The 144179-nt window shown below is 43.1% G+C and overlaps 2 protein-coding genes across 35 annotated transcripts; one reads left to right on the plus strand and one right to left on the minus strand.

Moving 5' to 3' along the window:
- The first annotated feature begins 43458 nt into the window (after positions 1 to 43458).
- On the plus strand, positions 43459 to 58329 carry LOC308120445 (alpha-internexin-like). Its single transcript, XM_080481057.1, has 5 exons — positions 43459 to 43773; positions 50642 to 50872; positions 50951 to 51478; positions 54657 to 54781; positions 56643 to 58329. Exons 1-5 carry the CDS (start codon positions 43474 to 43476, stop codon positions 56830 to 56832), a joined length of 1374 nt encoding a protein of 457 aa, XP_080337183.1. The 5' UTR covers positions 43459 to 43473; the 3' UTR covers positions 56833 to 58329.
- Positions 58330 to 65100: 6771 nt separating this feature from the next.
- Positions 65101 to 110436, minus strand: pcgf6 (polycomb group ring finger 6). Of its 34 annotated transcripts, none has more exons than XR_013936039.1 (12): positions 110189 to 110433; positions 90069 to 90168; positions 89237 to 89333; positions 89079 to 89134; positions 88945 to 89004; positions 88746 to 88839; positions 75271 to 75298; positions 75043 to 75141; positions 73061 to 73147; positions 71360 to 71486; positions 71168 to 71230; positions 69128 to 70853 (listed from the first exon to the last, which is right to left on the minus strand). XR_013936039.1 is itself a non-coding variant. In XM_080481703.1 (11 exons), the coding sequence occupies exons 1-10, from the start codon at positions 110252 to 110254 to the stop codon at positions 70785 to 70787; spliced, it is 756 nt and encodes a 251-aa protein (XP_080337829.1). In that variant the 5' UTR covers positions 110255 to 110433; the 3' UTR covers positions 66434 to 66937; positions 70758 to 70784. The 34 variants fall into 34 exon arrangements, 20 of the variants coding, with proteins under 20 accessions (XP_080337834.1, XP_080337845.1, XP_080337836.1 ...); XR_013936040.1 differs by having other exon boundaries at positions 71168 to 71260; XR_013936041.1 differs by lacking the exon at positions 71168 to 71230 and having other exon boundaries at positions 69128 to 69593; positions 70758 to 70853; positions 71360 to 71427; positions 88746 to 88866.
- Positions 110437 to 144179: the final 33743 nt, after the last annotated feature.

The raw sequence follows: 144179 nt of genomic DNA on the forward strand, positions 1-144179 counted from the left end.
ACAGCCCCCGACATATATATATATATATATATATGTCTATATGTATATTGCCTCAGGATGGTAAAGAGAGCAAAAGAACAGAAGAAACACCAACACAAGCCCGCTGGACGAGCAGGACCCAGTTTGGACTACATCATCTGTTTTCCTCTATTTTTCCTGTTTTTGGGGGATTCTGGAGACCAGAGCCATCGTCTCCTCTCCAAAATCACCCTCTCAGCTGTCCACTCCTGCAGCTGAAGCCAGGCCTCTGAATTCAGGATGCTGAATTCAGACCCGGTAACAACCAGTTACCAAAGCCTCCCAGAACCAACAGAACCACGGAGGGTGAGAGCTTTGTCTGGGCAGAGAATAGTTAGAATGATCTTCTGTTGAAAATGCAATGTGTTTCAATGTGCCGCTCAGAAGGCCGCAGCATCTCATATGTTTGTGTATGCGCGTTCACGCGCACCAACCAAGTCCAGGACTCTGGTTTTCCACCTCAGAACCAGAGGTCCAAGTGAGCTCCAGGCCCACTGGGAGCTCTGTGTGGAGGAACCAGGGTTCAGAACCGAGCCTCGCAGAATTCTCTGTCTTTCTCTTGTCTTCATCCTACCTCATTCTCCCCCTTCCTCCACTAACCTGGATCTCCTCGCAGCCATGATCAAGATAAGCTCATACACACTACTGCATGTAGCACCAAGGTGTTACCTGCTGCAAGGGCAGATCTGCCTTGATCACAAGAGTTCTAACTGCAGGTCTCGACCTCCACTTAGAACTCCGGTGCTCAGAACCGGGCCAATGGAACCGCCCGTTCGTTACGCCCTCGGTAGACTACCTCGCTCCAAGACCGTCCTCGCGCATGCGCGCTCGACGGACGTCTTGTTTATCTGGCCGCTAAGCAACCCGCCGCGTCCCCAGAAAGAGTGAGTCAAACGCCTCTAGTGGTCACGTGGGTCATCGCAATCCCTCTCACACTCACCACTCCAGACCCCCCCCCCCCCCCCCCACACACACACACACACACACTCTCTTTGTACATAGTGTTTGCTGTTTAATAGATTAGATCTCCGTGTTAGATGTCATTTGCTATTTGAATGTGTTGATTTATGAGATGATTTCAGAATTATTTATGAATTAATAAATTTTTATTAATAAATGCCTGTTAGCTGAATTGAACGCTTCTTGGTGATTATTGGGTATTTATTGTTGACAATTCACTGGTTTGTAACAGTCTGTGCTCGGATCTCACACCTTCCAATTTATTTAAGATTGTTATATTTTATCAGAAATATTAACTAACTTAAATAAACTTTTTACAAACGTGACAAATATTTTGGTATTAGCTATTTCCAGTTTATCTGGTGGTGCCCTGATTTATTATTAATACATAAATAACAAATTTATGCAAATTAATAATTTTTGTATTAATAAATGATTTTTGATAATTTACTCTTCTTTTTTTTTAAGTAATTATCCAATTACTTTAGGAGTTGTTAATGAGTAAATGACCGTTTACTTCCATTAATAATTTAAATTTTTCATAAATTACTTCCAGTGATTTATTACTTTTAGTAATCTATTACTTACAGTAATTATATGCTAATAACCAACCATAAATCCCAACATATATATATATATATATATATATATTAGTACAGACCAAAAGTTTGGACACACCTTCTCATTCAAAGAGTTTTCTTTATTTTCATGACTATGAAAATTGTAGATTCACACTGAAGGCATCAAAACTATGAACTAACACATGTGGAATTATATACTTAACAAAAAAGTGTGAACCAACTGAAAACACGCCTTATATTCTAGGTTCTTCAAAGTAGCCACCTTTTGCTTTGATTGCTGCTTCGCACACTCTTGGCATTCTCTTGATGAGCTTCAAGAGGTAGTCACCTGAAATGGTCTTCCAACAGTCTTGAAGGAGTTCCCAGAGATGCTTAGCACTTGTTGGCCCTTTTGCCTTCACTCTGCGGTCCAGCTCACCCCAAACCATCTTGATTGGGTTCAGGTCGGGTGACTGTGGAGGCCAGGTCATCTGGCGCAGCACCCCGTCACACTCCTTCTTGGTCAAATAGCCCTTACACAGCCTGGAGGTGTGTTTGGGGTCATTGTCCTGTTGAAAAATAAATTATGGTCCAACTAAACACAAACCGGATGGAATAGCATGCCGCTGCAAGATGCTGTGGTAGCCATGCTGGTTCAGTATGCCTTCAATTTTGAATAAATCCCCAACAGTGTCACCAGCAAAGCACCCCCACACCATCACACCTCCTCCTCCATGCTTCATGGTGGGAACCAGGCATGTAGAGTCCATCCGTTCACCTTTTCTGCGTCGCACAAAGACACGGTGGTTGGAACCAAAGATCTCAAATTTGGACTCATCAGACCAAAGTACAGATTTCCACCGGTCTAATGTCCATTCCTTGTGTTCTTTAGCCCAAACAAGTCTCTTCTGCTTGTTGCCTGTCCTTAGCAGTGGTTTCCTAGCAGCTATTCTAGCATGAAGGCCTGATTCACACAGTCTCCTCTTAACAGTTGTTCTAGAGATGTGTCTGCTGCTAGAACTCTGTGTGGCATTGACCTGGTCTTTAATCTGAGCTGCTGTTAACCTGCGATTTCTGAGGCTGGTGACTCGGATGAACTTATCCTCCGCAGCAAAGGTGACTCTTGGTCTTCCTTTCCTGGGGCGGTCCTCATGTGAGCCAGTTTCTTTGTAGCGCTTGATGGTTTTTGCGACTGCACTTGGGGACACTTTCAAAGTTTTCCCAATTTTTCGGACTGACTGACCTTCATTTCTTAAAGTAATGATGGCCACTCGTTTTTCTTTACTTAGCTGCTTTTTTCTTGCCATAATACCAATTCTAACAGTCTATTCAGTAGGACTATCAGCTGTGTGTCCACCTGACTTCTGCACAACACAACTGATGGTCCCAACCCCATTTATAAGGCAAGAAATCCCACTTAATAAACCTGACAGGGCACACCTGTGAAGTGAAAACCCTTTCAGGTGACTACCTCTTGAAGCTCATCAAGAGAATGCAGAGTGTGTCCATAGCAGTAATCAGAGCAAAAGGTGGCTACTTTGAAGAACCTAGAATATAAGGCATGTTTTCAGTTGTTTTACACTTTTTTGTTAAGTTCCACATGTATTAATTCATAGTTTTGATGCCTTCAGTGTGAATCTACAATGTCAATAGTCATGAAAATAAAGAAAACTCTTTGAATGAGAAGGTGTGTCCAAACTTTTGGTCTGTACTATATATATGACTCCACACACCCCAGTTATTCTACCAACAGCTACTGAACAATTCACACACTCCAGATCGCTCAGCATTAAGAGAAATTCCATGAAGTTGATCAGAGAGGAGGAATGCTGCAGGGAGCGAATCCTGTCACGCTGTATAACGCATTACCACACGCCACAACTAATGCATACGCTCAGCTGAAAACATCACAAATCCAGGTGATTCTTGATATGCTTGGACGATTTATTGGCAACCATAAAGATGTTCCAGGAATATCTGGAATGTCACGCCCATTTAAGAACTATCTTCAGAAGCATTACATCACATAAAGAATGTCCGGAATGTGGCAGGAATGATGGCGAAATGATATCCGTAGCTCATCGTGCTGATGTGTAAACGCACCTTAAAGCAAGTTTCGCTGTCTGATAATACTGCGACGAGAAGAGTGGAAGTTTTAGCGGAGGAGTGTTCTTCACCTCTGATCACTCACTTAAAGAGAGAAGAATCCAGAAACAGACTTTCTGATGCAACATCTTGTCCTCAGGATTGAGACTACAGGATTCATCAGAAGGATTTCCTCATCCTCACCCTGTCACTTTTCTCACTGATTGGTGAGTGAATTCATTAATTTTTGTTTAACTGGTGTATCATAACAAAAATTACAACAATAGAACTAATAACTTCATTTAGTTTTTATATTTCAAATGCAACAGACCACAATTAAAAACAATAAATGGATGAAATGAGAGAACAGAAACAAATGCAGCACTGAAACAACAATTAGAGTATTTAAAAAGTAATAAACTATAACTACAAATCTATCCCTGTATTTCTCTCTGTCTGCTCTCTCTCTCTCTCTCTCTCTCTCTCTCTCTCTCTGTGTTCTTGTAAATAATTAGATAGTTGATTTTGCACTTACTTTTTTTCTTTACCCGTGCTTTTTTATATGACTCTCAACACAAGGTTTGAAAATCTCAGGCTTCAATTATTACTACAATCACCTTGACTATGACCACTCATAATAATAATGATAATAACAACAATAATAATATTAATGGTCACATCAGCTAAAACATCTGCAATTAAAACCACTTTTGCTGACATAGTGCAAAAAACCTGGCCCTTGGTTTGGCATGATGGTCATATTTTGGCCCTCGAGGGAAACTACTTGAGCTTTAGACACTCGGAGGCTCAGTTTGATACAGACGCACGATTTTGCTCCATCTGGACTCAATGATGAATGTCGCTTGAAATCGCAGGAACAAAAAAAAATTACAGCAATGTCCTCTCTCATCAAAAAGGTCATGTTTTATGGAATTTCCCCCACATGTATTACATCGTCTTGTTTGGCAGGTTCTTGTCGCGCTTCTAATCTGCTCACTTTGTCGATCAGAGTCACGATTTAGCCACAGTCTATCACGTATTCTATCACAACGTTTTTTTTGAGGAGACCTTTTGGTTTTCCCATGTATTTGAATAAGAGGGAGGCCACGGGATTCGGCGTTTAGAGCTTTGACAGCTAATGAAAATGAAACCGCTCGATGAGTCAACAAGTTGAACTGAATTTTGGAGCAGGAGAGTCTCATCTGTTCTTTAATAGTGTTTTGAAGCCAATACGATATTCGCTATCAAAGGAGATAGTGTTTGCAAATTTTATTTTAAAAGGCAAATTGCGGACTTCCTGTTGGATTTAGGTCTGGGGTATCAGCACGTGATTTTAATGTCTTGATGACATGAACAATTGACTTTTGGTTTGATCTCTCTATGACATTCCTACGAGCCGTGGTGGCCATTTCAGTGTTTCTCGATGGCCGTTTTAGTGTTTGTAGGTGGCGCTAGAGAGTACATTCTGGCACTCTGGGGGTTAATTTTTACATTTTCTTATATTTTTTGCGAGTCTTCATGAGCGTGCCAAATTTGGTGAGCATTTGAGCATGTTTAAGGGGTCAAATTTATTCACATTCAGAGGTAATAGCGTTTGCTTGATTGCCTTTTTTGGGTGAAAATCTTACTTTAAAATGTAAATTGCAGACTTACTGTTGAATTTAGGCCAGGGGCATCAGCACAGGATTTTTAGGTCTTGGTGAGACGAATAATTGAGTTTTGATCATGTTTAGTGGGTCAAATATGGGATCAATGAGGCGTTAGGAGTGGAAGAAAAAATAATTAAAGCTGCAAGCAGCGTTGGTCGGGACCTCGCCTCCTGGCCCGTCTGGGTCGGCCCAATCACGGCCTCTGGCCCCTTTAAATGTTATGTACTTGAAAATCACACAGGTCTCCCTGACCTGGAATCTGGGCTTATCTCACATGCTTACCTGCTAAGCTAACTAACCTAGCATTAGCATTAAAAAGCATGCAATAGAATAGAATAGAATAAAATAAAATAAAATAGAGTTTTATTTATATAGCACCTTTCCCAGACATGAGTCACAAGGTGCTTAACAGCTCTAAAAAAATAAAAAATAAAATAATAAAAAATTTAAATAAAATAAAACAGAGATAAGATCATTAAAAGTGTAGAAGCAAGAAAAAAGAAAAACATACATAGTTATACAGGAAAGTCCAATTGAGAAGCTACAAGTCAAAGGCCTGCCTGACTAAAAATGTCTTTAACTGCTTCATAAAAACGCCACAGGAGTCAACACATCTCAGCTGAAGTGGAAGAGCATTCCAGAGCATTGGTGCAAGAGCTTCAAATGCACAATCACCACAGGTTTTGAGCTTGGTGTGTGGCACCGTAAGCAGCATTTGTTGGCCAGACCTAAGCGCTCTATTTGGGGCATATGGGCGAAGGAGGTTGGAAATATAAAACGGTGTTTGGCCATTTAATGCTTTAAAAGTTTGCACTAGTATTTTAAAATGAACACGGAACATGATCGGGAGCCAGTGAAGGGAGGAGAGGACAGGGGCAATGTGGGCTCTCTGGGTTGTTCCTCTTAAAAGACGAGCAGCTGAATTTTGGACGGTTTGAAGGCGGTTTAAAGATGACTGATTTAAACAGGTAAAAAGGGCTTTATAGTAGTCTAAACGAGAAGAGATGAAAGCATGTAAAATCATCTCCAGCTCCACCTTGGACACCATTCCTTTAAGTTTGGCTATGTTACGCAGGTGGAAAAAGCAGGAAGGTGTCAATAGGCTGACATGTCTAGTGACAGAGACTGGTCAAAAGACACACCCAGGTTACGGAGGCAGGGTTTGGTATAATTATTTAACGGTCCAATGTGCTGCCTAATGGGTGGTATATTTTTGAGGGGCAAGTATAAGAGCCTCTGTTTTGCTAGCATTTAGCTGAAGGTAATTGTCAGTCGTCCAAATTCTAATGGCCTGCAAACAGTCATTTAAAATGGAAAGCTTATTGATCTCTTTGGGATTTAAAGAATACTATAACTGAAATACCAGTACGGTGCATTTCCATCATCTGCTGCCATGAAAACGTCATTGGTGACTTTAGTCAGAGCAGATTCTGTGGAGTGAAGTTTACGGAAGCCAGATTGTAACGTGTCAAACATACCATGTGTCTCAAGTGCAGATGTAAGCTGCGTGGCTACAACCTTTTCCAGTATTTTTGAGACAAAGGGCAGTTTGAGAAAGGGCAGAAATAGGCCTATAGTTCATATGAAGGGTGGGGCCCAGATTGGGTTTTTTCAGCAGAGGCTGGATTATAGCTTCTTAAAAAGTGTAGGGACAGAGCCGGTTTATAGGGAGAGATTTATTAGATCAACAATTGTGGGACCAATTGATTTAAAAACATTCAAAAACAAAGATGGAGGGAGAAAATCAAGGGGCCATACGAAGGCTTAATTTTGGTCATCAGGCCTGTAACTTCCTCCAAGGAGACAGGAGAAAAAGCTTAAAATTGAGATGTTGGGAGAACCTGCAGAAAGCTGGTGAGATGACTGGGGGATCTTGGCTCTGATTTCGCTGACTTTATTGACAAAATAGTTTAAGAAATGATTGAACTCAGTATGAGAGGAAATGGGCACTTGTGGAGTGGTAGGAGAGACTATCACATTTATGGTGTTTAAGAGAACTTTTGAATTCCTTTTGTTCACAGAAATTAGGCTGCCGAAATACGCTGTTCTTGCAACTCTCATCATTTCATTGAGTTCCAGTAATAATTCCTTAAGATGCAGCCGGTGAACCTGCAGTTCAGTGGATTTCCATAAACGCTCTGTCCTCCTACACTGACGCTTGAGACAGCAAATTGTCTCCCTAAATCAAGGTGAGGATTTTACTGAGGAATGTTTTTTAGGTTTGAGGGGAGCAACCATGTCTAGGACAGAGGAGCACTTGCTGTGAAAAAATCCCACCAGGGTTTTGCACATCATCACAATCTGACAGGCCATGTTCATCAAATAAAGCAGTAAATGTTTCAGCCGTGTGTTCATTTATGATGCGCCTAGATTGAGACAGAGTTACGTGGTTGCATATCCAGAATGCAGGAAATTCCAAAAAGGACACATTTATGATCAGTGACCAGTAAATCCTCAAGGCCAATGTTTTAATGTTTTCCATAGTTAGGCCATGAGTAAAAACCAAGTCCAAAGTACGTCCAGCTTTGTGTGTGGGTCCAGAAACATGTTGCCTAAAGTTAAAAGACTCAGTGATATCCAGAAAGGCAGCAGAAACCTTAGAGGTAATATCATCAATGTGAAAATTAAAAACCCCAATAATTAAAACGTTTTCAAACATTATAAGTGAAGATAAGAACTCAGTAAAATCAGTCAGGGAAGGGCCAGGAGGTTGGTAGATTAAACTACAGTAAAAAGGGTTAACAATGCCCTGGCTAGCTCAGTTGCTCTAGCATGAGACTCACAATATCAAGGTAGTGGGTTCATGTCCCACAGGAAGGTTCTTAATCGGTGCAATGTGATCTGGGTGACAGTGCTCAGACTGCCACCCCCGTGACCCAGAAACGGATAAGCGGGAGTGGATAAATGGATGGATGGATGGAAAAAGGGTTAACACAGCCAACTTTTGTTACTGTGAGTTCAAAGGAGGGAAATGTCTGTGCTGACCGACTGGCAGTCAAAATGTCTTTTAAAAATCACAGCAAGACCTCCACCTTGCCTCGGTGTGCTGATGTAACTGCAGTCTGACGGGCACAGTTCATTTAAAGCAGTATATTCAGAAGATCTCTGCCAAGTTTCAGTGAGGGATGAGAAGTCCAAATTTTCCCTCAGGAACAGGTCCTGAAGAAGAAAAGTTTTCTTGGTAATGGAGCGTGCATTGAGCAGAGTCATTTCTACAGAACGGTCAGTAGGGGTTGCAGCAGCAGAATCCAGTGGCAGTGTGCGCAGGTGACAGGCATTCGGTCTCTGGCGACTGCTGTGTAGTGACAGTATGATTGATAATCACAGGGATGTAGTAATGTGTAGGGCCAGTCTGCCCTCCACAATGAGGAAGGCTTGAGGGTGGGAAAGTGTCATGGGGTGTGGCAGGAGTGGCAGAGGGGGGGTTTGGAGAGGGAGAGTAGCCATGTAGCGTCATGGTTGTGATCCATACCGGACTGCATATTGAATATTGGAGGAAAGCTTTTCACCACCAAGCAAATTTGGGTGAATTCCATCATTCCTGAAGAGTGAGGATCGATCCCAAAACAGATTAAAGTTCTCAATAAAAACCATGTTCAAAGCTCGACATGCGGACTGTAGCCAGGTGTGCAGGTAGAGGACACGACTAAAACGGTCTGAACCACCGCCGATCCAGGTAATCGGACCAGAGACAAAAATTGATTTTCCACACTCTCTCAGGACATTGAAAAGGAGATTAAAATGACTTTTAGGGCACTCAGATTCACGAGGAGAAGTGTTGTTAACTTCAACATGGACCACAATTCTCTTAATGGAAGCTGGCAGAGTGGGCAGGAGGATGAGGAATTTATCCAGGATGATGGGGACTGTCGCATCAGTGAAGCAGTGTGTAATTGCATTTAAGAAACACACATTGCTGATTATGGAATCTCTATGTATTGGGGGGGAGAGTGCGGGGGTGATGGAGGTTGAGGACCATCAGGGCTGTCTGTCTCCCACTGAACCGAGGATGGCGGCTCACGCTGGAGAGTCTGCACAGGTTTGCAGGGAGGTGGAGTCTCAGCCTGAGGACGAGAGCCTGACCGCCGCATGACAGTCTCCTGCAGCAACCTGCGACGGCTGTTACCGGAAGAAGATCGGTGATATTCCTGACCAGTGTGGACCACAGGTGGAGCAGAGTCAGCCGAGATGAGAAGAGCCTCAGCCGGAGCCACGGCCATCCTCTCAGCAGAGAACCTTGAGGTCCTTTCACAGCCAGTCTGAGTGGAGGGGGCGTGTCACCGAGATTGGGCCTGCTCTAGGTCCGAAGCCCCAGGCCGTGGGGTAAACAGCGCACATCCATGCCGCGATGAGGGGACCCATTATCGGGAGTTGAGACCACCGGCAGCCCAGGCGAGCCAGACGCAAATGAAGGAGCACAGCCATCGATCTTCGGAGATGATGGAGAGGAGGGATGCCAACTGAGTGGAGGGAAATCCAGATCGCCCAAGATAGCTAACTTGTTTGACAGCTAGAGAGCTTTTGGCGAAAGAGGAGAACAGGCGCATCTCCCAGCCTTTTTACCTTTTTACTCGGATGGTGGGGTGAGTGAAGCCATGACTGTGTTAAAAAAGTTTTTACTTAAAATCCAGACCTCCGATTGTTAAAAACTTGATAGTTTTGAGAAATGTGTGTTTAAAAGATCCAGTAGCCCAGGGTATTCTTTTAAACTGGTTAAGAAACAAACAAACTTTGTGACGAACCTCCAACAGAGACTCACAACATAGACGCTGGTGCATGCCGTCTCCTGCTCCTGCTCCTGCTCCTCCACCTCCTCCTCCTGCCCCCTCCTTCTCCCCTCCTGCTCTAACCTTTAAATTTACACTTCAAAGTTTTTCTTTGTTGGGTCCTGTTGTACTCTATCATTGTAAGAGCGCTTTGAGATGTTTGTTGATGTGATTTAGCGCTTTACAAATAAAATTGAATTGAATTGAATTGGTCACAGTGTATGCAATAAAATCTTTACAAAATTAAACAGTTACTGAAAATGAAGTCAAATTTAATGAAACAAAATACAATGAAATGTCAAAAAAAAAGTTGTATAAATCCTTTAAAACCTTGCTTGGTGTAACCAGATTGGGGCCTCTTGCGGTCGGTTTTGGCCTTACGTTCTCTGCTGTTATGTGAAAGTGAAACTTAAGTACACAGGAAGTCAAACTCGTCATCCACCCTGTGCGGGATCGTTAGATTACGCTATGCGCATGGAAGTGAACCCAGAGTGTAGTACAGGGGCAATCATGTATCACCCGCAGCCTGAATACTCTAATAAGCGGGTCCAGCCCAACTATTTTGGCCATTTTAGTGTGGAAAACCACATCAACGAGCATAATGTGACAGGCGTTTGTGTGTGTGTGTGTGTGTGTGTGTGTGTGTGTGTGTGTGTGTGTGTGTGTGTGTGTGTGTGTGTGTGTGTGTGTGTGTGTGTGTGTGTGTGTGTGTGTGTGTGTGTGTGTGTGTGTGTGTGTGTGTGTGTGTGTTTTCTCATTCCTTTCGTCTCAGCAGGCAGCCTCCATTAGCTATGAGAGTCAGACAGATCCCAGCCGATGCGGACCTCTCGAAAAAATTATTGTTAATCGAGAGCCATTTTAAATAAAGATAAATGTAGCCGCTCATTTAAAGCACAAGACCTGTGGCTACGTATTGGAGTAGTTTTATCAACATTTGAGCATGTTTAGTAGGTGAAATCTGTGCTCAAAGCCGCGTGGAGGAGACGGCTGCATCCGACGTTCGGAACCTTGATGGCTAATTAAAAAAACAAAACGCTGGACTCGTCAAAAAGTTGAACAGGATTATCATTTCATAGTATTTTGAAGGCAATACAATATTCGCCCTCAGAGGACATGGTGTTTAAACTGCGGCGAGGAGGCGGGATTCAGTGTTCGGGACTTTGATGTCTAACAAAAACAAAATTGCTCGACGATTGAAAATGATATTTGGGATTATTGAGGAGAGCCTCCTCTGTCATTTAATAGGTTTTTGAAGTCGCTAGATATTCGCGCTCAGAGTAGCTAGCGTTTGCAAATCTTATCTTGAAAGGCAAATTGCGGACTTCCCGGATTTACACAACCGTTCAAAGGTTTGGGGTCACTTAGAAATGTCCTTATTTTTTAAAAGAAAATCACAGTTTTTTCAATAAAGATAACTTTAAACTAATCAGAAATACACTCTATACAGTGTTAATGTAGTAAATGACTATTCTAGCTGCAAATGTCTGGTTTTTGTTTCAATATCTACATTGTTGTATAGAAGCCCATTTCCAGCAACTATCCCTCCAGTGTTCTAATGGTCCAATGTGTTTGTTCATTGCGTCAGAAGGCTAATGGATGATTAGAAAACCCCTGTGCAATCATGTTAGCACAGCTGAAAACAGTTTAGCTGGTTAGAGAAGCTATGAAACTGACCTTTGAGCAGGTTGAGTATCTGGAGCATCACATTTGTGGGTCGATTCAACGCTTAAAATGGCCAGAAAAAGAGAACTTTCATGTGACAGTTGTCACTCGACAGTCTATTCTTGTTCTTAGAAATGAAGGCTATTCCATGCGAGAAATTGCCAAGAAACTGAAGATTTCCTGCAACGGTGTGTACTACTCCCTTCAGAGAACAGCACAAACACTCTAACCAGAGTAGAAAGTGGGAGGCCCCGCTTATAGACGCCTCACAGGTCCTCAACTGGCAGTTTCATTAAATAGTACCTGCAAAACGCCAGTGTCAACATCTACAGTGAAGAGGTGACTTCGGGATGCTGGCCTTCTGGGCAGAGTGGCAAAGAAAAAGCCATATCTGAAACTGGCCAATAAAAGAAAAAGATTAATATGGGCAAAAGAACACAGACACTGGACAGAGGAAGATTGGAAAAAAGTGTTATGGACGGACGAATGGAAGTTTGAGGTGTTTGGATCACACAGAAGAACATTTATGAGACGCAGAACAACTGAAAAGATGCTGGAAGAGTGCCTGACGCCGTCTGTCAAGCCAGATGGGGGTAACGTGATGGTCTGAGGTTGCTTTGGCGCTGGTAAGGTGGGAGATTTGTTCAGGGTAAAAGGGATTTTGAATAAGGAAGGCTATCACTCCATTTTCACTCCATGCCATACCCTGTGGACAGCCATTGATTGGAGCCAATTTCATCCTCCAACAGGACAATGACCCAAAGCACACCTCCAGATGGTGAAGAAGTATTTAGAGAAGAAGCAGGCAGCTGGTATTCTATCTGTAATGGAGTGGCAAGCGCAGTCACCAGATCTAAATCCCATTGAGTTGTTGTGGGACCAGCTTGATCGTATAGTACGCAAGAAGTGCCCTTCCAGCCAATCCAACTTGTGGGAGGAGCTTCTAGAAGTGTGGGGTGAAATTTCAACAGATTACCTCAACAAATTAACAGCTAGAATGCCAAAGGTCTGCAATGTTGTAATTGCTGCAAATGGAGAATTCTTTGACGAGGGCAAAGTTTGAAGGAAAAACGTATTATTTCAAATAAATATCATTATTTCTAACCTTGTCAATGTCTTGACTATATTTTCTATTCATTTTACAACTCATGTGGTAAATAAACCTTTCATGTCACTTTTCATGGAAAACACAAAACTGTCTGGGTGACACCAAACTTTTGAACGGTAGAGTAGGTCAGGGGTCCCAGCATGTGATTTGTAGGGCTCGATGAGACGAACAATTGAGTTTTGGTTTGATCTCGCTACGACATTCCTACAGGCCGTGGTCGCTGTTTAAGTGTTTTTGGTGGCCGTTGTAGTGTTTTTAGGTGGCGCTAGAGAGCATATTTTGGCACTCTGGGGGTTAAGTTTTTCATTTTCTTATAATGTTATCCAGTGTTAATGAGCGTGCTAAATTTGGTGAGTCTTTGAGCATGTTTAGGGGGTCAAATGTATTCTCCTTCAGAGGTTGAGGGCCTTTTTTGGGTGACAATCGTACTTTGAAAGGCAAACTGCGGACTTCCTGTGAGATTTAGGTCTAGGGTACCGGCGCGTGATTTCTAGGTCTCGATGAGACGAACAACTGACTTTTTGTTTGATCTCTCTTTGTTTGACATTCCTACGGGCCATGGTAGCCGTTTTGGTTCTTCTCGGTGGCGCTAGAGAGACATTTTAGCACTCTGGGGGTTATTTTTTACATGTCCTTCATTATATCGCCAGTCTGTATGAGCGTGCGAAATTTCGTGAGTTTTTGAGCAAGTTTACTGCAAAACAAAATAATAATAATAATAATAATGAAGGATGAGATTACAGCAACCCCAGTTGGATGTTAAATGGAAGAAATGGACTACATACAGAAATGGGAGCAGCAACATTATGAACTGAGAAGAGACATGATGAAAAGGACACTTGTGACCACGTGTGATTCAAAATTATTTTCCCCTATTTATAATTTTGTATTTGTCCTGTTCATGTTTTCTATTTGTTTCTTTAAAAACTTTATAAGAAGAAGAAGGCCCCACCGGCTTCCGGTAAGATGGCGATGCAGCCAGACACATAAGAAAGAGCTCTCCAAGCCAGTTAACTAAACTCAAGGTAGGATCGCTATATCTAAAAATTATGACTTTATGCCGTTGACACGAAAGGTGGCAGACACAGGGGGGTTTTCCACCGGAAAGAACCAGGTACTAGTTCGGAGCCAGGGCCAGACTTAGCACCAGTTCTTTGTCTTTCACAGGCTAACCATCGCTTCCATGTACGCCTTAAGCATACAGGGCACGACAGTGATGATGGCTCGCCCTTCCCCTCTGAGGAGCCCAAAGGATTGAAGGCAGCCAACTCGATAGGCTGGTTTACATGGTGAGGGGATTACCGCTTGGGCAGAAATGCAGGATTTGGCCTAAGACATGCCTGGCTCACTGACAGCGCATGCAGCTCTCCCACACGTTTTGCCACAGCAAGAAGGAAGGCTGTCTTGAGAGACACCCATTTTAAATCAGTGTGTCCAAGCGGCTCAAAGGGCGGCTGGGACAGCGACTGAAGGACAGCCTGCAAGTTCCATGATGGCAGCTCCTGGACCCGGCGCGGTCTGAGCCTCTGAGTCCCCTTCAGGAACTGCTTGACCAGATAATGTGATCCCAATGACTGGCCATCCACATTGGTATGACTGGCCGAGACAGCAGCCATATACACTCTGAGGGTGGAAGTAGTCCTGTTTCTGTCAAAGATAGACTGCAGGACACCACTGAACATGTCTCTGGCACCTCATTGCGAGAGTTACACCACTCCACAAATAGCTTCCATCTGTTAGCGTAGAGCAACCTGGTGGACGGTGCTCGGCAGTTTAAAATTGTGTGGGCAACTGCCCTATTACAGGACAAAAAAGTGGGTCCTCAACTGTAGGGGCCACAAGAACAGCTTCAGGCGACCCGGACTCTGGTGCCATATGCGTCCATTGACTTGAGACAGGAAGTCTTTCCTCTCTGGAAGACGCCAACGTTTTTCCCTGCAGGAGTTTGATCAACAGCGGGAACCGTGGTCTTCCTGGCCAGCATGGGGCAACCAGAAGCAGGCGGTGACCACCCTGCTGGGCCCTGTGATGTGTTGCTGGTATGAGGGGGAGTAGAGGGAAAGCATAAAGTAGGCCGTCCGGTCATGTATGTGCCAGGGCATCCTACCCGAGGGGGCTGGTCTCTTCCCTCAGAGAGAACCAGAGAGGACAGTGGGTCGTTGCCTCTGAGGCAAAGAGGTCCACTGCTGCTCGGCCAAACGTGGCCCATATCATGTCACTACCTCTGGATGAAGTCTCCACTCCCCGGTTGGAGGTTTCTGACGAGAGAGGAGATCCGCGGCAGTGTTCCCGGGACTAGGAACATACATTGCCGGATGCTCAGGAAATTGGGGTAAGCTATCATGAGGAGCTGGTGTGCCACCCGCAGACATGCCAGAGATCTGGTGCCGCCCTGTTGGTTGATGTGGTACACGGCTGAGTTATTGTCCGGGACTGGGCAGACACCCTGACCACCTTGTGCCGGTGAGTGCTGGAGTCCAATTGCAGGCTGTTCACCCAAACCTGCAAGGTAAGAAGCCCGAGTGGTACAGCCATGTGGATGCCGAGGCCAGCATCCCCATGAGTCCCAGGATCAGGCCATACTGCATGAGGCTGCCGCGCTGGAAACGCCGTAGAAGGCCCAAGATGGTGGAGACCCGCTCTGGAGAGAGGGAAGCTCGCATTAATGAGGAATCCAGCACCAGACCTAAATACCTCGCAACCTGGCTGGGTACAAGGTTGCTCTTGGCATAATTCACATTGAGGCCCAGATTGCCCACGTGCCTGAGGAGAGCCGCAGTGTCCCTCAACGCCTGCTCCCGTGTTGGGGAAATGACAAGCCAATCGTCCAGATAGGGGTACTCCCCTACCCGTTACGATGCTGGCCTGTAACGGTGACAGAGCAGCTGCCACACACCGGGTAAATATACGTGGGGTCAGGGAGAGCCCAAAAGGCAGAAACCTGAACTGTTAACCCTTGTCCATGAACATAAAATGAAGGAACTGTCTGTGACGAGGGGCAATGGGAACGTGAAAGTATGCGTCTTTCAGATCCACTGTCACCAACCAGTCTCCTGCTGAGACAGTTTGAAGAACGTCTGCCACACGCAGCATATGGAAGGGGAACCTTAAGAAACCGGTTCAGCCCCCTTAGATCCAGGACTGGGCGAAATCCGCCCTCTTTCTTGGGCACCAGAAAGTAAGTGGAGTAAAACCCGCTGAGGTAAGCCTCCGGTTTTACCCGCTCGATGCCACCCTTTCTGAGAAGGGTGGCCTCGGTGGATTTCACGGGATCTCTGACCACAGTGCGTTTGATCCCGCTGAAGGAAGGGGGCCGGCGTCACAACTGTATCGTGTAACCCTTGGATAACGTGGACACCACCCAAGGGTCTGTGGTCTGCTCTTCCCAGCTGGGGAGTTTGTCCTGGGAAAAGCGTCCGACGACCGGCCCCTGAGGTTCAGGTTCCGCCCCCCTTGCCTCTTGGGGCCCTGGGGGTGCGGTGACTTGGTCCAGCACCCCTATGCCCCTGGGCATATGGACGCGCTGCTGCACAGTGTTGCCGAATACCCGGCACCGTGACCTGCGGGCCCCTGGACTGCCCGGATGGGCGAGCGAACAGCCGTGGGTGACCTGCCCCCGCTGCTGCCAATTGTCCCTGCCTAGGAGGGGCAGTGGGTGCCTGGCGCAGACTGGCAAACTGCTGCCTTGCTTGGCCAACCTGCAGACTACGCTCCAAGGCTGTGCGGCATGACTCGGATAGAGGGGACTGTGCCAGCCAGACCTGGCGAAGTGTTAACGTTATCGTTGACATCAGCCTGCCCAACTCCCTGGTCATAAATCCGAATGTCTGCAGTGATGCATCACTGAGGGACTGGGCCGAAGGCTCCGCCTTGGAGTCCTGCAAAGTATGTGACAGAGCCAGCACCAGGTGTGACAGCGAATTACCCAGACCTCCCATACGGGCAGCAATGTTATAAATGCGGGTCAACAAATCGTCTGTCAATCTGCACTAAGGCCGGGGGTTCATCTGGTCTCACGGCCTCATCCGACGAAACTATCAGTGCTGCAGGATAGTCGCTACAGGCTCAACTGGAGCTGTTCCAACCCATAGCTGCCAGCATCGTGCATGGCTACCAGAGCTCTGCCATCGCTTGTGTGATGGGAGAGAACCCTGGAGTCCAGCCAGCATCTGCGGAGCTCTGAAATGTAGGGGTCAGAGGGAGGCACCACAAAGGTCGGGGGAGTGGGGGTCTGCCTCTGTAAGGGCATGAGAAGCCTGTGAGGCAACCTCATCCTGCCCATCCCTGCCAGTATCACCAAACAGGGTAAAGGATGCTGCCGTGGACAGCGCATCCTCTTTCTGGAAGTGGGATGGCCCCGAGACGGGGTTAATCACGAAGTCTGGCGCCATGGGTTCTGTGTGCAGGCCAAGCAAGATGGCCTTAATCTGCGCAAACTCGGTGGTGAGAGAATCCACCTTGTTAGCCAGAGCGTCGACCTTCCTCGCCTTCCGCGGAGGCGCGCCTGACATCGTGGCGGTGTGCTTAGGACCGCCAGCAGCTCGACCTGAAGATGGCCTGTCTATCGTGCAACCTGGAGAGTCGCAGAGCATAAGGCATAAAACTGCAGTTCATGCACGGATTATCGGAAGCCCCCTCTTTTAGGTGGTCAATGCCAAGACAAGCAGGACACCGATCATGACCATCATCTGCCTGAAGGGGGGCCATGCAGGAGACACACATATGGCAGTCCATCCCAATTATTAGTCGTAATAATATTAACAACTATTAATATGATTACTAATAGATATATCAGTAATTATTAACTTAATTATATTAATAAGTAGTTATATTAATAACTATTATTAATTTATTCGCTGACAAGGAGGTGTGAGCGAGAAACTGCACACGCTGTCCCTTTAAATTAATTTTTTTTTTTTTACTTCAGTGGCTTCGATGTAGAAGCTCGACTCAGGCCAGCAAGCACACCAGCCAAGAGTAATCACTATATGCCCAGTGACTCTCACTGGAGCAACCCCCGACAGAACCACAGCGCACACACTGCTGTTTAGCGAAGGAGAGAGCGAGAGAGCCCAGCACTGCAAAGAATGCAGCCATTCTCTCGCTATTTCTTTTTTCTTTTTTCTTAAAGCTGCAGCCGCTCAGCATACAGGCTGCGCAAACCCACCGGTCGCTGGAAGCGGCAGCGTGCCGGCTGACGCGTCGGACACACACACACACCAGCGAATCCACCAGTCAGGTAACCACTCAGCAACACAGCAGAGTTAACCTTAGCTGTTTAATACACAGAGGAGAGACAGCGGCGTAGCCGCGTAGCTACGGGGGCTAAGTTAGCACACAATCACAAGGCAATCCCACCGATGATAATACGTGCACAGTACTCACCACTGGTAAACTGGTTACCGTAGTCAAGTGGCGCTCTCACCTGCCGCGGACTGTGGTATCCCAGCCACACTTGAAAAAGGGAAAACAGCGAGTCGCAGCTCCTAGCGGACGAGAATACTTGCGGCGCCAACCTTAAGGTTACGAAGCTACGAGCGACAAGCTGTGGATAGCAAACACCGACCTGCTATCATAACCGCAATCATGAGAAGATAGAAAGGAACAGATCACCTGATGACGCCGATAGATATAGACTCTCCGGGTCATCCAGGGGTCACCGGTGACTTTGTTGATATAATTTACTAGACCTGCGCATGCGCGAGATGGAACATCCAGTGCTTAAAGCACCGCGTCTGGATGGATGAAATAGAACAAAATTGGTAGCCTGAAAGAACTGGAGAGGAAACATCAGGCTACAAACAACCCACAATTGTTAGTGGACATAACAAATACACGAAAACAAGTAAATTGACTACTACTGGAAGAGATAGAATAGAAAAATCTTTTTTTTAAAACAAAAATACTATGAAATAGGACCAAGGGCAACAAAATGCAGAGCAAGGTGAATACGAAAACAGCAAACTGAACAAACAATATTTAAGATAAAGGACCCACAAACAAAAGAGATTCTACACAAACCAGAGGAAATAAAAAAAAATATTATAAAGCTCTATATACCCAACCCACACTAGATAATGAAGAAGAAACAAAAGCTCTCCTAAAAGAGTTAGACTTACCTTGAATTGGTACCTCTCCTCCAATCCTCATTTAATTGGACACTGAAAAATAATAAAATGCCTCCATCATGAGCAGAGGCCATTATATCAGTCATGATGGGGGGACACTTGTGACCACATGTGATTTGAAAATTATAATTTTGTATTTGTCTTGTTCCTGTTTTCTTTTTTAAAAAATTATAAAAGGGAAGAAGAAGAAGAAGAAGAAGAAGAAGAAGAAGAAGAAGAAGAAGAAGAAGAAGAAGAAGAAGAAGAAGAAGAAGAAGAAGAAGAAGAAGAAGAAGAAGAAGAAGAAGAAGAAGAAGAAGAAGAAGAAGAAGAAGAAGAAGAAGAAGAAGAAGAAGAAGAAGAAGAAGAAGAAGAAGAAGAAGAAGAAGAAGAAGAAGAAGAAGAAGAAGAAGAAGAAGAAGAAGAAGAAGAAGAAGAAGAAGAAGAAGAAGAAGAAGAAGAAGAAGAAGAAGAAGAAGAAGAAGAAGAAGAAGAAGAAGAAGAAGAAGAAGAAGAAGAAGAAGAAGAAGAAGAAGAAGAAGAAGAAGAAGAAGAAGAAGAAGAAGAAGAAGAAGAAGAAGAAGAAGAAGAAGAAGGCGGCGGCGGCGGCGGCCTTTTGGTGGATTTTAGGACAACTGGTACACAGACAACTGGTCAACAAAACTGCAACCCCAGACAACTCATCCGCGGACATCAGACTATGAGGACAAATTGTCCAAGGATGAGATTTCAGAATGTATTTTGAGAAAATAAATCCTGGACAATGTACTTTAGCATATTATTTCTAATTGATATTTTATGTATTTTTCATATATCTAGTATATGTCCATATATATTCAATAGAGTATAAATGGGTTTGTTTCTGACAAAAAATGGTCTTCTTTGTGCCTGTGACGCCCCCCGCCACCCAAAGCTTCGGCACTGCCATGTGCTACGCATGCACGTTCCAGCTTGCTAGGGACTGTATCAGTCATATTTTAATCATGTTTAGCTTATAACGTTGCTACTGGATGAGCCCCGCAGCTTAACATGTCGGAAGGTGCACTTACGTGATACACCTGAACGCATCACTCAAAGCTGCCAGCTACGAAGCGGTGTTTTAACCTTTCAACTGCACAGCCTATTTGTTTTCAGAAATACATTTCTGACTGTATTTCTGACCATATCTGAGCCGGTGCACGCTGCGCCCCTGTTGATTTTGCGCTCTCGGCAGCTGCCCACTTCACCCATCGCAAAATCAGCCAGTGCTTATGTTTTTGTGTCAAATATACTTAATAATCCTTCACAATGTGTCACATTTACTTTGAAATCCAATCCTTCAAATCAATAACGCTGAAAAAAATAGTAGTGGATGAGTTGTCTGGAATCCTGTGGACGAGTTGTCCGTTCACTCTTTCAGTGTTAGTCCGTAATAACAAACATTACAAATACAATAGGGTCCTTGCCTTTCATGGTCGGTCCCTAATAATCATAATCATCCTCATCCTCATTATATAAAATAAATTTCAATTGTAACATATTTAACTGATTCCTGTCACACTCTGAACCTGCTAATTCTCCATCATAGTCCAATCTTTGAATCCAAACCTATCTACCTATCTATTTATCTATCTAGCTATCTATCCTCTCTCTTTCTGAGTGCAGCTTCATCTATTATTAATTCTCCTTTTTTTGGCTCCTGCTAAGAGGCCTGCTTTGCAAGTGCTGCTTTTCTGATACCCGATCCCTCTCAATGTGTGTGTGTGTGTGTGTGTGTGTGTGTGTGTGTGTGTGTGTGTGTGTGTGTGTGTGTGTGTGTGTGTGTGTGTGTGTGTGTGTGTGTGTGTGTGTGTGTGTGTGTGCGTGTGTGCGTGTGTGCGTGTGTGTGTGTGCGTGTGTGCGTGTGACGAACCTCCGACAGAGACTCACAACATAGTGCATGCCATCTCCTGCTCCTGCTCCTGCTCCCCCTGCTCCTGCTCCTCCTTCTCCTCCTCCTCCTCCTCCTCTTGCTCTGTTCTCCTCCTCCTCCTCCCCGTGCTCCTCCCCCTTCTTCTCCTCCTCCTCCTTCTCCCCCTCCTGCTCTGTCCCGCCCCCTGGCCCGTCGGGGTCAGCCCAATAACAGCCTCTGGCTCCTTCAAATGTTATCTACCTAAAAATAGAATTAAGGACATAATTTCTACATGTTCTTAATTCTATTGTCAGTCTTGATGAGCGTGCCAAAGTTGGTGAGTTTTTGAGCATGTTTAGAGGGTCAAATTTGGCCTTAAAAGCCCCAGGCTGCAAAAAAACAATGAGAAACACTATAGGAACAATCGGTGAAAAAATATTGTTATAATAACCTTTAAATTTACACTTCAAAGTTTTTCTTTGTTGTGGTCACAGTGTATGCAATACAATTTTTACAAAATTAAAGTAGTTGAAGTCAAATTTAGTGAAACAAAATACAATGAAATGTCAAAGAAAAAGTTGTCTAAATCCTTTAAAACCTTGCTTGGTGTAACCAGATTGGAGCCTCTTGCGGTCGGTTTTGGCCTTATGTTCTCTGCTGTTATGTGAAAGTGAAACTTAAGTACACGTGAAGTCAAACTCGTCATCCACCCTGTGCGATTGGCTCCGACCCTCAGCAGGGATTTTCGGGATCGTTAGATTACATTACGTTATGCACATGGAAGTGAACCCAGAGTGTAGTACAGGGGCAATCATGTATCGCCCGCGGCCTGAATATTCTAATAAGCGGGTCCAGCCCAACTATTTTGGCCGTTTTAGTGAGGAAAACCACATCTAAGTTCCGCACATCACGCCCGTCACGGTGGATGCACCAATAATTAAACAGCCTTAATGAGCATAATGTGACAGGTGTGTGTGTGTGTGTGTGTGTGTGTGTGTGTGTGTGTGTGTGTGTGTGTGTGTGTGTGTGTGTGTGTGTGTGTGTGTGTGTGTGTGTGTGTGTGTGTGTGTGTGTGTGTGTGTGTGTGTGTCGCTTTCTTAGCATCAGTGTCAATGGGCATCCCACACCAATCACTGACTAAGGATTTAAGAAGAAATGAGAGGCTACAACATGTACATCTCGTTCTCAATACATTGTTTATTGTGCAAGTCATATGACAGCAACATCTTTGCCTTCATTGTGGACAAAGGAAATAACTGCAAGTATCACAATACAGTCACTGTGATCAGCTCCTTTTAGCTTTCCACATAAAAGGTGGAATACATGACTCATTTTCGTACTCTGATTAAAGGAAAACAGGGGCATTAGTTGTCTGGAGAAGCGCTAACAACAGAGTGCTTCACCACGCAGCCGTCGTCCAGTGAAACCTGCATAAAGGTTCTTGATGCGTTACCATCAACAGCCGTTCAAGTGGCAAATATCTGTGTTTACCCTAAATCAGACTGAAAATAATTCATTTAGAAAGCTGATTTGTTGGCAAGGCAACAGATTTCCCAGAGAGTCCATACCTCTATAGCAGAGGTTGAAGAGCGACAGGTTAGCATGCACATCATAATCACAATGTAGAAATTATTGGAACGCAGAAAATTGAGATGAACTACAATCCCCATGAGACTGCAATTCAAACCAGAAGCCTCCTAATTTGTTGAGTCCACTTTGCAGATGTTTTTTTTACGTTCCTCGTGAAAATGTCACGTTTAGAAACTTGTGCTTCCTCTATGACACGAGCATGTCTCGTACTGCATATCGTTAATCGACTGATCGCTGTGGCGGGAGAACATGATGGCAAATCAAGACACACATATCTGTGAGTCACCAAAGTTTGTGCCAAAGAAATGAAGTGGAGTTATCAGTGCTGCCCGAAATAGCAATTTGCAAGACTATAGCAACACAGAGGTTTGTACTACAGTTACAATAACGTGTTGTCCACCGGCACCTTAGCGGACACCTTTGTCTCTGGGGCTGACAGAGATAGACACCAATATTTCACTGATGGGAGCCTCAGAGAGAGTCCAGTATGACATTCAACAAATGACAGTGTGAAGCCCACAACATTGCAGTGACACAAGTGCCTCCGCCTGCAGTCTGACTGACCGGCACACTGCACACACCCTACACATTTAAAGGGATCATTGTGAACTACACACACACGCTCCTCAACTAGCTTAATTCTGCACAGCCTCTGCACACAGATGACTCTGCTTTCTGTACGAGCGGGTCAGAATCACTGCCTGCTCTCGTTTGAGCGAACATGGTGGAGTGGAGTAACGCCAGTCTTACTGAGGGATTATGTGGTGATGCTATCATCACAACCACTCTCCCACTGTCTATTTATAGTTCACAGAGCTCTCCCTACTCTCCCTCCCCTCTCTGTCAGATTATCCACACTGCATGCTAAATGCATTAAAAGGAGAACGAACCAGCAGTTTGTGGTTTTGGACACTGAACGAAATACAACACCTGGACCCCGTCCGACAGAAGAGTTTGCAAACGTCACACATTCCAAGGACAAGAATTGATGTTAAGGACATTTAGGTCAGGACACCTAATTTTCTCCAGGACATTGCCATCATCTGATTTGTTCTCTGCATCCTCAACTAACCATGTAACCTCCCAAATCTCTGATTGAGGCAGCACACTCTCTTAAGGCTGTTTTATGCTTGACGCACGAGAGTGGCGTGAGGAACTTAGGCCTGTCACGATAACAAATTTTGCTGGATGATAAATCGTCCCAGAAATTATTGCGATAAACAATAACAATTCCGTTTTGATATAATTTTTCCACTAATATATTAAAAATGGTATAATAATGCAAGTATACCCTTTTAAAGACAGATAAACTTTTATTTCTTAAGAATATTTAAAATTGGAATTGTATTATGAAAAAAGATATTGTAAATATCCAAAATAAATAATCAAAACAACCTCTCTCTCTCCCCTCATGTCTCCCTCTACTCCTCATGGGGCTCTCATGCTGCACTCAGGTGTGCCAGGTGCCCCGCCTCCCCACACAAGAGTGATTGACAGGCAGTGATGGGAAAGTTCAGTTTCTACATGAACTAGTTCAAAGTTCAGTTCACAAATTTTAATATGAACTAGTTCAGTTCATAGTTCTAAATTCATAGTTCCAAAAATGAACAAGTTCATAATTCTTTTTTTTTCAAAATATTGCTGCGAGCATTGGAGTTACGTGATGCACCTGAACGCATCACCCACTATCAGCAGCATGAAGCTTGTTAACCCTTAAAAAGCCGAGTCGTCCGACAGGGTTCAGAAGCATGTAAAAAAAAAAAAGTAGCGGTTTGTCTTCCAAAACGTACAGTAACCATATGAAGATGAAGTATTAATGGTGGAGACAGAGTCTGAGGTAGTGCTGCTGTCTTCTATTTGTTTTTGTCGTGATGCTTCGCATGTTGATGACGTTTGCGGCGGTGCGACTTTGGTGGTTGCTGTTGCCAGATTGGCTGTTTTCCCCCTACATGTTAAGGTCCGTTTGCAGTGTGCCTTACCCAGGTTTTCCACTGGAAGGCTCAGAAATCTGGCAACTCTCTAAAACGACATTAAACTGTGCGAGCGCCGTTCACTAACACCAGAATGAGCACCGCTCACAGTGACGTCTTTGGTAAATGAAAAATGATCGAGCCTGGCAAACTTATCAAGGTCATTTTTAATTATCGTGCAATTAATTGATTTATAGATTATCGCGACAGGTCGAGCGGAACTGAGACGTGCGGAATCAGCATGCGAGAACGTGTGTGCCATTTATACTACACACGGCTCCCTCTCCCAAACTGCAGGGGGCAGTGTATCGTAAACACACTTCCACCACAGTATTAAATTAGAGCAGAAGACGTAGACTTATTCTCTTCAACACCAACAGGTGATCCTGCAAGTGGAGAGTAGACAGGAGCAACTATTGTTTCAAATTGAATTTTCCCTTTTTTGAAGACTGACACTGAAGCAAATTGGCCTCTGTGAGTCAAATCTTGTGTTTTTAGTGTGGATGTGCAGCTTTATGGTTTTTGTGTCTTCAGGCCTCCTCCTCTTCAGCGTCTCATCTCCGTCCATGTGGTCAGAAAAATTTGGAGGCACGCAGCGCAGTGACGTCTATGGGGGCTTTTCCACCGGAAAGAACCAGGTGCTAGTTCAGAGCCAGGGCCAGCCTCAGCACTAGTTCTTTGTCTTTCCACTGCCAAAGCCCCGGCCTATCATGGGCTAAACTGCTGCTACGCTGGCCCCACTTCGTTGCTGGGCTAGAGAGGAGCCAGACTGGGGCCCGACGCGTCATCAGCTGGGGGCGGAGTTATCGCTGGAGTTATCACTACCTTCAAGGTGGAAGCGAGGTTGTACCGGCTTTCTGAAAACTACAGCGAACACGGAGCCCCAGTGTGGTTATAGAGAAAAAAATAAAAAATAACGCGAGGGAACGATATAATAAGTCGCTTCCTGAAGTTAATAATACGAGAGAACGGGATTATTTAATCTGCGTTCACGGAGCCGCGGCTCTCGAGAGACTGGCTCATCCAGGTACGGTGAAATCAGTGACGTATCACGTTTTGGAGTGATGCAATGACGTGGCTCCGACTTGGCTCCGTTAACGGTGGTGCTCATTTAAGAACTGGCCCTGGCATTGGCCCCGAACTAGAACCTGGTTCTTTTTGGTGGAAAAGCCCTATGTGTGAACAGGGCCTCACGGAGGGGCGTGGCAGCTGAAATTACGTAATTCAGCCCCACGGAGCCGTGCAAAGCTCACAGACACATCAAGCATAAAACAGCCTTTAGGGGAGGGTTCCCTGCATCTGGAAAGTCCAGGGTCTTGAAGGCATCACACCAGAGTGCAGACGGCAAATGCAGGACTGCTGCTGGAGGCGCCTGCCAGACAGGGCATGGTGTCAGAGCTTTGAACAAGGAAATCACACCCTAATCTGGATCAGATGCAAAATTGCTCTGCATTCTCCCTCTGGTGCTTTCTGGACTGGGGCGCGGCTCTGATAGGGCTCCAAGTGGGAGCCACATCATTGTGTCATTCCAAAACGTGATACGTCACTGATTTCACCAATTTAGCGCTGACAGTGCTCGTAGAAGAACCAGGAGACGGACTGTAACATCGGTTTAGTCCAGGTCGCTGCATCTAGTTTGGCCTGAACCTCTGTTGCAGACCAAAGAGCCAGAAAACATTGAGTCTCCTCGTATCTCTTTTGTTGTTTTTTGACGTCCGTCTTGCTTTAGTCCGGAGCCCCGGAGTGGCCAGAGAGGGAAAAAATAAAATAACGTGTGTATGACTTTGGGGGATATTTTTCAACATTTGGGCATTACACTGTGAATTTCTGCTCCTTTCACTTTATTTCTGGGTGTGTCTGAATCAAATGCTTCAACATGGAGGAATGGAGGTGTAGAATGATAGAACGCAGCTCTATAGCCTTTTCCAATGGCAACCTACGTAAACACACTAATTAAAGTTCTCTTTTACATGAAGCGCCATTAAAAGGCTCATTTTATGCCTATAAATCATTTACAGTAGTATGTAGTTTGTTTTTTAGTTGCTGATGAACCAAAAGTATTGCTTCATTATAAGCCGCCCACTGCATGGTGGAGCGGCTGCATTGTCTCAGCCTGCGGTCATAACGCGAAACAAGACATGGACGTGAAGTTAGTTACAATGATGTCACCATGAAAAGCCTGAAAAAAACAACCATGGAAAACTGCTTCTAAATAATATCTGATGCAGCTGACTGACAGCGGAACAGCATGGCAATACTCTCAAGAGCCGTGGCTCCACGATTGAGGATTTAATTATCTCATTCCCTCGTATTATTAACTTGAGGGAATGACTTATTGTATCGTTCCCACGCGTTATTTAAAAATTTTTCGGGCTCCGAACTAGCACCTGATTCTTTCCAGTGGAAAAGCCCCCTGAGGAGGCTCGTTGGGGCTATCCCGGGTCTGGGGAGCTGCCGGGCGCCAGGGTGGCGGTGTCCAGGCCCGATGGCATCAGGCCCGATGGCATCAGGCCCTGGAATGTCGCTACTGGCCTCCCCACAACAATTCCAACCACACCCAGTAGACAAACAACACACACACACACACGCACACACACACACACACACACACACACACACACACACACACACACACACACACACACACACACACACACACACACACACACACACACACACACACACACACACACACACACACACACACACACACTCCTCATCAATGAGACGTGCTGCTGATGTTGCCTGTTTTCTGCCTTCATTCGTTCAACTATCAAAATCATGCACTTCCTTTGTTGTTGCTTCCTTGTTAATTTATGTACCTGCTTGAAAATCATGTTACTATCTCGATAGAGCTGCTCAGGCTGGCTTAATCTCACAACAGTTGGAAATTGTTTGGATCAATGCAATAACTGTAAATAGTATATGTAGCTCGGGCTGCAACAACAAATCGATATAATCGATAGAATTCGGTTATTAAAAGTGTTGGCAACAAATTTCATTATCAATTCCCTGTGTCCTGCGATTTATGCGCCACTCACCATGTTGCGGAGCCGTTTACTTCACCTTCAGAGCTTTATCAATGCTGGCTGACTGAAATAAAGTTTAAATAAAGAACCTCATCCTGCAGAGCAAATTGAACGGACGGAGGCGGTACATAGGCCTGTCACGATAACAAATTTTGCTGGATGATAAATTGTCCCAGAAATTATTGCGATAAACAATAATATTGCCGTTTGATACCATTTTGCCACTAATATAATATTAATGGTTTAATAATGCAAGTACACCCTTTTAAAGATAAACTTTCAAAACAACTAAAAACAATAAATAAAATGGACTGTCAGTCTCTGTTAACAAAAAATGCACTTGAATGAAAACCACACACAACTGAAACAATAAATAAAGTATAAAGTCTCCGTAAACAAAATTGCACTTCAATATATTTTAAACATTAAGATATTAAACAGTCAAAACTTCAAATCCAATTAGGACTTTTGTAAACAAAAAGTGCACTTGAATAAAAACCACACACAACCAAAACTAATTTATAAAACAGACCCTGTTTCTGATAAGAAATTTACATTTCCATTATTTATCATTATTAATTTGATTATTTGTATGTTATTTTATATATGCTAGGGCATATATACAAACTAAAATACTACAGTCTCAATCAGATTCTGATTATATAGAAATACAAACATGCTCATGAAAGTAGACATTTCAGGACGCTATAAAATAAAAATAACAACTCTTAATATTTTGTTAAATGAAACTATCAATGATGAATTAAACACAAACTAATCACCAGTATTAGGCTGTGTTGGGGAAGATTAGCCTCACTTGTGCCTTCCTCAGGTCTCTCCTCTTAATCCAGCTCAGGTTGAATGTGTTGACCAAACTTTTACAGAGTCCTATGGCACTCGTTGTCCGATCTTTGTTGCTGTCCAGACCATGGGACACAGCAAGATGGAGGTTCTGGCCAAAGCAATTGAGCCATGGCCAGCCAAGATTCCTTACTGCAGCAACAATGTTAGCACCATTGTCTGTAGTGATGCAGACTAGTTTGTGCTCATCCAGTCCCCAGTCTGCTAAAGCAGACTTCAAGTTTTCTCCAAGGGTGTCAGCAGTATGGTTATCTGATCTCTAAACACTTGGAGTGCGGGGTCCAGTCAGAAGTTATGTAGTGTATGGTCAAGCTCATATAGGGGGTCATGTTTGAGCTTGACCACATGTCCATAGTGGCGAACTACACCGTCTGTGAGTGCACACCTTTTGGCACTCTCACGTGTATATTTTGTTTGTTTCTTAAACACCCCAACCCCAGCCTCAGCCTCTTTGGTAGCTGTTTTTTTTTCCCAGCTGGGAAAACTGCAACGGGTGGCTGTGTTTCAGGTGAAGGTGCAAGTTTGTCGTGTTGCACAAACTGTTTTGAAGCAAATTCGACATACCGGCTCATTAATGTTCTATATTTCATATTTTTTCATTTGGCTTAAATCCAAAGTGTTCCCACACGTCCGCTGTTGCTTTCGGCTAAGAAACCAATTCCATCGTTGTTTATTCCTTCTTCTTCTTCTATTATTTATTCCTCCAAATCTCTCCCTTGACTTCTCATGGGGCTCTCATGCTGCACTCGAGGTGCGCCGGGTGCCCCGCCCCCGCCTCCCGACCCAAGAGTGACTGACAAGAGGGTTCACGCCTCATTACGCCAAGGAACTGAGAGGAGTCAGTCGAGACGGATGGAGCAAAGTTAACTCATTATCCAGTGTCTTTGGTAAAAGAAAAATTATTGAGCCTGGCAAACTTATCAAGCTCATTTTTAATTATTGTGCAATAAATTGATTTATTGATCATCACGACAGGCCTAGCGCTACAGTAGAACCTGTGAGAAGCGGACCTACAAAGAGCGACACGCTGTACTGGATATGTCACTGTGCACGGACACATATTTAACTGTTAACACAGCTTAATGAGCGACAACCTGCCGAACGCGGACAATGGACAGGTTTTCCTGGAAAACTTCAAGCTGAGCGACACGGAAACGGCCAGAATACTTGGGCAGAACCCAATTATTGGAATATTCAGACGTTGTGGTGTCAGGAGATTATCATTGCCGCTTCCCCGCAGCACAGCGCTGCAGTGAAGCTCCTCTCCGTTAGTTTGACCTTCCCTTAAAGGAGACATATCATGCTTTTAAATCCTTCCTTTTTACATATAAATCATACAGTTGTGGTCTATACAACGCGAAACTGCAATGCTTGGGTCTGAATTCCTCATTATTATAGCTCCACAGGCCCCTTTTCTACCCCTTTTCTGATGCGCTTCTGAGAGCAACTCGTTTTGGGGCGGTCTCTTCAAATGCAAATGAGACACTTCATACCCCTCCTCCTCTCCAGGTTGCAGAGGTGACACTCGGTTCAACGTCACCCTGTTCGGCCATCTTTGTAGTTTGATAGAACAGATACAATTATCTAGCGGCGCAGAAACTTTATATTCACACATTATTTACAAAATGTCAACAACGGAAGATTTGTCCATCCAGCCATACATGTTGGAGCCAGAGTCGGACCCGGCGGAGCGAGATGAAAATGACGATGATGCACCTACAGAACAACGTCTTCATATGGATGTAACGCAATGGTGTGTTACTATATTTACACTAACTTCTCCATCCATGCCCACTACTACAATACTGCCTGTATTACAACGACTATTTAACACAGAAGTTACATTATAATCTAAAACGAGCACACAGCGCTAACATATGAAGACGGTGCAACTGCTAATGCTAACAAAACAATGACAGGGACGTCTTATCATCACACTTTTTAGCGTTATATACAGCTTACCGAAGTGCTCTGTTCGTCGTCTCCATAGATAGAAGGAACTGACCGCTCAATCAGACCAAGTCTTTCGGCAAATCCTTCTTTATACTGGCGGAGGTTGTTGAAGCAGTCATCCTTAAAGTGATTCGCGCACACAAAAATGACCTTACCCACAGATGTGGGTACATTTCTGTGAAAAATAAAACTCAACCAGGCACTTCGAAAAGGTTCTGATGCTGGGAGACGGTGTAACGAAGCTTGTGGGTTACTACATCCAACAACCGAACATTTCGACTTATCCTCTCGTAACTTCGGTTGGACTACAAAATCGCAGCGAGAAACAGAAATGGCGGATTGCTCGAAATGTCGATGTCCTAATTTGGCAGTTCCGCTGAGAATACTGTGACGTCATTGTTCAAAAAACGTAATAGAGAATAGAAAAATCGAAACCGATCGCAAAATATGACCAAAACAGAATATAAAGATATCAACGGAGCACCTGAAGAGACTACTTTGAACTTTTCTGTACTTCTAAACACTCTAAATATACAACAAAATGCATTTAAGGGCTAAAAAAGTGGATTTAGCATGATATGTCCCCTTTAACTGCAGAGAAAATAAGGCCCGTGGGCCAAAACCGACCAAGAAACTACAATCTGGTCAATCAAGCAAGGAGGTTATATATGATTTATACAAGTTTTTCTTTTGACATTTCACTGTATTTTGAATACACTGAATGTTTCATTACAATTTACTTTATGTTGAGATTGTAGTCATTTTCAGTACTAACTGTTTGATCGTACAAAAATATAGATGATTTCATCAAGTGCTCTGTGACCACAACAAAGAGAAACTTTGAAGTGTAAATTCAAAGGTTATTATAGCAATATTATATCAGTCTGGTCCACTCAAGATGAAACTGGACTGTATGGGGTCCCTGAGGTCAATTAAATCTTAATTACATCTTATATACGTGTGCCCCCCCTCTATCTGTCCTCAATCTCCTCTCTGTCTTTGAGTGTCACCCCCCCCACCCCCCCCCCCCCCCTGTTCTGTTCACCCAAGCTGCTGCTGAACAGAACAAGGGGAAAAGAAAAAAGAAAAAATATCGACTCGAGTTCTTAAATTAATAGTAACTATGGCACAGGCTGAAACAAGTGTATATCACAGCTGCCCCATTATAGCCACCTACATCATGGACACTCTAGCACTGAGCACACCGTTAGAAAAAGCAAGTATTTGGAGAATAAAGTTAATATATTGCGCACACACTTGGACACTAACATCAGGCTCAGGTGCTGGATGCTCTACTGCTGCAGCACTCTGTTTCTTAGAGAGAGAGAGAGAGAGAGCTAAGACAGCTGGTTATATAATTCAATCAGCAACAGCACATCATGCTGACATGAAAATGCAAGGTCAAAATCAAGAATAATTTAGCAGCTCTGATCTAAATACTGATGTAGACAAATACAGAATTTTAAGTTTTGACGAGACTGACTTGTGTTCTTTCTTACAGTTTATTCAGCAGAGAGGACTGGACAAAAAGCACAATAAACCACGTATACCTGTCTATTCTATCATTAACTTAACCAACAACATGTAAGGTTTAGAGAAAGGAGTTTTTGCGGCTCAGGTTGGTCCCGTCGCAGCGCCACCGCCATGCAACCCTGCGTAATGGGACATCCGCGCTGTGCTCACAGCTGATGACCGAACTCTCTCTCTGTCTCTCTCTCTCTCTCTCACACACACACACACACACACACACACACACACACACACACACACACACACACACACACACACACACACACACACACACACACACACACACACACACACACACACACACACACACACACACACACACACCTTTCGTTTAAAACACACTTTGTGGACGTGTGCAGGCTTTTTAAAACGAGATAGACGCACGACATGAGGACAAAAGCACGGAAGTGTAACTTCAGAAGCATGCTCATCCTCCTCATCCTCCTCCATCACGAGAGTTTCGGACGCAGGTGGAGACACTCACCCTTTATGGCAGGTCCGTCCAGCACGGTGCTGATCTGGAAAGCTACAGATGTGAAAGAATTGTCTCTGACCGGGACGTCTGATGACTGTTATCTGAAGAAAACCCAGTGATGGAGGCACACGGCCTCACTCAGACGTCTGCGGTGTCACAGATCATCACAATGCGAAGTCACGTGAAAAATCGACCAGGCTGCTGCTGCATTCACGTGTCGTGGGACAAATGGGTCTCCAGACGCAGCACCCCAGCACCACACCTCCTTCTAGCGTCAGTTTAACAGTTTTTACACTTTATATGGTACGATTGAAATGTCTGAAGATGTCTGAAGTGATGAGACAAACAGAACGACAACACAAAGAGAAGATGCAGGCCAACAGGGAAGAACAAATGCATTTTAAAAGGTGAACTACAATTGATTACTCCAATAAAAATTAATATGTGGATTCACATATATTTTAGAGGACATCTAAAGAAGACAAAGTATTAAGATAACAAAAAAGCCTTATGTTGAATCAAGGTACAACACAAGTTCACAAGACATAATATTAATAGGATGATGGAAAGGTAAAACTGCTGATAAAAACAGGTAAAAGATTATTTAGTAAAAGACATTCAATTCTCGTAAAATATCAGGATAATATGTTGATATCACAAAAGAAAAATAGAAAGGATGATAAATACGACGTTGCATACAATAAGTCATTCCCTAAAGTTAATAATACTCAGCCGGGTCTGTATCTGGGATTTGTTATGGGTACAACTACTGTGTAGTATCGGATTGGATACTGGTATTGGTATCATACAATTATGATACACAACAGGAAAGGTAAAACTGATTTTCAAATCCAGGTAAGACCACAATTCAAACAAAAATATTTAAAGATATTCAAATAAATTGCTAAATGTGACAAAGAAAAGGTAAACATGTTAGATTCACACTTACTTCATATGTATATGTTCAGGGGCCATAAACATCAGCTATTTAGCAGTGAAATTACATCATATTGTGATGAGTTTATTTGAGCGTAAATATATTTTAAAAAGATTTATATTTTCCCGTGAGCTCTCCACCCGCAGGAAGGTTCTTAATCCGTGCAATGGGATCTGGGTGACAGTGCTCAGACTGCCACCCCTGCGACCCGGAAACGGATAAGCGGGAGAAAATGGATGGATGGATGGAAGATTTATATTCAGTCCAAAGACATGCAATCTTTCCAACGCCTTCATCCTCTCCAACACACTGAATTCCCCACAATCCATTAATATACGAGCAGTGTTGGGAAAGTTACGTTTCTACATGAACTCGTTCAAAGTTCAGTTCACAAATTTTAAAATGAACGAGTTCAGTTCATAGTTCACAATTCAAAATTTTGAACTAAATTCACAGTTCCAAAAATGAACGAGCTCATAGGTTTTTTTTTCCAATATGTTTCTGCAAGCTATTACCCTCAGAATACTGGCATTTCCCCATTGTTGCCAACCATTCAGTCCACACGAGTAGCCAGCTGCAATTTGGAGCCCCTACACTTTAAGTACCTGATTTTCGGACTATTTAACATAAGCTGCACCCACCAAATTTAAAAAGGAAAAACGAAAAGAAATGTTGGACTTAGGTGATGCACATGAACGCATCACCCACGTGTTAGCGGCATGAAGCTTGTTAACCCTTTAAAGACCGAGTCGTCGCAGCAGGGTTCAAAGCATGTAAAAAAATAAGAAAATAAAAGAGTGTAAAGTAGGGTAACCATACGAAGATGAAGTATTAATTGTGGAGGCAGAGTCTGAGGTAGTGCTGCTGTCTACCATTGCCACGATGCTTCGCATTTTGATGACATGCGTTGGTGCGACTCTGTGGTGGCTGCTGTGGCCAGATTGGGTTTTTCCCCCCTCCATGTTAAGGCCCATTTACGGTGTGCTTTAGCCGGGTTTTGGACTGGAAGCCTCTATGGAAATTTGTCCCTCTCTTAAACAACGTTGAACTGAGAGCGCCGTTCACAAATGCCAGAATGAGCACGCTCACAGTAACGTTCATCAGGCAGAAATACAACATGTTCAGTTCACGTTCGCCCAAAATATGAACGAGTTCATGAACGAGCGTTCACCGAACTCGTTTAGGCACAACACTGTAGACGAGTGTGTAAGGGCAGAGGATGAACCCTTGAAATCCTCAGTTTGAATTTGAATCTGGACGGCCTTTGTGGAGTCTGCATGTTCTCCTCCAACAGTCCAAAAGCAGTTGAAGTTAATGTCAGTGAGGTGTGAACTCTGCCTTCTGTCATGAGACGGAACTGAGGCTCAAGTGCAGACAGCAAAACAGGAGACACAGGATTTGATTTACGGATTTATTTAAAACTAAGGGAAGAGCGGAACCAAGAAAAACCTACTAAGGCAAAAACTAATACTAAGACGAAAACAGAAAACGATCGGGAAACTCCTGACGGAAAAGTTACTAGAAAACAAAGTACAAACGAACGCAGCCAAAGAGGACGGGCGGAGGAGTCTGGCACAGGAGTGGGGAGACTCAGCTGCAGAGTGGGAAGGTTAGAGGGGATCGTAGTTCCAGGCAGCAGGCAGACAGGAATCCAGTTACGCATAGGACCAGGCTGAAGTATTTTACGGTTTGGCGGCGGTTTGTGGTCATGCCGTGTTTATATAGGAGGTGCAGGTGGTGAGGCCACTCCCCGCTGGAAGCAGTTGAGTTTATTGGAAGTGCGAGGTCATGCCCATTAGACAGGAGGCCACCAGATGGTGCCAACGGACCAAATTTGGGTTGAGAAGTGGAGGGCATGACACCTTCATCACCCTGTAGCCTTCCGATAAGTGAAGTGTAGAGGGACAAAGGATCTTTACTGCTTTAACTTTATAGCTGATTTCACAGAAACCTTTGTAACATTTCAGGTTGAGCTAATAGAGAATGTGACCATATAGGGTTAGGGTTAGTTTACGTTTTCAGTTTATGATGGTAAAGAGTCTGGCTCTGAAGAGACCAGGTATATTTCTAAAACGCTGTGGTTTGATGAGTGCACTTGTTTTAAACAGTCCCGATCTTGTTGAAAGAATCTATTTTCACTTTTTTTTTTTGAAAATCCAGAGTATAAATGTCCAGCTGTAGCTTTAAGTCTGACTTAGAAAGCTCAGGTCTGTTTGAAACGGTTCAGTTCTGGTTCATATATTTTATTACTGAGAACTCAATGGCTTTGGTCTGTCAACATACTCCTTCTTATTCAGGTTTAAACCTGTATTACCACATTTTAAAAAAAACAAACATAAAAAATCTCAACTCATTCTATTAACAACGAGAATGTCTCCAACGCCACCATTTGTCATCATGGAAACCAATGGATTACAAGGTTATTTGATCCACCACACCACCCCTTCCATCATTTGTCATGGTCATTTGAAAGACTTCACTACTTGTTTTTCAAAAAAAAAAATTTTTTGAAGGGCTTCACGATTTGATGTACACACATTTTGTAGACAGACACATTTTCTGTGAAGTGTCCCTGAGTACTGTGAAAGGCGCTGCCAAATTAAATGTATTATTATATTGTTACTGTCCAATGCTTAACTTAAGTTCTTTCGCCGTTTGCTGTTTAGGCAGGAGGAGGCGGGAGCAGCAACACCACCACCTGACAGAGCTCCTGAGGGAGATGCAGGCCTCAGATGAGCGGGAGGCACACCTCAATAGGGAGTTTCAGCGCCAGCAAATGGAGCAGCAGGAGCGTACACGTCTGGATGAGGTCCGGGCCCGCCAGGAGGAGAGGCAGGAGGAACGGCGCCAGGGGGTGGCTTTGCTTGCCCAGGCCCTGAGAGCCCAGCGTGGCACAGGGCCAAATGAATAGCCGGTTCAAATATGTAAATAATATGTTCAAATATGTAAATAATATGTTCCAATAAATAGTTTTTTCACACCCCAATATGCGCATCTACTTTTTGGTCAACACTTGTGATGTGCTGGAGGTCTCCACTCTGACTGTGGTGTGAACTGAGCCGTATTTTGTGAGGAAAAAGTTTGGAATGAAAACTTGTTACAATTCAGATTATTTTTTCTGTCAGATGCTTTCAGAAAAACTTGTATGGGGTTGTTAGCAGTGAGCTTTCTGATTTGTTTGGCTTGTAGATGGACAACAAGGGCGCAAAGATCAGTGTTGCAGATTTAATGCAGCCTGAAACAAGTAGAGCAAGAAAAACAAAACTAACTCAGGTAACAGTAACAGGTTTTTGAAATAACACAACACCAAACAGTTTCTTCAAATATATACAGCTCTATTTACAAATACTTCATGCATTTAGGACATCACCGGACACACTCTCCCACACAGGTAGCGAAAGGTCTCTTCAGACATCCGGAAGTTCTGCAGCCACTGTGTGCTTGTGAAGCAAGGCACTATCCTCTCCCACCAGTCGTTGCTTCGAGTGACAGCCCAACTTGTAGGCCTGTGGCGGTGTTGTTGCAGCGCTGCCAGGATGACCTGGGAGACATAACAGCACATTTATACACATTTAAACATCAATCTATTTCTATTTTATTATATTGTATTTTTTACTTTTTCTAGTTTCTGCTGTGTGTGCTTCTTTCTTTTTTACTATCCTGTTGTACCACTGCAAATTTCTCCACATGTGAGATAAATAAAGGATATCTTATCTAATCTTAATTAAAAGCCAGTGATATAAGACAATTGGAAACACTTTTAAATTAATAAAAAAGCCCAGTATGAGGCTTCCCGTTTTCGGTAACACATAATCAAAAAAGGGGAAAAGGACATAATCATAATTACAGGTGAAATTTATCTCTTCCCAATAACTACAATAAACTAAAGTAAGTACAAATGGCTTCTGCAGCGGTAAAACAACTACTAGTAGTAACTATTGAAAAAACAACATTTTTTATGAAGGTGACATTTTAATGGCTGATTAATCATGAGGTGCATTTTAGACATGTAATGGAGTAAAAACTACAGATAATCGGGGCCAAACGTCATGGGGTGAAAGTAAAAGTATGCTCTATATTTTCACTGAAGTAAAGTACAGTTACCCGGTTGCGTCGCCTCTTTCTTCTCTCCCGCAGTCGTCTCTCCCCTTCCCATCTCTCCTCCTCCTCCCGCCTCTCCTCCTCACAGCTCTCCTCCTCACGGCTCTCCTGCTCACGGCTCTCCGGTTTTGCAAGGGAGCAAAAATCCAGAAGAAAACACACGACGATCTCATAGTCCTCCATGTTTGTTCCTCGAGTTCTCCCGCGTTGACCGCTGCGTAATGGCGTCACATCCTGTGTGATTACGCTGCCGTTCATAACCCCGCCTACATTTCAAACCGTTACCCGTGTAATGGAAACGCGGCACTGATACGGGTCTGGTTACGGATAGTAACCGGTACCTGACCGGTACCGGTACCAAGGGGCACTGTGGAAACGGGGCTTTTGTGTCCTCGGTCGCTCAAGAGTTGGAAGCGGTGGGTGACAAGGGAATTGTCTGTCTCCAGCTCCAGAGCGTCCAGAGCGACTGGCGGTGCCAGTGCATCCACAGTGCAGCTTTACGCACAACTGTCACCATTTATGCTTACTCCTAAATTAGACTGATTGTTACACACCTTGTCACAAATGATAATCAATCGGTGTTATCCACCGCTCTGTATCATTTGATGATAAAACTATGACATATGAACATGGTGCAACTAATTCAGTAGTAATGTCTCACTAAAGAAACACATCTACACTATACCACTGCAGCTTGGCTGCTTGTGATTACGTGGATCTATAAGTCTGATATTTGAAGACATTAAATGTATGAGATGAATCTGGCTTCAATTCTCCACCTCACCATCTGTGCCGCCGGTTTCCCTGTCTCCAAAATGTACATGTGCAAGGTTCAAAGTTGGCGTACTGGTATGTTCATTCTCCCGCAAAGTTTATTTTTTTAGATCACAAACTTTGCGTGGGAAGTGGCGTACGCATCTTTCAGGACTCATTTTTTGCGTAAGCTGGCTTTATAAATGAGACCCCTGGTACCTACACTGGCACGTACTGCGCGATGAGAGACGCTATTAAACATGGATGGATCTCACGCAAGCAGCAGATGCTGAGAGAAGAATATTTATTTCTGTCAGGATAAAAGCAGCTGCAGATAGGGAGAAATGGAGTTAAAACAAACCAAATAACAAATAACAACTGCAAAGAATAAATGAATAAAACATGATACCGGAAGAAACTCTGGAAAAAGTTTAAAGAGTGAGGTGAAAGCATATGATTACAAAGACTAACTGAAAGAATATAAAAATATGTAAAATATTTAGAATGAAAATAAACCAACTAAAAAATCCTGAATGAGGAAATGCAACAAAATGAGAGGTGAAAAAACTAGAGAAATTGACAGAAGAGCAACAAAATAAGCAACATAAATTAACCATTTTGAGACATTCAACACAAAATAACACAAGTGAAATAAATCACTAAAATATTACAACATGACATAAGCAAAAATAAATATAATCTACAAAGAAACATAAATTAAACTGAAACGGCCAAAATATTTGGGCTGGACCCGATTATTTGAATATTCAGACATTGTGGCGGTGTCAGGAGATCAGTTTTGAGATCTGAATGATCACTGCTTCCCCGCAGCATGATGTTGCGCTGTAAAACTCTTCTCCGTCAGCCCCTCCATGCTCTCCTCGTTGCGTGTCCGCAGACTGTGCGCAAGTCGCAGATGCGCACATGATTGTATCCATACTACACTCTGGGTTTACTTCCGTGCACGTTCAATAACGTAACGGAACAATCCTGAAAATATCTCCACTTCTCCTGCCTGGCGTTCTCCACCTTTCTTAAAGTAGTTTATGTTTCACTTCAGGAGTTCTGAGCTGTTTGGATCTTTATTTGCTTTTAAATTGTGATTATTCAGACGGGGTCCTGTAGGCTCGTGCGCACAGGTCACGCGGTCACACTGAGCGGTCTGGTCGACCGCAGAGGGTCGGAGCGGAGCCTTGCGCATAGGGTGGATAACGATTTTGACGTCACGCGTAGTCTGCACACACCAAAGTTTCACTTTCCCATTACAGCAGAGAAAATAAGGCCCGTGGGCCAAAACCGACCAAGAGGCTCCAATCTGGTCCCACCAAGCAAGGAGGTTGTAATGGATTTATAGAAGTTTTATTTTTTACATTTCGTTGTATTTTGCACCAGAATGTTTCATTAAAATTGACTTTATGTTGAGATTGTAATCATTTTAAGTTGTAACTGTTTGATCTTGCAAAAATATAGAGAATTTCATCACATACACTATGTGTGAGGTTATTATAGCAATATATCACCAGTCTGAACCACTCAAGATGAAACTGGACTGTATGTGGTCCCTGAAGTAAATTAAATCTTATTAAATAATTATTTTGTGTACATCTTATATATACATGTATATATTCAGTTATGTACTTTTAAATGACCATAACATATTTGGTGTTTGGTTTGTTCAATATCAACTGGTCCTACAATTTGTCCTCGTGAACTGTCCATCCAAAGAGAGGACATCTGTATTCAGGAGAATACTGGCCCTTGGATTTAGGGCATCCCTACATCAGAAATTCACAAGAACTATTTCATGACCTTTTATGAAGTCAGTATAGTATTGTCCTCATTGAAGAATAACACCTCACAAACTCAAGTGAATATCATCTGTGCAGCGATGAAACACCAACAGGAATGAACAGAACCAACAGCAGAAACCTCTGCAAGGCTGCCCTCTGGTGTACTCCCCTCGAATAAAAAAAAGAAGCAAATATATAACCAAAAAAAACAACATAAAAATATAATGAATGAATTAGAAAAAGCATAACCCTGAATAATACAAAGAAATCACCCCAAAAAATTATGAAATTAAAGGTAAAAGGGATTAGATATTTAAAAACAAACAAACAAACTTACTGGTCATTATTTACGCTTCATTTAATGTAAGTGGCTTGTCCTGTCCTGCTGCGCCCTCTGGTGGTTGTTGACCACAATAACATCTGGAACGAAACCTGGATTAATGCTTCTGAAGATCAATATCACTGAAATATGACTTAAAAGTTAGAGAGGTCTGCTTCCATCAGAAAGACAAAGGATTCATCAGGTACATTTTTTGAAATTTTGACCCATTTCAAAGCAGGGACTTGTGGTCGGGGGATTTTGTTGCATTTTATTGTCCAACCATTTCTTATAGCTCTTTGCCCACATATATGTGGGACTAAAATGTGTTCAGAGTCAAATTATTTTATGACGCCTTTGGTGTAGGATTTCCAAAGCGTGACTGTTTTATTTTACAACTTAAATCTGAAATTTGAAGTCGAAATTGTTTTATAAGGACTTTGAAGAATTTAATGTTGTTTTTTTTATTGCTTGTTATCGTTTCAAAGGTGATTGTTCATTTTACAACCTAAATCTGATCTTTGAAGTCAAAGGGGCTTTTCTTATTGTTCCATGTGGGGTTTTCAAAAGTAATTGGTTATAGTATTTGGTTATTTTACAACTTAAATCTTATCTTTGAAGTCGAATGTTTTTTTTTTTTTTATTGTTTGATGCAGTTTGATGCAGTTATTGTCTGAGGCACTTTGGGTGGAGCGGTTCACGAATCTTTACTAAAGAAAACTTAAACATTCTTATCCTATCAAGACAGCTATATTCTGCATAAGCCTGCCAGGATACAATTTGCCAGGAATAGCGTTTTTGTGACCGGACCTCTCAGACAATTTCAGGCAGATCTTTGTGATAGTCGGGGACTGACCGAACATAATAACTGTCTGCTAACTGTTACTTTATCTCTTTACCTATCCTAAATGTATTAATACTGGATTATTACTACTATTTTCATTATTGTTATTATCTTACAAGACTTGGTGAAAAGCTACAACCATTGTTATCACAGTAGTATAAAAATGAATCCCGCGGATGTGACTTCTATAAATACCTACCAAGTGTGTTTTACAACTTCCCAAATTAATTTGGGGGAGGAGGGCAGAAGATCTAAGGAATATTTAAAGAGGTTCTTCAAAAATAATTTTTTTTTAGCGTAGCATCCACGTCGAGACAAATATCGGATGACTCGCCCCGACTCAGAAAACAGAACCTGCAACTTCTGTGCCGCAGGTTATAAAAACACCTGAATAAAAACACCAGAAGTCAAAAGTTAATGTAAAAAACAAAGTGCACCTCAGCCGCAATGGCTTTAACAACACCACTGCTAAGCTGCCAACATTCAAGTGACTGGATTTGATGCGTTCAGTTTTTCAACAAGAGCGTCTCCTCTATGCAAGGCCTTCAATGTATAAATGGATTTGTTTACAAGTTGGACATTTTAAGCCTGAACAGTTTGTAAGAACGTGATTAATCAGAAACCTCTGTGAAGGCAGATTAGTTTGGGTGTTATTTCTTTCCAACCCAGACTTGATCGAGTAAATCTAGATTACTTGGAAGCAAAAATAAACAACATACAAAGATGGCTTCTCTTATAAAAACACAGCCACAACAAGCTTAAAAAACATCAAATACAAACAGCTGGAATAAAATATGAAGGAAATAAATGTAATAAGTACGACTGGCTGCAATATATAGGAATGGGGTGGTGGCAAGTTTTTTGCTGGCTTGAAAAAGAAAGTTTATTTGCATCCGAAGGATTAAACAAAACAATAAATAATCATCTTTTATCATGGAAACGCACACGCCAAGCGACTGACCTTGTGTCAAAAAAAGAAAAAACCTTAAGGACTGCATAACATCAGGTGAACATCTTAAATGTTACAACAAATACAAGCAGTGAAGTAGATGAAGTTAATTTCTCATGATTTGAGATTTGTTCTTTCAGATTACAATGCTCTTTCTGTTGCCTCTTATTCCTAGCTCTGACTGGCACACGGAGGTCTGAAGGTCCACCAGCAGCATTTCAGACGTGGAGCACTTTGTTCACTTTTCTGTTATTCTGTGCGTTTTGACTTCTGCACTTTGGCCACCGATGATGAAATGGTTCAAAGCTAGTGACTGCAACACTTGTTGATAGGTGCTACACTGTAAATGCTAACATACAAATTAATGAAAAAAGATTCTTTCAGACATGCACAGATCTACTTTTATCCCACAGCATGTCTACAGTCACCTGGAGCTCCCAACAATTATAGTCGGAGTTGTGGGATAACTTCCATTCAGCACACTGATTTGGTAAGTAAATATTGTACTCCATTGTAAACCATTACATTGTCTGATTGAGACAGGGCTCTTAACTTTAGTCATATTCAGAATGTGACAGTGCATAATTTAAAAGCAGTATTTATTAATGTGTGTTTTTTGATACTTGGAAAAATAATTTATATTTGGTAGGTGCAGCCCTAATTATGTACAATACCTCACAACAACCTGGTGTGCTGGTGGTTGGTTCCATACGTGTCTGTATTTTGAACCTGTTGCTTTAACTTTATTTTCTGTTTCACTGTACCCATTTCAGGCTAAAGCAGACAGTCAGTTGTCCACACACACCCTCGTCACAGCAATTAAAATTAAACATTGTTCAGTTTATGAGGCATTAGGTGAATACACCTAATGCCTCATAAACTGAACAATGTATTATGTGTATTTATTTAATAGGATGGGTTAACAGACAGTGTTACTATATCACATTCTGAATATGACTAAAGTTAAGAGCCCTGTCTCAATCAGACAACGTAATGGTTTACAATAGAGTACAATATTTACTTACCAAATCAGTGTGCTGAATGTAAGTTATCCCACAACTCCGACTATAATTGTTGGGAGCTCCAGGTGACTGTAGACATGTGCGGACAAGCTGTGAGATAAAAGTAGATGTCTGAAAGAATGCGCGAAGGACACTGGGAAAATAAAGAATTTTTCAAGCGTTAATGTAACTGGGATACATCAAGTTTAGCATGTTTTACAACCCCAAATTTCTTCTTAATTATTTAAAAGTAGTCTTCTCAACACATACACACACACCCACACGCACACACACCCCCACCCCGCTACGGCACAGATGTTCTTCTTACGCCCCCAAAGATTCACTGACCTGGATCAAATCTCCACAAAGAATAAAACGGAATAGAAAATAGAATGAAATTATTGGGCGTTTGATTTGTTTTTGTTTTTGTTTTTTTAATCAAAATTGTGAATCTCGAAATAACTGCGACGCGTAAAAGTAATGGAGTACCTCGGTGCGTAAAGCTGCAGGCTCCGCCCGCCGGGCCGCCGCTGCTACTGGTCTTTAAGCTCCATCAAAGCTCTTTAAGTCCTGCACTTCTGCAAAGATGAGCTACGCGGAGCGCTACACCTCTTCCTCCTACCGGAAGATTTTTGGAGATTCTCCCCGGTTCCCTGTCTCCTCCTCCCGTATGAGCAGCGCATCTCTCGGGGGTGCCCCGGTGCTCCGCTCCACGGCGGTGGCAGCGTCCCGCAGCAGCGCCTTCTCCGTCAGCTTGTACAGACGGACCGGGCGCTCATCCTCCTCCTTCGCTCCGGTACCAGCGGGCTCCCTCGACCTGACACAGACCTCCGTGGTCAGCAATGAACTGAAAGAAATCCGGACCAACGAGAAGGAGCAGCTGCAGGTGAGCTACCAACAAAACGACATGATGAAACGTTATGTCATCTAGATTATTCAAAGTTACAGTAGCCTGAAATCTCAAGCCTAATTTCATGTTACTTCAAAAGATGAACGACTTTGTTCCTTTATGGCAGGGGTGTCATACATAAGGCTCGTTGGCCAAAACCAACCCACAAGAAGTTTTACCACTTGCTTCGTGATTTGAAGCAAATGGTAAAAACTTCACCGAAAACATTGATTCTTAAACTAAGGGTAGCGGACACAACACAACACTGAGACCCGAGCATGAACACTAGCTTCCTTGTTGCTGGCTTGCAACAGTTTTTTGGGGGACATTTAACTGTATTTTGCACCAGAAAGTGTCATTAAAATTTGCTTTATGTTGAGATTGTAGTCATTTCCTGTAGTAATTGGTTAGTTTTGGGGCACTGGTTGCACTGGGTTAGAGAAGTAGGGATACCAATGTAATTCACGGATCGGAAATTTCCGATCCAACCTGTGGAGGTTTCTGATCCGTGAAGCCTCTTCTGTGCTTTACTGTCTGCTCAAATAACTCCACAAGTGTTTCCCTGCCAGCTGCTCTGCTCGCTGGCTGCAAAATGTGGAATGGATTTCCTGAATGGAGGCGGGTCTCAATGTGACGCGAAGCAATGAGTCAGGAAATCCATTCCACAGTTTGCAGCCAGTGAGCAGGCGAGCAAAGCAGCACCATGGCTATCCAACCTTTCATGACATGTCCGCTGTTTGGATGTATTTTATGCTCAAAACACCGCAAAGCAGCACAGCAACTTGCAATGTTTGCAAAGCCGTTGTACAGCGAGGCGGTCACTCTGCAGCCAGATGTAATTGTTTTAAAACGCCAGCTCCCCGAGGAGAACAGTGCTGACAGCAGCATCAAAACAATGAAAAGCAGCCTCTCTAGGCTGTAGCAGGCGAGCCAGACCTCGGTGAAGCTGCGTCTTATTCCACGCAAAACTGTGAAAATAGTCAAGACTAAGACAAAGACTTTAAGGTGCCTAGACAAGTCAAGACCATTGTCTTAAAATTGTGGCTTCCGGACCAAGAACACTCTCAAGTACAACGACACTTTGACTGCTTGATTGATTGAAATGTTTATTTCAAATAAGGTACGAAAACAAATAAGGAAAAAAAAGAAAATTAACAACAAAGTTTTCCTCTCAAATAAATTTATAAATGAATAACAGTAATAATAATATAAAATAAATCAAGAAAAACATCGTCAGATGAGTATTCGAAAAGGAGTGAGAAGAAGTAAAACTTATTTACTCTCACCCCTTGTCCCAAAGTAAATAACATAATTAACTTCCTTCCATCTCTTACATACATACATAAACACACACACAAACACACACACACACACACGTCCCGTGCAGCACATAAAATATATATACATACACGTCCATTCATACATACCTACAGACAGACATAAACACCCACACACAAGCCCACAGTGCAAGGAAAGAAACGTACAATAGAAATAACCAAAATAAATGACTAGACATTTTCCCCTAAAATAGCCTTGTGATTGGCCACACCTTCTTCTTCCTCGTACCTCTTGAAAATCATATTTTTATACAGCATTTTAAACTGTCTCATATTTGGACATTGCTTCAGTTCCACACTAAATCCGTTCAGCAGTCTCACCCTGCATACTGATAGACAAAACCGTTTTCTGGTTGTACGAAATCTTGGTTCTTTAAAGTTACATTTCCTCCTTAGATTGTAAGACTGCTCATAGTTTTTGAACAATTGTTGAATATTCCCTGGTAATAGATTATTTTTTGCTTTGAACATTGTTTGTGCTGTTTGAACAATGTCAGTCAGCTTGAGTAATTGTGACTTCAGAAATAATTTGTTTGTGTGTTCCTGATAACCGGCTTTGTGAATGATCCCTATTGCTCTTTTCTGAAGGATATTTATTGAAGATAATGTGGTTTTGTAGTTGTTGCCCCAAACGTCAGCACAGTACTGCAAATGAGGAATACTGTGCACTGTTCATACTGTTCAATACTGTTCACTCTATACTAGTGAACAGTATAGAGCAGGGGTCAGCAACCTTTAACACCGAAAGAGCCATTTGATCTGGTTTCCACGGAAAAGAAAACACTGGGAGCCGCAAATACTTTTTGACATCTAAAATGAATTTATTTATGAACGCATTTATTAAATAGAAAGAAAAAATATTTAAAAAAACAACAACAACAACTTCCCTTTCATGCTCCGGGGTTCACCCCAGCTGTACACCTATTAGTGCTTTGACTACCCTTTTGAAGATGGGCTATCATCTTATCTAAAATGAAGATAACAATGTATATATTTCTTTTTCTTACCTTTACACTTTGTATAAACAACTAAAGTGTGTTGCTTATGAAATCCACGAAGTGCTACAGAGAAAATTCAATTTTATCTATGTAATGAACACATTTTGAACATTTTGAATTCTTGAAAAAATAATACAATGTCTGAATGTCTCTTTCAAATAAATTAAAAAGCTGAACTTAAATTATCCATGTAGCAAACAAAAGCAAAAAAATGCCGTGAGCCGTCGTCCTTATTTCGCCTTTGGGCTTTCAGAGCAAGTAGCGGCCTGACCTGAATTTAAAAAGTAAATTGGGGAAAAAGCACTGTGTCACTAAACAATGAAAAATAAATATTTGCAAAATATTTGCATAAATATTTATTTTACCTGGTTAATGGGACTTCTGCTCCTGAACCTCTGCGCACAGGGTCTGCAAATCGGGGCTGTACGAAGTCACTCTCATCTTTACGCAGGACTGTAAGCTGTCATCTGTGAGGCGTGAGCGGTGTTTGTTTTTAATGTAGTTCATGGTGGAGAATAGCTGCTCACATACATATGTGGATCCGAAGATCGACAGGACTCCAAAGGCATATGTCTTCATGTTCATGTAGGTGTCGGGGATGGCATTCCATGTTTCAAACACGAGTTTGTCCGGTCTTGGAAGGTTCTCAATATCACTCCATTTGTGATTCTGAGCAAGAGTGGCCTTCTGACGGGCAACATCTTCAAGGTCCTCTGTCAAGCGTTTGAATTTGGACACCCACATGTCTTTGTCAGCTATGTCAGCCAGCTCCAGCTCCAGATCAGGTTGACTTACACCTGCAAATGCAGTCACATTTAGCAGAGATGGATCGATGTTCAGGGGAGTGACGGGGAAGGACAATGTGGTTTTTTCCTCTCTGAACTCACGGAATCGTTTTCCCAAACGGGAACCGGCTTTCGCGAGTATGACGTTTATTTTGAGCGACTAAAAACAATAAAATATATTTATTCTAATATGTCAAGATCACAATAATCTTCCAATTTAGAACTAAAATATTAAAGAACTAACACAAATAAAATACACTTCAATTAAATACTTAGTTTTATTTTTAGTAATTTATTTTCCCAAGCCACTCAGAGCCGCAGTATAAGGATGAAAGAGCCGCGGGTTGCCGACCCCTGGTATAGAGTATGGAGCGATCTTCCATCCAAGACCTTCTTTGCTTTATTCATTACTGCGATGTTTCTTGAGACTTTACTCTGTATATGTTTGAAATGTGGTTTCCAGCTCATTTTGTCGTCTATAATTACCCCCAGAAATTTAATTGCATACAACTCTCTCAATTTCTACCCCCTCCACTTTTAGTTTTACCTGTGCATTCATTTTATAATTGCCAAATAGCATTATTTTTGTCTTTTCTAAATTTAATGATAATTTGTTGCTGTCAAACCATTTTTTTAATTTGTTCATTCCTGTAGTTATTTCCTCCTGCAATTGTACTATATTGTCCCCTGAGTGAAAAATATTAGTGTCATCAACAAACAGTACAAAATGCAGTAGCTTAGAAACCTTATACATATCATTGATATATAAAATAAAAAGTTTGGGACCTAATACTGACCCCACAAACAATCTCCAGACATGATGAGGAATAGTCGCCCACCTTTACAAACTGCTGTCTCCCACTTAAATAAATTTTGACCCAATCAAGCACTATTCCCCTGACACCATTTCTTTCCAGCTTATTGATTAATATGTCGGGGTTGATTGTGTCAAATGCTTTCTTCAGGTCTATGAACACCCCTGCAGCATATTTCTTGTGGTCTATAGCATTGGTGATTAGTTCTATTGCTTCAGTTATTGCCAGTGTTGTTTATCTGTTTGGTCTAAATCCATACGGATTCTCTGCAAGTATGTTGTGTTTTTCTAAGAATGAGTCCAATCTGTTGTTAAATAGTTTTTCCAGTATTTTTGAGAATTGTGGTAATAATGAGACCGGTCTATAGTTAGTGAAATGATGCTTGTTCCCAGTTTTATATAGAGGTATGACCTTGGCTATTTTCATTGTATTTGGAAATGAACCAGTTTAAAATGAAACATTGCATATGTATGTTAATAGTTTGGAGATGCCTTCTATTACCCTTTTCACTAGTGACATATCAATATCATTACAATCTGTAGATTTTTTAATCTTGCTTTTAGTGACAATATTCAATATTTCCTGCTCTGTCACAGCTTTAAGAAACAAAGAACAAGGATTTCTTTCTGGTATATGCTCTCCATAACTCCCAGTATCAGGGATCTGTTCTGCTAGTTCAGGTCCAACGTTTACAAAGAATTCATTAAATCTGTTAAGTACTTCATTCATGTTATAATTTTCCACATTCTTATCAATAAAATACTTAGGTAGACTATTGTGTGTATTGATGTTTCTTATAATATTATTTAGTATCTTCCATGTTCCTTTAATGTTGTTTTTATTATCTAATATTCTTTTATAATAATCTTTCTTACTCACTCTTATAATATTAGTTAACTTATTTTTATATTTTTCATATTTTGGTTCTGCCTCTATAGTTCTCTGTCTAATGAAATCTCTGTAAAGTGTATTCTTCGTTTTACATGCATTTTGTAATCCTGTTGTTATCCACGGATTACTATTAGATGCTAGTTTTTTCTTGTATTTCTTAACTGGACAGTGTTTATTAAATATTAAAATATTTACCTTATTATAATAAGGTAAATATTTTTAAGAATTCATTATATATATGATCAACATTGTTATCATTATATATTGCATCCCAACTCGGTTCCAACAGTCCATTTCTTAGTGTCTTTATGGATTCCTCTGTCTTTACTCGTCTGCATTCTGTTTTTTAAATTTTTTTCCAAGGTTTGTATATACTGGGAGATGGTCACTAATGTCATTAATCAGTAATCCACAAATTGCCTTATTATCAATGTCATTTTTGAATATGTTATCAATGAGAGTAGCAGAACTAGATGTAATCCTACTGGGTCTGGTGATTCTAGGAAAAAAGCTCATACTGTACATTGTATTGATAAACTCATTTGTAGGTTTATGGTTGTTGACATTTAAAAGGTCAATGTTCCAATCTGCACATATAAAAACTGTTTTGCTATCGATATTTGAAAACATACTTTCCATCCATTCACTAAAAGCTCCAATGCTAGAATCTGGTGTTCTATATATACAGCTCACAATAATATTTTTCATATTTTTCTTGCAAATTTCAATTGACAAGCATTCCAGAACATTATCCACCACAGTTGTCATTCCCTCTAGAACCTTGAAATCTAATGTTTTATCTATATATAAAGCCACTCCTCCACCACCTTTGTTTTCTCTGTTTTTATATACGAATTCATAACCCTCCATTTCAAAGTTTATTCCTCTTTCAATATTCATCCATGTTTCTGGTATTGCAATGATATTGAAAGGTTGTGAAAAAGAATTCAGATTATCAGTATTAATTCTTTTAAAATTTGCATATAAGCTTCTACTGTTAAAATGAATAATTAATCATTTAGCCATAGATTTGACATCCTGGTTGTATTGATCTTCTGTATAGTAGCAGCAATTATTGTTAATGGTGGAGAAAATATTATTGTCCGCGTCTACATCCTGTTCCACGTCCAGAATGTTGTAATCGGTGTACTGAAAAGTTTTCAGTTCCAGTTCTTGGTAGTCACGTATCATCTGTGCGATGTGGTTCATGTCCCCAGGTGTACAGTGAGTTCTGTCAGTGCGTGAAGCCATGTTTGAGTTTTGTATGTTACCTCCATGTCCAATCCAGTCCTAATCCAGTCCATGCCATGATGATGCAGTATAATCCAGTGACATTCATTGGTATTTGTCTAGTTCAGTGACACTGCGTATGCAGATCACTCTGGCTTCCTCGGGGGTCCCGTTCAGTTTTATGAATATTTTGCCATTTGAAGTCCATGTGTTTTGTATTTTTCTCTGTTTTTTGAGTTGTCGTACTTTCCAGACTATATCAGAATTGTGTTTGGAGAGGTGCTTATTCATGAAACCATTCGTTCCCTTCAGCTTCCTTCCTTGTTTCAGCAGGGCGATTTTGTATTTTCTGTTTGTGAACCAGAGTATTACCGCTGGTTTCTCACTGGCGTTTCTCCTGGTCAGAGGGTGGCAGGCCTCGATGTTATTACAGTCCAACTCGATCGACACTAAATAGCAACGGATCAGGCACAAGTGGATGATGTGTATGGTGCTAAAGCTAACAAATATTCAGACAGCAGTTCTGTAAACGTTTTCCATTTGCAACAAAAAGTAGCAAGTAAAAGACCCACTGAAGCTCAAGTAATTGGTACTGTCTTTCAGGATTCATGACACTAATCATTGATTTATAATAGTGATACAGTCATGTATTATTTTCTAATATATTATTCTCCACACTATACATACAACTATGTCAGAAATAATTCCGGTATTAATCGAAATGTCAACTGAAAATGGGGGTGTGGGTGATTCATTAAAACTTTTTCAGGTATTGCAATGTTAAAAACTGTTTTTGTGTCTCTGTGCAGGGTCTGAATGACCGATTTGCCATGTTCATCGATAAAGTCAGACACCTGGAGCAGCAGAACAAAGTGCTGGAGATGGAGCTGGTGGGTCTAAGGCAGAAGCAGAGCGAGCCGTCCCGCGTTGCCCGCCTGTACCAGCAGGAGATGAGAGACCTTCGCTCACAGCTGGAGGACCTGATCCAGGACAAGAACCACATCCTCATTGAGAGGAACAACATGGAGGACGAGCTGGAGGTAAGACCAGCAGGAAGGACAAACGAGATTTGAGGTTTTAATTGTTGTAGTTTCTCATAAACTCACGATTCATTTCAGAAACTCAGTGCGAAATATGAGGAGGAGGTGAGGGCGCGAGAGGAGGCCGAGCAGAACTTGAGGTCTTACAGGAAGGATGTGGATGATGCTACGGCCGTCCGTCTGGATTTGGAGCGCCGGGTAGAATCTCTGATGGATGAAATCTCCTTCCTTAAGAAGGTGCACGAAGAGGAAATCCAGGAGATGAGCAGCCTGCTGGAAGCGCAGCAGGTCTCGGTGGAGCTGGAGCTCGCCAAGCCTGACCTGACCTCTGCCCTGAAGGAGATCCGCAACCAGTACGAGTCCATCGCCTCCAAGAACCTGCAGTCAGCCGAGGAATGGTACAAGGGCAGGTTCGCTAGCCTAACGGAGCAGGCCACCAGGAGTAGCGAGGCTGTGAGGGCCAGCAGGGAGGAGATGAGCGAGTTCAGGAGGCAGCTGCAGTCCAAGACCATCGAGATCGAGACCCTGAGGGGCGCCAACGAGTCTTTGGAGAGGCAGATCACAGAGATGGAGGACACACACAACTCTGAGATCACAGCCATGCAGGCAAGTGAGCGTAGGGTTATTGAAAGCTTTCGTCCGTGTTCAAGTGCTACAATAGTCACCCAGAAAAGTCTATTGATTCAATCAGAAACAACGTTATAATCACCTAGAAACTTGAGATGTGATTCCTTGAATCATTAAGTTCAACAGAAGCAGAATTTGACCCTTGTTGATAGATTTTCCTTTACACCTTGGCATTGTGTGGGCTCAAGGCCCTTTGGCTCTCCTTTACTAGCTCACGGGGGCACTGGCTTGCTTCCCGCCCAGGGCGAACACCCGCACCTCTGGCATGATGCACCCGCCAACAAGACAACAGTCTTCCGTGCGTACAAGACCATATCTGAAGCGGTGTAATTCTGTTTTCCTCTCGTGCATGGTGTGCCCCTGTACAGATTGCATCCTGGGCGGCTGCCCACTTCGTCTAGAGCAAAATCCGCCTTTGCCCTGTGGAGTCAGTAAGAAATCAGGAATCAAATGGCAGTTTAAATAATATAACGCATGAAATACCTTTACCTTCTATTCTCTAACTGGCACCTTGTTTTTAGATGCACGCTTCTGGATTGTTGCGTAGCCTTCAATGTGTCAAAGATTAAAACTTCAATAGTGAAAAGGTGCAAATAAATACAAGAACTTTGCTGAAACAGAGTTACATTTGTTTTACTTGTAGCTCCGCCCTGCATAGATAGCACATCCCACAAGGGCTCCATCAAAGTGAGAATTGGGGAATTCGAGGGTCAACATAGACATCCTGAGATATTCTGAGATAATAATAATAACTCTTGTTAGAGCGCACCTTGGCAGGTTGACTTCTCTCTATACGTGCATCAGTGAGTTTTGGCTTAGTTTGGCTTAGCCAATTTCTTGCCCTTGGGTGAATTTTGAAAGATACCAACCACTGTAGACCAGGAATATTCTGCAAAAGTTGGAGTTTTGGAGATGCTTTCGTAGTCACTCACATTCTTATCTTCTTGTTTCTCTTTTCAACACATCAGCTTGAAGGAAATATGGCAACTTTCTGCCTTTTATTGATGGATGCGCTTGTAATATTATTTACCTCCTTTGTGACATGTCTCATTAGTACATAGGGTTGTTCGGTATACCGGTCCTGTATTGGTATCGCGGTACTGACACCTTTAAAACAATACTATACTGGGCCCGGTATCTGTCTTTTTTTCTTTTTTTTTACGTTGCCGCGTAGCGTCACTGTGTTGTAATTTGCACCGAGGAGAGTCGTCAGTCTCTCTGTGGGGGAAGCGTCTGCCAGCTGCTCTGCTTTCTGACTTTCATTCACTTTTCATTCACAATGACCGGGGATCCCTAGTTGAGCCATCGTTGACAGAGGGTGCGCGCGAGATATTGACAGCTCTGGGGGCAATCCAAAGTGTGGAAAGTGCGGAAAACAGCGCTCCAGTTTCTTTTATTTATCTATTTATTTATTTTTTGCACTCCGCTTTTTCCGAGAAGTGTGAAAAAATCACCCGAAACCCGCAACTGAATAAGCGCTTCATACTCAACCTTATTTACCAACAATTTTCCTGAACACAACTTCAAAATAAAAGTCAAAACAACATATTTTCAAGACAATGTTCTCCCAACCGAGCTTGTACTTGAAAAGAATACCGGATGTGCATGTGTAAATGACATGGCGTTTGCGTCCATGTGAGAGTGCGCATGCATAACTGACTCAAATCTCTGTAAAATCTGAATCTCTGTAAAAAGAAATCGAGTGCATCACTAACAGAGCAGCAAAGAGCAAGAGTCTGGCGAAAGAGAGAGAGAGAGTGCGAGAGAGAGAGAGACAGAAGGGAAACAATGGCTGCTGCTACATCCACAATTGTGTTCTCTTTTTATTTGGAAAAGTATCGAAAGTATCAAAATACATGGTGGCATCGGTATCGATACCAAAATGTTGGTATCGTGACAAGACTACTAGTACAGCTTGAGACTCTATACGCTCTCATTACTTCAGAAAGGAGCTGGGTTAAAAGCTCAAAACACTCATGCAAACATATAATTTCTAAAACTGAGTTTGGAATAGCTGACTCATCCTTGAAAACTACTGTGTAATGTGAAATATTTTTTGGTGGTCACTTCTAGGATGCCTTTCTTGCATTCAGTGCATTCATTAGCATGTCTCAAAGAGGTTTTCTTTATTACCTGGCCACAGAATGTTTAAAACTGTGATTCATGTTTATGGTGAAGTCAACACATCACCTTTGTTCTAACAAGACTCTAAAGGCCTCTTCATACTCCATAAGAACAAGACGAAAGTTCGGCAGTGCAGGGTCCTGCCGAACAAAATGACGTAATTTTCTTCGGCCAGCTCCCTCTGGCCGAAGAAATTTGTTTCGGCTGTGCCAACCGCCCTGGCCGAACTATGCGGGTGCCGCACTGCCGAAACTTCTGCACTGCCGTGTGCTGCGAATGTGTGTTCCATGACTATGACTATCAGTCATATTTTAATCATATTTAGCTCATAACATCGCTACTGTACGAGCGCCGCAGCTCGTTAAAATGTCGGAGTGCAGGCTTTTACATGACGCACCTGAATGCATCACGAACAGCTGTCAGCTCCTGCAGTTAATACCGGACCAACAACTCTCTCTTTTATTGCTGAAAAGGTTCAGAGAAATGTATTTCTGAAAGCACTGGAGGCGAGAAATAAACTGTGCAGTTGAAAAGTTTAAATGCCGCATCACAGATGTGTGGCTGCTGCGAGGGGGCGTGGTCTGCGAGTTCGGCAGGTTCTTATTGGAGTATGAACAGTCCTGCCGAAAAAGCTTTTTTTTCGTCACTGCCAAATTTTCTTCTTCTTCTTATTGGTTCAAAAAGGGAGTATGCAGGGGCCTTAAGACTGACCATAACAGTTGTTAGTGACTTGACCTCATGTGTCTGTAGATTAACTTCTGACCTGTTAAATCGGAAGCAGGAAGGACACCAGATTTTCATTGGCTTTTTACAGACGGTAAAGCTAAGCTCATTAACTCCACAAGGATACTTTACAAGCATCTCTAGAAGATAGCACACAGTCTACCGCTGCACGGGGTGGGGGGGTTGGAGGTTGGGAGTGGGGGGTGGGGGGTGGGGGGTGGGTGTGGTCAGCAGCTTTAAATCTGTTTGTCTTTGGGTGTTAATCAATTGCTAACAAACTACAACTCCTGTCTCATTCTATTTGCAACAGGACACAATTGGCCACCTGGACACAGAGCTGAGGAACCTGAAGGGTGAGATGGCCCAGCACCTGAGAGAGTACCAGGACCTGCTCAATGTCAAGATGGCCTTGGACATAGAGATAGCTGCTTACAGGTGCAGGCTCAGTACCAGAACATGCAGCCTCAAGTAATAATGACAGAAATAATGCTACCTATAATGCATATAAACACCTCATCCCATCCTGTTCTAAGACTGCTCTTATAAATGGAGACATCGTCAGCATATTTTAGTGTTGTGGAATAGAATCAACTATGAACCTCTCAAAGAAGATGGACCTGAATTCACATCAGTTCACCTGGTGCTGTTTCCGAAGCAATCAGTAAGTCAGGATATGGTTCTCCAACATCTGTCAAGTAGCGTTCAACCCACCACCATGTGAATGGAAACTCAACTATCTTCGGAGACTCATTCCTCCAGTCATGACCCAATGCTCATGACCATAAGTGAGGGATAGGTATGCAGACAGAGAGCTTCGCCTTACAGCTGACACAGTTCGGAATAGTCACGGCATTATGGCTGTAACTTGCCCCCTCCAGTGATTGATCTCATGCGACCCACCTCCCAACGCTCGTCACTATGACCCTGAGATACTTCTCCCGAGGTAGATGCCTCGCCACCTGAAGAGGGCAAGCTGTCTGAAAGAGATGTGGACTCAGACTTTAAACCTCTTCTACAAACTGTAGCACAGAGCCCAATAGAACATGTCAGTGTGCCAGTAGGACCACATCGAAGCCACTGGCATGTCACGTCCTCATTGGTGGAGATATAGAACAGAACAAAATCAATACCATCAAGTTGATATAAAGACAAAGCAGCTCATTGAAAAGGCCCTCTGGTTGACATTAATCACTTCATCCGGAAGACATGAAAGCAATCTCGAGCATGTAACGATCTGTGTACAGCAGGATGTGAATAAAGCCACCAACAAACCTCTGACTACTCTGAAGGAGTTTCAAATTTCAGGATGGAAAGGACTGTTACCTGGTTTCTTCCCCCAGTCAGTTTTAAGAAAATAGGTGAAGAGGAAATGACAATGTCAAAGTTTGTATTGAAACTTGGCTCATTCGTGACAATGGTAGACAGCAAGAGCTGCATCAACACAATCACGGCATCCTCATGTTGAAGCATGGTGGTGGCAGCCTCATGCTGAATGGACACTACTTGACAGGAAGCGCTAAAAAGGAGAGAACACTCTCAGGTTAAACTGAATGTAAGAGAAAAATGGAAAGCTCCCGGAGCCCTGTGCATGAGGATTGAAAAATAACACAAAACAAAAACAATCAGTTCAAAAATGCCAGGCTGATTGTTTTGTCAAGCCAGATTTAAAGTCCATAACACAAATAAAATAAAGATGTTGCATGTGGATTAAAAAATGCATGCTCACCACTGATTTCTGTGGAACTTCTAGAAAGGTAAAATTGTTCCTTAAGATGAAAATGGGACAGTGAGGGACTGGCAATATGTCAAGAATGCACTCTGCCTTTGCCCGCAGATAGTTAGGATCGATTCCAGCCCTTCGATCCACAACTGGATAAAGCGGTATCAAAGATGAATGGCTGTACCCAGTGAAATTACCAAAATATGTTAAAGAAAGAGAAAACATACAAGACGGTGACTATTTTGTTGATTGACAGTTGCGAATATATATTTGTGGTAGATCAAAATTAATATTTAAGGTAGACAGTTTTTAACTTAAACATGTCAAACTGCAATAAGCAAGGATATTGTATGCATAGGAGGCAGGTGGTCTAATATTTGGATGTTTAGTTAGTAGAGCTCACTTTGTAAAGATGGATTCTCCATCTCCCCCTGTCCATGTTTCGAATAGTGTTTGAGCAAGAAACTGAATGTAGGATTGTACTTTTCAATCCTGGAAGCAGATAGGAATATCCTATGTTATTGATCAGTGACCGTATGTGTGACTTGACGTGTATGTTTCCTTTGATCCTTTAAGGAAACTGCTGGAAGGTGAGGAGACCCACTTTAACTCTGGGATGTCATTTGGCGCTGCTAGTTACAGCTACCAGCCCCGAGCGTCGGCTGGCTTGTCCAGGACCAGCCAGAGGGAGAAAGACGGAGCCCGGAAGGAAAGCTTTAAAGAGGTTGGTGAGGATAAAGACGAGGCCGATATCAATTCCAACTGAAGATGGATGTAAAGGAAGAGGCGAAGAATGTAAGACGTGGTCGTGTGTAAGACGTTCACAGTTCCTGAAAAGTGTAACTGTCAGGCCCCATGTACTGTATATAACAACGCTGTCAAGTGAAAACAGTTGTAGTAAATAGTTCTTCTGCACATGCTCAGTCGATTGACAGTAAGAACAATGTTTGCATCCAGAGTGTCATGACTGTCATATCCTGGGACTTGGTAGTTTTATAGTTGACAGGCACCATAATAACAATTCAACTTGGGCGTCTGTCAACTAGAATGTCCGTGTACTCCCATTGTTAAAGGGGTCATAATATCCAGCTTTTCAACACTTGGTTGAACATGGGTCTTTTTTGTCTAAAAACATTGTATTCAAAGTTTATTACCCCAAATCCAGCTTTTCCTTGATTTGCATCCATTTGAATATTTGATCATAGGAGCTGCATTCAGAATCTGCTGTGTCTGTGTGAGCTGGACTGGCTCCACCCACACATGCCCATCTTGGGAAGAGGGGGAAGTACTTGCTCTTGTGGTGCCATGTGCCAGAGCAGAGCTGCCTAATTGTGGGATAGTCAAGGGGTGGGCCCACCTTGATTGGGATTGGCAAAACCCCTGATGACACTGTATAGGGTTTGATTTCTGATTTGCTCGTGAGAGCAACACACTTTTTAGAAATTGAAACACGCCATGGCGAGAGATGACAGACTTTCTTCACTTCTGGGGCGTCATTCCAGTTATGGGGATGATTATTACTGTTGGAAAACCATTAGAAAGTGGATTCTGCATAATATAACCCCTTTAATGTTTAATTTGTATTGTTCACACGTTTCCGGTTTCATTACAAAAACAACCAACAGCCCCCATGAGTGGCCCAACATTAAAACTACATGGCTTACAGCGTATCTGCTGTTTCCGTCTAATCGGATATCCTTTTCAAAATTTTGCTGTGTGAAGGTGAAACTTTTCTGAAACAAAAATGCAAAAACAATGTTTTCACTTGAAACTTCATTGTGTAAATGGGGCCTAAACGTAGTTATGTTGCATTGTTGGTGTGTAGCACAATAGTCAGTCACTGCTGTGTTTGTCATTTTATTTCCATTAAAAATGGTTTACCACTCTGTCAGAAGCAACGAAGATGAGACCCTTTCCACCATCAGGCCCTGTTAGACAAAAAATGGATGGATGAAGTTGTATCTTAATGATATTTCTGAATCATTATTGAGTCTTGAAACCATTGAGGAGCTTGACTCCCTGTTGGACACTATAATGAATATTTGCTTAACAAGAGGAAAAGCAAAGGTTTATTTGTGATCATGTAGGTGGAGAAGTGGCTCATTATCAACCGCACTCAGTGTGGAATCACGATGGTGAGACACAGGTTAACAACTACAAATGTTAAGCAACTTGGAAAGTTTGACTGTTGAGTTAATCTTGGTGTAAACCAATCCCACTGTTGTTTGAAATGGCATCATGCATCAAATAAAATTGACTTAACAAATATGTTCTGTGCTTTTTCACAAACACTTTGGAGAGTGTGTACTCCTGCCTCCACAGGGGCATTATTGATTCTAGATTTATTTTCTTTCTTCTGATTTATATTTTGTGGTTGTGCTCAGAGGTTTTAGACTTTTCTTAAACTTTATCTTCAACCAATTTGACCTCACTCTTTGATGCTCCAAGAATTCAAACGACTTCGGCTAATTGAATTATGAGGACACGATTATTTAAATTAGAGGCCTGAAATCTGCAATGAATCAAAAGGTCATTCATGAATATTTCATATTTCCATACTGTGAACTAATTCATCGTCCACATCGAGAAGGTCAGAGCTTCTTTTCAAAGAAAAAAAAAGAGAGAAGGTCAGACCTGGGCATATCAAGGCCTGGGTTTGGTTATTATAGTAATTATTGGATTTATTGGATCTAAAATGGCTTCTACCACCTGCAGGAAGGTTCTTAATTGGTGCAATGTGATCTGGGTGACAGTGCTCAGACTGCCACCCCCGCAACCCGGAAAAAGTGGGAGAAAAGGGATGGATGGATGGATCGATCTAAAATGGTTAAAATATTCACATTATTGGCCATTAATACATCATTGGTTGTCCAGCAACTCGACTAGCAGAGCTAGCAATTGTTAGCTTCCAAAAAAGTGTTTTTCAGTGGAAAAAATGTTAATTTAAAATATAGTTTTCATTTACTTATTTGCTGAACTCAAAAATTCATTCATGATTTCCTGGGAAAAACCACGCAGAGCAATAGTAGCTCATAAAAATTGTTTAAAGAACAAAAAACTAAACAAAACTACTTATCATCAAGTGATAATTCTTTTTGAGCAAAACTCAAGTCAACTTATGTCTCGGCTCTCAATGGTAGTGGTAATTTGTCATGTGGCCCTTTGGGAAAATTAATTGCTCACCCCTGGTTTACGCTTATCTGCAGAGGGTTTTGTTTTTATCAGACAGGCTTTCCATCCGCATGAGTTTCCAGAGATATGAATCTGAAAACACAACAAAACAATGGATGTTTACAAGAGTTGTGTTTGTGCAACAGAAGCTTTTTCTTTCTCCTTTAATTTGTTTGATTTTTAATCTAGCATTACACAAATCAGAAGTTCTTCATCTGTTCTTCTGCATTGAAGCTTCTCTGTTGTTCTGTGGCTACGTTACAGCTGCGGGATCAGTATAGATACTACTGCTTTTAATATTTTGATAAATTTGTGTAGAGCCAACATATTTAAAGTTTGTGACGAAAATGTCGATCTCGCAAAACCTCTCAAGATTAAACGTGATTCCAGATGTCAACAAACATGGCGGATGAAGAGAATGCATTGCCGATCGTTTGACATGTGTTTTTATCCAAAAAAATCACGTTTTAAAAAGAAGAGGCTTTGGTCAAAGGAGTGGAGACAACGGGAGCATGGTTGTCGGTCCGGTCCGGCGTTTCCTCGCCACTACGTCACCTCGCTTTCTGATTGGCTAAATGTCACAGTCAACAGGCTCGTGCTCGTTTTCCCCTCGGGGGACACCACACACGGTGAGAACTCGGGCCAAAACAATTGAACATGTTGAATATCCCCGATTTGAGATTGGAGCGGTCCTGACATCCTTCCGAGCAGACGAGAGGATTCTTAACACACCACACACGGCAGGAATATCTGATAAGATTATCTTATGATGATCTGAGCGTCCTTAAGATTGTCGGAAGGGGAGAATCGGGGCCAAAATAGGCCTAATTATCCTGAAGTGTGAACCGGGCATAACTTGCGCCGCCGTCACATTATTATGACGTCACTAAGTGAAAGTGTGGTCCAACTGCTACACCACCTTAATCGCCTTTCACTAACTCCTTTAGGAACACCTTTCCTTAACCCCGTGACGTCATCCATGGGGTTAAGGTAAAGTCGATAGATAAAGAGATAGGAGGGACAATTCGGACGTACCCACAGTCTAATGTTTCAGCCAGAATGGAGCATGTATGCCTCACTTCCTGTTTCCAGCAGGTGGTGGTATGCCCAATGTTTGTGTCTCAACAGTGATCAGATGTGGACTCTTGTGCTGCGCGTATGCTAGTTGGCATGCATGCTAATTTGTACATATGCTAACTAGCCCAGATGCTAATGTCAGATCATATGCTAATAAGTGCAGATGCTAACATTAGCCTGTACGCTAATTAGCACAGATGCTAATGTTAGTCCATTTGCTATTTAGCACGGATGCTAACGTTAGGTCATTTGATAATTTGCATATGGGCATTACGACTGAGAGTACAATGTGTCATGTTTGAGGTCAGTCTGACCATGTTAAGGCTACTGACATCACACTTCCTGTTTCATGGCGAGCTTGACCCCTTGATCCACAAAAAGGAGCGATGAGAGGCTGTTCTCACGCAGTCTATTGCGGGTCTTGTTGTCTGTGACGGTTATTGACGGCAGAAAACCCCTGCTCACACTCTGGGGAGATATGTTCTGCTGGCTGTACAGCTTTTCCAATGTTTTGACTGGTGTTTTATCTTGTAATTTCCATTTGCTTTCCAATTCCTCCACTGCCTCTCCAGCTGACTCGCCCAGTTGTTTTGTGAGTGCCCGTACTTCATTTTCCCCATACAGGATCAATGCGTTGCGGTCCTGTGGCCAGAAGTGTTTATCCAGGGGTTTTAACATCTTGACAAGAGCTGATTCCGGCATTCGCTTTTTCAGGTTGTCAACCACTGACATAAAACTGACAGCGGTTGATTTTTCCCCTTGCCCTCAACAAGTGCAACATCTTTACACTGGCCCAGGGATGTGCGCTGTCCAGCCTTCAGTGTGGATTTACCACCACTCTTTTTCATAGCTGGCAGTACATCTGCAGTCTGCTGAATCTGGTGACTGGCATCCATTCGTGACATGTCTCTCCGCTGAAGTTTCAATGAGAGGCCTTGCAGCTCACGGAGTATGTCTTTCATGCAAGCCAGATCCATCAAAAATCTGGCGTTTGTGAGATGTTTGTGTTGCCCCAGAAATTTTTTCCTCTCTCTGTATTGTTGCGAGATGGATCCTTGTCTTGAAGTGGTGCGCTAATACAGGCTAATTATTCCATACACCTTTTATTGTATTAAAACTAATTGCCACCCATCTGATGGTGAATATCTGCCCAATTTTCTAAATTTGCATATTGAGATCTGCAGCCGCTTCCTCAAGCAGTCTTCTTTGCGGACTGGTGATACAGTGTGTAAAGCTTGGAAGTGAAAAACTCAGTGGCTACATCCAGAAACCTCTTTGAGAGAGTAATGGACAGCCAATTCAAGACGGTGGGCCAGGCAATGTATAGACAGAATTTTTGGGAAGTCACGTTTAAGCTTTGCAATCAAGCCACTGGGTTTGCCGGTGAGAACTGCAGCTCCATCTGTGGCACTGCTGATGAGGTTGTTCTTCAGAAACTCATCATCTAATCCCGCTTGGCACTAATGTGGCAGTAGGGTATAGGAACTAACAATATATCCTTATAATGAGGAGACTTATTTATTTTACAGCGCCAGCTGGAAATCCAGCATCCCCAAAATGATCCCACCTTAAAAGGCTGCACAGGTTCGTTAGATGGACTGAGGGACGGGAGACAGTATTATAAGAACAGACTTTTCACTTTATTTTGCAATGTGTGTTACAGTCAGTTATTTTGGTTAAACATGTATCTACTTTCACACACTCTCATTTAAAATGAAAATACACATTAAAACAGAACTTCCAATGCTGAGAAAGAAGTGGACTACAGGAGAGGAGGGAGGAGGACGGAAAGGAGACCCAGAAAGGGAGGCCCGCACTCTGTGACCCCAGAAATACCAGGGCATTCCACACAAGACCCACAAAGGGAAGAGGAAATCCTCCCACTCCACACAAGGACCGAGAAGGCACTCAAGCTCCGGTGAGACGGGGGCGTGGCCCAACGCTGACGCGACAGGTCAAACCTATGGTCCCAATCAGCAACCAAACACCAGAAAAAGCGGTCCGCCAGCCGACTACTGACAGCCTACAACGCACATGAACAGTGTTCAAGCCACCGAGCGTAAAGCCATGGAAAAGGCTGTGAGAGTAGGCTGTAAAGATTGTTATTCCACGGCTGTGGCCATGCCCTGCTGCTACCGATGCCAGACATCAGAGGAGAAGGACACAAGGGTGGAACAAGTTTGTAATCAAGGCTCCGGTCTAACGCGAGTGTATCACTACACTAACTCTGTCTCAAACTGTTGTAAATGGACTCCGCCTCTTTGCCTTGTGTCAATTCTGTAATGTCATCATGAATCATGATGTTTGTAGATTTTGTTACGCAACCTTTTCTGTGTCTGGCTGCTGATGTCTCCATTAATCCACTCTTCAGTTAAGTGCGTGCCCATTACCTTCTCAGAGAGCAGAAGAGTTTTTGTCTCTCTGCAAATTGGGCATCCCAAGTTTCCATCTCTTCCATTCTCTCCACTGCTGGCTGGTCCAGGTAGTCTGGCCCTGGATAGAGAGACAGGTGGAGTCGCTCTCATAAGCGACCTCTGAGCTGCCACCAACCGAGTCTGTATCCTTGGTAGGCCCGTCCTGTACGGCCACCGCGGCCCCGGCTGTTGGCGGCCGTTCACTGGCAGCGTTCCCAACAGGTGCAGCGGTGGTCTTCAAGCTAGCGTCTGCCGAAGAGCCAGCTTGTTGCTGCTCCTAAGAGTCATTTGTCTTTTTTAATTTGCGAAACCGAAATTGGAAAGTAGGTTTCCTTGTTGCCTGTTCGACATAATGACTGGCTGCCAAATATTGCTATAAACACAAATCAGGATTTGAACATAAGCACAAGTCTGATTCAAGGGACGTTTTCAGACAGCGCCGCCACGCTTCAATGATTGTGAGGACAGGAACTGCATGCAGGCCGGCTCTTTATTCAAGTGAAATTGTGTAGCTGTGGAGTGAGGGGGGTCGGCGCAAAGGATCATGGAAAGTGCTCCGCTAACTTTATGTGTTGTCTTGGTTACCTGTTATAGTTCCATGTCTGAGTTGTTCTGTTATTGTCCAGTGATCCGTTGTGCTTTCTTGTTGTCTTGTCTATAAACAATTCATGTGCATTAATTGGTGCAACCTCACCCATGGTGAGGTTGCGGCTGAGCGCACCCCTCTCAGCAGCGCATGTATGTGCGATTCAAATAAAGACACTCCTGAGCATTCCAGAGTCTCCTCGTCCTTGTATGCGCACTGCCAGGCTACAATATAATGAGTCACCCTCATGCAAAAATCACACATTAAAAATAACTTAATTTTAAACATGATCATGACAATCCATTTTTTTTTTTTTTTAAATAACAGGACAAGCATGGTAAAAAACTGTGCAACATAGAAAAAATTGTAAAAAAATAATTACATTGACTAGGACTCAGTGGGTAGCCCTGGTGCCCAAAGAGGCACTTTTATTCCCCCTTTTCTTTCCCTTCCTTTTAATTTTCGATGTCCGGGTCTTTTTTCAGGCTCTGAGCCACCGTCAGACCCAATTAGGAGACGGCCAACCCAGAGCTGCTAGAATCCCACATGGAGGGCAGCTTCCAGAACCAATTGGGAGCGAACCTACCCTCCAGCTTTATGGTTGACCCAGACAGTGAAGGTCCATAACTACTACACGACCACATCACCACCATCCTGAAATCCCTTCACTGGCTCCCTGTCCAACTCAGAATTGAGTACAAGGTCTCCCACCTCACCCACCAATGCATCTACAGCCCCCTTTTTTTTTTTGTTTTATGTGTCCCTTTTAAACTTTAAACGACTTTTCTCGCCCTGACCTACCTTTTCTTTTAACAATTTTAATTTTAAATTTTTCTGTAGCGCTTTGAGATTGTTTAAATGTAAAGTGCATTACAAATACAATGTATTATTATTATTACTATTATAACTACATTTCAATGTTTTGACTATTAGAGGGCCCAAAAGAAAAGGACACCCCGAGCTCCCCGCCCCCAGGCCGAGTCCCCCACATCTCCAAGCACAAAGGTGTGGCTGCAAAATGTATAGATTTAAGAACGGAAAGAAAATGCTAAGAAAGAAAAAAAAACTGGAATGAAAAAAAACATATGAATAGATAAATAGAAAATTACCATAATAGTATTATTAATAATAATAACCATACAAATACTAAAGCTTGGATATAGCTAAGGTGGTGCATTTAAGAACTGGCAATAGCACTGACCCTGAACTAGCACCTGGTTAGTTTTGGTGGAAAAGCCCTAACAAAAACCTATGTATGCTAAGTCCCTGGAAAATTCAATTTATATTGACAAAGTATCTTCATGAATAATCTGAGGAAATCCAAAAGGGTCATGCACTTTCGGTGTTCAGAACCTAATGAAAACTTCTGGAGCAAAATGGAGAATGCCTTTAGCTCTGTGTTATTTAGCCATTTATTTTGTGACAATAATTTCAGGGAATCAGCGTAGCTTCCACAGGTTTATGTTATTGGACATCTTGAGTGCCTTTGCCAGAAGACCGAGACCAAACGGAGTGCCCCCTTGTGGTGAAAAGAAGAACGTCGGGCCAAGAATCATAGACTGATTGGACCAGTAAACAAAGACCGGGATTGGCCATGAAGACGCAGGACGTGATGACATACAGTGCGTGACGCGCTTAGTCTGTGCAGAGGGAGACGCCCCTCCAGGTACAGTATATCTGTTTTTGAACAAAGAAGCGCGCTCTCTTTCAAACTCCATAAGGTTTGGTTGAGCCCGTACGGTCCTTGTTCAGGTGAATACAACTTTTGTTAATAAATGCTTGTGTAAACATTTCCAGACCAGTTTTATTAGTTCGCCGCAGATTGGAACATGCAATGAGGTGAATCTCTCACAGGGTTGTATTAAGAAATGTATTTATTTTTCTTACATCAGAAATTTTTACTATTTGTGAGATGGTTTGGCCGGATTGGAGCCCATTTTGTCACCACAGGTCTTGTGTTTGATACCCCCGGTGAAGAAAATTCTTCAAGCGGTTTCACGTGGATGGAAAATTTAATGGAAAAATTTTACATCTGTGTGGACAGGATCTGGTGTGGCTGGCATCGTTTTGTAATTCAAATAAAGTCTGTAAACAGGAGATAAGGGGAAACGGAACTGCAAAAAGCACAGTTTTGTTGAAAAGTCAGGAACTAAAATCTGATTAGCAAAAGCAGAAATAGAAAACACTCAATTTTAAAACTTCATGTATCAAACACCATTGCAGTTAATTGATCAAATTTGACAAACGCAAGAATCAATTTTCTTTTTTTTTTCTTTCTTTTTTTAAATCATTCTACACAAAACATTTTAATTCACAGTTCACTTTGTTCTGTTTAGAAAAGTTACCAGCTCTTAAATTAATGTTAAACAAAAACAAACAATGTAAACACTCAGAGACCTTTGGTAGTGGCACTTTCTTAGCTTTAAGCCCTTTCAAATGTCAAGCAATGTCACACATGAAGGAGAACAATCATCCAGTCAGGAAAAATACAGTAAATCAATGCAGTTTCAGCTACAGCAGCTGTTTGTCTTGTTGGTGCCTCTGTGATCACGATGGACTGTGTTTGTGTTGGTCTGAGCTTCATGGGCAACCTGGGGTCATTGGTGGGTACAGTGTCGGTATGTAAACAGGACTCCTCGTTCTGACGGGAATCTGGGACTGAAGGAAATCTGGCCGTGGCGTTCAGGACGGGGAGGGCAGGACTAGGCCGAAGTGCAGCACCAGCAGACCGTCCTAACAACAAAAGAAGAAGAAATGGCAGGACCTTAATGAATAAAGATTTTATAATCAGTCTGCATTCACTCTATCAGACGTTAATAAACACAAGTGAATTTAAAAGTACTAATCTCAGAAACTACTTTGATCAGGGTTGTCAAACATGACAGAGGCTCCCATCTGGCTAAACAACCAAGGAAATAGTAAAAATTTCAAAGAAAAATAATTTCTTAAGAGTAGCAACACAACACAGACCTGAGCTGGCAAATCAGTGATGAAAAGTTGCGACCTTGTTGCTCAAAGCGATGCTGTCAGTTTGTAAAAAAGACGAATGATGCAACAGTAATAGGAAAACCTTTTGGGATATTAAATTGCATTTTGAACCAGATTTCATAAATTCAATTCAATTCAATTCAATTTTATTTGTAAAGCGCTAAATCACATCAACAAACATCTCAAAGCGCTCTTACAATGATAGAGTACAACAGAACCCAACTAAACCCTTCCAAAGCAAGCAGGTGTAAAAAGCAACAGTGGCCAGGAAAAACTCCCTCGCATGGAGAGAAGTTCATAAGAACTCCCTCTTCAGGAAGAAACCGTGGGGCGGACCCTAGACTCTGGAAGGACGGCCATCCGCCTTGACCGGTTGGGGGGAGAAGTACATGGGATAGGACAGGGAGAGAGAGGAAAGAAGAGGGAGAGAGAGAGTGGCAGACAGGCCAGATAAGTACAAATACTAAGAAAAGTCTATGATGAGCGTTGGTCTGATGATGAACCAATCTCAGTCTGGAGTTTAAGGGCCGTGCCGTTGCGGTGGGGTCCCGGTGCTGTGGTGAGGTCGGGTAGTAGGACCGTCGTAACTCCACTCTGTGAGTCTTGGGTCTGATCCCCTGGATCCTGCTCTCCTCCTGTCGGGGAGAAAAAAGACGGCGGCAGTATCCGGTGGCTACAGTAATGTTGTTACACAGAGAGGAGAACTAAAGACAAGAAACAGAACCTCCAAATGTAGAGTTCCTCCCTTTAACGGGAGAGAAAAAAAACCCTCAGCAGTCTAGGCCTATAGCAGCTCAACTTAGTGGTCCTATTTTATTCCTATTTTATTCCTAAGGATAAGCTTTATCAAAGAGAAAGGTTTTTAGTCTACTCTTAAATAAACTAATGGTGTCGGCCTTTCGGACCGAGGCTGGTAGTTGATTCCAGAGTAAAGGAGCCATATGGCTGAAACTCCTGCCTCCTGTTTTACTTTTATGGACTTTAGGGATTACCAACAGTCCTGCATCCTCAGAGCGAAGGGCTCGTGGAGGGTGATAAACTTCTAGAAGTTTCTCGATATAGGACGGAGCCTTCTGATGAAGAGTTTTATATGTGATCAGAAGGATCTTGAATTCTATTCTAGATTTAATTGGAAGCCAGTGTAAGGATGCTAAGACTGGGGAGATGTGCTCTCTTCTTCCAGTTCTGGTTAGTAAATGTGCAGCAGCGTTCTGCACTAGCTGTAAGGTCCTAACAGAGGAGTTTGGACATCCTGACATTAGGGAGTTACAATAATCTAATCTTGAAGTCACAAAGGCATGAATAATTTTTTCTGCATCTTTGAAGGACAAGAAGTTTCTAATTTTTGCAATATTCCTTAGATGGAAGAAGGCTGTCCTGGAGACATGTTTAACATGGGAAATAACGGACAGATCCTGATCAAAAATAACACCCAGGTTCCTAATATCACTGTTAGAGGTTAAGGTAATATTATCTAACCTAATCAGACTGTCTGAAAAGTTATCCCTGAGCTTTTTAGGACCTATGATTAGAACCTCAGCCTTGGATGTGTTGAGCATTAAGAAGTTGATAGACATCCAGGACTTAACGTCTCTGAGGCAGGACTCTAATTTAACAAGTTGGTCGGCCTGATTGGCTTTAATTGATAAATATAGCTGAGTATCATCTGCATAACAATGAAAGTTAATGTTGTGTTTCCTAATAATATTTCCGAGTGGTAACATATAGAGATTAAACAATATGGGTCCGAGGACGGAGCCTTGTGGTACTCCACACCGGACCCGTTCATGCATTGAAGATTTGTTATTTACATGAACAAATTGAAACCGGTCAGATAAATATGATTTAAACCAGTTTAAGGCTAAGTTTTTAATGCCGACGGCATCTTCTAATCTCCTTAAAAGTATATTATGATCGACAGTATCAAATGCGGCACTAAGGTCCAGAAGAACTAAAACAGATAGAAGACCTCTATCTGAGGCCATTAGAAGGTCATTAGTAACTTTTAGCAGTGCAGTCTCTGTACTGTGGTTCATTCTGAAGCCGGACTGAAAGTCCTCTAACAGATTATTCTCGTGCAGATAATCATTGAGTTGTTTAGCGACTACTTTGTCCAGAACCTTTGACAGGAAAGGAAGGTTGGAGATCGGCCTGTAGTTTGAGAGAAGGCTTGTGTCTAAGTTTGGCTTCTTAATGAGAGGTTTAATAACTGCTAGTTTAAAGGATTGTGGCACATAGCCTATTGTTAGAGACTGGTTAATGATTGCGAGTATAGAATTATTAATTAGTGGCAGTGCCTCTTTCAGAATTCTAGTAGGAATTGGGTCCAACAGGCTAGTAGTTGGTTTAGCAGAAGAAATAAGGGAATTTAGTTCGACTAGTTGTATTTGCTGAAAGCATTCCAGATGACTGTTAGGTTTAACCAGTTCCTCTGTTATGGGGCTAACGGACGGTAGGGTTTGATGGATGTTATCCCTAAGCGTTGTAATTTTATTTTGAAAGAACTTCATGAAGTCCTCACTACATATATTGATAGGAATGGTGGGCTCAACGCTATTTTGGTTCTTGGTCAGTTTGGCTACAGTACTGAAAAGAAACCGGGGGTTGTTTTTGTTTTCCTCTATTAAGGATGAGTTATGAATTAGTTCGACTTCTACTCAGAGCTTTCTTATAAGTTTTGAAGCTATCCTTCCAGGCTATATAATCTATGTCTGTTTTTGTTGAACGCCAAGTTCTTTCTAATCTACGGGAGCGTTGTTTAAGCTGGCGGGTTGATGAGTTAAACCATGGGGATGACTTTTCCTGTTTTTTAATTTTCATTTTTTGAGGAGCTATGTCGTCTAGCGTTGTTTTTAGCATATCTGTCAGACTGTTTGTTAGGTATTCAATGTCTGAGCTAGCAACAGTATATGGGTCAGGAAGATTCACTACTGATTCTATAGCAGAGGGAATTCTTTCCTTGAATTTAGTTACTATGTTATCAGAGAGAGACCTGGTTAACACGGCTTTAGCCGGAGGTTTATAACTATTTAGAACAAAGTCAAAGGTTATTAAGAAATGATCTGACAGGAAATCATTGTGAGGAGAGATGGTCAGATGCTCTATATTCAAACCATAAGTTAGAATAAGGTCTAGGGTATGTAGATGTTTATGGGTAGGCCCGTCTACTACCTGAGAGAAACCTAGAGTCAAGTGTAGATCTAAAGCTGGCACTGAAACTATCATTTTCTACGTCAACATGAACATTGAAGTCTCCTACCATGATAACCTTATCTTTCGTCACGGCTAGATCTGACAAAAATTCAGAGAATTCAGTTAGAAAAGTTGAATAAGGTCCAGGAGGATGATAAATGATTACAAATTCTACAGAATTTACTATTTTATTTGACGGGTGTCGCATGGTCATGCTCAGACTCTCAAAATAACTAAAGTTGGGTTTTGGGTTAATATTAATTAGTAACTGAGAGTTATAGATGGCTGCCACGCCCCCTCCTCGACCACTTTCACGAGCTATTTGAGTGTTAATATGACTTGGAGGGGAGGCTTCATTTAGACTAACATACTCATCTTTACGTAGCCAGGTTTCTGTTAATCCAAAGAGATCAATGTTGTGTTCGGTTATCAGATCATTGACTAGAAGAGCTTTGGATGATAAAGATCTAATGTTTAGGAAACCACATTTAATTTTTTTGTCTTTATTTTGTCTAGTTTCACACTTGATACGGATTAAGTTTTTGTAGTCATTAGAAGTTATTCTATAAATATTGGCTTTATGACGAGATTAGAGTTATTTTCAGTAGTAATTGACCTCCTTTATTTATATTCTCATTAAACAAAACAAACACATTTTAGTTCAGGGGCCACATTCAGCCCAGACACATTTAACCCGAACACACAGGCGCGAGTGATTTAGCGGCAAGTTGCTACTTTTACATTTCCCGAAGAAGTTATGAATGTATGGTTTCTTGCGTGTGCTCGCCGTTGATATACCTGCCGTAAACTAACATACATTTGTGATGCAAATAACAGGGTGTTACACCAGTGGTTAAGGTTACGTGTCATTTTAAAGCTAAGCAATGCTAATCATGGTTAGCATTACTTGAACAATGAATGATTCTTGAAATGACTAATATGTCAGTGTGGATTACTTAAAAACCCTAATACTGTCTTGCTTGTGTTTGAATATTGAAGCTGATCATTTTACGTGTTAATGTGTGTATGAATGTTTTAAGAAGAGCAATGCACAAATGTTTCTTTCAGATTGGACGTCACTCCACCAGGTGATGAGACAACAGTGAAAGAGGAGTCTTGTTTCTCAGTCTCTGTCTGTCAAATACTATTGATGCAGCATTGGAAAGATAATTTTTTTGTCTGTCTTTTCCATAGGACACGTGTTAATCCAGGATTGTTGGTGACTGCAGACATGCAGCAAAGTGGGTTCACGTGAAAATGCACCTATTTACTGGCCGAGTTGACCTGCCTTCAGTACTGGACATGAGGGAGCAGGAACAGGCCCTTCAGTACTGGACATGGGGGAGCACACTGTAAATGCTAACACACAAATTAATGAAAAAGATCAGGTCAACTGAGCGAGTTACAAGCTTTTTGACGTTTGTGTTTGCATGTACAACAATTCTTGCTTTGTATTATACAAAAATCTTTCTTATTTCTTGAAATAAGGGAAATCTGAAGAGTTTGCATGCGCCAATTGGTGACTAAATGGTATTTTTTATGTTACAGGTAAATAAAATGACTTCGACTAGAAGACGTTGCAAAAATAAGCCCGACATTTTCTGCTACATCTGCGGCGAATACACTGTTGTTCTTAACAGAAATCCAGTCACTGTTTCATAAAGCATGCTTACCATGTTTATTTTGGTATGCAGGGCGGCATAGCTCGGTTGCAGGTTCAAGTCTGGTATCTCTGCCTGCCGACATGCAAGTCACTGAACCCCAAACTGTGCATGGTGTGTGTGAATGGGTGAATGTGATGAACCATGTAAAGCACTTAGGGGCTGCTGTCAGCGAAAAGGTGCTACATAAGTGAGTCCATTTACCATTAAGCCTGGCGCCAGTTGTCGTAAGTTTGGGATTCCTATGGTTTGGAGGCACTGCTGCTTCTGTACTAATAACAGAAAGAACCCTTCAAGTATCCTGATCTTGAATCAGCACGTCGTCCAGTTCCTGTGTTTGGAGAACTTCCTGACATTAGTGAGGAAGATTCCTCCAGTGAACAAGTTATTGAAGAAGAAGTGATTCTCAACGATGACGCTCCACATCCTCTCTCCCAAAAAGAGCTAAATGCTTTATCAAGGTCTATTCCTCAATTTTCCGACATTTGCAACATATAATTAATACATTGTGTTGGAAGCGATTTTTTCTCAAAAACCTATTTGGTGAGAAATATTACCAAAAATCAACCAATGATGACTTAAAAATCTAATCGATGCAATCAGAAGCTCGGACTTTCTTCAAAACAACTTTGTGTAAAAACCTGACCTAATTGAGAGAACCGGGCCTAATTTTCCTGATTCAGAGCTGCAAAATTGTCCTAAATCAGTAGAAAAAACAGACAATTTACAAAAACATTTTTTTTTGTTACCCAGTGGGGTAACAAAGGGGTTGAAGAGCAAAAGTTATCAAAATGTCTCGTAAAACTTTAAGGGCGTGGCCGTGACCAAGCCATGAAGTTTAATGTTTCGCCATGAAACAAGAAATGCTGTGTAAATCGGCTGAACGTGGTCGGATCAGCCTCAAATTTGACACATTACATCAGAGGCCCTGATCACAACCATATGAACATAACTACCATTGGCCATAGTGCCAACTTCTGGACCCAGGAAGTGTGTGTAAATACCATGGAATGTGGCGAACTAGTCCGAGACAGTAATTCCAATTTATCTAAAAATCAATGAGCAAAAGTTATCAAAATCTTGAAAAAGTGTGGGGGTGTGGCCACAACCACGGCAAAAAGTTTAATGTTCGCAATGAAACACAAAGTGCAGTATGAACAGCTTGAATGCGGTCAGATCGGCCTCAAACGTGACTTATTGCATCAGAGCCCAGTCCTCAACACAACCATATGATTGATGGCTGTTGTAACGCCATTCAACAGCATGGCAATGGTCAAAATCACAATGAAACAGGAAGTGCATTGTAAACAGCCTGAACGTGGTCAAATTGACCTGAAAATTGACACAGTGCATCAAAATCCGGCCCTCATCACAGTCATACAACATCAGCCATGGCGCCACCTGCTGGAAACGTTGCACGTTGCATGAGAGTCGATAACAACCATTGGGCATTGCGCGACCTGCTGGAAACAAGAAGTGAGGCGTACATGCTCTGTTCTGATTGATATTTTACAAGTTGCATGAGAGTCCACATCTGATAAACAGCCATAAGACGGTTACAACAATCGGTCATAGCGCCATGTGCTGGTTAGAGGAAGTAAGTAAGTAAGTAAGTAAAAAGCGCTTATATAGCACTTTTCACAGACATGGAGTCACAAAGTGCTTCACAGTAAAAACAGATAAGAGAAAAAAAAATCATCTTAAAAACACAACAAATGCCGAGTCAGTGGCAGTGTGAGTTGATTGGACTAGAATGCTTTGGCAAACAAATGTGTTTTTACGCACTTTTTAAAGATGTTGGGTGACGTGCAGAAAAACCTCGACATGCGACACATTCCGACATGTAAACCATGTTCATGTAACAGCCCATATATTATATTAACAAAGTGCTTTTGAGGCTCTCACCTGTATTGCGCCTTCACCCACTGAGCTCTGGATGTCTTTGAGGGACTGGTAGTTATCCAGGAGGTGATCTCCACAAACCACGTCCACCTGCACGACATGTGGACGCACTTCAGAATGACCTTGGGTTTCATGTTCTCAATCCAAACCCTCTCACAGCTAGATTACACCATTTTGTAAAGGACGAGTACGAACATTCAGCTTCTTGTTGATAATAAATACCAAAAAGAGTTCTTATTAAATGCCATTAATCCTAATTCATACTCCATATGCAAAGGTTATGCATTGATGCGATACCGGTAAAGGTGCATTCCTGCTCAAAACCTTGATGTAAAGGATGGAGACGGCACTTTAGAGTCATACCATTGATCCATCTCTCTCCACTTTAACCAATTCAGACTTTGTGATTTGCAGTGAGTGAAGGCGGGGTAACCCTGGACAGGTCACCAGTGCATCAACACACAGATGAACCTCCAAACAAACATTTCTGGACTGTGCAACCAAGGGGCTTCTGCTTCTTCTTGGTGTTGGATGAAGACATGATGGACTGGAGCAGTGTAGCGGGGAGGCCAGGACCGCAGCGTGAGCTGCTAATCCTCCTACGTGTGTTACTAAAAACAAAACACACCCACTGCTCCACACTCAGCGGCTCTGATTGTCATGTTGGGCCTTCTAGTAGAGCTGTCTGCTCCTCTGGTCACCATAATTTGATTAGTCAGATTAGGCTGATCTGAGGTCCTTTAAACGTAGACAGCATGCTGAGTTTTGACCCGTCGACACTGAACTCTGCTTTCTACCTTCACTTGGTTGGAGCTTCTTCTGTGGATTTCTTTTAAGATCAGATGGAAACAAATCATGGAAAAGTCTTTTCAACTAAACAAGAATGAGGACAAATATACAGTCAGACGTGTGCTAGTTGGAGGCGTTCACATTGAAAGAGGAGTTACCAGTGGGCCTACCAGTTTTAATTTTTCAGTTAAGAGATTTAATTCATCTGCACCGGATGTTCTCAAACTGTTTACAGTGCGCTCCACCTGAAACAATGATAGACTAACTCTCCTCGTACCACAATACAGTATACAGCGGGAGGACAATCTGATCAACTATGGACATTTACTCCGAATATGGAATAAAGGAATAGTTGAGACAGTTTTAATTATTTCATTTTCAAAAATATCAATAGATTTCCTTCGCTCACCACTAGAAGGAGTGTCACAGGTGGAGAATAAAGATCCTGTTTACGTTATCAAGTATCAATGGAAAAGTTTTGGGTGTCTGTTTACAAGACAACAGTGTTCACAACCACTGCAAACACATGGAAATTACAGAAAAGCTGCTACTGCGCAGCACAGCCATAGTGAATAGTTCTTCTACACATGCTCGGTAGATGGACAATAACAGCAATGTTACCTCCAGAGTGTCATGACTCCCAGTCCATATACTCTTGGGACTTGGTACTTTAATAGTTGAGAGGCACCATATTAACAAACCGACTTGGTCGTCTGCCCAAAAGAATGTCCGTGTTCTCCATTGTTGATGTTTATAGCGGATTATTCTCAGCAAGCATTCTTCTTGTTTCATTATATAAACAAACAACTGGCATTTAAAAAGTACTCAAATTGGTACTCAATATTAAGTAGCTAAAGGTTAGTACTTGTATTTGTACTCATATTTGTACTCGTTATTTAAAGGTGGTATCCGTGTGTCCCTCGTCATGTATTTCAATGTCAAAGAAAACTTCCCTGCAAACTATATCCTCTACGTACAACATGCACACAAAGTGAAATTACAGCACAATATTGAAGCTGTCGCATAAGATCACAGTAAATAATGTGGCTATTGTGTATTTCTCCTGTCTAATCGCCACACAGAGGACACCATGAGCCGATAATGCAAACACAGTTCCATATCAGAGCCTGTGAGCAGCCGGGCAGCTGGTCACTGCTTCTGTAAGCAGATTAGCGGTAAGCTGCTGGCAGACTCACCTGGCATGTCGGGCTCAGCTCCATCTTCCTCCTGATGAACAGCTCCACGTGGCGAATGGTGGCCCTCCCCGATACCTGTACGTACCGTCTCTCCAGCGGCTGAGCGGGGAAGAGAATGCCATTACAAAGCAAAGCTCGACACATGCTCTGGTAATCTACCATAACCTGTTATAAATTTAATTTAATCTCAAAACAAACACAAAATGTAGATTATCTTTCAGGTTTTACCTTATAGTTGCAGATTCCCTCTTCAGCCCTGCAAACAGCACAGTGGTCAGACTTTTGTTACTCTGCAAGCAGGAAATGTAGAATAATAGCACCACCTGTTGGATATACTGTAACAGCACACTAAACTGATCTCACTCATACGAGGCTTCTACTAATTCACAGGGATGGAAACAGGAACAAACAACTCAGCTAAAACTTCTGTTGGTCTTTGAAAGTTAAAGTTTTTGCAATTTCTACTCTTTTTCGCTATATTTTGTGCAAAAACAAAATAAGAAGACCTGGAATAAATCTGACATATTTAAGTAAAAATTTGCAGTCTTTATGACATCTGCGGACCAGATTATGAAGGAATAACATAAGTCACATTAAGCCCTCAATTCTTCACATCATAAAACACAAAATGCTTTCGAAGGCACATCGCATTTCTCAACAAATTGTTCAAGTGTCTCATCCATATTTCTACTCATTTTAACCCTCAATTGACTTCTCATTGGAGCCATTCCTGTCGAAATATGTTCTTGACATCTTTGTCGATATCAGACACCGAAGCTTCATGGTCACGTTTTTAAAACTTGCTATTTTGCGAACATGCTCAAATTTAACAAGCCACGGTATGTCTGACAGTGAAACAAAACGGGAATTCTCACTGGTCGAAATTGTTCATTCTCAGCCAATCGCTGCTCGGTTACGAATTCTTGGTATAAGACGCCATTTGTTTCCTGTTATCAGAGATACAGGAGCGGAACATTTAGTTTTGATACGATTCGACGCTAATCTAAGCTTAACCTTGATGATGGCAATATAATTTAGATAACTCAATGGAGGAGATGCTTTTCGTTTTTTATTTCTTAGTCTTTTGGAAATTACTTCCTGAAAAAGGAGTTTTTCTTTTTAGCCCTATATTTTAATGGAATTTTAAGTCCCAAGGCAACGTAGTGATTTATAGTTGATCAGAAGAAATTCAACTTCACGTCTCTCTGCTTTGAGACGATCAGACTCTTGATTGACAGGTGATGGAGGTACCAGAAGCTCAAATCCAGAGTACAGCGTCTGTAGGAATGTTGACTAATTTTTCATCGGTGAAACTTGCATTCTGCTGCTAATGCCACAAATGCATGTTTGTTCAGAGGTGCTTTGTGCGGCTTGGAGTCTCAAAACGAGTTATTTCTATCAACCATAAACATGTGCAGTATACATGTGTAAAAAACTGAAGTACCATTGTGTATTTATGTTCTGTAAACTCAACATGAAGGAAGGTTTTAAATATGGAGCAAAAGTGTAAGTAATCACGACAGATTCACTAAAATTGTGTGGAAAAATGTCAGGAGAAATGACAAAAAAATTCGGAAAACTGCTCCTCTTAAAGAGAAAAACAGCTGGTGTAAATAAATGATGAGAGAAAAGCTCAAAGTATTAAAGAGTGCTTCCAATCATTAGAAATTATATTTTTAGATACATAATTGTATGTTGCACATTCATCGCAAAGCGCAGACAAAAATACTCAAACAGTGATTTTCAACCACTGTGCCGTGAGAGATCGCCAAGTGTGTCATGGGAAATCGTCCAATTCCATTTAATTGGTTACAAAAATTAGTCACAATGAAAGTGATTTGGCTTTGATGTTCATGGGCTGATCCAAGGCATTTAAACAGCGATGCACAGCGGGCAGCAGTAGGAAGCACAACAACAATGACTTGTTAGAATGAGTGACTTGTGGGAGACACTGTGGTGAAGAATGTTTGACGAAAATTACTGACTCTGATACGGGCTCTGGACAAAATGTAACCCTGTAGAAACTATCTTAAATTTGGATTTACTTTCAATGGTTCCATTGGGAAAAGGTTCATTATGCTTTCAGTTGCTTCATAAGTACTTCGCTTTCTTCTTTTCAGGCAGAGTTTTTACAACATAACTTTGACACGTTTAAACATCCTTTTTTTCCTCAGTTTATTTCATTCATTGTAAAAATAAAACTAAACAAGTCAATACAATTCAGAACAAAAGTTTTCAATTTCCTGAATGACCGGGAGTAGAAAGAAGATCAAACTTATATAATCTGCTATTTGAGTTCCTCCAGCACCACCAGAAACATCACAAAGACGGAAGATGGAAACAAGTCAACAGTTATTTTTTAAAACCTCGCCTGAAATAACATCACCATCAGGGATTTAGAGTGGCAGAAGGTCTGGACAAATGCTACAAATATATCTGTGTGCAATCGGACCAAGTCAATACAGCTCAGAATTGTGCATCGTATTCATATACAACCAAGAACAAAATGGACCCCAATGTTTCACCACTGTGCTGGAAATATAAATCTGAGACGGGTAATTACGTTCACGGCATGTGGTCCTGTGTTAAATTGCAGTGATACTGGTCTAGTATTGTAAAAGAACTGTCCTCTATTTTTAATGTCCCAATCCAGCTGGACACTAAGTGCCTCTTACTTGGTCTCACAGACAATGGTATCACCAACAGAGATCACAAGTCAGGAGAATTTTACAAATAAGAAAACCTCAGGGAGACAGAATACACAGGAATCAGACTGAGAGCGATTTGAGAAAGTTTAAGACAATTTTATTACATTATTCTTGCAAGAAGAGACAAAGTCACAGTACAACCGCTGCATGATTGTCCAGGAGTTTGCCTAACTCTGAAGTCAGACAGTTCCTTCTTAAAGGCTGGATTGTTTTGAGACTGCATTGAAGGACACCAAAAGCAGCACAGAAGTTCAAACAGTGCTGACATAGGTCATCCTTGAACACAGACCGCAAAATTACATACCATTCTTTATGAGACAAAACAAGATTTCCATAATATTCCCTCCTGTTTTGACTAATAAAGAATGAATGAAAATAAAATTTAAAATAAGGTTAGCAAGTGTTTCTTCATTGCAAGAGCAGTGGGGAAAAAAAAAAAAAAACAGAAAATCTGAAACCCAGCAGCCATCAGAGTTGTGAGGGCGAAAAACCTGTTAGGAGTATTGTTCTCGTTTCATAAGACAGGAAAATTCCCTCATTCCCCCATAAACCATACGACCAACCATGGCAAGAAGTGGAACACTAACTCTGTGGCAGGTTAAAATGAAATAAAATAAAACATCACAGACAGACAAACATAAGGACAAACTCATCAAATGCATAATCCTTGTTCAGCTGCATCATCGCCCCACCAAACCAAAATTTAAATGATCTAAGTTGATTTATTTTTAACTGGGAAAATATAAGTGTATACTCATGAACTAAAATTATTAAAGGTCTAAGCATAACACATTATTATATGCTAATCAGGAGACATTGTCTTAAAAGTAATAAAATGCCAAAAGACACGGCCGAGTCAACCCGTCGTACCGCCTACCTAAAGCCTCTTGGTTATCTTCTAAGCAGTTATTGCAACAGAATTATTAACACTTATCTATATCAGTTGCTCTTTGTGGGCGATGCGGCCGATATCAGTTTTGATTTCTGGATCCACCTGCAACATCTCACATCAGATTAGACAGTTCAATATATTCTTATTAATTATTGACCACCTGAGCAGTACGGACTTTATACATTATGTTATTAGAATGTACCTATGTGCTCTTTATTAACAAATGTGTCCTTTGCTTTTAACCCTCATCATGTTCCTCACTGCTGTTTTATCTATCTTTATTATCATTCGCCATTTATACATTTTTTATAATCTTTTAAATTAAATTTAACATTACAAGTCTTTTCTACTTATGATCTATTTTATATCAATACATTAAAACATCTCTAGCTGGATCACCATGCAGCCCCTTCTCTTTTCCTGTGTCAGTGTCTCCTTCGAGACCTTTGCTCTACAAAAACATCATCATCATCTTGTGAGGAGGTCATGTTTCCACCTCATACTCCTCATCTGTGGCGTTTCCTGAGATGCTTCGCATCAGTCTCTGCAGAGAACCCACATTCTGTTCTGAACCTTCTTATCAGGCAGGTGGTGTTCCCTTCGTACCACAAACCACAGTGGAATGGGTGAGGTGACATTTTAAGGATGCATCTATAGTTTTAATTATCATAATTTCAATTCAAAGGGAATAGCTCTGTCCCTTGCATTAGATTGGCTTTTAACATGTACAAAACAGTCAGACTAGTTTTTTGGGGGATTTTTCCTGGTTAGTTTATCTTTTTGTTGATTTATTTATCTAATTTAAATGGATTGGTTGGTTAAGTAAGTAAGTAAGTAAATAAGTAAATAAGTAAGTAAATTTTATTTCTATAGCGCTTTTCACAGACATGAGTCACAAAGCGCTTCACAGTAAAAACAAATAAAAACAGATAAGAGAATAAACCATCTTAAAAACACAAAAAATGCCGAGAGTCAGTGGCAGCGTGGGTCGAATAGACAAGAATGCTTTGGCAAACAAATGTGTTTTTAGGCACTTTTCTGGTCAAAAGTCTGGCGGCTGAGTTCTGGACTCACTGTAACCGAGCAGCTCTTTTTTGTTGAGGCATGTGAAGAGGCTGTTGCAGTAGTCCTGGCGTGAGGACACAAATGCACGGATAATCATTTCGACCTCTTCTCTGGACATCATGGTCCTGAGCTTGGCGATGTTACGCAACTGAAAGAAGCAGTTCTTTACCAGCTGTCTACAGTGATGATCCAGTGACATGGACTCGTCAACGATCACCCCTAAATTCCTCAGCTTTGTTTTGGCTGAAAGGCTCAGTTCACCCTGGGACTGTTTGATAGTGGTGGTAGCACTATCGGGGGCGATAAAAAGTGTCTCAGTTTTGGCAGAGTTTAGTTGTAGGCTATTTTCACTTAACCACTGCTTCACTTGAGTGAGACAGCTGATTTAAGGAGCTCAGTTCGTGGACCTCGGAGGTCTTAAATGAACAGTACAACTGAAGATCATACAAATAGGTGTTAAGACATGTCACCGAACTGCTGGATTATCTGACTGAGAGGAAGAACATACAACAAGAACAGGAGAGGCCCCAAAACAGAGCCTTGGGGCACACCTTACAGCAGATGGCCGGACTCTGACATTATATGGTTGACAAACACTCTGAAAGTTCTACCACTCAGGTATGAAGAGAACCATTGAAGCACTGGACCCGACATTCCAATCTGGCCCCGTAACCTGTTTATCAGAATCAGATGGTCGACTGTGTCGAAGGCTGAGGAGAGGTCTATTAGGACCAACACCATGCATCTCCCCGAGTCTGCAGACATCATGATGTCACGGGACACTTTCAGGAGAGCAGTCTCTGGAGAGTGGTGTTTACCAACCCTGATTGAAACAGATCATAGATGTTATGTGACTCCAAAAATTATGAGAGTTGCAGTGTAACCACTTTTTCCAGCAGTTTTCCCAAAAAGGGAAGTTTTGAAATGGGCCTAAAGTTACTGAGGCCTGATTGGTGCAGATTGGGTTTTTTAAGTTTCGGTTCCACAATAGTGTGTTTGAACAAATTAGGAAACACGCCTGAAAAGAGCGACAGATTAAAAATCTTGGTCACTCATGGCCCTATTGTGTCAAAGGTTTTCACAAAGAGCTTAACGGTTAACTGTTCTCACAGCTATCTTTCCCTTTAGAATGTTAAGGGAAATCACTAAATTTGGAGTTTGAAAGTATTATCCTGATGGTGGTCTGGTTATATTGCATCTGATGATTTATTACTGGGCTTTTTAGTGCAGGTCTTCAATATAAATTGTTATGAGACTATGAGACTGACAGGATCTCATTCTGAGACTTCTACTCCTAATTACCAAGTATTAATTAAAACCTGTTCTGTTCGTTCTTTTAACTAAACCTGCTGATTGAAAGTGATAACTCTAATCTAATTCAATTTTCATCATTTTTTATATTAACAAAATTTCTTTCATTTGTTTCACTTGTTAGATCAAATCTACATAAGTTAACTATTAAACATTTGTTTTTTTAGAGTAATGAGTGGCAGTCAGTTTGATCTGAGTATTTGGCTGGAAGCTGGAGTTTTGACAATGTTGACCGTTCTTTTAGCCTGTATTGAACCGCTTTTTCAGGTCTGTACCTGAGTCAGAAGTTCCTGTATTAGTATAAACACTAAATGCCAGGAGTCACAATTCCGTTTTTTTAGGGTCTGCCGGGTCCAGTATACACAAGTAGGTCTGAACAGTCGCTAAACCTGTTCTTGAGTACTTACTCACAGGGGATTATGGCACACATGTCAAACTGCACCACGCAGCCATCTCCTAGGTGTACAAGCGAATGTTAGTATTTCTGTCCTGTGTGCTGCTTGTCGTGTCAATCTGCTCAAATGTCTGTTGTGTTGTATTTCTTCCCAAAAGATGGGGAAGAAAATGATCAGTATTATCATCATTAGTATGCATGTCAGTTGCCTGAGTCCACATCCAGTTACCCTAAAGGGGCGCCAGGGTCTTTGTCTTTTGACCTTCTTCTAATTCTAAGGCCTCCATAGCTATCCCTGTCCTCCTAGTTAGTCACCCTAGTGTCTGCCGCTGACCCTCACCAAGGTTGAGACGACCCGGCCACTATAAGGAAGGACTGCCTTTGTAGCTGGACTCAGCCAGGAGTGGACGTTGGTGTTTGGCTCCCTTTCTCTTCCTAGGGTGTATTGGTCTGTTTACAATGGCAAAGAGCCCCCAGCGAGCTCAGTTGGTAGAGCATGAGACTTCCAATCTCAAGGTAGTGGGTTCATGTCCCACGCCGGGCACCACCTTCCCGTGAGCTCACCACCCGCAGGAAGGTTCTTAATCGATGCAATGTGATCAGGGTGACAGTGCTCAGACTGTCACCCCGGTGAAACGGATAAGCGGGAGAAGATGGATGGATGGATGGACAGTGGGAAAGATGAATCTAAGACTGTTTCTTTGCTAATTTTTTTTACAGCTGTTGGTGTGGTCGGCAGTACCTGGTATAGGCATTCCCACCTTGGGCTTGACCACACTTTTCTTTTAATGACTTTTACTTGCACCCAACCTCCTGGTTTCACAGGTGGTCACAACAGTTCACCTGGAACAGAGTTTGTAAATGATATCTCCTTTTTTGCTAACATTCGTGCCATGTAGTCAGCCAAGGTCTGAACAACATCTTCATCAGGTTTAGAAAAAGGTCTAAGTTCTGGAATAATATATGGCCGTCCATATATTAATTCAAATGGAGTTAAACCTTTCCCTGTGGGTGTTATTCTCATGTGTAACGTTACTAATGGTAAACATTCTACCCAGTTAATTGTTTTTCTTCCATTTTTTTCTTAAGTTTGTTTTTAAGAATACCATTATGTCTTTCCACTAACCCGACTGATTGTGGATGGTCAGCGCAATGGGTTTTTTACTGGATGTCAAAATGTTTCCCTATTTGTTTTATTACTTCATTCACAAAATGAGTACCATTATCACTGTAAAGTTTTTCTGGTATGCCAAATCGGGGTATTATTTCTTTCACCAAGGCTTTAGCCACTGTTAATGCATCTGGTGTGCTTGTTGGAAACACTTCAACCCATTTAGAGAAAGAGTCTATTATCATGAAACAATATTTTTTACATTCGCATTTGGATAGTTCAATACAGTCCATGAATACATGTTGAATTGGATATTGTAGTTCTGGAAATTTACCTCTTTTTGATGGCACCCTGCGAGTTATGTTTAGCACATATAGGTCATTGTGAACAAAGTTTTTTAGAATAATTACAAAATCCATATGTTGTGAATACTTCATTGATTATAGATACAATCCCTTCTGTTGGGACATGGCAAGGCCCATTGCTCATTACCGATGCATATCTATACAGGTTTTTTGGTAAGATTAGTTTTTCTTCTGGTAAGAAGTATAGGTCATCTTTTAATATTGCTCCGTTACTAATCCAACCATCCCCTTCTTGTTGTGGTGACACTTTTTGCATGTCTTTTAGGATTTGCATGTCTATTTCTGCTGGTTTTTCTGGACTCTTTAGCACTTTAAATGTTTGTTGGGCAGCCTTTTTTGAAGTCCAATCGGCAAAAGCATTTCCTTTTGATATTAGGTCATTTTTGTTTGTCTGAGCTGCCTTTACAGATAGCTAGTTGCTTTGGAAGTTGTATTGCATCTAGTAACTGTAAGATTAGGTCTTTGTGGTTGATGTCTTTCCCTGTAGAAGTAATCACACCTCTATTTTTCCATTGTTGTGCAAAAACGTATCATTGAAAATGCATACTGGCTGTCAGTGTACACAGAAATTGATTTTCCTTCTCCTGTTTTGTATGCTTCTGGTAATGCTACTAGTTCAGCTACTTGAGCTGATAGATGTTTAGGTAAGGAGTTAGCTTTAAGGATGTTGGTTAGGTCACTACAGCGTAGATTGTTAAGTTTGAACCATCTGTGTTCTTTATACATGATCCATCTAAAATCTAATTTTGTCAGAGTCTTGTCTTTTAAATCTGGTCTAGGCAGTACTTTTTGGGCTATTTCTGAAAGACAATGTTGTTTTTCTCCATCTTGCTGAATTGGCAGCAAGATAGAAGAATTCAAGGTCATATATCTTTCTATTGTTAGGTGCGGTTGTGACAGTAGAACTGTCATGGATGACAAATGTCTCGCAGGTGACAGATAAGAGAGTTTGTTTTGTAATATCACAGACACTGCGTGCGGTACTTTCAATGTAAGTGGGTGAAACGGCACCAATGAGGCTGAAGCCTGTATTGCCATTGAGGCTGCGACCACAGCTTGTGCACACACGGGCAGTGCACGTGATACACTGTCAAGTTTAGTTGAGTAGAACGCGACAGGCCGTTCCCTATCTTCCATGTTTTTGAGTCAGTACAGAGGTCATGAAACCATTTTTGCAGTCCACTGTTTGAGTAAATGTTTTAGAGTAATTAGAAATCCATAATTCACCAATTAGAACCTTCCCTCCTGTTGAGACATGAGATCATCCATAGCTCACTAAAGCAACATATCATAACTCGCTCTACGTTAAAGTGGTTTTTCTTCATTCAAATTTGTATAGATTATTTCTGATAATCATTATTTTGTTTCTGCATTATCTAGAAATGTTTTGAAAATCATCTTATGAGTTTCTTAATTTGAGGTTTTGGTTGTTTTTTTTAAGATGGCTGTTTCCAAACTCCATCTAAATGTTTAGTTTAGTTTAATTTAGTTTAGTTTAGTCACCACGTTATCTATTGTTGATTGTATACCCATATCATTTTTTTTTTTTTTTGGGGGGGGGGGGGCATTTGCAATAGGTCATAAATTTCATTGCATATATCAAATCGAATTTGATCCTCAAAATCTCAAGTTTTAACACATATTTACATGTTCCCACTGGGATGTTATCACCACAGTGTGTGTATTTGCATCCCTTTTTTCTTTAACTCTGTATGTATGTGTTCATGGTCTGACCTTGGCACACTCAAGTGCATTTCACGTCGCGTCGCGGCATTTCGTCATCACGTCAGAAGTTTCCAAGTTTGCAGTCCATTCTACCGCCTCCACAGCCTCTCACTCCTTCCACCATCCCCACATTCCTCTGGGTGCGGCTCTCTCTCTCCGTTTCACTGCTTGTTCACCACAGCCACAACACTTCTTTCCTGCAAATATTGTCAACAAAGCAGAAAGACAGTATCACCATACATGTTAGAAAAATGTCAGTCAAGTTATCATTATGTCTGTACTTAACGTTGCAGTGAAGTCCACAGCCCTGGAGTTTGTGGTGATGGTGGAAGCAGAGTAGAGATCGGAGCTGTGGATCGGAGCGGCGTTGCCTACACAGAATGTTAAACAAAACTCAAAGCAAAAGAAACCAAAACAAAAATTAGTATTAATCTTTTTTTTTTTTTTTTTACATTTCTCTATTAAACAATGCAATTAGTGAATCACTCACATGCCCTCCTCAGGCTGTGTGCCTCCATGGTTGTTTTCATGCAGTGTCCTTGGCCACCACAACAGCTGTTTGATAAGGAGGAGCTCTAGAGTGAACTCACCTTCCGTGCTTCATTTATTCCATCCAATTATTTTATTCTGTAATTTATCTATTTTGTTTTTAAGTTTAAATTCAAAATATATTGTTGAGTTTATTACCACTAAAATAGTCTCTCACCAAGTTTAGTAGTCAGCTTCCGGTCTTTTGAAGTTATCATTCACACATTACTTACTTTTGAAGCAAGCTTTAGAAGGCTGCTGTTTTGTTTTTGTTTCAAGTTCCATGTTATCTATTCCGAGGCTGTTGTGTGGCGAGGTGTCCCCTACACACACAGAACTGTCTCTGTGTGTCTTCCATCTGCACTGCAAAAGTACTGAAGGAAGATAAGATTTTTGAAAAACAAAATGGCTGAAAAGGATTTAAAATAACACTGTAAATCAGTCAAAACTCTTAAAAATAAACAAACAAGCCAATCAAAAATGCCAAAACAGCTGTACTGAAAGAAACATTTGAAAAAGCTATAAGCCAAATAAATGTCAGAATTTTTTTAAAATGTCTCAACAGTACCGACAATATTTCTAAGGTCAGAAGAGTCAGATTGTCTAAAATGTCTTAAAGTGTCACAGATGTATTTGTGAATGTGTACAGTATCTTGCAGAAAGAGGAATATCTGTATATGGAGGCGCGCTCTTGTTCACTCTGTGTATGAACTATGAGGCTCGTTCACGATATGAGCCCCCCTCCCCTCTCTCTCCTTCTCTCTCACCAGTCCGTCCGTCAGAGTCCAGTTTGTCAGTTTAATCACAATTAACAACAACATTGTTCTGTAAAAATGTCTCAATTTAACTGTTACTTCTAATTGTTGAATTATTTTCAAAGAAAGTCAAGCTTTTTAGATTTATTTGCATCGTATTTCACATCACTTATCATATTACTTTTTTTATTCCTTCTTACAGTGACTCTGACTTATTCAGCATTAAGGAAAGTAGACCTGATATTGTTTGTCCGGAATATTATATTCACTTTTACCTCCCTTAAAAAAGGTAACCTTAAATACCTACACCTAGTAAGGACAAGTTTGACCCGATATCATTTGTCTGGAATAACGTCATATTCATGTTTACCGCACTGCTGCAACCTTACTAAGCCTATGGACGGATATTCGACACGTCCCATCCACACAAGAACTTTCACACAAAAGAGAACTCACTCACTCTCAGTTAATCCTGGATCTGTCTCCATTTGTTAACTGTTGTTCGGATTCAGTCACCCTCTCACCTCCAGTGGAACCGGCCTACAACAATTCAGTTGGAGGACTTTTTGTAGGAAAAGCCTGAGCGGCCTTTCCCCCGTGCACGTTTTAATTCCGATATTGGCGACGAGAGGGATGTTGGAATCCGACTTGAAGGACCAAGATGTCAGGAGAATTTTCCAAGTAAGAAAACCTCAGGGATACAGAATACACAGGAATCAGACTGAGAGCGATTTGAAAAAGTTTAAGACAATTGTATTACATTATTCTTGCAAGAAGAGACAAAGTCACAGTACAACCTCTGCATGATTGTCCACGAGTTTGCCTAAGTCATACAGCTCCTTCTTAAAGGCTGAAATTGTTTTGAGACTGCATCGAAGGACACCAAAAGCAGCACAGATGTTTGAACAGTGCTGACACATGTCATCCTTGAACACAGACTGCAAAATTACACATCATTCTTTATGAGACAAAACAAGATCACTTTACAAGATCCTAACCTTTGCTGCTAGGAAAAATATCTTACCTTTTGGATTGACATGACTGCTCCAACTATAAAGTCATGGCGCAATATAGTCAGGGACTGCATTCCAAGTGAACTTATTACTTGTATGTCTAACTCGAGGTTGGATGTATTCTATAGAGTCTGGGATCTTTCTTTATATGTCGGACCCACAATATCATCAACGCTCTGACAGGGATTCCCAAGGTCAGCGTGATCTGCTTTTGTATGCAACTTACTTATTTGTTTATACTAGGATGTATGTACGTTAAGCTGATACCTTATATAATTACCATCAAGAACTGAGAAATATTTTAATCGAAACGAATGTATATAAGGTTGTATGTGAGCTATTGTGTTGTGGCCATGTTTGTTGTTTGCCTGAAAATGTAATAAAAATATTAAATATATATATATAAAAAAGAAACCTTGCCTGACAAGAAAAATAAATCAAAAAAGCCAAACACTGCGGCAGATAAATATTTGTATTTAAAAATCATCAAAATACTTTTGCTCCATTTTCTTAAAATGATAAACTGATACACTTGTATCAGTTTAAAACTGTCACAGCATGCCTTTTTATTCAAACCATCTGATCACGGGACAGTATTGTCATATGAAGCTTACAAAGAATTATTTTGCAACTTTTGAATGGTGGCGTACCGCGTGTTTTTTCATGTTTTTTACAGTGCTGTAGCTCAACAATTTTTGAAAAACATTCCTCCGAGGCTGCATTCACACTGCAAGTCCTGATGCTCAGATCAGATTTTCTGTCTAAATTTTGTGCGGTTACACGCATTTTATCAAGCAACCCTTATCTGAGCCTCACTTGCCTATGAGCAACTGAAACGTTGCACATGCATAGTTGTAGTGTTTACAAACTCCAGGCTACTTCTGAACCGAGTGCTAACTATGAAGCCAAAAAAAATAGATTATGACATACGTTTCATCTGGCCAAAACATCGCCCTCTCCACATTCGTCACCAACCTGGGAGTTAAAATGGACACACAGCTCACCTTTGACACCCACATCAAACACATCTGGAAGACCTCTTTCTACCACCTCAGGAACATCGCCAAACTCAGTCCAACACTCACTCTGGCTGATGAAGAGAAGCTAGTCCATTCCTTTGTCTGCTCAAGGCTGGACTACTACAATGCACTCCTCATCTGGATCTCTGGCAAGAGCCTCCAAAGACTGCAGTACATCCAGAACAGCACAGCCAGGTTTCTGATGAGGATCCGAAAACACGACCACATCACCACCAACCTGAAATCCCTTCACTGGCTCCCTGTCCAACTCAGAATTGAGTACAAGGTCTCCGTTCTCACCCACCAATGCATCTACAGCCACACCCCCTTTTACCTCCGAGAACTCCTCACCCCCCAGAACTCTGCTCGTACCCTCCGCTCTTCAGCCAAAAACTCCCTCCAAGTCCCCAGAACCAACCTCTGCACAATGGGTGATTGGGCCTTCTCCTCAGTTGCCCTAAAACTCTGGAACACCCTCCCTGACCACCTTAGGGCTCCACAAACAACTGATGCTTTTAAACAAAAACGAATAACCTATCTTTTTAAAAAAGCCTTTTATTAAATAATGTTTTACGTGCCCCTTTTAAACTTTAACAAACTTTTCTCGCCCTGACCTACCTTGTCTTTTAACACTTTATATTTTTTTTGAAGCACTTTGAGATTGTTTAAATGTAAAGTGCGTTACAAATACAATGTATTTTCATTATTATTATTCATGCTAATGTCACGATGCTTTTTGGCAGAGAATGAGGAAAAGGGCCAGAATTGAATGATGCGTGTGTGTGTTGTACCGGGCACACACCACACAGATCCTCACCCCACAAACTCCAGGAGTAGTGACACATCCAGCTCAGGAGGAATGCTGAACACAGACTGGGGGGCATTGTCCTTCCTCTGCCTCTTCCCAGCGTCTACAGCAGCCGAGGGGAACATGGTCACTGTAGGGACCGGGGGAGAGACAAAGTGATGCACGTGCATTCTGCTCCTCACTCTGTTGTGTTTGCATGAGCTCTCACCTGGTTTGGGAACTTGTAGCCCTCTTTCTTTGTAGAAGTTACACATCTGTTCTCGCTCCACTGCAGCAAAACAAAGAAACACGTTAAAATACAAAAATGATTATTCCAACCAGACTAAATGTTTGTGCACTTACAGTCTTCCAGGAAGGGGATCATTTTGTAGACAATGTCCTGCAGCTGTCTATCTGGCCTGCAGGAAAGCAAAGGAAACATCCCAAAGACTAGCACCAGCTGCTTTAGCTCAGAATTTCACAGCATTTAAAAGACTAAAATTTCTGGGATAAAGACCCACCGGATGTTGTAGAGAGGTTGTGTCTGGTGCACCACGATGTTGCATGTGGGGCACCTGATGCTGTAATAGAAGTGCTTCACGATGCAGCACTTACAGACTAGTAGGAGACCAAACAGGACAAAAGACAAGCATTTTGTTATGTGACTCCCACACTTATTGTGAGCTGTCATGACATCCTACAGCTGCAGCACCTAGAATCAAAATCCAGAGGGTGTCTACCCCTTAAACACTGTGGCATGTTAGCTATCATGAATCTACTAACTTGAAAACTACATTCCAGAGTGATATGTGGCTCCAACATGATGTCAACCTGGAAAAAATAAGGATGCACCGATACCAGTATGAAGAGCTCCTCATTCCCACAAAACCTCCCAGAAACAACCCAAAATTGAGGAAAAACTGTATGATATGGGATCTCCGTAGTATGACTGTTGAATTCATTAACAGCGAGCTCGGTCAACAGTCAGCATTGTGCAGTGTGTCGATAGACGCTACGCATTGCGCGATGCGTACTGTCTTACTTGAGTCTTCGAGGATGATGGAGGTGTACGTAGCAAGGCTTAGCCTTCACACATCGTTTACATATGGAGTATGAATTTGAATTTATGGCATTTAAGAAGTACTCGTATTGGTGCTCGTATCGGCAAGTCGTGAATGGTTAGTACTCATATTCGCCCTTTTAAAAAATTGTATCAGTGCGTCCCAAGTGAAAGCCACAGCGGCATACATCGATATGCATCATCCAGGCATGTCTCCTGGACTGAGAACAGATATGTTGCAGTTGTACTTCTAAACTGGGGCCAGCAGGGGTTTTGTGAGTACTGAAACTCACATGTGTGCAAGCACTCTGTGATGGTGGTGGCATCGATGAGGAACCCACAGCACAGGGTGCAGCGGATGTATGGATAGAACTGGCTGAGATGGAGCTTTGGCTGTGGACACAGAAAAATATCATTTAAAAAATAAACAAAAGAAACTTCTGGAGCAAAAAATTTGTGTGTTGGAACATTTCAAGGAAGGACAGAATACTGCATTTAAGTTGTTTATAAGTGAAAACACACCACTTGATGTAATATCAGGTACATAATGCCAGCAGAAGATTGGATTCTGGTGATATCATTGTTAAGGTTGTTCATGACTGTTTGTCCTGCTGCGGGTCGTCGTCAGACAATGGGATAAAGGATTAGAGTAATTTGATTACTAAAATGCCTCAAGGCAAAATTCTCTGATTCGATGCTGTGTTTAAGCCACTTTTGCTTTTGATGTCCGCGCAAAGTGCGGAACGCAAAATGGAGAAGAAGATGAGCGACAGGGAGAGCAAAGAAAAAGACGTAAACTGTCGAAAGTGTGAGGGACCATTATAAACTATATCGGACGCAAAACACAGTACTATGCGTGTACTGCAAAACAGAATTAGCTTTCCATAACAGCACTTCTTCAATGCTACAGCACCTGAGCCGAAAGCATCCGCTGTATGCATCAAGCCTGCCGAGCGGACCCAACAGGTAGGTCTAACGTTAATGTCACGTTCACAAAAGTATTTAATTTAGATAATTGATTGCTGGTGCACACTACGGCAGGTAAAGACCATAGACGTAGCTGAATAATGGCTGATTAACAGGTGAAATAATTGTAGTGGCCACATGGCGAGGCATTTTTTGAAAAACTGTCTTAGTGAAGTGTTGTTAGAAAATTACACAGAAAATAAAATGCAGTTACTTTACGCTTCATTCACATTATTATTATGATTGTGCCACACACACACGCACCCCTCACTCATGCAAGCACACTCTTTCTTTCTTTCTCTCTCACGCACACACACAAATCAGAGGTTGTCAGACCTGGTCATTGTCTGTTATTTATTTGTTTAGGCATATTATTTTAACGACAATATATTAGGTTCATTCATTAGGGACCGAGCAGAAAGGCCGAGGCCTCCAAGGGAGGTGCTGGCCTGGAGGCCAGGACCCTATTGTATTTGTTATGTTTCTTTTTATTATTATTAGGGACCGAGAAGGGAGGCCTGGGCCTGGAGGCCAGGCCTGTATTGTATTTGTAATTTTTCTTCTTCTTCGTTTGCAGCAAACTTGCATATAAACTCACCAAATTTGGCACGCTCATAAAGACTGGCGATAGAATTAAGGAAATGTAAAAATTAACACAGAGTGCTAAAATGTCTCTCTCGCGCCAACTACAAAAAACTACAACTACATGATGGTACCCTTGACCTAAATCCAACAGGAAGTCCGCAATTTGCCTTTCAAAATAAGATTTGCAAACGCGAGCTACTCTGAGCACAAATATCTATCAACTTCCGAAACCCATTAAAAAACAGAGGAGACTCTCCTCCTCAATAATCCCGAATATCGTGTTCAGTCGTCGAGCGTTTTTTTTTAATTAGCCATCAAAGTTCCGAAGACCGGATGCCACCGTCTCGTCCACGTGGCTTTCAACAGACGTTTCACCAACTAAACATAATCAAAGGTTGATGAAAGTACACCAGCACATAGGTACAGGTCTTGTACTTGGAATGACGGGATACTTTTGTCTTTATTTTAAACGGTCCTCGAATAACAATAATTTTTTCGAGTCCGCCTTGGCAGTGCTCATTCGCTCTCGCGGCTGCTGGCTGCATGCCAATTGCCAAGCTGAGACGACACACACGGACTTGTGTTACAATACTGCCCTCTTGTGACGAGTTGGAAAACATGCAACTGTGACTACCTAGTTCTATGTTGAAAGTCCTATGTCGAAAGTTCCGTGTGTTGTTGTTAGCAACCCGGTAAGAGCTATCCCGCTCACAGGGATTCGTATCCCGCGATTGTAGAGCAATAGTTGAAATAAAGCCCCGGTTCAGCTGTGGAAGCTCCTGCCTTGTTGTGAAGTCCTTTGGCGTGTTAACCCGGACCACTAGAAGCAAGTGACCTGCTACTAGCCAGACGTCATTCGCTCTCTCCAGCTACGCTTCGAGGCCGGACAGCTATAAAGGTAACACTTGTCTCGACTCCTTGTTATTTTACTCAGCCATTGGACTCGCAACATATTCTAATCATCTTGACCGAGTCCAACTCTGTTTTTAAACCTGGCTTAAAGCTTGAATCTTTTTTAAAAAAAAATTTAATTGACGCAAATCAACGCAGTCAATTTTCTAAAAGGACGGCCGAAAAAAACAGCGCACAATTTGAGCTTAGGCCTTATTTTTTTTATTATTTGGGCATTGCTTTGTGAATTTCTGCTCCTTTCACTTTATTTCTGGATGTGTCTGAATGAAATGCTTCAACATGGAGGAATGGAGGTGTAGAATGATCAACGCAGCTCTATAGCCATTTATAATGACAACCTACGTAAAGCACTAGTATGTTGTTTGTTTAGTAGTTACTGATGAACCAAAAGTCTGGCTTCATTATAAAGAAGTTCTGTGGGTAGAAAATATTAATGATGCGTCTCGTAGCGGAGCGCAATGCAGCCTCACGCAGACCTCAGCCTGTGGTCATAATGCCATACAAGACCTGGAAGTGAAGTTAGTTACAATGATGTCACATGATTGCCTTCGTAAAACACTCTAGGTTCACTTCCATGCCAGTAACGTAATGTAACGATCCCGAAAATCCCCGCAGAGGGTCGGAGCCTTGCGCACAGGATGGATGACGAGTTTGACGTCACGCGTACTTAAGTTTCACTTTCACATAACAGCAGAGAACATACATAAGGCCCTTGGGTCAAAACCGACCAAGAGGCTCCAATCTGGTCCAACCAAGCAAGGAGGTTTTAAAGGATTTATACAAGTTTGTTTTGACATTTCATTGTATTTTGCACCAGAATGTTTAATTAAAATGGACTTCATTTTCAGGAACTGTTTGATCTTGTAAAAATATAGGCAATTTCATTACAAACACTGACAACAACAAAGAAAAACTTTAAAGTGTAAATCTAAAGGTTGTTATAGCAATGGAGGAGGAGAACAGAGCAAGAAAAGGAGGGGGGAGGGGAAGGGAAGGGGAGCAGGAGCAGGAGAAGGAGGAGGAGGAGGAGGGGGATCAGAAGGAGGAGGGGCAGGAGGGGAAGGAAGAGGAGAACAGAGCAAGAGGAGGATGAGCAGGAGGAGGGGGAGGAGAGGCAGGAGAAGGAGGAGGAGGAGCAGGAGGTGACATTGTTATTAATGCTAGGCTAGTTAGCTTAGCAGAATAGCATGTGAGATAAGACCAGATTCCAGGTCAGGGACACCTGGGGAGTAACCCGTGTGATTTTCAGGTACATAACATTTAAAGGGTCCGGATGCCGCGATTGGGCCGACCCCGACGGGCCGGGGGCAAGGTCCCGTCCAACGCTGCTTGCACCTTTAATTTCAATTGTATTGCAGAGAGTAGGGTCATCAGTTGTAGATCACACCATAATATGTAAATTAGCCATTAGGCCTGCCACAATTAGTCTACGCATCACAATTATGTCGATTATTAAAATCATTGACAACTAATTTAATAATCAACGTGTCAAGGTTTTTTTTTTTAAATCTTTATTTTCCCCTCAAAACTGCTGCATCTGCCTTTCTGTCCTTGACACACATGCACAATAGTGGTAATCGGGGTCAGCAGTGATGTCACCGGAAGTTAGACCAGACGGGCTCTGGTATCATGGCTACCCAGTGGCAACGGAGCTCAAAAGTGTGGGAGTATTTTAAGAAAACATAACAGAAAAGTGTGCAATGCAATATCTGCAAGACAGAACTTGCCTTCCACGGCAGCACAACGGCGCTGCACGAGCACCTGAAAAGGAAGCATGTTGTGGCTTGTGACAATGATGAAGAGGGACCATCGTCTCGGTAAGCTAACTGGCTCGTTAGCTAACTGGCTCGTTAGCTAACTGGCTCGTTAGCTGCTAATATTAGCGTAAACAGAGCGCTAACTTACTACTTACTCATAAAGCTGTAAACGTTAACAGTTGTGAGCACTGAGCACAAAATGTACTTATGTTATATTTGAGTCAGTGAGATCAAACCTTTAATAATTCCTTAGTTACAGGTGCCTACCTCATCGTTGCTATGTTTGATGCCAAAGACAAATTAAGGAAAGAAAAAACCTCAATAATAAACCTGAAGTATTTATTTTTTTATTGTTTATGCAAGTGCCTTTTCCTTATTTTACTCAGCTGTTTGCACTTTATGCACCACAGTTTGTTTGCTGCTACAAGCATATTTCATTAAAGGTTTAATGAACTATCATCTTAATTGTCTTTATTTTTAGTTAACATATACCTTAAACACTTCAAACTGAAAACTAATGATGGTTACATAAGAGCTTCATGCTGGTGCTGTATGTTTTACATTCAATTTACATAGGATCGGATTAGTCGACTCATCGAAAAAATAATCTGTGATTAGTGGACAATCAAAATAATCGTTTGTGGCAGCCCTATTAGCCATTAATTTAGGTCTAGTAATCAATGAATAAATAACAAAATTAATTATATTTTACTACTTTTTTTTTCATTAAATCACAGAGTGGTACTTTAGACAGCTTCCTACAGAGGGCTCCATCAGGTTCAACTGCGCAAGCTGCTGAGTTCACAGACAGCATTCTGAACATGATTGTCACAGACATGCGCCCACTGTCCATGGTGGAGGATGAAGGATTCCAGAAGATGATCTCCGCTTTCAATCTAAACTATGCCCTTCTTTCAAGAACCTACTTCATGAAAATCATAGAGAAAAAGTATGATGACCTTAAAGGCAAGTTAAAAAACATGCTAAAAGAGACCGACAGCATTGCTCTCACAACCGACATCTGGACAAGAATTGCTACAGAAGCATATCTGGTTGTGATGGGACACTTTCTTGGGGACGACTGGGGAATGGAGTCCCACAGCCTGAAAACAATGCCCCTTGAAGAGAGACACACAGCTGCTAATGCTGCAGAGTGGATTGAGGATATTATTGCAAAATTTGACGTTCCACCAGAGAAAATCAAAGCTGTGCTAATGTTGTGGCAGCAAAGATTTTGGCAGAAAAACATGGATGGGCATTGGTGTGATGTGCAGGACACATGCTGAACTTGGTGGTGCAGGCCACTCTGAAGAAAAACCAGGCTATCTATGTGTGTAGCTGCTACAAGACGCCTTGTTGAACACTTAAAGAAGAGCGAGCTCGCATGCACTAAACTAAAGGATATGCGGCAGCAAATGGGCATACCGTTAAACATGCTGGTGCAAGATGTAAGTACTCGTTGGAACGGTGTTTTCCACATGCTGTCCAGGCTGCTGGAACAGAGATGGCCAGTAACTGCTGCATTTTCTGACCCAGCAGTGACGCCAAGAGGAAAACACTGGCTTGAGCTCAAGGCTGAACAGTGGGATGTGATTCAGGAGCTGAACCAGGCCCTTGAGCCATTTAAAAGAGCAACTGTCCTGAGTGGGCAAGAATATGTTCCCCTCTCTGCTCTTCCACAGCTTGTGCACCATCTTAAGAGGTAAATACAAACTCCAGCCTTTGAGACTGCACCAGTCAAGCCATACCAAACTAAGGTTGCAAAATCCCGGGAATTTTCAAAGTTGGAAACTTTCCATGGGAATTACTTGGAATAAAACAGAAATTTACAAAATTGAAGGTTGGCCCTCAACAGGGAACTTAAATATAGTTGGGGAAAATATATTGTTTCATAATCTTGGCTAAAACAACCAGATTTAATGCAAGTACACTCCTCAATTACATGCACAGATGATTGCTTCAACCCTGGAGGCCACACTTTTGAGCCCAAAGCACAACACTATTGAGCCTGTGGATTATATATAGTCAAGGAAAGTTTTTATAATTTTATGGGGTAAACATATTTGATCTATAATAGTATACTGTTTAACTTGCAAAAATTAAATAAAAATGTATTCATACAGTAGCTAGCTAGCTGGTAAGTTAGGTGCTAAATGTAAGTTATTTTTCATTTCATTGACCATTTAAGAGGCGAGCTTATTATAGCTACCTCAAATGTGATGCTGTTTCTTCTCCTTTCATTGAAAATTTTGAATGAGACTTTCTTTGGGGGGTGGGGGGCATTTTACTTTTTGATTGGGTGGGGGAGTTCATGTTCTTGTTGTTCATTAAAATAATTGATTGTTCAAGAATTACAACTAAAGTTCTTAAAATTAAAACTGTTCCGGTTCCGGTGCACGGTGGTTGCGCGAAGCTTTGTTTGTAGCGTTTGCTATCTTGGATTACTTTGGATTATAAGAAACTTGATTACGGATTTGGTTACGGTAAAAGGAACATGGACATTTGCAGTAAAAGGAATATGGACAATTGCAAGTATTGACAAAGAACATCTGGAAGAGTGCGTTGTGAGAAGCTAGCTAGCTAGCTTGACAACAGCTAGTCGGCTGTCTCGCTAGACCAGCATCAAAAACAGCTAGCCAGCCTGATGCCTATACCACCAAAAACTCGAGTTGTGGAGGAGGTGGAGGATATTAAAAAAGCGCTTGACTTTCTCTCGAGGGACGTAGGTGATATAAAGGATAAACAGGACAAGATTCTGAAACTTGTGGAGGAAGTGTCGGAGCTACGTGTGCGCATTGAGGAAAAAGACAAAAGGATATCAACGTTGGAAAAAAAAGTGGAGGATCTAGAACAATATTCAAGACTGAATGATGTCGTCGTGACTGGACTGAAAATCAAACCCCGCTCTTATGCGCATGCTGTGGTGGCTGGCGGCGGGGGACAGCCAAGCGAGCTGGAGGTGAACTCTGCAGAAAAGCAGGTTGTGGATTTTCTTGGGTCCAAGAACATACATGTGGACACGAATATGATTGAGGCATGTCATCCTCTCCCCACGAGGGTCAACATTCAGCCTGCTGTGATCCTGAGGTTTGCTAATCGAAAATACAAAGTCGCATTGATGAAGTAAGGAAAAAAACTGAAGGGTACTAACGTTTTTCTGAATGATCACTTGACTAAAAGAAATGCGGACATTGCCAAAAAAGCCAGATTCTTGAGGAAACAAAACAAAATACAGAACACTTGGGTTACGGATTGTAAAATATACATTAAACTTAATGGATCACCTGAAAACGCTAAAGTATTGATCATAAGAGACATTGAAGAACTGAATAAGTATGAATGAATTCATTAGTGGGTCAATGACATAATAATGAAGAGATACTCATGCAATGACATCCAATCATACTTCATATACCTCTGATAGCAGTGACCTAGGATTACAGCAAAGAATCTTGGACTATGAGCTCTTTGAGCTGAAAACTTCAGAGTACACCGAACATAATGCATTAGATTTGGAAGATCAGTTAGACCTAGATAACCTGTTCTTAACATCTAACGCAATTAATTGCAAATACTACACTGAGAATGAATTTAACAACTCTGTTAAAATAGAAGGGAAATTCTCAATTATTCATTTCAATAGGAGAAGCATGTACGCGAATTTTGACGCAATCAAAGAATACGTACAACAGTTTGAGCATCCATTTAGTATCATTGCAATATCAGAAACATGGTTTAATGGGGATAAAGGCATTGTTTTTGAGTTAAATAATTATACGTTAAACTATGTTAACAGAACCAATAAAGGGGGAGGAGGAGTTGCTATATACGTCCTCAAGGAATTTAGATTCAAAATATTAGAAAATATGACAACATCAATAAACAACTTACTTGAATGCTTATCAATAGAAATTATCAATGAAAAAAAGAAAAATATAATAGTTAGTTGTCTATACAGGTCACCAGGCTCATCCATGGAAATATTTACAAACTGGGCAGAAAAAACATTCTCAGAATTAAGTAACAAAGTATTATTTATCTGTGGGGATTATAACATTGATTTGATCAATCCAAATAAACATAAGACTACTGATGAGTATATTAATAGGATGTACAGTTTGAGTTTATATCCGACTGTCACAAGACCTAGCAGAATAACAAAGCACAGTGCTACCCTCATTGACAACATATTCACTAACAATATGCAGTTCACAAATGTCAGCGGCCTAATGGTTTGTGATATAACGGATCATCTGCCCGTATTTACTGTGCATGATGATAAAGTGATGATAAAATCACCTCAAAAATATTTTTATAAACGCGTAAAAACTGAGGACTCAATTTATTAACTTTATAGAGACTTAATAAAACAAGATTGGAAAGAGGTATATAACAAGAATGATGTCGATAGTGCTTATGATACTTTCATGGAAATCTTTAGTGTAGTATACAATAAAAACTTTCCAATTCTGCAATTTAGTAAAAACAGCAAAACAATAAAATGTCCGTGGTTAACCAAGGGTTTACAAAATGCATGTAAGAAGAAAAATACTCTATATAGACAGTTTATTAGACTAAAAACAGATGACTCTGAAAGCAGATATAAAACATATAAAAATAAACTGACCGATATATTAAGAAATACTAAGAAAAAATATTATACCAATCTATTATATAAAAACAAGAACAACATGAAAGGGGTACGGGGAATACTAAACACTATAATCAAAGGTAATGCAAACAATAATTCATATCCAAACTATTTCACTGATGGGAACAATGACAATCATAATATGATTGATATTGTGGAAAGTTTTAATAGACTTTTTGTAAATGTTGGACCGGATCTGGCAGCAGAGATTCCGGAGTGTAGTAGCAACGAAATGGAGTCATTGATTGACATTAATTCAAAAACGATGTTTTTGACTGGAGTAACTGAAGCAGAAATAATAGATGTTGTTAACGGGTGTAAGAATAAATCGTCTAGATTGTTTTGATATAGATATGACACTAGTTAAACAACTTACATATGGTATCGTGAAACCATGAACTTACATATGCAACTTATCGTTTCAAACATCAACATTTCCAAATGAAATGAAAATTGCAAAAGTTATACCAATACATAAAAATGGGAACAAACACATCTTCACTAACTACAGACCTGTCTCTCTGCTCCCCCAGTTTTCTAAAATCTTAGAGAAACTTTATAACAGTAGAATGGACAATTTCATAGATAAGCATGAACTAATTAATGAAGGTCAGTATGGGTTTCGAGCAGCAAGGTCAACTTCAATGGCCGTCATCGATGCAGAAAAAGAGATTACCAATAGCTTAGAGGGAAAGAAACATGCAGCTGGAGTATTTATTGACTTGAAAAAAGCATTTGATACACTTAATCATTCTATATTATTAAAAAAATTTGACAGATATGGCATAAGGGGAGTGGCTTTGAGTTGGATTCAAAGCTATTTAACTGGGAGACAACAGTATGTGAAGATGGGGGAATTTACATCAAGATATTTGGACATTGGTTGTGGGGTCCCACAGGGATCTGTCTTAGGCCCAAAGCTGTTCAATTTATACATTAATGACATTTTTAATGTGTCAAAATTATTAAAATTAGTTATTTTTGCAGACGACACAAACATTTTCTATTCTAATGACAATTATAGTAATTTAGTAACTAATCTAAACTGTGAACTAAGGAAATTAAAAACATGGATGGACATTAACAAATTGTCCCTCAACGTAAACAAAACAAAAGTAATGTTTTTCGTAATTATAATGGAAAACCAGACCCAGTAATTATAGACGGTGTAGTTTTAGATACAGTATCAGAAATTAAATTCTTAGGAGTCTCCATTGACAGTAAATTAAGCTGGAAACCACACATAAGTCACATACAAGGTATAGTCTCCAAAAGCATCTCAATCATTAATAAAGCAAGTTTTTCTTAAATTACAATGCATTATTTCTATTATATGGTTCGTTAGTTTTGCCATATCTAAATTATTGTGTAGAAGTTTGGGCAATAACTATAAAAGTTCATTACACCCCCTTGTTACACTCCAAAAACGGGCTGTAAGAATTATACACAAGTAGGATATTGTGATCAAACTAATATATTATTTTTGCAGTCTAAAATGTAAAAATTGCATGATTTAGTTGAATTCTCTACTGCCCAACTTCTGTTTAAAGCTAACAAAAATGTGCTACCTGCAAGAATACAAATGCGTTTTGCACGCACAGAAGGGGGATCTAACCTGAGGGGGTGTGATAACTTTAAGGTTTAAGCAGTGTCTTCCACTAGGAAAAGTATGTGTGTGTCTGTATGTGGAGTTAAACTCTGGAACAAAATGGAGTAGAGCACAAACGATGTCCAAATATTCATCAGTTCAAATCAAGATATAAAAAAATGGTATGGTCAAAATACCAGGAGGAAATGGGTACTTGATTACTAATGGGTGTTACAAGTGATGTATACTTTAATGGTCAGATCTAGCTAATGATGAAGTCTATTGTTGTTGTTACTATTATACTATTGCAGTTGTTATTATTGTTATTGGTATCATTATTTTTATCATTATGGTTGTTATTATTGTAAGAGGATATAACATGTAATTCAGTTATCAAGAAATAACTAAGTGATTATATTGTATTAGTGATATCTTACATTATATAATAGACTATATGTCTTGGCTGTTTTTGTTGTTGTTTTATTTTAACAGTGTTATTGTAGCAGCCACATTATCAATACTAATCAAGTTTATGAACAGGGGTGGGAGTTAATAAGCTTGTCTTCTTCCCACTCCTTTTCGAGCTAGAGTGTGGATTTAATTTTTTTTATTGTATTTTTTTCCTGGCTTTTATGCCTGTGTTGTGTAGCTCGGAATAAATTTGGAAATGAATGAATGAAAATGAAGCCAAAGTACTTCCATATAGCACTTTGCACACCTGTCTTTTCTACAAGTCTCTCTCTCTCTCTCTCTCTCTCTCTCTCTCTCTCTCTCTCAGAAAGCAGGGTTTCCGCGGGGTCTTAAAAAGTATTCAAAGTTGATAAATCAATTGTGGGAAAATTAAGGCTCTTAAAAGTATTAAAAAAGTCATAATCACGATTCTATCAGGTATTACATTTTATACGCTTTAACTCTTGTGTTCTCGGAGCTAGATCGCCTCGGGGCTGCGCGTGTATGGATGCGACGTCATTGCATCACAGTGAATATTCCGGCGCAAAAACAGACAAGAAGAAATTTCCGATCCAACCTGCGGAGATTTCTGATCCATGAAGCCTCGTCTGATTCACCGTTACTGAAATGACTCCACAATGTTTCCCTGCTGCTGCTCTGCTCGCTGGCTATAAACTGTGGACTGGATTTCCTGAAGGGAGGCGGGTCTCAATGAGACGAGGAGGAATGAGTCAGGAAATCCATTCCACAGTTTGCAGCCAGCGAGCAGGCTAGGGAAGTAGCACTGTGCTATCCAACTTGTCATGACAACATGTCGCTGTTTGGACCTATTTTACGCTCAAAGCATCGACGTGGATGTTTGCAAAGCCGTTGTACAGTGAGGTGGTTGCTCTGCTGACAGACGTCACCGCTGGCTCCCCGAGGAGAACAGCACTGACCACGGCATCAGAACAATGAACAGCAGCTCCTCCACCATAGCAGGCGACTCATATCTCTGTGAAGCTGCATCCTACTCCAGGCAAATCTCCCTGAAAATAGTCCCAATGGTTGGAGCTGTGTTAGAGCTGGAAACATTCTGTTTGTGCTGCGTTGCTAAAGTATTTCTCCAGGGATTAATAAAGTGATTCTGAGGTTTTAAAGATAGAACTAGTTTATTATGAGACGATGACGTCACGTAGACCTCCACATTGTCCAAATGGAACAAAAATATTTTTGTACTGCTTCCTTTTCTGACCTTATACTAAATCTCAAGTTGCCTTTTGAGAGAATACATGCATACATTAGTGCTTGTCATACCTGCTGGTAGAGAGTTTATTACAGCCTCATATAAAGTCAACAATAATGATGATAATAATAATATTAAAGCAAACAGAGCTCTGGTATCAGAATCGTATCAGCAGATATACAAATTTGAGGATCGGAAGTGAAAAAACATGGATCGGTGCGTCTCTACTGCAATGTAGATGAGCAAGTTCCTTAAGCTGTCCCTCAATCAGACACCTGAAATAAGAAGATTTGAATGTTCATGAATTTTGCTTCAATACTTGTTTTCAAAACATTTTAGTGACAACCAACTGGGCACACATTTTTTCAGTTTGTGTTATACATGATTGAACTCTGTCATGCATCAGTTTTGTGTCTTTTTATTGGTGTATTCTAATCACTGAATATCAGTTAATGTATGATACTTTATTTTTTGTCTAAAACTAGTCAATAATTCTCTAATATGCACAAGAAATTAAATCTTCCCTTTAATTCATTAATGCAGTACTTGTATATAATACAGACAGTTGTTTTCAACTATTCTAAGGTAATTGAAATGACTCTGTTAATGTGTAAATCAATTAACTATGTAAATGAACTCTGATTAGCTAAATGTTTCAGTACCATATCAGAATCTGCACAGATGCTCTCATGGAAAGAAGTGTAAATTGCAAAAGTAATTTGTTAAATCCTATTATGTTTGTCTAGCCATTTTTAATAGGAGTCAAATATACCTCAAGTTTATTCAAAAAACAATTACAGAAACATATTACAATGTATTTATTGGTCGAATTCATACATTACCCAAGCTTATAAATTTCCATTAAACTTAGGACAAGTAAAAATTTGTCCGGGCAAGAAAAAAGTTGAAAGCACCTGCCCGAAGTCCCATATGCAAGGTACTAGCCACAAGACTGCTGTTGGCAGCATCTTTCTGTGGTCCGCCAGCAACACGACCACCTGCTAACGTGACAGCTGAGCAAGCCAACACAGCTATGACCGCACCCTCTGCTTCATCGTCTGCTGACATAAGGGTGACTATGGGCAGCACACCAACGCTGTGTGCAGAGGTCTTCTGGTGTTTCCGGGTTTGGACCTTGCTAAGATGTTTACCGAGGAGTGACTGCATGCGCAGTAGCAGGCTCTGTTGCCTCCGGCAGTCTCTGCAGGAGGGATTTGCGCAGTGACCGAATCTTTCCACCTTGGGAGCCGGATTGAAAACTTTGTGGATACAGTGCATCCGCAAACTGGTGCCGTGTAAACGGACCCGCCAAAAGTGAAGAAAGTTTTGCGGATAAACTCGAATTCGTTGTCGTGTAAACGGGACCTTAAAAAGGTATTGAAATTAACCTCAGGATTCCTGCATATACCCTGGAAAGTCAGAAAGCGGAGCAGCCGGCCAACGCTTCTCCCACAGAGAGACTGACTTCTCTCTTTGGTGCAAATTACAACACAGTGACGCTCCGCAGTGACACAAAAAAAAAGAAAGATACCTGTACCGGCCTGGCCCAGTATAGTATTGTTTTAAATACTTCGTCAGTACCATGATACCAATACAGTACCGGTAAATATAAATTTAAAGATAAAACTGAGGCATAATAATAAACATCAAATGTCTTTCTCCACACTGGTGTGTGTCTGTGTGCACGCTCAGCTCTTTAAAGGAGTCTGTGGTTGCAATGAAGGAACGTAAGCATATCATATAGCTGTGATCTGTTCTGTCACATCAGTTTGGTATAGGGTTGCAAATGGGCAGAAAATTGGAAACTTTTTATGGGAATTAACGGGAATTTGGGGGTAATTTTAACAAACTATCATATACAAACATGAATATTTGCGTTTTGTCATAAGTAGTGTCGTGCCGATACCAGTATCGAAAACAAAACAAAGGAACGTTCATACACATGTGAAAAATGTCGGCGAGATGGAAACATTACAGTATAGAAACTCCAGTGAGTTCAACAGCCACGTGTACGGTTTGTGGTCTGAAAGTTTCGAGAGGTGGAACGAAAGTGGTCAGTTTCAACACTACAAACCTGATAAAGCATTCGAGAACCAAACACCCGAAAGAGCACCAAGAGTTTGAGGCTGCGGCTGCTACGAGCAAAAGGAAGGGGGGCGGACCAAAGCAACAAACCCTGGTTAGTTAACTCCATGGAAAGGAGCAGTGGGATGAAAAAAGTGATTCTGCCAGAAAGATGTCTGAGAAAATAACGGAAATGACCGTGCTCTGTGACCTGCCCCTTTCCTTTGTTGATAATGTGGGATTTGGGGTTTTTATGGCACATGCAGTGCCGAAATACAAGGTTCCAAGTCGCAAATATTCTACGGAGACGGCCGTCCCTGCACTGAAAAAGAAGGTGACGAAGCATGTTTCCATGGAGTTGGAAAATGTACAAGCTATTAGCTTCACCACGGATATATGGAGCAACAGCTTCTCCCCTTTTTCGCTGCTAAGTTCAACTGCTCACTGGGTGGATGCTGAGTCATTCAATCAGGAAAGCGCAGTGCAGCATGTAAACAAGTTTAAAGGATCCCACACTGGTGAAGCAATAGCAGGAGCAATAGAGAATATGCTGCTGAACTGAAACCTCCCCAAATCAAGGGTAATGGTAGCCTACTCATTTCTAGAATTTACTCTTGTTTTCCCCACTTGTCTTTTACTGATAATACTGTGCAATCATTTTCAGAAGAACTGTAAAAAATACACATTTTATAATATATTACTGTTATTCTTAAGTCATTATACAAGATATACACATTTCATAATGTATAGTTATATATGCACATTTATTTTAGAATGGATTACAATATTTTGATATTTTATAATTAAAATATTCTTAATATTGAAGGTTCACACCATTCTTGGTGACAACGCTCCCAATATGAAGAAGGCAATGAGAGTCATGGGGATTTCGAGCTTTGGATGCTTTGCCCACCTGATCCAGCTAGTGGTGCATGAAGGCCTACTATCATAGCGGAGTGTAGGGGATGTGCTGGCAAATGGAAGAAAGATCATTGGGCACTTCAAGCATTCCCCACTAGCCACATCACGGTTAGAAACCGTCCAGACAGGCCTGGGAATGCCAGTCAAACAACTGATACAAGACATGCCCACCCCCTGGAATAGCACATTTTATATGACTGCAAGCCTGCTGGATCAAAAGAGTACTATCTCAGTCTATGCGGCTGACCACAACCTGCCAGCTACCCTGACTGCAAACGACTGGATCTTGCTGGAGAAAATGCACATACTTCTGGCTCCGTTTGAGGAGATAACCAAGCAGATAAGCTTCGCCACTTCCACCGCCTCAGAGGTTATCCCCTCCGTGGTGATCCTGAAGAGACTACTAGCCAAAGAGACTCCAGAGGACAGGGGGATAAAAACAATGAAAGCAACGCTTGCAGCAGCTGCCGACACAAGATTCCAGACCATTGAGACAGAGCCCCTGTATGCAGTCGCAACCCTCTTCGACCCGCGTTACAAAGACAGGTACGTCTTGCTGTGTGCTGTTCAATGTAAAGTTAAACATTTTGTGTTGGTGTGGAAGTAACTGCAAATATCACTGTGTGTGCCACACTTGCAATCACATCAACCGGGTAGATTAGGCTAATTCTTCTTGAGTTATATGAAGCACAATACATTTATATAATAATTTAGTTGTCTAACTTTAAACAGTGATGGTAATTTAGATGTCCTAATGCTGCATGCTGCACCTTGCTCTACAACAAATGCACATATTATTATAATATTGTTATTCATTATGTGACTATCAAGCCCTTGTCCCACTCTCACCAAAATGAAGAATGATAGAAATAGGCTGTTTTTTTTAAACACACATTTTGTTTACTGTCTTACTGTAAATAATTCACAAGTGCAGCAAGCTTGCAAAGAGTGCACTGACCCAAGAGGTGGAGAAAATGGAGGAGTCAAGACAACAGCAGACAACCACCACTGAGGAGGCAGACCCAGCAAGCAAAGCCCCACGGATTGCAAGCGGAGCCTAGCACAATTAGCAAGAGCTGCTTTAAAGCCCTTCATGTAGAAGTCCTGCATGAGTATGATGTAAAACATTGTGGGCCCAGCAGCACAGCTACACAGGTACAGATCGACAAATATCTGAGAAAACAGTCCACCGCTTAGAGTGCCCATTCGAGTTCTGGGGAACGCATAAGGAATGGTTCCCCTCCTTGGCTGCTACTGCTGCTAAGTTTCTCTCTGCTCCCGCTACTGGTTTAGATAGCGAGAGACTGTTCAGCACAGCTTCTAACATACTCAATGAGAAGAGAAATAGGCTGTTAGGAGAGAAAGTTGAAATGCTTATCTTCTTAAAGAAGAACCTGCCAATGTTTTTGAAGCTCAAGGAGGACAAATAAAACACCAGGTGTTGTTACTATGTGACATCTGTCATTGTCACTAAAGTGAACTTTATTTTGTTACTGCTTGTTTTAGTTTTTTTTAATGGATTTGGAATTTGGGACTTGTTGTGATAGGGCACTAACTTTCAAAATAGCCTTATATTTATATTACTACATTCTGTTTGCACTGTCTGATACCTCATATCTATATTAATTGTTAGTTTAGTTAAAATTTAATTGCGGTTGCACTACTGTTTTACATATATTTACCGGTACATGGATATTGCACTATTTTTTGCCATTTGTGAGCTAAAACCCAGGTTTAAGAAAAGTTTATTCTTTTTTCAGTTTCACCCATACCAGGTAGGAAATAAAAAAGCTCTCCCACATTTGCTGTGTTGGTGTTTTTTTTCTCTTTCACAAAGGTTTAAGCAGTGCCACATGAAGCCATGATAGCAATGATTTATACAACCAAGTGAGTATGCAGTTCTTAAGAATTGGAAGAAAAACAGGCCATATTTTAATTTTTTTAAACACTGCGGTATATGCAAGTATCGGTATCGGTATCGACCGATGCTATGCAACTGGGTATTGGTATCGGTATAGGAACACAAAATTGGTATCGGAACACTAGTCATAAGCAAACGTCCATTTAAAATAATACAATTAAAAAAACATGACATTTCAACTGATTTATTTGAATTCATTCATTCATTTCATTTCCAAATTTATTTCGAGCTACACAACACAGGCATAAAAGCCAGGAAAAAAATACAATAAAAAAAAATTAAATCCACACTCTAGCTCGAAAAGGAGTGGGAAGAAGACAAGCTTAATAACTCCCACCCCTGTTCATAAACTTGATTAATATTGATAATGTGGCTGCTACAATAACACTGTTAAAATAAAACAACAACAAAAACAGCCAAGACATATAGTCTATTATATAATGTAAGATATCACTAATACAATATAATCACTTAGTTATTTCTTGATAACTGAATTACATGTTATATCCTCTTACAATAATAACAACCATAATGATAAAAATAATGATACCAATAACAATAATAACAACTGCAATAGTATAATAGTAACAACAACAATAGACTTCATCATTAGCTAGATCTGACCATTAAAGTATACATCACTTTGTAACACCCATTAGTAATCAAGTACCCATTTCCTCCTGGTATTTTGACCATACCATTTTTTTATATCTTGATTTGAACTGATGAATATTTGGACATCGTTTGTGCTCTACTCCCATTTTGTTCCAGAGTTTAACTCCACATACAGACACACACATACTTTTCCTAGTGGAAGACACTGCTTAAACCTTAAAGTTATCACACCCCCTCAGGTTAGATCCCCCTTCTGTGCGTGCAAAACGCATTTGTATTCTTGCAGGTAGCACATTTTTGTTAGCTTTAAACAGAAGTTGGGCAGTAGAGAATTCAACTAAATCATGCAATTTTTACATTTTAGACTGCAAAAATAATATATTAGTTTGATCACAATATCCTACTTTGTGTATAATTCTTACAGCCCGTTTTTGGAGTGTAACAAGGGGGTGTAATGAACTTTTATAGTTATTGCCCCAAACTTCTACACAATAATTTAGATATGGCAAAACTAACGAACCATATAATAGAAATAATGCATTGTAATTTAAGAAAAACTTGGCTTTATTAATGATTGAGATGCTTTTGGAGACTATACCTTGTATGTGACTTATGTGTGGTTTCCAGCTTAATTTACTGTCAATGGAGACTCCTAAGAATTTAATTTCTGATACTGTATCTAAAACTACACCGTCTATAATTACTGGGTCTGGTTTTCCATTATAATTACCGAAAAACATTACTTTTGTTTTGTTTACGTTGAGGGACAATTTGTTAATGTCCATCCATGTTTTTAATTTCCTTAGTTCACAGTTTAGATTAGTTACTAAATTACTATAATTGTCATTAGAATAGAAAATGTTTGTGTCGTCTGCGAAAATAACTAATTTTAATAATTTTGACACATTAAAAATGTCATTAATGTATAAATTGAACAGCTTTGGGCCTAAGACAGATCCCTGTGGGACCCCACAACCAATGTCCAAATATCTTGATGTAAATTCCCCCATCTTCACATACTGTTGTCTCCCAGTTAAATAGCTTTGAATCCAACTCAAAGCCACTCCCCTTATGCCATATCTGTCAAATTTTTTTAATAATATAGAATGATTAAGTGTATCAAATGCTTTTTTCAAGTCAATAAATACTCCAGCTGCATGTTTCTTTCCCTCTAAGCTATTGGTAATCTCTTCTATTGCATCGATGATGGCCATTGAAGTTGACCTTGCTCCTCGAAACCCATACTGACCTTCATTAATTAGTTCATGCTTATCTATGAAATTGTCCATTCTACTGTTATAAAGTTTCTCTAAGATTTTAGAAAACTGGGGGAGCAGAGAGACAGGTCTGTAGTTAGTGAAGATGTGTTTGTTCCCATTTTTATGTATTGGTATAACTTTTGCAATTTTCATTTCATTTGGAAATGTTGATGTTTGAAACGATAAGTTGCATATGTAAGTTAATGGTTTCATGATACCATATGTAAGTTGTTTAACTAGTGTCATATCTATATCAAAACAATCTGTAGACGATTTATTCTTACACCCGTTAACAACATCTATTATTTCTGCTTCAGTTACTCCAGTCAAAAACATCGTTTTTGAATTAATGTCAATCAATGACTCCATTTCATTGCTACTACACTTCAAAACAAATGAGCACGGTGTCGCCATTAACACCGAAGCACCACTGTGCAAAAGGTGTTTGAGAACATGTCTGGCCAATCATTTAACCGAGTTCTATTATTTTCTGTCATGTATTATGATTAAATTAAGTTCAAGTGATTTAATGACTTTTTTTTTTAAACTGTATCCGACTACTCGATTAATCGCCAGAATAATCGATAGAACACTCGACTATTAAAATAATCGTAAGCTGCAGCCCTAGACTGAACCTCAGTTTTGATCTGATCCCATTGACACCTGCTGTGTTCTTCTGCTTAATGGTTTCACCATGTGTCTTCAGTCCGGACACAAAAACGAGCAGTCACTCATGTATTGAGGTACAACTGTGAAAAAATTAGGACACCCAATTAAATGTGCAGGTCTTCATCAAGAAATGTTCCCATATTGATGTCTAATCTTGTTTTAAATTCATCTGTGGAAAAGAAAGTGATTTTATTGCAGGTAAACAACAAAAATTAACGGAGTTTTATTCATTAAAAGAATGATAAACCAAAATGCGAATTCTAACTGAGGAAAATTTTAAGAAACACTACTTGCCAATAGCTTGTGTTGCCCCCTGTAGCTGAAATAATTACTTCCCGTGATGACATTTTATGGTTTGGGAAACTACGAAAAGATTCACATTTTCAATATCTACCAGGTGATGTGACCTACTTGCTCCAAGTCTGTATTGAATCCCAAAAGTCTATAAGCTGATGAAGGTACAGCTCTTTCTATGGACTTTTAATGGTCGTTTTTAAAAAAAATTAACATATAAAAAAAACAAAACATTTGTATTTAGGCTCAATAATTTCCATGTAACAGATTACAAATCCGTGTTGGATCACACGTCTCCCAAATATCTACAAAGGCTGGTTAAGACACACGAGTTTCTAATCAGTCCATATTCGACAAACAACGTGAAAACCTTATCATTTCAAAATGTCCTTTCCTTTGAAAACTGAGAGTTTGACTCTGCTCCTAGACGTTACCGTAAAGTTCAAAATACGAGCGACCATATAAATCTCGGAGAGGCTCACTTCACCAAACAAAATCAAGGGACGGCTGGCTTAACCGCAGTCCTCTGGGCTTACCTCGTTCTCCGGGTCGCTGTCTGATGCGTTCACGGAGTCTCCACCTGGAGCCGAAAACAAGGCCATTTAACCTCGGAAAGTCTCGTTTTGTCTCCGTAACAAACCTGGAACGTGACCTTTACTTTACACCTGTAAGGAAAAACTAATTCTTTCAGGAAAACCACTTTAAAAGTAACTTAAATAGCGCCCGAACTCCATCTGCCTTGTTGATCTTGCACGAGGACAATTTCTCCCCGCGACACTACAATATCCGGCGAGGAGCATTCTGAATAAAAGTGACCTGATCAACATATTGAATACTGTATCAAATAATCGTATTCCTCAAACACTAAATTCAAATTGTCAAGATTTTCTGGTTGGTTAGTGAATCAAAAGGTTTAAAGAGTAACAAATGTGACAAGATAAACAACTTAATAATTTTGTAACTTTTACTTTGAAGTAACAGTGACGTTCATTCCTGTTGACGTGTCGTAAATACAGTGTAGGCATAGGCCGTTTTCCAATTCTTAGAGAGCCAGTGTGTACTCGCCTACGTCACGAGTAAACTCGCAGGGCGTCCTCGGAAGTGCGGAAATGCAAATTTACGAGGACACATCGACGTTAAAGGAGAATTGGAACACGAGTACTGTGGCTGTCATGGCTGGATGATGGACCCTGAAGCTGTAGAGGAGGAGGAGGAGGAGGAGGAAGAGGAAGAGGAGGAGGAGGAACCTGTTGTCTCTCAGGTTCAGCAGGAAGGTGATTTGTACATGATATTTTATATGATGATCTAAATTTTAGAACATTATTGTAAAATAGTACCTTTTCTGTTACATACATGCTGTGTATATTACAGTGTATTGTACCGTGTATGGTACAATGTACAGTACTGTATAAAGTACAGTGTATAGTTCTGTGTATAGGACAGTGTTACTATCACTTCTACCTCCTATACAGCCTTTATTTTACTCTTCATCTCCTTGAAGTTCAGTAACAATGAAAGCAGCTGATGAGAAATGTCCTACTAATACAATTATTTTACTGTTTTACTGAAGAGCCCTGATGTTTATTAAATGAAGTAACCAGCTTTTCACATCCCTGCTGCTTGTTGTCATCCTTCTGGTCATGTCATTAATATGTACTCTATTACATTTGTCTAATATACATCCTACAGTTAAGCACTCCAATAATTAGCTGTAATAATTTCTCTTTAGAATAAATACTAAATGGCTTATACTGTGTGAGAGTAAATACATAAATACACACATCGCTTACACTGTCGAGCAACGAAAGATATCAAGCAGAAGATAAAGGAAATTTTATTTAATAAACTTCAGCAGAACCTACAACAGTAATAACACAAGTTAGAAACATTATGTACATAGAAAAATGACATTGTTTTTTAAAATTCTAAAGTTCTTTCTAACCTCATATATTATAGAGTATTTTTTAACGACAGGTAGATGCAGGAAAGATTCTACCTTGCAGACATGTTTCAGCTTCATCTGTAGTCTTCCTCAAAGCATCATCTGGCCGGTCACCTGATAAATACCGACATGTCATCACACACTAGATGACGCTCTGAGGAAGATGCAGCTGAAACATGTCAGCAAGGTAGAATCTTTCCTGCATTTACCTGTCGTTAAAAAAGAGTCTATAATATATGAGGTTTATTGATGTGTATATTGGCAACTGGGGATCTTTGCAGGATGCTCTTGTCCTGCACAGATCCTCCGTGTACCAGCAAGTACTGGTACCAGCTGGGTACTTTCTGCTGGGTGACAGAGGAAGTACTATATCCATGCCTGCAGCGCACAGTTGTTATTATATCACTGTAATGGCAACCTGCTTTATTTCAATAATCAAAATCATGAACACGAAGGTACACAATGAATTCTGATTCATGATTACATCAAAATATATCAAATATTTCGATGTGAATTTTAACTGACAGGCAGGTTGAAACCCAACAGACACCAGGCCAAACCTGCTGGTGCTCCGTCTTTCTGAGAGCCTGGAGAGACGTCCTCTGGTTGCTGTTTGAGTGTTGTCTGTGTGGCATCGGGTGACATCATGGAGGTGGAGGGGAGGTCCAGGGAGGAGAAGGAAGGTCCAGGGATGATGATGGAGAGGACCAGGTGACACTGAGGGCACCCAGAGGGACCTGGCAGGAAGTAATGTGCGAGCGAGACTCGCTGTCCAGCTACCTGCTCCTGAAGAACGACCTGCAGGCCTCAGAGAGCAGAACCACATCTAGACAGGAAGCTCTCCTCACATGGTCATGTTCTCTACTCATGTGTAAATATATGTAGATAGATGGATAAAGACAGAGAGATCAACAGAGAGATCGACAGACTGTAAATGATTGTATATTACTTAAAATTTAGAACTTAACATTTCTCTGTTTTATTTGATAAACAATGTAATGTTGCTTTAAAGAAGAATTTGTCTCAGAGGAATTTCAACAATTATGAGGTCTATGAGGAGGGCATAAAACAAAAAGAATGACACACTACCAATTCAATAAGTTATTAACACATGTATGAATAAAATATATACATGTAATAATTCAAGCATCAAAAACAATCCTCACTCCTCGTCTGGAGGAGTTCCTCTTCTCCACTGGACCAGGCTTCAGGTTCCTCAGTAGTCCTGGATTCAAATAGTGCATGGTGTTAGTTTGAATCCACAGCATCCTCTAGTAGAACCAGTAAAACCTCCAGTAGAACCTCCAGTATACTGGGTAGAACACTTCAGTGCAATTGAGACAAAACACTATGGCCAGTAGAACCTTCACCTCTCAGTCAAGTTAAATAGTTTTAAACATGATCTTTCCCCTCAGCAGCAAATTTAAATGTACATGAACACGGTTAGCTTTACACTAAAACATTTAGATCTCATGAAAACGCCAGAACAAATGTTTAAGTAAGCATGATCTTGAAATATCAACCTCATAACAACATTTTAAACAACTATATTCTCGCCTAAAACACTCTTGAAACTGCACTCTGTTAAACAATGACGCTAATATTTCAGATTTTTTACGCACCGTTGTGTGTTTCCTCCTCTGCGATCTGCTCCGGCTTTTCTTGCCAAATGCATTATGGGTAAATTGGCTTCCCAAGGCGAGCAAGAGATGCCAGTGGGGAAAACCAAGATGGCGGTGTTGCGGGCGCCGCCATATTTATTTCTCGGTCGCCGCCATCTTGAAATATTGCTATGCGGAAGCATGGACGGAAATGACGCAAAATGACGCGCCGGACGTGACGTTTGTAGAGCCGATAATCAGATAATTCATATTACGTTTTTTTCCTCTGGTTCTTTATTTATAAGACATAAAGGAAATTATTTTTTGTTTGTTTTGCAGGATTTTATATCTACATGTTTACATTCTGGAATGGGTGGAGGTCACAGTTTGCAGAGGCTGGCTTCATGTCCATTGTGCTGGAAAATCCACAAATTTTCCCAATGCATCATTCAGCTGTGGATGCAACACCCAAAAAGAGAGCACAAGGTACTACAATAGTTGGTTCAGTAGTTCAATAGATGCATGTGGTATGGCAGAAATGAGTGAAACACCCGGCTGACATATTGAGCTGCACTCCTTTATGTTGAATAGAACAGTTTGATGATCACCTTGTAAAAGCAAAATGTCAGCTGATTCAACAGTGTGCTGATTCCTTTTGTTAAATGACAGGAACAAATAAAATCTAGTTGTTTTGACTTTAATCAAAGTGTAAATATCACAGTTGGTGCTGGTTTTTTATCAAATTTTTATCTGCAGGATCATTGAGGTGTTGAAGGGGGGTGATCCTGACTGTATTCTCCAGAGAGCTGATCAAGGTGAGTGAAACAAACTGTGCTGTTAGGGGTTCTATTCTCTAGTGCTGCTATATGTTCTCTCTTTGCTCTTTGTCTTCAGATCTTACATGATGATCTCATGGAGTCGAGGGTCTGTTCAGACAGAATAAACCTCTGGAAGATGTCGTCAGCATCACTTTCCCTGAAGCAGCAGCTCAAACTGAGGATGTTGCCTTTCAGTGACCAGCAGGTAATAAAACATCTCATCAATCAAGTTTGAGAGTTTTTATGTAACATAAGCTTGATTTGTTTACTTTTATTCCTCTGTATTGCAGCAGATCTTGGAGATGCTGAAGGAGATGGAGGAAGTCACAGGAATCCAGAAGGAGGACCAGAGACTCATCCGTTACGTTTTGATGTTTTTCTCCCAGAAGTAAGATGATCAATGGAATGGAGGACATCATAGAGGTAGAGTGCTCAATATTTTGAGTTTTTGGAAAGCTATCTACATACACCTTGTCAATGTTTTTCAGATCATCATCAACATCCTGATGGCCGAAGGTCATACAAGGCTTGAGGCAGAGGTCATCATAGCCAGAGGGAGAAAGTTCTAACGTGCTCTCACAGGGGAACCAACCGTACATGATGAACAAGAGAGTCTGAACGCATCCGGTGATGTAGTAGTAATCCTATATCTTCCTGTGTTCATCTGATAGTAGTGTGAAGCTGCACTGCTGTCGCTCAACACTATCTTATCTATTGGAATCTGTACATTTGCATAATTTCTCTAAAATCAAGAATATATTGATAGAGTGACACTGAAAAGCTAATCCATGCATTTACTTCCAGAGTAGCTATTGTAACTCCCTATTATCAGGGGGTCCAAGTCACTGCTTAAAAAGTCTTCAACTAATTCAAAATATCTTAAAGAACTGCTAGTCCTAGAAAATATTCACTCTCATGATGAATAGGGAAGAATACTTAGAACCAAAAAGTATAGTGAAGGAGATCTTGAATTTCTTTAGATACCTGTATGATTCTTCTTATTCTAAACAAAATGCTGAATTACTTTAAATCATTTATTACAGTAAATGATGAAACCTTTATGTGAGGAGGATTTAAATTGAAGTATCATCATGAAAACAGCCTCTGACTGATCTCCAGGCTCAGATGGAATCACTACAAACCTTCTGAAAAGAAATGAAAACGTTGCTATTTGAGGCAATAATGTATGACTAGAAATGAATTGACAATGAAAAAAGGTAGAATTATTTCAGGATGTCTTTTTGTCATATTTCCTTACCTTCAGGACAAAATAAGAAAAGTGTCCCATCCAACTCCACTCTGCTCTATTCTAAATTCTGCTTTACATTTACATTTCACATCACTGCACCTGTGTCACTTTATATCCCAAATTGTCGTGTAACCATGTAACATAAGTTTATACTGTATACACCTGCTGCGTACATGATTGACTAAGTTGTCTAACTCTCTCTGAGCCTATTTCAGCAACACACTGCAGCTGTAACCACAGTGAAGCTCAGAGGTCAGCTACCAAACTGATCTGCCTCCTTCATTCATCCAGTGACAATACTACTACATCACCGGATGCGTTCAGACTCTCTTGTTCTTCATGTACGGTTGGTTCCCCTGTGAGAGCACGTTAGAACTTTCTCCCTCTGGCTATGATGACCTCTGCCTCAAGCCTTGTATGACCTTCGGCCATCAGGATGTTGATGATGATCTGAAAAACATTGACAAGGTGTATGTAGATAGCTTTCCAAAAACTCAAAATATTGAGCACTCTACTTCTATGATGTCCTCCATTCCATTGATCATCTTACTTCTGGGAGAAAAACATCAAAACGTAACGGATGAGTCTCTGGTCCTCCTTCTGGATTCCTGTGACTTCCTCCATCTCCTTCAGCATCTCCAAGATCTGCTGCAATACAGAGGAATAAAAGTAAACAAATCAAGCTTATGTTACATAAAAACTCTCAAACTTGATTGATGAGATGTTTTATTACCTGCTGGTCACTGAAAGGCAACATCCTCAGTTTGAGCTGCTGCTTCAGGGAAAGTGATGCTGACGACATCTTCCAGAGGTTTATTCTGTCTGAACAGACCCTCGACTCCATGAGATCATCATGTAAGATCTGAAGACAAAGAGCAAAGAGAGAACATATAGCAGCACTAGAGAATAGAACCCCTAACAGCACAGTTTGTTTCACTCACCTTGATCAGCTCTCTGGAGAATACAGTCAGGATCACCCCCCTTCAACACCTCAATGATCCTGCAGATAAAAATTTGATAAAAAACCAGCACCAACTGTGATATTTACACTTCGATTAAAGTCAAAACAACTAGATTTTATTTGTTCCTGTCATTTAACAAAAGGAATCAGCACACTGTTGAATCAGCTGACATTTTGCTTTTACAAGGTGATCATCAAACAACTGTTCTATTCAACACAAAGGAGTGCAGGCTAAATATGTCAGCCAGGTGTTTCACTCATTTCTGCCTTACCACATGCATCTATTGAATTACTGAACCAACTACTGTAGTACCTGTGCTCTCTTTTTGGGTATTGAATCCACAGCTGAATGATGCATTGGGAAAATTTATGGATTTTCCGGCACAATCGACATGCAGCCAGCCTTTGCAAACTGTGCACTCTACCCATTCCAGAATGTCAACATGTGGATATAAAATACTGCAAAACAAAAGATGTGTTCACGTAATTTAAAAAAAATATATATATTCTTTATGTCTTATAGATAAAGAAACAGACAAAAAAAAACTTAATATGAATGGATGAAAAGGAGAGAAGAACAATTTTATTGTTATCTGAATCCTACACACACACACACACACACACACACACACACACACACACACACACACACACACACACACACACACACACACACACACACACACACACACACACACATTATGAACCAATGGCTGGAGACAAGGCAATACTCTAACATCATTTCACGAGGCAGAGGCTGAGGAATCAGATGGATTAGGTGTGATCTTTTTATCAGCGGATATGTAGGTGGATGAGCGATGGTTCATGTGTGTTACATGTTGTCAGTGCAAACTAAAAGCCAACAAGGCTGAGCAGAGTCTGGGTCCATGCTGGAGGCCTGAGTGATGCGGTTTAAGGAGTGAGGACCTTTTGCCACTTCTTTTAATTTCAACAAACAGCTTTTCAACCCACCTTTACTTTAGCAAGTTTTTCTGTGGCAATAAATTACACGTTTTTAATAAACCAACACATGGAACAAAGATAGAAAGAGCAACATAAATTTCCCACTGATCTTACGTGCATTGCTCCTAACATAACTATAAAACTATTCCTACTCTCATTAATACTGATATAACTACAGCTACCATTTAATTCTTAGTAGTGCAGGCTGATATTTTCTACAAAGACAAGAAAGAAATTGTTTACCTTAACAGAAGACAATCCATTACTCTGTTAAGCTTTGAGTACACGTATGAAGAAACCAAAGAGGAAACAATAAATGTGCGTTTGAACAACGCAGCGCCGATTTAATTTACGGAGAGTGGGTCCCGCCCCGTCACTTCCTGCATGTGCGTGTCGTCTACTTAACTTCCTGCGTGTTTGGCCAAGCACGTCACTTCCGGTGGGTCGGCTTTCGTGTACGTAACTTCCTGCATGTTCGGTGGTTACGTCACTTCCTGTGGGTCGGCTTCTACGTCCCTTCCGGTGCGTCATTTAGTGTCATTTCCGTCCATGCTTCCGCATAGCACCATTTCAAGATGGCGGCGACCCAGAAACAAATATGGCGGCGCCCGCAACACCGCCATCTTGGTTTTCCCCACTGGCATCTCTTGCAAAAACGTGCTCCAGACGAGATACAGAGGGTGATTTTGGAAAAATGCTTGTATTTCACCAGAACAAACTTGTACTTTAACTGATCAACCACATACAATATGAATTCAGCATGTTCAAGTACTTTCAACAGGTTTTTTCATTGGATTGAATGTGTAATTGTCATTTTCATCATTTCTGGCCAAAAACGTGTTCCAGACGAGATACTGAGGGTGATTTTGGAAAAATGCTTGTAATTCACGAGAACAAAGTCATACTTTCATTGATCAACCACATACAATATGGATTCAGCATGTTCAAGCAGTTTCAACCTGTTTATTCATTGGATTTAAATGTGTAATTGACATTTTCATCATTTGTGGCCAAAAACGTGCTCCAGACGAGATACTGAGCGTGATTTTGGATTGCAGATTGTATTTCAAAAGAAACAGTTTGTACTGTCACTGTTCAAGTTTACCAATGATAGATTTAGCAGTTTCACTCCACTGTGAACCTCCATCCCCTGTGCGACTCCCTCCCTCCACCATGAAACACCCTCACTCCACTGTGAGGCTCCTTCCCTCCACTCTGAGACTCCCTCCTTCCACGCTGAGACTCCCTTACTCCACTTAAGGCTCCCTCCCTCCACTGTGAGACTCCCTCCATACAATATGAATCTCCCTCCCTCCATTCTGAGACTCCCTTCCTCCACTTTAGGCTCCCTCCCTCCACTGTGAGACTCCCTCCCTGCTTTGTGACTCCCTCCATCCACTGTGAGGCTCCCTTCAACGGTGAGACTCACTAAACTGTCAGACTCCAAACACTGTGAGGCTCCTTCCGCTATGAGACACCCTCCCTCTACTGAGAGACTCCCTCCCTCCGCTGTGAGACTCCCTCCCTCCACTGTGAGATTCCCTCCACTGTCAGACCCCCTACACTTTGAGGCTCCTTCCTTCCTGTCAGGTTTAAGCTACGGACATTTATTAAATCTGCAAGAAAGAAGAAGACAACAAGACTGAGCTTTGATTACTCGCGAGGAGAAATGGCTAGGAGTGTGCCCAAGTACACCTCCTATCCACTCTGCCCTCAGACCATTTCTCCTGCGTTTTTATTCCATTTAACAAAGGGGAGGGTTTACAGGATACACATCATAGAAACAAACATTCTGTGAGCTTTAACAGGTTTATCAACTATGAGTACAATCAAAGGACATCCCCCGCGCATGGGACGTCGAGAAGGCAGCTGTGTGGATAACGCGGCTCATCCTGCTTATCAGCCTCGGTCAGGTTGTCCTGCTCAGAACATATGATTAGTGAGCTAAGAAAAAACACAAGGAATAAAACTGAACTTGAACATGAATATAATTAAGCATGGATATGGCAACTATATATAAAATGACTCTAACACTTCCACTCTGAGACTCCCTCCTTCCACTCTAAATATCCCTCCACTGTGAGACTCCCTCCCTCCACTGTGAGGCTCCCTCCACTTTCAGACTCCTTCCATTGTAAGGCTCCCTCCACTATGAGGCTCCCTCCCTCAACAGTGAGCCTCCCTCCACTGTAAGACTCCCTCTCTCCACTGTGAGACTCCCTCCCTCCCCTGTGCGACTCCCTCCCTGTGCAACTCCCTCCCTCCACCGTGAAACACTCTCCTTCCACGGTGCACCTCCCTCCCTCACCTCTGCAACTCCCTGCCTCCGCTGTGAGACACCCTCCCTCCACTCTGAGACTCCCTTATTCCACTTAAGCCTCCCTCCCTCCATTGTGAGACTCCCTCCCTTCCCTCAGACGTTTCCTCCACTTTAGGCTCCATCCCTCCACCGTAAGCCTCGCTCCCTCCGCTGTGAGCCTCCCTCCAGTATAAAGCTCCCTCCCTCCACTGTGAGGCTCCCTCCACTTTGAGACTCTTTCCACTGTAAGGCTCCCTCCACTGTGAGTCTCCCTCCACTGTGAGACTCCATACACTGAGAGACTCCTTCCCTCAACTGTGAGACTCCCTCCCTCCACTATAGGATTCCCTCCCTCCACTATAGGATTACCTCCATCACTGTGAGAGTCCCTACCTCCACTGTGAGGCTCCCTCCGCTGTGAGACACCCTCCCTCCACTGTGTTACTCCTTTCCTCCACTGTGAGACTCCCTCCCTGCACTGTGAGACTCAGTCCCTCGACTGTGAGATTCCCTCAACTGTCAGACTCCCTACACTTTGAGGCTCCTTCCTTCCACTGTGAGACTCCCTCCTTACACTGTAAATCTCCCTCCACTGTGAGACTCCCTACCTCCACTGTGAGGCTCCCTCCACTTTCAGATTCCTTCCATTGTAAGGCTCCCTCCACTATGAGGCTCCCTCCCTCAACAGTGAGCCCCCCTCCCTGTGCAACTCCCTCCCTCCACCGTGAAACACCCTCCTTCCACAGTGAACCTCCCTCCCTCACCTCTGCGACTCCCTGCCTCCACTGTGAGACACCCTCCCTCCACTCTGAGACTCCCTTACTCCACTTAAGGCTCCCTCCATCCACTGTTAGCCTCCCTCCCTCCCCTGTGCGACCCCCTCTATCCACTGTGAAACACCCTCCCTCCACTGTAAGGCTCCCTCCACTGTGAGACTCACTCCATCCACTCTGAGTCTCCCTCCCTCCACTCTGAGACTCCCTTCCTCCACATTCGGCTCCCTCTCTCCACTGTGAGACTCCTTCCCTGCTTTGTGACTCCCTCCTTCCACTGTGAGGCTGCCTTCCACTGTGAGACTCCCTTCCACTGTGAGACTCCCTCAACTGTCAGACTCATAACACTGTGAGGCTCCCTCCGCTGTGAGACACCCTCCCTCTACTGAGGGACTCCCTCCCTACACTTTGAGGCTCCTTCCTTCCACTGTGAGACTCCCTCCTTCCACTGTATATCTCCCTCCACTGTGAGACTCCCTCCCTCCACTGTGAGGCTCCCTCCACTTTCAGACTCCTTCCATTGTAAGGCTCCCTCCATCCACTATGAATCTCCCTCCCTCCACTCTGAGACTCCCTTCCTCCACTTAGGCTCCCTCCCTCCACTGTGAGACTCCCTCCCTGTTTTGTGACCCCCTCCTTCCACTGTGAGGCTCCCTCCGCTGTGAGACACCCTCCCTCTACTGAGAGACACCCTCCCTCTACTGAGAGACTCCCTCCCTCCGCTGTGAGACTCCCTCCCTCCACTGTGAGACTCCCTCCCTCCACTGTGAGATTCCCTCCACTGTCAGACTCACTACACTTTGAGGCTCCTTCCTTCCACTCTGAGACTCCCTCCTTCTACTCTAAATATCCCTCCACTGTGAGACTCCCTCCCTCCACTGTGAGGCTCCCTCCACTTTCAGACTCCTACCATTGTAAGGCTCCCTCCACTATGAGGCTCCCTCCCTCAACAGTGAGCCTCCCTCCACTGTAAGACTCCCTCCCTCCACTGAGAGACTCCCTCCCTCCACTGTGAGGCTCCCTCCACTTTCAGACTCCTTCCATTGTAAGGCTCCCTCCACTATGAGGCTCCGTCCCTCAACAGTGAGCCTCCCTCTACTGTAAGACTCCCTCTCTCCACTCTGAGACTCCCTCCCTCCCCTGTGCGACTCCCTCCCTCCACCGTGAAACACCCTCCCTCCTTTGTGATCGTCCTTCCCTCCACTGTGAGATTCCCTCCACTGTCACACTCCCAACACTGTGAGGCTCCTTCCCTCCACTCTGAGACTCCCTCCTTCCACGCTGAGACTCCCTTACTCCACTTAAGGCTCCCTCATTCCACTGTAAGACTCTCTCCCTCCACTCTGAGACTCCTTTACTCCACTTAAGGCTTCCTCCCTCAAATATTTGCCTCCCTCTCTCCCCTGTGCGACCCCCTCCCTCCACTGTGAAACACCCTCCCTCCACTGTAAGACTCCCTGCCACTACTGTAAGACTCCCTCCCTTTTATATAGGATTCCCTCCTTCACGGTGAAGCTCCCTCCCTGCACTGTGAGGCTCCCTCCACTGTGAGGTTCCCTCCACTGTGAGGCTACCTCCACATTGAGACTCCCTCTCTTCACTGTGAGACTCCCTCCACTTTCAGACTCCTTCCATTGTAAGGCTCCCTCCACTATGAGGCTCCCTCCCTCAACAGTGAGCCTCCCTGCACTGTAAGACTCCCTCTCTCCACTGTGAGACTCCCTCCCTCCCCTGTGCGACTCCCTCCCTGTGCAACTCCCTCCCTCCACCGTGAAACACTCTCCTTCCACGGTGCACCTCCCTCCCTCACCTCTGCAACTCCCTGCCTCCGCTGTGAGACACCCTCCCTCCACTCTGAGACTCCCTTATTCCACTTAAGCCTCCCTCCCTCCATTGTGAGACTCCCTCCCTTCCCTCAGACGTTTCCTCCACTTTAGGCTCCATCCCTCCACCGTAAGCCTCGCTCCCTCCGCTGTGAGCCTCCCTCCAGTATAAAGCTCCCTCCCTCCACTGTGAGGCTCCCTCCACTTTGAGACTCTTTCCACTGTAAGGCTCCCTCCACTGTGAGTCTCCCTCCACTGTGAGACTCCATACACTGAGAGACTCCTTCCCTCAACTGTGAGACTCCCTCCCTCCACTATAGGATTCCCTCCCTCCACTATAGGATTACCTCCATCACTGTGAGAGTCCCTACCTCCACTGTGAGGCTCCCTCCGCTGTGAGACACCCTCCCTCCACTGTGTTACTCCTTTCCTCCACTGTGAGACTCCCTCTCCCTGCACTGTGAGACTCAGTCCCTCGACTGTGAGATTCCCTCAACTGTCAGACTCCCTACACTTTGAGGCTCCTTCCTTCCACTGTGAGACTCCCTCCTTACACTGTAAATCTCCCTCCACTGTGAGACTCCCTACCTCCACTGTGAGGCTCCCTCCACTTTCAGATTCCTTCCATTGTAAGGCTCCCTCCACTATGAGGCTCCCTCCCTCAACAGTGAGCCCCCCTCCCTGTGCAACTCCCTCCCTCCACCGTGAAACACTCTCCTTCCACAGTGAACCTCCCTCCCTCACCTCTGCGACTCCCTGCCTCCACTGTGAGACACCCTCCCTCCACTCTGAGACTCCCTTACTCCACTTAAGGCTCCCTCCATCCACTGTTAGCCTCCCTCCCTCCCCTGTGCGACCCCCTCTATCCACTGTGAAACACCCTCCCTCCACTGTAAGGCTCCCTCCACTGTGAGACTCACTCCATCCACTCTGAGTCTCCCTCCCTCCACTCTGAGACTCCCTTCCTCCACATTCGGCTCCCTCTCTTCACTGTGAGACTCCTTCCCTGCTTTGTGACTCCCTCCTTCCACTGTGAGGCTGCCTTCCACTGTGAGACTCCCTTCCACTGTGAGACTCCCTCAACTGTCAGACTCATAACACTGTGAGGCTCCCTCCGCTGTGAGACACCCTCCCTCTATACTGAGGGACTCCCTCCCTACACTTTGAGGCTCCTTCCTTCCACTGTGAGACTCCCTCCTTCCACTGTATATCTCCCTCCACTGTGAGACTCCCTCCCTCCACTGTGAGGCTCCCTCCACTTTCAGATTCCTTCCATTGTAAGGCTCCCTCCACTATGAGGCTCCCTCCCTCAACAGTGAGACTCCCTCCCTGTGCGACTCCCTCCCTCCACCGTGAGACACCCTCCCCCCACTCTGAGACTCCATACCTCCACTGTAAGGCTCCCTACACTGTGAGACTCCCTCCATCCACTATGAATCTCCATCCCTCCACTCTGAGACTCCCTTCCTCCACTTAGGCTCCCTCCCTCCACTGTGAGACTCCCTCCCTGTTTTGTGACCCCCTCCTTCCACTGTGAGGCTCCCTTCCATGGTGAGACTCCCTAAACTGTCAGACTCCAAACACTGTGAGGCTCCCTCCGCTGTGAGACACCCTCCCTCTACTGAGAGACACCCTCCCTCTACTGAGAGACTCCCTCCCTCCGCTGTGAGACTCCCTCCCTCCACTGTGAGACCCCCTCCCTCCACTGTGAGATTCCCTCCACTGTCAGACTCACTACACTTTGAGGCTCCTTCCTTCCACTCTGAGACTCCCTCCTTCTACTCTAAATATCCCTCCACTGTGAGACTCCCTCCCTCCACTGTGAGGCTCCCTCCACTTTCAGACTCCTACCATTGTAAGGCTCCCTCCACTATGAGGCTCCCTCCCTCAACAGTGAGCCTCCCTCCACTGTAAGACTCCCTCCCTCCACTGAGAGACTCCCTCCCTCCACTGTGAGGCTCCCTCCACTTTCAGACTCCTTCCATTGTAAGGCTCCCTCCACTATGAGGCTCCGTCCCTCAACAGTGAGCCTCCCTCTACTGTAAGACTCCCTCTCTCCACTCTGAGACTCCCTCCCTCCCCTGTGCGACTCCCTCCCTCCACCGTGAAACACCCTCCCTCCTTTGTGATCGTCCTTCCCTCCACTGTGAGATTCCCTCCACTGTCACACTCCCAACACTGTGAGGCTCCTTCCCTCCACTCTGAGACTCCCTCCTTCCACGCTGAGACTCCCTTACTCCACTTAAGGCTCCCTCATTCCACTGTAAGACTCTCTCCCTCCACTTTGAGACTCCTTTACTCCACTTAAGGCTTCCTCCCTCAAATATTTGCCTCCCTCTCTCCCCTGTGCGACCCCCTCCCTCCACTGTGAAACACCCTCCCTCCACTGTGAGGCTCCCTCCACTGTGAGGTTCCCTCCACTGTGAGGCTACCTCCACATTGAGACTCCCTCCCTTCACTGTGAGACTCCCTCCCTCCACTATAGGATTCCCTCCTTCACGGTGAAGCTCCCTCCCTTCACTGTGAGACTCCCTCCCTCCACTGTGAGACTCCTTCCATCCACTTTGAGTCACTCTCCCTCCACTCTGACACTCCCTCCCTCCACTGTGAGACTCCCTTCCACTGTGAGACTCCCTCAACTGTCAGACTCCAAACACTGTGAGACTCCCTCTGCTGTGAGACACCCTCCCTCTACTGAGAGACTCCCTCCCTCCGCTGTGAGACTCCCTCCCACAACTGTGAGATTCCCTCCCTGCACTCTGAGACTCAGTCCCTTAACTGGGAGATTCCCTCCACTGTCAAACTCGCTCCACTTTTTTGGCTCCCTCCACTTTCAGACTCTTCAGACATTGTAAGGCTCCCTCCAACGTGAAACACTCTCCCTCCACTCTGAGGCTTCCTCCACTTTGAGACTCTTTCCACTGTAAGGCTCCCTCCACTGTGAGTTTCCCTCCACTGTGACACTCCCTCCCTCCACTGTAAGTGTAGCAGAATAGTCCTGTCTGGGACATTACTATATAAGGCGGTTTTAGTCTCTGGTTAATTTGGAGGCGTAAACCAGTCAGGACAGCCCACCCTACTATAAAGCGGGTGTGTTGTCTCCGTGCGCGCCCTCTCTCTCTCCAAAGGCTGAGGGCACGGCCCTCTTGGTCGCTTCGCTCCGCACTTCCGTAAACATAGTGGCTCTCAGGGCTGGTTGAACCCCTCTGCATCACGTTGTGGATTGCTGCTGGTCACGCTTTGTGTCCAGTTATAGCCTCTCAAGGCACGGAGGTTACCCGCATGTTAACCCTCCTGTCGTGTTCCGGTCAAATCTGACCGATTTACAACTTAAAACACTCATAAATATTGTGTTTTACATCTGATTGCCTCAAGGCCTTATGTTTTCCTCCACACCATGCACTTGAACATATAATAGAGATGATGACCTCTTTCATTGAATTTTGAGTGTTTTAATCAACCTTGTTACACCTGTGGTGTTCCCGGTCAAAAGTGACCGCCATAGGAAATGAATGCGTTTCCACACTATTCACCCATACTGATCCTCCCACGTGAAATAACTTTCAGACTAATCAATGTATCATCTTCACACAGACCCCATATATATAGCTTGATGTTTGCCTTGCACTCCTTTGATTCTGAGCACAATGAGTCAGCGACTGACCAAGCGGTTCTCTGTCAAAGAGGTTCTGGTCCAGCTTTTTGGACATGATGAAGAGGGCACTGAAATTGAACCAGAGATAGAGGAGGATGTCTTGGAAGTGGAAGACAACACAGATTTTGATCCAGACTTTGAGGAGATTGACAAGTCAACAGATGGAGAGGGAGAGGCACCTGAAGAACAGGCACCTGAGGAGACATTCCAGTCCAAGAATGGACACTGGGTGTGGACAGCCATCAACCCAACCTGGAATCAGGGGAAGAGTTTCAAGAGGAAACTTTTCCTAGCAGAGCTGAGGAAAGCTTTGGTGACTCATCTTATTCAATGGCACCAGCACATTCCCCACAAACCAGCCTCTGTCTGGTTAGGAGTGTGCGAGCCTCATCCCCAGCCGCTGCCCTGGCTGGTCTCCCCCAACATGGGCAAGAAAGAAAGCGCTGTGAGCTCTGTGCCCCGAGAGACAACAAAACTTGCCTGAGATGCTGCAAATGTGATGCCAATGTTTGCAAGGCTCACACTGACCTGAGTGTCACATGCCACTCACCTGCATAAATTTGCAGGCACGCACACGCACACGCACACGCACACGCACACGTACACACACACACACACACACACACACACACACACACACACACACACACACACACACACACACACACACACACACACACACACACACACACACACACACGAACCAATGGCTGGAGACAAGGCAATACTCTAACATCATTTCACGAGTCAGAGGCTGAGGAATCAGATGGATTAGGTGTGATCTTTTTATCAGTGGATATGTAGGTGGATGAGCGATGGTTCATGTGTGTTACATGGTGTCAAACTAAAAGCCAACAAGGCTGTGAGCAAAGTCTGGGTCCATGCTTGGAGTGATGTGGTTGAAGGAGTGAGAAGGTCCTTTTGCCACTTCTTTTATTTTCAACAAACAGCTTTTTCAACCCACCTTTTCTTTAGCAAGTTTTCTTGTGGCAATAAATTACACGTTTTTAATATAAACCAACACATGGTTTTTTCATTGGATTGAATGTGTGTAATTGTCATTTTCATTAGTTGTGGCCAAAAACGTGTTCCAGACGAGATGCTGATGGTGATTTGTGAAAAATATTTATATTTGACGAGATAAAACTTTTACTTTCACTGATCAACCACATATAATATGGATTCAGCATGTTCAAGTACTTTCAAGATGTTTTTTCATTGGATTTTATGTAATTTTCATTTTCATCATTTTTGGAAAAAAAACGTGTTCCAGACGAGATACTGAGGATGAATAATTGAAAAATGTTTGTATTTAATGAGATCTAACTTTTTCTTTCACTGATCAACCACACACAATATGGATTCAGCATATTCAAGCAGTTTTAACATGTTTTTTCATTGGATTTAATGTGTAATTGTCATTTTCATCATTTGTGGCCAGAAACGTGTTCCAGACGAGATACTGAGGATGATTTTGGAAAAATGCTTGTATTTCAAGAGAACAAAGTCCTACTTTCAGTGATCAACAACATTGAAGTAGATTCAAACTGTTTATTCATTGGTTTTAATGAGTAATTTTAATTTTCATCAGTTGTGGCCAAAAACGTGTTCCGACGAGATACTGAGGATGATTTTGGAAAAATGTTTGTATTTCACAAGAAATAAGTCTTGCTTTCACTGATCAACCACATTCAAGTATATTCAAACTGTTCAAGTACTTTCAACATGTTTTTTCATTGGATTTAATGTGTAATTGTCATTTTCATCATTTTTGACTTAAAACGTGTTCCAGACGATATATTGAGGGTGATTTTGAAAAAATGCTTGTATTTCATGAGATCAAACTTTTACTTTCACTGATCAACCACATACAATGTGGATTCAGCATATTCAAGCAGTTTCAACATGTTTTTTCATTGGATTTAATGTGCAATTGGCATTGTTATCATTTGTGGCCAAAAACGTGTTCCAGACGTGATACTGAGGGTGATTTTGGTAAAATGTTTGTATTTCACAAAAACAAAGTCGTACTATCAGTTATCAACCACATTCAAGTAGATTCAAACTGTTTATTCATTGGATTTAATTGTAATTTTCATTTTCATCAGTTGTGGCCAAAAACGTGCTCCAGACGATATATTGAGGGTGATTTTGGAAAAATGCTTGTATTTCATAAGAACAAAGTCGTACTTTCACTGATCAACCACATTCAAGTATATTCAAACTGTTCAAGTACTTTCAACATGTTTTTTCATTGGATTTAATGTGTAATTGTCATTTTCATCATTTCTGGCCAAAAACGTGCTCCAGACGAGATACTGAGGGTGATTTTGGAAAAATGCTTGTATTTCATAAGAACAAAGTCGTACTTTCAGTGATCAACCACATTCAAGTAGATTCAAACTGTTTATTCATTGGATTTAATGAGTAATTTTCATTTTCATCAGTTGTGGCCAAAAACGTGTTCCAGACGAGATGCTGATGGTGATTTGTGAAAAATATTTATATTTGACGAGATAAAACTTTTACTTTCACTGATCAACCACATATAATATGGATTCAGCATGTTCAAGTACTTTCAACATGTTTTTTCGTTGGATTTTATGTAATTTTCATTTTCATCATTTTTGGAAAAAAAACGTGTTCCAGACGAGATACTGAGGATGAATAATTGAAAAATGTTTGTATTTAATGAGATCTAACTTTTTCTTTCACTGATCAACCACACACAATATGGATTCAGCATATTCAAGCAGTTTTAACATGTTTTTTCATTGGATTTAATGTGTAATTGTCATTTTCATCATTTGTGGCCAGAAACGTGTTCCAGACGAGATACTGAGGATGATTTTGGAAAAATGCTTGTATTTCAAGAGAACAAAGTCCTACTTTCAGTGATCAACAACATTGAAGTAGATTCAAACTGTTTATTCATTGGTTTTAATGAGTAATTTTAATTTTCATCAGTTGTGGCCAAAAACGTGTTCCAGACTAGATGCTGAGGATGATTTTGGAAAAATGTTTGTATTTCATGAGATCAAACTTTTACTTTCACTGATCAACCACATACAATGTGGATTCAGCATATTCAAGCAGTTTCAACATGTTTTTTCATTGGATTTAATATGCAATTGTCATTTTCATCATTTTTGGCCGAAAACGTGCTCCAGACAAGCTACTGAGCGTGATTTTGGAAAAATGTTTATATTTCACGAGAACAAACTCGTACTTTCACTGATCAACCACATTCAAGTAGAGATCAAACTGTTTATTCATTGGATTTAATTGTCATTTTCATTTTCATCAGTTGTGGCCAAAAACGTGTTCCGACGAGATACTGAGGATGATTTTGGAAAAATGTTTGTATTTCACAAGAAATAAGTCTTGCTTTCACTGATCAACCACATTCAAGTATATTCAAACTGTTCAAGTACTTTCAACATGTTTTTTTAATTGGATTTAATGTGTAATTGTCATTTTCATCATTTTTGACTTAAAACGTGTTCCAGACGATATATTGAGGGTGATTTTGAAAAAATGCTTGTATTTCACAAGAACAAAGTCGTACTTTCACTGATCAACCACATTCAAGTAGATTCAAACTGTTTATTCATTGGATTTAATTGTCATTTTCATTTTCATCAATTGTGGCCAAAAACGTGTTCCAGACTAGATGCTGAGGGTGATTTGTAAAAAACGTTTGTATTTCATGAGATCAAACTTTTATTTTCACAGATCAACCATATTCAAGCAATTTCAACATGTTTTTTCATTGGATTTAATATGCAAATGTCATTGTCATCATTTTTGGCCGAAAACGTGCTCCAGACAAGCTACTGAGCGTGATTTTGGAAAAATGTTTCTATTTCACCAGAACAAACTCGTACTTTCACTGATCAACCACATTCAAGTAGATTCAAACTGTTTATTCATTGGATTTAATTGTAATTTTCATTTTCATCAGTTGTGGCCAAAAACATGTTCCAGACGAGATACTGAGGATGATTTTGGAAAAATGTTTGTATTTCACAAGAAATAAGTCTTGCTTTCACTGATCAACCACATTCAAGTATATTCAAACTGTTCAAGTACTTTCAACATGTTTTTTCATTGGATTTAATGTGTAATTGTCATTTTCATCATTTCTGGCCAAAAACGTGCTCCAGACGAGATACTGAGGATGATTTTGGAAAAATGTTTGTGTTTCACAAGAACAAAGTCCTACTTTCACTGATCAACCACATTCAAGTAGATTCAAACTGTTTATTCATTGGATTCAATGAGTAATTTTCATTTTCATCAGTTGTGGCCAGAAACGTGTTCCAGACGAGATGCTGATGGTGATTTGTGAAAAATATTTATATTTGACGAGATCAAACTTTTACTTTCACTGATCAACCACATATAATATGGATTCAGCATGTTCAAGTACTTTCAACATGTTTTTTCATTGGATTTAATGTGTAATTGTCATTTTCATCATTTCTGGCCAAAAACGTGCTCCAGACGAGATACTGAGGGTGATTTTGGAAAAATGCTTGTATTTCATAAGAACAAAGTCGTACTTTCAGTGATCAACCACATTCAAGTAGATTCAAACTGTTTTTTCATTGGATTTAATGTGTAATTGTCATTTTCATCATTTCTGGCCAAAAACGTGCTCCAGACGAGATACTGAGGGTGATTTTGGAAAAATGCTTGTATTTCATAAGAACAAAGTCGTACTTTCAGTGATCAACCACATTCAAGTAGATTCAAACTGTTTATTCATTGGATTTCATTGTAATTTTCATTTTCATCAGTTGTGGCCAAAAACGTGTTCCAGACTAGATGCTGAGGATGATTTTGGAAAAATGTTTGTATTTCATGAGATCAAACTTTTACTTTCACTGATCAACCACATATAATATGGATTCAGCATGTTCTACTACTTTCAACATGTTTTTTCATTGGATTTTATGTAATTTTCATTTTCATCATTTTTGGAAAAAAAACGTGTTCCAGACGAGATACTGAGGATGAATAATTGAAAAATGTTTGTATTTAATGAGATCTAACTTTTTCTTTCACTGATCAACCACACACACTATGAATCTCCCTCCCTCCACTCTGAGACTCCCTTCCTCCACTTAGGCTCCTTCCTTCCACTCTGAGACTCCCTCCTTCTACTCTAAATATCCCTCCACTGTGAGACTCCCTCCCTCCACTGTGAGGCTCCCTCCACTTTCAGACTCCTTCCATTGTAAGGCTCCCTCCACTATGAGGCTCCCTCCCTCAACAGTGAGACTCCCTCCCTGTGCGACTCCCTCCCTCCACCGTGAGACACCCTCCCCCCACTCTGAGACTCCATACCTCCACTGTAAGGCTCCCTACACTGTGAGACTCCCTCCCTGTTTTGTGACCCCCTCCTTCCACTGTGAGACTCCCTTCCACGGTGAGACTCCCTAAACTGTCAGACTCCAAACACTGTGAGGCTCCCTCCGCTGTGAGACACCCTCCCTCTACTGAGAGAAACCCTCCCTCTACTGAGAAACTCCCTCCCTCCGCTGTGAGACTCCCTCCCTCCACTGTGAGACTCCCTCCCTCCACTGTGAGATTCCCTCCACTGTCAGACTCACTACACTTTGAGGCTCCTTCCTTCCACTCTGAGACTCCCTCCTTCTACTCTAAATATCCCTCCACTGTGAGGCTCCCTCCACTTTCAGACTCCTTCCATTGTAAGTTTCCCTCCACTATGAGGCTCCGTCCCTCAACAGTGAGCCTCCCTCTACTGTAAGACTCCCTCTCTCCACTGTGAAACACCCTCCCTCCTTTGTGATCGTCCTTCCCTCCACTGTGAGATTCCCTCCACTGTCACACTCCCAACACTGTGAGGCTCCTTCCCTCAACAGTGAGCCTCCCTCCACTGTAAGACTCCCTCCTTCCACTGTGAGGCTGCTTTCCACTGTGAGACTCCCTTCCACTGTGAGACTCCCTCAACTGTCAGACTCATAACACTGTGAGGCTCCCTCCGCTGTGAGACACCCTCCCTCTACTGAGGGACTCCCTCCCTACACTTTGAGGCTCCTTCCTTCCACTGTGAGACTCCCTCCTTCCACTGTATATCTCCCTCCACTGTGAGACTCCCTCCCTCCACTGTGAGGCTCCCTCCACTTTCAGACTCCTTCCATTGTAAGGCTCCCTCCACTATGAGGCTCCCTCCCTCAACAGTGAGACTCCCTCCCTGTGCGACTCCCTCCCTCCACCGTGAGACACCCTCCCTGAGACTCCATACCTCCACTGTAATGCTCCCTACACTGTGAGACTCCCTCCATCCACTATGAATCTCCCTCCCTCCACTCTGAGACTCCCTTCCTCCACTTAGGCTCCCTCCCTCCACTGTGAGATTCCCTCCACTGTCAGACTCACTACACTTTGAGGCTCCTTCCTTCCACTCTGAGACTCCCTCCTTCTACTCTAAATATCCCTCCACTGTGAGACTCCCTCCCTCCACTGTGAGGCTCCCTCCACTTTCAGACTCCTACCATTGTAAGGCTCCCTCCACTATGAGGCTCCCTCCCTCAACAGTGAGCCTCCCTCCACTGTAAGACTCACTCCCTCCACTGAGAGACTCCCTCCCTTCACTGTGAGGCTCCCTCCACTTTCAGACTCCTTCCATTGTAAGGCTCCCTCCACTATGAGGCTCCGTCCCTCAACAGTGAGCCTCCCTCTACTGTAAGACTCCCTCTCTCCACTGTGAGACTCCCTCCCTCCCCTGTGCGACTCCCTCCCTCCACCGTGAAACACCCTCCCTCCTTTGTGATCGTCCTTCCCTCCACTGTGATATTCCCTCCACTGTCACACTCCCAACACTGTGAGGCTCCTTCCCTCCACTCTGAGACTCCCTCCTTCCACGCTGAGACTCCCTTACTCCACTTAAGGCTCCCTCATTCCACTGTAAGACTCTCTCCCTCCACTCTGAGACTCCTTTACTCCACTTAAGGCTTCCTCCCTCAAATATTTGCCTCCCTCTCTCCCCTGTGCGACCCCCTCCCTCCACTGTGAAACACCCTCCCTCCACTGTAAGACTCCCTGCCACTACTGTAAGACTCCCTCCCTCCACTATAGGAATCCCTCCTTCACGGTGAAGCTCCCTCCCTGCACTGTGAGGCTACCTCCACTGTGAGGTTCCCTCCACTGTGAGGCTACCTCCACATTGAGACTCCCTCCCTTCACTGTGAGACTCCCTCCACTTTCAGACTCCTTCCATTGTAAGGCTCCCTCCACTATGAGGCTCCCTCCCTCAACAGTGAGCCTCCCTCCACTGTAAGACTCAATCTCTCCACTGTGAGACTCCCTCCCTCCCCTGTGCGACTCCCTCCCTGTGCAACTCCCTCCCTCCACCGTGAAACACTCTCCTTCCACGGTGCACCTCCCTCCCTCACCTCTGCAACTCCCTGCCTCCGCTGTGAGACACCCTCCCTCCACTCTGAGACTCCCTTATTCCACTTAAGCCTCCCTCCCTCCATTGTAAATCTCCCTCCACTGTGAGACTCCCTACCTCCACTGTGAGGCTCCCTCCACTTTCAGATTCCTTCCATTGTAAGGCTCCCTCCACTATGAGGCTCCCTCCCTCAAGAGTGAGCCCCCCTCCCTGTGCAACTCCCTCCCTCCACCGTGAAACACCCTCCTTCCACAGTGAACCTCCCTCCCTCACCTCTGCGACTCCCTGCCTCCACTGTGAGACACCCTCCCTCCACTCTGAGACTCCCTTACTCCACTTAAGGCTCCCTCCATCCACTGTTAAACTCCCTCCCTCCCCTGTGCGACCCCCTCTATCCACTGTGAAACACCCTCCCTCCACTGTAAGGCTCCCTCCACTGTGAGACTCACTCCATCCACTCTGAGTCTCCCTCCCTCCACTCTGAGACTCCCTTCCTCCACATTCGGCTCCCTCTCTCCACTGTGAGACTCCTTCCCTGCTTTGTGACTCCCTCCTTCCACTGTGAGGCTGCCTTCCACTGTGAGACTCCCTTCCACTGTGAGACTCCCTCAACTGTCAGACTCATAACACTGTGAGGCTCCCTCCGCTGTGAGAAACCCTCCCTCTATACTGAGGGACTCCCTCCCTACACTTTGAGGCTCCTTCCTTCCACTGTGAGACTCCCTCCTTCCACTGTATATCTCCCTCCACTGTGAGACTCCCTCCCTCCACTGTGAGGCTCCCTCCACTTTCAGACTCCTTCCATTGTAAGGCTCCCTCCACTATGAGGCTCCCTCCCTCAACAGTGAGACTCCCTCCCTGTGCGACTCCCTCCCTCCACCGTGAGACACCCTCCTCCCACTCTGAGACTCTATACCTCCACTGTAAGGCTCCCTACACTGTGAAGACTCCCTCCATCAACTATGAATCTCCCTCCCTCCACTCTGAGACTCCCTTCATCCACTTAGGCTCCCTCCCTCCACTGTGAGACTCCCTCCCTGTTTTGTGACCCCCTCCTTCCACTGTGAGGCTCCCTTCCACGGTGAGACTCCCTAAACTGTCAGACTCCAAACACTGTGAGGCTCCCTCCACTGTGAGATTCCCTCCACTGTCAGACTCACTACACTTTGAGGCTCCTTCCTTCCACTCTGAGACTCCCTCCTTCTACTCTAAATATCCCTCCACTGTGAGACTCCCTCCCTCCACTGTGAGGCTCCCTCCACTTTCAGACTCCTACCATTGTAAGGCTCCCTCCACTATGAGGCTCCCTCCCTCAACAGTGAGCCTCCCTCCACTGTAAGACTCCCTCCCTCCACTGAGAGACTCCCTCCCTCCACTGTGAGGCTCCCTCCACTTTCAGACTCCTTCCATTGTAAGGCTCCCTCCACTATGAGGCTCCGTCCCTCAACAGTGAGCCTCCCTCTACTGTAAGACTCCCTCTCTCCACTGTGAGACTCCCTCCCTCCCCTGTGCGACTCCCTCCCTCCACCGTGAAACACCCTCCCTCCTTTGTGATCGTCCTTCCCTCCACTGTGAGATTCCCTCCACTGTCACACTCCCAACACTGTGAGGCTCCTTCCCTCCACTCTGAGACTCCCTCCTTCCACGCTGAGACTCCCTTACTCCACTTAAGGCTCCCTCCCTCAAATATTTGCCTCCCTCTCTCCCCTGTGCGACCCCCTCCCTCCACTGTGAAACACCCTCCCTCCACTGTAAGACTCCCTGCCACTACTGTAAGACTCCCTCCCTCCACTATAGGATTCCCTCCTTCACGGTGAAGCTCCCTCCCTGCACTGTGAGGCTCCCTCCACTGTGAGGTTCCCTCCACTGTGAGGCTACCTCCACATTGAGACTCCCTCCCTTCACTGTGAGACTCCCTCCACTTTCAGACTCCTTCCATTGTAAGGCTCCCTCCACTATGAGGCTCCCTCCCTCAACAGTGAGCCTCCCTCCACTTAAGCCTCCCTCCCTCCATTGTGAGACTCCCTCCCTTCCCTCAGAGGTTTCCTCCACTTTAGGCTCCATCCCTCCACCGTAAGCCTCGCTCCCTCCGCTGTGAGCCTCCCTCCAGTATAAAGCTCCCTCCCTCCACTGTGAGGCTCCCTCCACTTTGAGACTCTTTCCACTGTAAGGCTCCCTCCACTGTGAGTCTCCCTCCACTGTGAGACTCCATACACTGAGAGACTCCTTCCCTCAACTGTGAGACTCCCTCCCTCCACTATAGGATTCCCTCCCTCCACTATAGGATTACCTCCATCACTGTGAGAGTCCCTACCTCCACTGTGAGGCTCCCTCCGCTGTGAGACACCCTCCCTCCACTGTGTTACTCCTTTCCTCCACTGTGAGACTCCCTCCCTGCACTGTGAGACTCAGTCCCTCGACTGTGAGATTCCCTCAACTGTCAGACTCCCTACACTTTGAGGCTCCTTCCTTCCACTGTGAGACTCCCTCCTTACACTGTAAATCTCCCTCCACTGTGAGACTCCCTCCCTCCACTGTGAGTCTCCCTCCACTTTCAGATTCTTTCCATTGTAAGGCTCCTTCCACTATGAGGCTCCCTCCCTCAACAGTGAGCCCCCCTCCCTGTGCAACTCCCTCCCTCCACCGTGAAACACCCTCCTTCCACAGTGAACCTCCCTCCCTCACCTCTGTGACTCCCTGCCTCCACTGTGAGACACCCTCCCTCCACTCTGAGACTCCCTTACTCCACTTAAGGCTCCCTCCATCCACTGTTAGCCTCCCTCCCTCCCCTGTGCGACCCCCTCTATCCACTGTGAAACACCCTCCCTCCACTGTAAGGCTCCCTCCACTGTGAGACTCACTCCATCCACTCTGAGTCTCCCTCCCTCCACTCTGAGACTCCCTTCCTCCACATTCGGCTCCCTCTCTCCACTGTGAGACTCCTTCCCTGCTTTGTGACTCCCTCCTTCCACTGTGAGGCTGCCTTCCACTGTGAGACTCCCTTCCACTGTGAGACTCCCTCAACTGTCAGACTCATAACACTGTGAGGCTCCCTCCGCTGTGAGACACCCTCCCTCTATACTGAGGGACTCCCTCCCTACACTTTGAGGCTCCTTCCTTCCACTGTGAGACTCCCTCCTTCCACTGTATATCTCCCTCCACTGTGAGACTCCCTCCCTCCACTGTGAGGCTCCCTCCACTTTCAGACTCCTTCCATTGTAAGGTTCCCTCCACTATGAGGCTCCCTCCCTCAACAGTGAGACTCCCTCCCTGTGCGACTCCCTCCCTCCACTGTGAGACTCCCTCCCTGTTTTGTGACCCCCTCCTTCCACTGTGAGGCTCCCTTCCACGGTGAGACTCCCTAAACTGTCAGACTCCAAACACTGTGAGGCTCCCTCCGCTGTGAGACACCCTCCCTCTACTGAGAGACACCCTCCCTCTACTGAGGGACTCCCTCCCTCCGCTGTGAGACTCCCTCCCTCCACTGTGAGATTCCCTCCACTGTCAGACTCACTACACTTTGAGGCTCCTTCCTTCCACTCTGAGACTCCCTCCTTCTACTCTAAATATCCCTCCACTGTGAGACTCCCTCCCTCCACTGTGAGGCTCCCTCCACTTTCAGACTCCTACCATTGTAAGGCTCCCTCCACTATGAGGCTCCCTCCCTCAACAGTGAGCCTCCCTCCACTTTCAGACTCCTTCCATTGTAAGGCTCCCTCCACTATGAGGCTCCGTCCCTCAACAGTGAACCTCCCTCTACTGTAAGACTCCCTCTCTCCACTGTGAGACTCCCTCCCTCCCCTGTGCGACTCCCTCCCTCCACCGTGAAACACCCTCCCTCCTTTGTGATCGTCCTTCCCTCCACTGTCACACTCCCAACACTGTGAGGCTCCTTCCCTCCACTCTGAGACTCCCTCCTTCCACGCTGAGACTCCCTTACTCCACTTAAGGCTCCCTCATTCCACTGTAAGACTCTCTCCCTCCACTCTGAGACTCCTTTACTCCACTTAGGCTCCCTCCCTCCACTGTGAGACTCCCTCCCTGTTTTGTGACCCCCTCCTTCCACTGTGAGGCTCCCTTCCACGGTGAGACTCCCTAAACTGTCAGACTCCAAACACTGTGAGGCTCCCTCCGCTGTGAGACACCCTCCCTCTACTGAGAGACACCCTCCCTCTACTGAGGGACTCCCTCCCTCCGCTGTGAGACTCCCTCCCTCCACTGTGAGATTCCCTCCACTGTCAGACTCACTACACTTTGAGGCTCCTTCCTTCCACTCTGAGACTCCCTCCTTCTACTCTAAATATCCCTCCACTGTGAGACTCCCTCCCTCCACTGTGAGGCTCCCTCCACTTTCAGACTCCTTCCATTGTAAGGCTCCCTCCACTATGAGGCTCCCTCCCTCAACAGTGAGACTCCCTCCCTGTGCGACTCCCTCCCTCCACCGTGAGACACCCTCCTCCCACTCTGAGACTCCATACCTCCACTGTAAGGCTCCCTACACTGTGAAGACTCCCTCCATCCACTATGAATCTCCCTCCCTCCACTCTGAGACTCCCTTCCTCCACTTAGGCTCCCTCCCTCCACTGTGAGACTCCCTCCCTGTTTTGTGACCCCCTCCTTCCACTGTGAGGCTCCCTTCCACGGTGAGACTCCCTAAACTGTCAGACTCCAAACACTGTGAGGCTCCCTCCACTGTGAGATTCCCTCCACTGTCAGACTCACTACACTTTGAGGCTCCTTCCTTCCACTCTGAGACTCCCTCCTTCTACTCTAAATATCCCTCCACTGTGAGACTCCCTCCCTCCACTGTGAGGGTCCCTCCACTTTCAGACTCCTACCATTGTAAGGCTCCCTCCACTATGAGGCTCCCTCCCTCAACAGTGAGCCTCCCTCCACTGTAAGACTCCCTCCCTCCACTGAGAGACTCCCTCCCTCCACTGTGAGGCTCCCTCCACTTTCAGACTCCTTCCATTGTAAGGCTCCCTCCACTATGAGGCTCCGTCCCTCAACAGTGAGCCTCCCTCTACTGTAAGACTCCCTCTCTCCACTGTGAGACTCCCTCCCTCCCCTGTGCGACTCCCTCCCTCCACCGTGAAACACCCTCCCTCCTTTGTGATCGTCCTTCCCTCCACTGTGAGATTCACTCCACTGTCACACTCCCAACACTGTGAGGCTCCTTCCCTCCACTCTGAGACACCCTCCTTCCACGCTGAGACTCCCTTACTCCACTTAAGGCTCCCTCCCTCAAATATTTGCCTCCCTCTCTCCCCTGTGCGACCCCCTCCCTCCACTGTGAAACACCCTCCCTCCACTGTAAGACTCCCTGCCACTACTGTAAGACTCCCTCCCTCCACTATAGGATTCCCTCCCTCCACTATAGGATTACCTCCATCACTGTGAGAGTCCCTACCTCCACTGTGAGGCTCCCTCCGCTGTGAGACACCCTCCCTCCACTGTGTTACTCCTTTCCTCCACTGTGAGACTCCCTCCCTGCACTGTGAGACTCAGTCCCTCGACTGTGAGATTCCCTCAACTGTCAGACTCCCTACACTTTGAGGCTCCTTCCTTCCACTGTGAGACTCCCTCCTTACACTGTAAATCTCCCTCCACTGTGAGACTCCCTACCTCCACTGTGAGGCTCCCTCCACTTTCAGATTCCTTCCATTGTAAGGCTCCCTCCACTATGAGGCTCCCTCCCTCAACAGTGAGCCCCCCTCCCTGTGCAACTCCCTCCCTCCACCGTGAAACACCCTCCTTCCACAGTGAACCTCCCTCCCTCACCTCTGCGACTCCCTGCCTCCACTGTGAGACACCCTCCCTCCACTCTGAGACTCCCTTACTCCACTTAAGGCTCCCTCCATCCACTGTTAGCCTCCCTCCCTCCCCTGTGCGACCCCCTCTATCCACTGTGAAACACCCTCCCTCCACTGTAAGGCTCCCTCCACTGTGAGACTCACTCCATCCACTCTGAGACTCCCTTCCTCCACATTCGGCTCCCTCTCTCCACTGTGAGACTCCTTCCCTGCTTTGTGACTCCCTCCTTCCACTGTGAGGCTGCCTTCCACTGTGAGACTCCCTTCCACTGTGAGACTCCCTCAACTGTCAGACTCATAACACTGTGAGGCTCCCTCCGCTGTGAGACACCCTCCCTCTATACTGAGGGACTCCCTCCCTACACTTTGAGGCTCCTTCCTTCCACTGTGAGACTCCCTCCTTCCACTGTATATCTCCCTCCACTGTGAGACTCCCTCCCTCCACTGTGAGGCTCCCTCCACTTTCAGATTCCTTCCATTGTAAGGCTCCCTCCACTATGAGGCTCCCTCCCTCAACAGTGAGCCCCCCTCCCTGTGCAACTCCCTCCCTCCACCGTGAAACACTCTCCTTCCACAGTGAACCTCCCTCCCTCACCTCTGCGACTCCCTGCCTCCACTGTGAGACACCCTCCCTCCACTCTGAGACTCCCTTACTCCACTTAAGGCTCCCTCCATCCACTGTTAGCCTCCCTCCCTCCCCTGTGCGACCCCCTCTATCCACTGTGAAACACCCTCCCTCCACTGTAAGGCTCCCTCCACTGTGAGACTCACTCCATCCACTCTGAGTCTCCCTCCCTCCACTCTGAGACTCCCTTCCTCCACATTCGGCTCCCTCTCTTCACTGTGAGACTCCTTCCCTGCTTTGTGACTCCCTCCTTCCACTGTGAGGCTGCCTTCCACTGTGAGACTCCCTTCCACTGTGAGACTCCCTCAACTGTCAGACTCATAACACTGTGAGGCTCCCTCCGCTGTGAGACACCCTCCCTCTATACTGAGGGACTCCCTCCCTACACTTTGAGGCTCCTTCCTTCCACTGTGAGACTCCCTCCTTCCACTGTATATCTCCCTCCACTGTGAGACTCCCTCCCTCCACTGTGAGGCTCCCTCCACTTTCAGACTCCTTCCATTGTAAGGCTCCCTCCACTATGAGGCTCCCTCCCTCAACAGTGAGACTCCCTCCCTGTGCGACTCCCTCCCTCCACCGTGAGACACCCTCCCCCCACTCTGAGACTCCATACCTCCACTGTAAGGCTCCCTACACTGTGAGACTCCCTCCATCCACTATGAATCTCCATCCCTCCACTCTGAGACTCCCTTCCTCCACTTAGGCTCCCTCCCTCCACTGTGAGACTCCCTCCCTGTTTTGTGACCCCCTCCTTCCACTGTGAGGCTCCCTTCCATGGTGAGACTCCCTAAACTGTCAGACTCCAAACACTGTGAGGCTCCCTCCGCTGTGAGACACCCTCCCTCTACTGAGAGACTCCCTCCCTCCACTGTGAGATTCCCTCCACTGTCAGACTCACTACACTTTGAGGCTCCTTCCTTCCACTCTGAGACTCCCTCCTTCTACTCTAAATATCCCTCCACTGTGAGACTCCCTCCCTCCACTGTGAGGCTCCCTCCACTTTCAGACTCCTACCATTGTAAGGCTCCCTCCACTATGAGGCTCCCTCCCTCAACAGTGAGCCTCCCTCCACTGTAAGACTCCCTCCCTCCACTGAGAGACTCCCTCCCTCCACTGTGAGGCTCCCTCCACTTTCAGACTCCTTCCATTGTAAGGCTCCCTCCACTATGAGGCTCCGTCCCTCAACAGTGAGCCTCCCTCTACTGTAAGACTCCCTCTCTCCACTCTGAGACTCCCTCCCTCCCCTGTGCGACTCCCTCCCTCCACCGTGAAACACCCTCCCTCCTTTGTGATCGTCCTTCCCTCCACTGTGAGATTCCCTCCACTGTCACACTCCCAACACTGTGAGGCTCCTTCCCTCCACTCTGAGACTCCCTCCTTCCACGCTGAGACTCCCTTACTCCACTTAAGGCTCCCTCATTCCACTGTAAGACTCTCTCCCTCCACTCTGAGACTCCTTTACTCCACTTAAGGCTTCCTCCCTCAAATATTTGCCTCCCTCTCTCCCCTGTGCGACCCCCTCCCTCCACTGTGAAACACCCTCCCTCCACTGTAAGACTCCCTGCCACTACTGTAAGACTCCCTCCCTTTTATATAGGATTCCCTCCTTCACGGTGAAGCTCCCTCCCTGCACTGTGAGGCTCCCTCCACTGTGAGGTTCCCTCCACTGTGAGGCTACCTCCACATTGAGACTCCCTCTCTTCACTGTGAGACTCCCTCCACTTTCAGACTCCTTCCATTGTAAGGCTCCCTCCACTATGAGGCTCCCTCCCTCAACAGTGAGCCTCCCTGCACTGTAAGACTCCCTCTCTCCACTGTGAGACTCCCTCCCTCCCCTGTGCGACTCCCTCCCTGTGCAACTCCCTCCCTCCACCGTGAAACACTCTCCTTCCACGGTGCACCTCCCTCCCTCACCTCTGCAACTCCCTGCCTCCGCTGTGAGACACCCTCCCTCCACTCTGAGACTCCCTTATTCCACTTAAGCCTCCCTCCCTCCATTGTGAGACTCCCTCCCTTCCCTCAGACGTTTCCTCCACTTTAGGCTCCATCCCTCCACCGTAAGCCTCGCTCCCTCCGCTGTGAGCCTCCCTCCAGTATAAAGCTCCCTCCCTCCACTGTGAGGCTCCCTCCACTTTGAGACTCTTTCCACTGTAAGGCTCCCTCCACTGTGAGTCTCCCTCCACTGTGAGACTCCATACACTGAGAGACTCCTTCCCTCAACTGTGAGACTCCCTCCCTCCACTATAGGATTCCCTCCCTCCACTATAGGATTACCTCCATCACTGTGAGAGTCCCTACCTCCACTGTGAGGCTCCCTCCGCTGTGAGACACCCTCCCTCCACTGTGTTACTCCTTTCCTCCACTGTGAGACTCCCTCTCCCTGCACTGTGAGACTCAGTCCCTCGACTGTGAGATTCCCTCAACTGTCAGACTCCCTACACTTTGAGGCTCCTTCCTTCCACTGTGAGACTCCCTCCTTACACTGTAAATCTCCCTCCACTGTGAGACTCCCTACCTCCACTGTGAGGCTCCCTCCACTTTCAGATTCCTTCCATTGTAAGGCTCCCTCCACTATGAGGCTCCCTCCCTCAACAGTGAGCCCCCCTCCCTGTGCAACTCCCTCCCTCCACCGTGAAACACTCTCCTTCCACAGTGAACCTCCCTCCCTCACCTCTGCGACTCCCTGCCTCCACTGTGAGACACCCTCCCTCCACTCTGAGACTCCCTTACTCCACTTAAGGCTCCCTCCATCCACTGTTAGCCTCCCTCCCTCCCCTGTGCGACCCCCTCTATCCACTGTGAAACACCCTCCCTCCACTGTAAGGCTCCCTCCACTGTGAGACTCACTCCATCCACTCTGAGTCTCCCTCCCTCCACTCTGAGACTCCCTTCCTCCACATTCGGCTCCCTCTCTTCACTGTGAGACTCCTTCCCTGCTTTGTGACTCCCTCCTTCCACTGTGAGGCTGCCTTCCACTGTGAGACTCCCTTCCACTGTGAGACTCCCTCAACTGTCAGACTCATAACACTGTGAGGCTCCCTCCGCTGTGAGACACCCTCCCTCTATACTGAGGGACTCCCTCCCTACACTTTGAGGCTCCTTCCTTCCACTGTGAGACTCCCTCCTTCCACTGTATATCTCCCTCCACTGTGAGACTCCCTCCCTCCACTGTGAGGCTCCCTCCACTTTCAGACTCCTTCCATTGTAAGGCTCCCTCCACTATGAGGCTCCCTCCCTCAACAGTGAGACTCCCTCCCTGTGCGACTCCCTCCCTCCACCGTGAGACACCCTCCCCCCACTCTGAGACTCCATACCTCCACTGTAAGGCTCCCTACACTGTGAGACTCCCTCCATCCACTATGAATCTCCATCCCTCCACTCTGAGACTCCCTTCCTCCACTTAGGCTCCCTCCCTCCACTGTGAGACTCCCTCCCTGTTTTGTGACCCCCTCCTTCCACTGTGAGGCTCCCTTCCATGGTGAGACTCCCTAAACTGTCAGACTCCAAACACTGTGAGGCTCCCTCCGCTGTGAGACACCCTCCCTCTACTGAGAGACACCCTCCCTCTACTGAGAGACTCCCTCCCTCCGCTGTGAGACTCCCTCCCTCCACTGTGAGACCCCCTCCCTCCACTGTGAGATTCCCTCCACTGTCAGACTCACTACACTTTGAGGCTCCTTCCTTCCACTCTGAGACTCCCTCCTTCTACTCTAAATATCCCTCCACTGTGAGGCTCCCTCCACTTTCAGACTCCTACCATTGTAAGGCTCCCTCCACTATGAGGCTCCCTCCCTCAACAGTGAGCCTCCCTCCACTGTAAGACTCCCTCCCTCCACTGTGAGGCTCCCTCCACTTTCAGACTCCTTCCATTGTAAGGCTCCCTCCACTATGAGGCTCCGTCCCTCAACAGTGAGCCTCCCTCTACTGTAAGACTCCCTCTCTCCACTCTGAGACTCCCTCCCTCCCCTGTGCGACTCCCTCCCTCCACCGTGAAACACCCTCCCTCCTTTGTGATCGTCCTTCCCTCCACTGTGAGATTCCCTCCACTGTCACACTCCCAACACTGTGAGGCTCCTTCCCTCCACTCTGAGACTCCCTCCTTCCACGCTGAGACTCCCTTACTCCACTTAAGGCTCCCTCATTCCACTGTAAGACTCTCTCCCTCCACTTTGAGACTCCTTTACTCCACTTAAGGCTTCCTCCCTCAAATATTTGCCTCCCTCTCTCCCCTGTGCGACCCCCTCCCTCCACTGTGAAACACCCTCCCTCCACTGTAAGACTCCCTGCCACTACTGTAAGACTCCCTCCCTCCACTATAGGATTCCCTCCTTCACAGTGAAGCTCCCTCCCTCCACTGTGAAACACCCTCCCTCCACTGTGAGGCTCCCTCCACTGTGAGGTTCCCTCCACTGTGAGGCTACCTCCACATTGAGACTCCCTCCCTTCACTGTGAGACTCCCTCCCTCCACTATAGGATTCCCTCCTTCACGGTGAAGCTCCCTCCCTTCACTGTGAGACTCCCTCCCTCCACTATAGGATTCCCTCCTTCACGGTGAAGCTCCCTCCCTTCACTGTGAGACTC

Source organism: Lipophrys pholis (genome assembly GCF_963383615.2).
Source record: "Lipophrys pholis genome assembly, chromosome: 15".
NCBI lineage: Eukaryota > Metazoa > Chordata > Actinopteri > Blenniiformes > Blenniidae > Lipophrys > Lipophrys pholis.

Excerpts from the sequence above, each read along its gene's own strand:
- LOC308120445 (XM_080481057.1), top strand. The coding sequence starts at position 43,474 with ATGAGCTACGCGGAGCGCTACACCTCTTCCTCCTACCGGAAGATTTTT. Across the intron at positions 43,774-50,641 it reads ACGAGAAGGAGCAGCTGCAG|GGTCTGAATGACCGATTTGC; the intron begins GTGAGCTACCAA and ends GTCTCTGTGCAG. Across the intron at positions 54,782-56,642 it reads ATAGAGATAGCTGCTTACAG|GAAACTGCTGGAAGGTGAGG; the intron begins GTGCAGGCTCAG and ends TGATCCTTTAAG.
- pcgf6 (XM_080481702.1), bottom strand. The coding sequence starts at position 110,254 with ATGGCCTTGTTTTCGGCTCCAGGTGGAGACTCCGTGAACGCATCAGAC. Across the intron at positions 89,334-90,068 it reads CACAGAGTGCTTGCACACAT|TCTGTAAGTGCTGCATCGTG; the intron begins GTGAGTTTCAGT and ends GTCTCCTACTAG. Across the intron at positions 75,142-75,270 it reads AGGGAATCTGCAACTATAAG|CCGCTGGAGAGACGGTACGT; the intron begins GTAAAACCTGAA and ends TTCCCCGCTCAG.